Source organism: Natrix helvetica (genome assembly GCF_964273705.1).
Source record: "Natrix helvetica genome assembly, chromosome: 2".
Classification (NCBI taxonomy): domain Eukaryota; kingdom Metazoa; phylum Chordata; class Lepidosauria; order Squamata; family Natricidae; genus Natrix; species Natrix helvetica.
Window position 1 is genome coordinate 76,285,516 of NC_138552.1, and position 115,122 is coordinate 76,400,637.

At 40.4% G+C, this 115,122-nt stretch overlaps 2 protein-coding genes across 8 annotated transcripts; one reads left to right on the forward strand and one right to left on the reverse strand.

Moving 5' to 3' along the window:
• Positions 1-13,042: 13,042 nt before the first annotated feature.
• JAK2 (Janus kinase 2) lies at positions 13,043-99,650 on the forward strand. 2 transcript variants are annotated; one of them, XM_081941585.1, is made up of 24 exons: positions 13,043-13,326; positions 44,143-44,393; positions 57,638-57,761; positions 61,272-61,389; positions 61,616-61,761; positions 62,712-63,033; positions 63,577-63,696; positions 67,235-67,392; positions 69,771-69,882; positions 71,120-71,306; positions 75,060-75,187; positions 75,970-76,104; positions 77,594-77,681; positions 80,556-80,683; positions 82,288-82,426; positions 83,269-83,420; positions 84,617-84,767; positions 85,386-85,522; positions 87,732-87,921; positions 89,290-89,414; positions 91,798-91,970; positions 92,184-92,301; positions 93,378-93,491; positions 95,564-99,650. In XM_081941585.1, exons 2-24 carry the CDS (start codon positions 44,174-44,176, stop codon positions 95,669-95,671), a joined length of 3,393 nt encoding a protein of 1,130 aa, XP_081797711.1. In that variant the 5' UTR covers positions 13,043-13,326; positions 44,143-44,173; the 3' UTR covers positions 95,672-99,650. The 2 variants fall into 2 exon arrangements, with proteins under 2 accessions (XP_081797711.1, XP_081797712.1); XM_081941586.1 differs by lacking the exon at positions 13,043-13,326 and adding an exon at positions 31,417-31,562.
• On the reverse strand, positions 95,698-114,887 carry PLGRKT (plasminogen receptor with a C-terminal lysine). Of its 6 annotated transcripts, none has more exons than XM_081941592.1 (6): positions 114,383-114,717; positions 113,561-113,647; positions 107,228-107,358; positions 105,029-105,138; positions 104,818-104,944; positions 95,698-98,346 (listed from the first exon to the last, which is right to left on the reverse strand). In XM_081941592.1, exons 2-5 carry the CDS (start codon positions 113,639-113,641, stop codon positions 104,823-104,825), a joined length of 444 nt encoding a protein of 147 aa, XP_081797718.1. In that variant the 5' UTR covers positions 113,642-113,647; positions 114,383-114,717; the 3' UTR covers positions 95,698-98,346; positions 104,818-104,822. The 6 variants fall into 6 exon arrangements, with proteins under 6 accessions (XP_081797718.1, XP_081797717.1, XP_081797713.1 ...); XM_081941591.1 differs by lacking the exon at positions 95,698-98,346 and adding an exon at positions 103,720-104,423 and having other exon boundaries at positions 114,383-114,716; XM_081941587.1 differs by lacking the exon at positions 95,698-98,346 and having other exon boundaries at positions 104,505-104,944; positions 114,383-114,706.
• Between the last annotated feature and the right edge of the window lie 235 nt (positions 114,888-115,122).

Consider the following 115,122-nt stretch of genomic DNA (forward strand, 5'->3'; position numbering starts at 1 on the left):
GGGTTGGGTGTGGATAGGTAGTCCTCAACCCAGATCCACAATTAAGATTAACATTTCCATTGTTAACTAAGATAGCTGTTAAGTGAGTTTGCCCATTTTACAACCTTTCTTGCCACAATGAAGTGAATCACTGCAATCAAGGGAATCCAACTTCCTCATTGACTTTGCTTGTCAGTCGCAAAAGTCGCAAAAGGTGATCACATGACCTTGGGATACTGCAACCATTAGTTGCAGTGTCTGAATCCATGAGGATGCTTCAGCAGTCAAAAGTGGAAAAAAGCGAGGGTGGAGCCAACGTCGCAATCATATGGACGTGCGGTCTCGATGCCCCGAGACCGCTGCCGATACTTTTGCCGCTGGATGGTCCAATCGGACCTAAACTGTCCTGTAGAGATGGTGAACAGGAAGAATACGTTTTACTGATCTCAGGGACACCACAAAGTCCCTGATCGATCCAAGAGAAGTTCTTCAAGCTAGCAACAAAAAGTCCAGCCCCAGGCTGATGAAGTTGGGAATTCAAAATTTATTAGAAATAACAGAGAGAATTGAGAAGATGATGGAAAAAATAGAGTTTATAACAGCAAAAAATGGTGAGGTCAGAGTCCCAAAAATTGAAGGGGAAAATGATTACAAAGACAAGACAACTGATTACTTTACCAGTGGAGTAAACATGGTTGAAAGTGGGAAAAAGGGAGTATGGAAAAAGGAATTAGATTGACAGGAACTCTACCCCGGATTTCAAGGCATGGAAGAAGAAAAAGGAGAAAAAACGATGGATTTAAGGAGAGAAAACTTCTCAGAAGCACAAATTGACAACCAAAGATAAGCTGCAGATGGAGGGCATCGAGATTACTTAAGTAATGCTACAAGCAACAAGGTGCGGTGAGAAGTCCACAAAAATTTTATTAAGGAAATAAATAGATCAATTCCACAAATGACAAAATAAATAAGACTGTATTATTTCTGGAAGGATACAGGCTGATATATGAAAGTTGATAATAAAAAATTAGTTAATTTTAGTAATTAATGATTAGTAATTTAGTAATCTGTAGAGTGCTGTGTTGAATAAATAATTGATAAGTTGGTTTGATGAGAGGAAATTTGATATAATTAGCGAATGAATTTCTGTTAATAAGTAGTAACTATAACAATAACAATGAAATGACAAGGGGTATAGTTAATATATATATGTACTGATTTAATAAAAGGAATTGGGATATAAATAGTAAACAGCGACTTGGAAAAGAAGATTAGAAATTTCTCTCCCATTTAACACCTCTCCTGCGCGAGCTGCACTGGCTTCCTGTGGTCTATCGGGTGCGTTTCAAGGTTTTGATTACGATCTTTAAAGCGCTCCATGGCATAGGACCTAGTTACTTGCGGGATCGCATCCTGCCCCATACATCCCTACGACCAATCCGCTCACACAGAGAGGGACTTCTCCGGGTGCCGTCCGCTAAACAGTGTCGGGGGGCGACACCCAGGAGCAGGGCCTTCTCTGTGATGGGCCCAGCCCTGTGGAATGACCTCCCCCTTGACATCAGGATTACTTCCGATCTCCGCTCCTTCCGTGTAAAACTCAAGACCCACCTCTTTCAATTATCTGGCCTGGCTCAACCGTAGTTTATCCTCCTCCTGACAGTCCTTTTAAATTGTATTTTATCATGGGATATTTTAATGGCTATTTTTAATTTTCTATTTTATTATTAATGTGATATATGTTTGATTACTACCTCCTCCATGTATGTATATGTGTGTATCTGTATGTCTATATGTATGTATGTATATTTTTATTGTACGCCGCCCCGAGTCCCTTGCGGAAAGGGAGCGGCTAACAAATTAAAAATTTGAATTTGAATTTGAATAATTAATTCTTACTTAGAACATGTTATAAAGGTGTCATGTTATTGGATGATATTAGAAATAATTAATGAAATGTCGTTATGTGGTTGTGTTTTTAATTTTGGATTATTTCATGCAAAAGGACGTTAAAACAATTATAGTCAAATGAGAATTGTGGGATGTTTGTGGGATAATTGCAGAAAGCGAGAATCGGTGCTTCGCCCTCTCTCTTTTTCTCACCCCACCCAACATCCCGATGTGGAGAGAGAACTTGTGGTGTACATGAACTAATTTGCATTAGAAAAGGGCTACCATTGAAAAGCATTCAGAAACTTCAATTGGTGAAAAATGTGTCTCTATGAATAATAGATGGTGCCAGCTACACTGCCTATGTGACACTACTACTTTGTGAGATGCACTGGCTGCCGGAAAAGAAGAACTAGTTTGTTCAGTGGCAATTTTCACTCCTTTTCTTCTAAACCACCATCAATCTGTTGTGGTATTCAGTTCCAAAAGCACAAGCCCCATTAAGCTTTGTTTGATTAATAGAATTAATCATATACTTATGTGGATCTAGATCATGTGGTATAGTCCAAACCCAGCTTTGGTTGAAGTTATTCTTCCCCTTTCAAATATAAATGAAAAATTGCTGCTGATTATAAATAGAGCACATGAGCATATGAACGATGGTAGAGAACATGACAAGCAACTTTGATATAGTATCTCCTGAGGCAGTTGGATTTCTATCAGCAGTTGGGGTACTTATCATCTTGCTGTTGATTCTTTTTCTGTATATTAACAAGAAGATGTGTTTTGAAAATATTGGAGGCCTCCCAGACCTCAATTCCCATTACACTGCCAGAAAAAATTCACAGGACAAACTGCATAATTTATATATAAATAAAGACCAGCATGGTTCATCATCGGAGAGTGAAGATGAGACACTGGGTAAATACCATGAAGCCTTGTCAAGAACTCAGAGTTCATGGCCACCAGCAGGCAACAGTAGACAACAGAAAAAATATTGTTGGGAAAGCAGACAAAAATATAGCCCTTTGTCTGCAGAGTATGATGGGTATAGTAGCAAAGCCTCTGTAGATGAAGGAAAACATTAATGAACAACATTCAGTTATCCATCTGATTTGCATTGGAGAAATATCTGGCCATCCTAGGACATAAAGGTAGAGAGAGCAGTAACCAGCACATCAGTAACAAGTTGAAAATACCACTAGCCTGCTCATGAACGATCAGAGCTGAACTTCTGAAATTCTTTTCTCACATTAGAAATAAAGACTAAAGAACAACGTTTAGGCCTTATATATGCATTATGTTGACATATATACTGAATAAAATAAAGATTGATATAAAATGATAAAAGAATTGTGGGATGTTGATAGTAAGATATATAAAGATTTTTGTGATACAAGGCAGATTATTTTAGCAAAGCAATTCAAGGTAATACAAAATTGACATATTGTATCTGCATATTGTACAGGTTTACTCATTTATAATCCATTTAACTGGAAATAACTCAGACAAGATAAATTAGCACATGTGGTGAAGAGTAATACTTTCGTCAGGCTAATTTTAACTTTCTTAAACCACCCTCAGGCTCAATATCACAATAGTTCAGAATGTAAAAACAATTTCATGAGTGAAGTTAACACAGTACAACCCAAAGCAATAATGATAACCCCTGAGAATAGCCACTGAGTTGGACAAGTTCCTGTAGCCCTCTAAATAAAAGAGAATAATGGGGGAATTAATCCAGGACACTGGTGCCATTAAGAATAAAGCCCTTGAATTGCCTTACCATTTAAGCCAAAAGAGATGGACCTTGAGCTGGTAGGTTAATGCTCTTTATTGACCTCCATCAGAGTGGCGACTGGTAACATAGGTCTGAAAAGGTACCTTGGATTAAGATTGATTTCTGGGACTATAATGTTTTTTTTTCCTGCCAACAATACCGAAGTGGTTCACTACTGCCATCTTTGGTGTTTCCTTCAGTTTGCCAATCTAGCCAATAGGCTTCAGATTTTCCAGTTGTCTCCTAATATTCATCAAGTGTGACTTTTCTTTCAGATTACTCAACTTAACTTAACTTTATTGGATTTCTAGACCGCCCCTCTCCCAAAAGAGACTTGGGGCGGTGTACAGTCATATTAAAATAGTTGAACAGTAAATATACATGTTAAAAATATACAATAAATAAATTAAAACATAGGACTGGAGGAGGTAGTAGAAGTTCCCTGTACAATTTAGTTAAGTTAGATTAAAATGTTTAAAAAAAATTTAAAAAGTTAAAAACATTAACCTTAAAAGCTATCCCAAATAAAATATCCGCCAGGAGGTAAGAGTAGAACTATAAGTGGGCCAGGCCGGCTAGTCGGAACAGGTGAGTCTTAAGTTTTTGTCGGAAGGAGCGGAAGTCGGTAGTAGTTCTAATATCGGGGGGGGAGGTCATTCCAGAGGGTTGGGCCCATCACAGAGAAGGCTCTACTCCTAGGCGCCGCCCGTTGGCATTGCTTGGTGGATGGCACCCGGAGAAGTCCCTCCCTGTGTGAGCGAATTGGTCGCAGGGATGTATGTGGTAGAATGCGATCCCGCAGGTAACTAGGCCCTGTGCCATGGAGCGCTTTGAAGATGGTGATCAGCACCTTGAAACGCACCCGAAAAACCACAGGTAGCCAGTGCAGCTCGCGCAGGAAAGGTGTTATGTGGGAGTACCTAGTACTCCCCATGATGGCCCACGCGGCCGCATTCTGAACTAGCTGTAGTCTTCGGGTACATCTCAAGGGGAGCCCCATGTAGAGAGCATTGCAGTAGTCCAGACGAGACGTCACCAGCGCATGAGTGACTGTGCGTAAGGCATCCCGGTCCAATAGGGGGCGCAATTGGCGCACCAGGCGAACCTGGTGGAACGCCCCCCTTGCCACGGCTGCCACATGGTCATCCATCGACAGCCGGGCATCTAGGAGGCCGCCCAAATTGCGCGCCCGTTCCACAGGGGGCAGTTGTTCACCCCCTATGGCCAGTGATGGAATCAACTGGTTGAACCGAGGCGCCGGTAACCACAGCCACTCAGTCTTGGAGGGGTTAAGCTTGAGTCTGTTGTCCCCCATCCAGACCCGGACGGCTTCCAAACACCGGGACATCATTTCGACAGCCTCGTTGGGGTGGTTTGGGGTGGAAATGTACAGCTGAGTGTCATCAGCGTACAGATGGTATCCAACCCCAAAACCACGGATGATCTTACCCAGCGGCTTCACATATGTGTTGAACAGAAGGGGCGAGAGGACCGACCCCTGTGGCACCCCACAAGTGAATGACCTCAGGGCCGACCTCTGCCCCCCTGCCAACCCACATTGCATCCGGTCGGAGAGGTAGGAGCCGAACCACCGCAAAACGGTGCCCCCAACTCCCATCCCCTCCAGCCGGCGCAATAGGATACCATGGTCGATGGTATCAAAAGCCGCTGATAGATCTAATAGGACCAGGATAGAGGAACAACCCCTATCTCTGGCCCTCCAGAGATCATCAACCAACGCGACCAAGGCCATCTCCGTGCTGTGACCTAGTCAAGTATGACTAGGTTTTACTATCGCTTGTGAGGTTAGAGTAAACACTGAATGGCACATAAACACACGGCCTAGCATGATACTTGGTGCAGTAGTTAAGGTTTGGGCCTAGAAAATGGTGAGTTGTGAGTTCTAATCCCCTAAAGCCAGCTGGGTGACCTTGGGCCAATCAATCTCAGCCCAACTAGCACATAGGGTTGTTGCTGTGAGAAAAAATAGGAGGGGGAAGGAGTAGGTATGCTTGCTGCCTTGACTTAACTTATAAAATAATAAAGGCAGAATAAAAATCTAAAAATAATTGCTTCATGGTCAAGCTATATCTTGTAATTCATTCATTTATTTATTTATTTATTTGACAATGTCATTATGTACATACAAAATGGCAGAGTTTTGGCTGCATTATCATGTTTGCCCTCTTGTCTTTTTTTATTTCCCCCTGTGGATGCTGATATTATTAGATTTATCCCCTATCCTTTCTCCAAAAGCTCAAGGTGCCTCATGTGAAGATCTCTCCTAATTTTATCATGTGAGTAAACCTAGGTGAAAATGCTTGTTTGGCTCAAAGGTTTGTGGTGCATTTCCACAACTGAAAAGAAAACACCTGCACCTGGGTCTCCACAGAACTAATTTAACACTTCAGTTACTATACCACAATAGTTATCTGGGATAACTATTTGGAACAAAGCTGTTGGTTGCCTGAGATTCAAACAAAGAATGAGGCATTTTAAAATATTTAACTGGATTCACATGATGGCCTCCTTCATGGTCACCTTAATTTTATTTACTCAACCCAGTTTCCTTGGTTTCCATGGCATACGGAACCCTAAAATAAGCCACCAAGGGCTGGGTTTGTACAATATGCTAGGCTAAAATGTGTGGTTGGCTGACTTCAGTATGGTAGACATTAGACAGGCACAACTTTTCTGTCTCAATTGAGGCAGAAGCAACAGGGATCTAATCTTTCTTGTCTCAAGTTCTGATACTTGACTTTTTCTCCTGGTCACTGTTCCCTTTGCTAAATATGGAGCAACTGCTCTAATGACCAAAGAAAGGCCTCCGAATAAACAATGCCTAGTCTCTCAGTGTGCCTAGCCTTAAAGTAAGTTGTTTAATTTTAGATTTTTGAATCCAACATTGGACTAAAGTCAATTTTTCAGACTGTTGACAATAGGCTTGGACCTAATATTCACCCAAAAATGGGTGGGGTGGTGGGGTTGTCACATTTTCCTAAACAGTGCTTTGCTTCCCATTTGGGGAGTGTGTTTTGGAAGATGCAAATACAAGGCTGGCAGTCACAATTGCCAACAATTGCCTTCTCTATGGCTACATTTATCTGTTGTGCAAACTCAGCCCAATTTGGTTTAGTCAATTCTTCCAGCCATATGAAACTAATTCCAATTGGGACAATGACATGAATGAGGACACTTTTTCCCCAGTATCATTTGATGATTAACAGCCCAGCTGCAATTTATTCTCTTTGTTTAAATACTGACAAAATACATAGCTTTGTACAAGAACAAGTAATAATTTGACAAAAGTCTATCATTCATACATTGCTCTAAGTAGGGGTGGGCTTCAAAAATTTTAGCAAGGGGTTCTCTGCCCGATTGCGGGGTGGGCGTGGCCTAGTCGGCCATCCTGCACCACGGGGAGGGGGCTTTTTGCCCTCCCTGGGCTCCAGAGACTTTCTTCAAGCTTCCGGGAGGGCAAAAATGGCCTCCCCAGGCTCTGGAGGCCCTTTGAAGACCAGAAACTGGCCTGTTTCTGACTTCCCAAACTTCTGGCAGGCATGTTTTTCGCCCTCCCCGAGCCTCCATGCACGCCCTGCACTTTCCTGCATCCAAAACAGGCCCAAAAATAGTGGGGACTCCGGAGAGGGGTGGGGCCAGCCAGGAGTGGGATTTGGGTGTTCCCTGAACTGCAAAGAATCTTAGCTAAGGTTCTCCCAAACCCCCAGCAGCCCACCTGTTAGATATTAGCATATATCGTAGTAAGTCTCCCCTCTGGTCCGCTGCTACAGCGGGAAACAGGTATCGTTCTGATTGGTCGAGGGGCGTACCCGATCCCTATAAAAGGGGAACCCTCCGACCACAGAGCAAGCTGGATCACCACTACTATTAATAAAGAGCTGTTAAGTCACTTCGTGTCCGCAGTCTGTCTCTCGTTGCCCAGATCTAACATTGGCGACGAGGGTGGGATCGAGAGGCAGATAGGACGAAGAACGCTACCTCCAGAATCTCCGGATTTGATCCAGCCCAGGAATTCGGCAGAAATTCCGGCCGCCATATCAGATCACCGCAGCGCGGCAAATTCAAACAGAGAAGATGGCGATGCATGCTCCCCCCGCTCCTTTCGACCCAGAAAACGACGAATGGGAAGCCTTCATGATTCGTTTCGAGTGTTTCCTCGAAGCGAACGAATACACGGGGATCACCGACGCAAGGAAGAAAAACATTTTCCTCGGCTACTGCGGAAAGGAAGTCTTCAATACGGCCAGAGACCTCACCGCGCCTACTCCAATACAGGCAGTATCATGGGCGACGTTGCAACAGGCTCTACAGACTCATTACGCGCCAAAACCTTCCCGCCATGTTTGCCGCCAAGCGTTCAACACGAGGAACCAGAAGGCGGGAGAATCTATCAACCAATATGTTGCAGCCCTACGTAAAGCAGCCACACATTGTGGATTCAGAGACCTGGATGAGCAGATTATGGATCGACTCGTTAGCGGGCTGAGAGACATTTCCCTACAAAAGCGGCTGTTAGCAAAAACCAATTTAAGCCTACAGATTGTACTCGAGGAGGCAAGAGCTTCAGAAGCAGCAGACAGATCAGCGGAGACAATTCAACGCGGGTTCAACACTGACCAGAATTCTGGGAGTTGAAGTCCACAAGTCTTAAAGTTCCCAAGTTTGGACACCCCTGCTGTAACCCTTCTAAATACATTCCACTTAATTTTTATTAAGTGACTATGGGGATGCTGCAACAGTTGTAAGTGTAAGGACTTGTCAGTTTTTTGTATCTTTGAACGGCCTCCAGCATGGTGGCTCAGGAATTTTTGGAGTTGAAGTCCAACAGGCTGTAAAGTTGCTATACAGGTAGTCCTCGATTTACAACCATTTATCTAGTGACCGTTCAAAGTTACAACGACACTAAAAAAAAGTCAGTAATGATCATTTTTCACATGATCCTTGCAATATCCCCATGGTCACATGATCAAAATTTGGATGCTTGGCAGCTGGCACGTATTTATGATGGTTGCTGTGCCCATGGCTGATGTGATCACCTTTTGTGACCTTCTGAGACATAGAGTGTGGCACAACTCACTTAGCTTACAACTGCAACAGTTCTACTTCTACTACCTCCTCCAGTCCTATGTTTAATTTATTTATTGTATACTTATAACATGTATATTTACTGTTCAACTATTTTAATATGACTGTACACCGCCCCGAGTCTCTTTTGAGAGAGGGGCGGTCTAGAAATCCAATAAAGTTAAGTTAAGTTAGCTGTCTTGCTTAGCAGTGGAAATTTTGAGCTCAATTAAGGTCGTAAATCAAGGACTATCTGTAGTTGCCTACCCCCACAGTGTACTAAGGGATGAGCCAATCCAAGGAGTACCTCGGACGATAAAGCTGCCCAGAGTTGCTTTGGTTAGTGAGATGGGCAGCATATAAATGTAATAAATGAAAATAATAAATATATGTTGCAAGGTAAGCAACTCCTTTCATTTCAATGCTGAGCTGACTCTGAGGATAAATTCCTCAGGCAGGGTGGGGAAATTTCAAACCTTGAAATTCTTGGATTTGTTGGTTTTTGTTGCAGCATATTACAAAGAATGTATAATAAAACAAAGAATGGGAAGGCACAAAAAACCATGCCTTTATAATAAGGGGGTGGGAGGAAAAATCTTGATGAATGACTCTTGCTATAATATAGTTAACCCTCCCCAATGTTCATTTCTGTCCTACTCCAGCACATTTAGTATGTATCCATCTTGTGCTGATATTTAACCCGGTTTTTTTTTTAAGTGTACAGAGAAAATGTATTTTAGCTGTACCTCTTAGTACAGTTGGTACAATTTCCCTGGCACGAAAGGTACACACAGTGATTTCTTCCTTGAATGCATTTGATTTAACCTGCATGGGCAACACAACTTCTCATCCCCTTGCCAACAATATCCATCTGCTCAGAACATCTTATTTTCCCTCTGTTGAAGCTTATCCTGGATTTTGTACTACACTGAATGCAAACAGAAGACATCCAAGTACTGTATCTTTCCATTCTGTTCTGAGTAAAGGAAAACATGTGTAATACACAAGGACTACCGTAGAAAAGGTACAGCTTTGAGAGACATGGCCCTGATGCATGAAATCCCAGGCTGATTCAGATGTTTCAAAGATGTTGAAGCATCGTGGCTTTCAAATTTGTGAGAAAGTAGGATATGTGCTAGAACAGTTTGCACATTACATTTGGGGAAATATGTGTACTTTTCTCATTTCAGGCCAGGAAAGAACTGTTTTCTCCTCCAAGATCCCCAATAAATTTAAGAATGATTACTCATCATTTTTATCAAAAAAACACATTTTTAAACAATTTGCAGATTTGTTCCTGAAGAAAAAATAGTCAAATCTCAATATTATTTTTGTTGTTGCATGGAATCCTACAAGTCTATTTAAGCCATCAAGTCATATCCAGTGCTCAGTGCAGAAATCCAATTTATTAAAGCACCTCAGTGGATTATTGTCTATTTCTCACATTAACTCATCGTCTGAAGCAGTCCCCACCAGTTCTCTTGGCAACTGGTTCCACTGACAAGCTGCTCATGTAACGGGGACACTTTTATAACGTTTAATTAGAATGTGTCTTTCTATAACTTAAATCCATTATTTCACGTCCTTTTGTTTTAATAATAGGAAGTTCTATGTGACATCTTTTCTAGTATTTCATCAGTATCACTCAAACCTCTTTAGTCTTCTTAAGGCTAAATATGACCAGCTCCTATCTCTGTTCATGGGATTCAGTTTCTACCCTACTGATCATCCTTATTGCCTTTTCTGTTCCGCTTTCTCTAAATACTAAAATTTGGTGTCCATCAGGGGTGGGATTCAACCGCTTTGAGTGAACTGGTTTGCTCCGACAATCTGGTTGGCCCGCCCCCCCCGCCCCTGCGCTTTACTTACCTATATCCTCTCAGCTGATTTGCGCAGCAGAGCGGATTGCTGGCCTCAGCTCTGTTATTCCCCAGAAGTAATGTGGAAGTTCTGTTAAAAGTGTACACCCACGCAGCGTGCGTCAGGCACAGGTGTGCGCAGATCATGTGTCCGAAACACACGATCACCGAACCGGTTGTTAAACTGGCAGGATCCCACCACAAGTGTCCATGATTGCATGCCATCCTTGAAGTGGAAGACTAATCATCACAGAATAAAGATTTTTTTTCTGAAATGGGATCAATATATTTGCTAATTTACTTCCTTGTTCTTTCTTACGAATGAAAGCTTATGCCTTTCCATATATTTTTTTTCTACAAAGGTTGCCACCAGGCCCCTTCTGATTTTAGGGACCGTTGACTAACACAGTTCTCTATCACCAGTGTCAAAGAAAACATAACGGATTGGATACAGCTTTCATATCTGTAATGGAATGACCTTGGGGAGAGAAAGGAAGAGATGCTGCCTAGCAGGGGTGAAATCCAGCAGGTTCTGACGGGTTCTGGAGAACCGGTAGCGGAAATTTTGAGTAGTTCAGAGAACTGGCAAATGCCACCTCTGGCTGGCCCCAGAATATGGTGGGAATGAAGATTTTGCAGTATCCTTCTAGAGTGGAGTGGAAATGGAGATTTTGCAGTATCCTTCCCCTGCCACGCCCACCAAGCCACACCTAGAAAGGCTCTGGAACCTGGGGAGGGTGAAAAAAGGATCTATCGGGCCCACCAGAAGTTGGAAAATGGGCTGTTTCTGGCCTCTGGAGAGCCTCCAGGCGGGGGGCATTTTCACCCTCCCCGGGCTCCAAGAAAGCCATGCATGCACGGGGCAGTAGGGGGGATCACTCGTGCATGAGCAAGGGGCATGGCGCAGGGGGCATTCAATTATGAGGGTGGGCACACAAGCCCATGCGATAGCTTTTAGCACCCGAGGCAAAAAAGGTTTGCCATCACTGGCCTAGGTAATCTTCCTTGGCTTTGTAATAGAAGTTATAGAACATAGAATCATCGGATTGGAAGAAACCTTGTTTGAAGCAAGAGAACTTATAAATATATACCAAATGGTTGTCCAGACTTTCTTTTTCTTTTTTTTTAAGTGTTGGAGCACCCACAATTGTTGAGGCAAGCTGTTCCTTTGATCAATTATACTCATTGTTTGTTATTGTTATTAGTCATATCCTCCCCAGCATTTCCAGCCTGGCAAGTACCCAGCTATCCTTCTACCAACTTGAGCTCATTCCGAGTTTCAATTTTCCATTTCTACATTTCAGGATACTTCATGGGGACTTGGTCCATTACTTACTCCAGTATAGGTCCTTTTTGTCTTCATCATGACAGTTGTTTGCAATTGTGCTTCTAGGAACTTTCTTTCACGCTGAGCTCTTCCTGATACATGCCCATTTTTTTATATAAAACATTTCTAGTCATTATAGAGTTCACTCAGATTTGAGAAAGCAATGGCTTTTAATTTTTTTTTAAAAAAAGTATGGATATTCAATTTGATTCCAAAATCCCCTTATTTTTCCATGTTGGTCATTGAACCATTAGTTTGACTCTACAACCAATCAGTCATGTATTTATCACTTGCCATGTTTGGAATCGGACATAGGATATAAATTCAACTATTTATTTACATATTTATTTGCATAGCTGATTCCTTCAGTATAGCAATTCCTCAAACTACCAGATCTAATTCTCTTAAGAGAGTTATCCTTACACACCTAATCAAAGGCATCTTTTGCAACACCCGGGATCATAAGGCTGATTAGTTCCGTGTTTGGCCAAGCTTAGGAAGGGGGGCGAGGAGCTCATGGCCAAGTAAAGCTTTGCTTCTGTCCATTTTAAGTCAGAGATCTTCAAACTTGGGAACTTTAAGACTTGTGGACTTCAGCTCCCAGAATTCTCCAGCCAGCTAGGCTGTTATGCTGGCTGGAGAATTCTGGGAGTCAAAGTCCACAAGTCTTAAAATTCCCAAGTTTGGAGACACCTGATTTAGGTGATCTTTGGCATATCGAGACTGCTCCCCTTCTTAAAAAGATTTAAGCAACCAGCCCTTCTTCCGATCTCGACTAAAGCAGGAGTTTCCAACCTTGGCAACTTTAAGCCTGGTCGACTTCAACTCCCAGAATTCCCCAGCCAGCATAGCTCTAGCCAGCATAACAGCATAGCTGGCTGGGGAATTCTGGGAGTTGAAGTCCGCCAGGCTTAAAGTTGCCAAGGTTGGAGATGCTTGGACTAAAGTCCCGCTTTCTTCTGAAGCAATTTCAGAAAGCAGGCTATATGACTCCTCTTCCCGGTGGGGGGAGGGAGGGGGAGGAGGAGCCTACCCGCGCCTCCTCGCTCTTTTTGGCGACGTAGGTCGCGCGCTCTAACTCAGGCCCTGCGCGAGTGCGCGCGCGGCGGCGGCGGGGCCTCCTGTGCGGAAGCGGTGGCAGCGGCTGTTCTTTTTCTCTCTCTCCCCTCCCTCCGGAAGACCAGCAAGCAGGAAAGGCGGACCTGACGAGCGAGCGAGCAAAAGAAACGGAGCCTGCAAACCGCCGCTGAAGGCCGAGCTCGGCAGTGGCTGGCAGGCGGCCGAGGAGCAGCAGCAATTGCAGCAACAGCAGCAGCTCCTCTTCCTCCTCCGGGCGGAGGGAAACTTGGAGCCGTTCCTCGGAGAGCTTGGGGAGGAAGCTCTCCGCCGACACCACCGAAACCCGGGTGAGTTAACTTCTCCGGGCGCCCGTTTTGGTTCAAGTATCCGTGGGGACTCGCCCGCAATTAATTGCAGGAGCAGCGGGAGCGGGACGGCCGGTTTTAAGATGCCACTTTTGCAAAAGGCAAAAAAGTTTGGGGGTTTTTTAGGGTTTTTTTCCCCATCCCACTCCATTGTTAAAAAAACCTCTCCAGGATTGAGCTGTTGGGAGTTTTTGGTGCTCTCCGAGGTTTTATTAAGTAACCGGGCAATAATCAGGTTGTGCGTGTATGGTGTTTTTTTATTTTAATGTTTGACATTTATTTTTAAGGAAAAGGGCGGGGAAGTTGCAGGTCATTCGTGCTTGTCGTTGACATTTATTCTAAGGGCAGAGAAAGATCAGCTTGGGGTATTTTTTTTTTTAATTCCGCCTACCCCTCAAAAATCCCCCTCGCCTCTGGGTATAAAAGCGAAACCGAAAGATGGCCTCTAATGTGTCAGAATAAGCCGGGGGACAAATTTGATAGAAGCTCCGGGGGTGTCCTTTTCTTCCGCCTTAAAAAAAAAAAAACCCGACCATTTTCTTATTTGAGGCTGTCAAAGCCTTAGGCGAGATGAAGTCGTCCGCGGTTAGAAGAGGCCTCTTAACGCTTCTCTTTCATATTTTTCTTTTTTTTTTTTAACCCCAAGGATGTGGCTTTAAAAAAAAAAACAATAACGCCCTCCTAAGAGATAGCATGCATTTTTAAATATTTAAAACTTTGGGGTGACCTGTCCCAGACCTTAGGGAGATTCTTTTTTTCAAAGATAACTTGTGTGACTTGATTTTGGCCTCTCTCCCCTCCCTCCCCCCTTATAAAACTGACATTCTAGAAATGAGTCTCAAAAGGAGACAAAGGTCCTGTGGCTTGTCAGTGGGGGAAGAAAAAGAGTGGGTGGCAAACGTCTTTGCTCAGAGTGATTGTAAGACGTTGTGGTTTGCAGCCAATCTGGCTGTGCTTGCACCATAACATGCTCTTGGCACAAGTGACAAATCCACGATTTGGCATATGAGAATCTAGCCAGAATCAACATTTTCTGTAGCACCAACTTTAGGAAACTGATGTACCGTATTTTTTGGAGTATAAGACGCACCGGAGTATAAGACGCACCCAGGTTTTGAAGAGGCATTTTTTTTTAAAAAAGTAGGTAGGTGGATAGAAGGATAGAGAGGGAGAGAAAGAGAGAGAAATACAGTAGGCAGGTAGGGAGAGAGAGAGAGAGTAGTAAGGTAGGTAGGTAGGTAAAGGGAGAGAGAGAGAGAAATAGAGAAAGATAGATAAATACAGTAGGTAGGTAGGGGGAGAGTGTGTGTGTGTGTGTGTGTGTGGGTAAGTAGGTAGATAGAGGGATAGAGAGAGAGAAATAGAAAGAGAGAGAGAAATACAATAGATAGGGAGGGAGGTAGAGAGAGAGTAGGTAGGTAGAGGGATAGAGAGAGAGAAATAGAAAGAGAGAGATAGAAAGAGAAATACAGTAGGTAGGAAGGGAGGGAGGGAGAGTAGGTAGGTAGGTAGATGTTTCCAGGTGTATTTATCCATGTGCTGGAGAAGGAAATCGCTGACAATCAGCAGCACCTAATTTTGTTTCTGCTGGCCCAGCACTTGATCAATGTAATTCTCATCAATCAGTTAAAGAGCTTTTCAAAAGGAAAAAAAAATTTTTTTTGCACTCTGCAAACCTCCCAAAAACGGCCCTTTTTTTGCGAAAACGGGCCGTTTTTTGCATAAATGGGCCTGTTTTTTTTTTTTAAAAAAAGGGCATGAATAGCCTTGGGGGAGGCTTGCAGACTGCTCCAGGAAGGGGGCAAAAACTAGCAAAAAATGGCCCGCTTTTTGTCAAAAAAATGCATGCATAGCCTTATGGAGGCTTATAGAGTGCTGCTGAGGGCTGGGGGGCCAAAAACGGCCCTTTTTTGCTTATTTCTGCCTTCCTCGGCCCCCTGGAGCTCTCTGAAAGCCTCCATAAGGGTATGCACAGCCATTTTGGTGAAGGGGGTGGGGCTTTGGGAGGCAAAAAATGCTGTATTTGATGTATAACACACACCCAAATTTTCAGCCTCTTTTTTGAGGAAAAAAGGTGCATCTTATACTCCAAAAAATACGGTATTTATCACTGTTTCTTTTTGTTTGATCTGATAGACTTCTTCATCTACCCTTCTCCTTTTCAAAAGTTGAATTGCAACTCTAGGAAGGTATGAGTACTTCGTAGGGAATGATCACACATTATAATGTTGGAGATTTAGTAGTACAGGTTTTTTTTTTAGTATTATAAATCTACAGAGGAACTGCTGGTTCACAAACAACAATATGAATTCTGAATGGATGTAATGAATACTCTGTGGTGTAACTCTCCGTATTTAAACAAAAATTAAAAGCAAGATAGAGAGTTCTCTGATAGAACAGCCTCCTCAGGCCTGTTTATAGCTGTGGAGAGAGAAAAATACAATCTTTCCACAGTTTTGCATATATTATTTTAAGTTGGGAAGGACACAGAAGTAGCTGTCTTACCTAGCTTACCTGTCTAACCATGATCCAGATTCATGGTTATCAGATTGGCTGTCCACTATGTTGTAAATTGATATCCTTCATAAGCTTATCAGTGTGTGTGTGTGTGTGTGTGTGTACACACACACACACATTGATAAGCTTATGAAGGATATCAATTTACAACATAGTGGACAGCCAATCTGATAACCATGAATCTGATTTTATTCTCTAATACATTATATATATATATATATATATATATATATATATATATATATATATATATATATATATATATATATATATATATATATATATATATATATATATATATATATATATATATATATACACACACACGCTGGTTTTGTTGTATTCGGGTCTATATATATATAATGTATTAGAGAATAATATATAATTTATGATAATGTATTAGAGAATTATATATATAATGTATTAGAGAATAAAATCAGAATGACACTGCTCTTGAAAAATAAGGAAACAAAAAAAGAAGTGTTATATCTTCTGGACTTTTAAAATGATTATGGAATGATCTGAGATTTAAATAAATAATAGTTATATTACATCCTGGACATTTAAAGTTCACCTGGGGAGAAGAATGTGTCTCCAGACTACAACTAAATGAAGGTGGTTTTTTTTTTTAGAGATGGTACTGTAATATTGAGTAGTGTTACTTTGTTTATAGGAAACAATGTAAAATATCCAGATGAACATATTTTTTCATATCTATATCAAGCACACTGTTTAGGACTTTGACTGTGTACATATGTACATGCATATTTACATATTTATACATACAAATACCTGGCAAAGATCATTGGAGTGTGAGACTAGGTGAAGCAGCCATAACCTAAAGGTGAAGCACTTAAGCAGAGAGGACTAAGTCAATCTCCTCAAAAAGTTACCTTGGAGAAGAAACATAAGGAGGACATAAAGAAACATAAGGATCTCTAAGGATCAAAGAAGAAAAGTCATCTGAAGAAGACAAAGAGACCCAACTTGACAGAAACACTCAATCCTATATATAATTACAAGTAGTTCTTATTTATGACCTTCAACATTACAGGCAATTTAAGAACATTTATCGTCTTCAAAGCATTACTCATATGATCGGCATTACAGTCAGTACATATTTTATGCCTGACTTGTCACTTTCCCCCCCTCTGTTGCAGAGTATAGGTTGGAGAGGAAGGGTTTGCAGGAGAATTAACTCTTCTACGCATCAAAAGCAATGTATTTATGCCGGGCCTGGGAGCTGCAGATGCACTATGCAAATAGCTTTCAGTACCCTCTTGAAATTCCTTTCTCTCCAATCTTTCCATTCTTGAGGGGACAATAAACTATTTCTGTAGGCAATCTCTCCCTTTGCCTGACTTTTTCTCCTCCTCATAGAGCAGAGAATTTGGCGAGAAAGGGATTAAAAGAGTTGTTTGCTCTTCTACACAATGAAAACAATGCACCGCCAGGAAAAAATCTGGCAAAGGAGAGATTACTTATAAAAAGCACTTTCCCCCTCCCTCTTCATAGTGGAAAGGTTGGGGAGGAAAGGACTTTAAGAAAGTAAGCTGTTTATGTAGAATACTTACAATTCCCAATACCAGGCTAAAGGAACAATCAAATAAGTGGAAATGAGTGTATGGGAAGAAATGTACATTGTAACCAGTAAAGTTTGGAGGCTACTTTAAAATTCATTGTTTCTGTGTCTCTGTGCCTCAGTGTTTGGTTGAAAATAATGTATATGTGTTGCTAATTATTTCCTGGCTGTTGATCAGAATTATATGTCTCATCTGCTTTAGCTGTACTTATCTGGGAACCTCATCTAGAAAGGGTGGTCGGTTTACAAGAGCCATTTGTCATAACAGGCTGTGAGTGTGAGTGACCATAAACCGAACCTGGACATTTTTTGGAACAAGAGCTGGGAGTAAAGAAAATGAATGTGTCCAGCACAGTTGAAGGGCACCCAGTGATGGACAGAGATAGATAGTAGTGAACTCATAGAAGGCATAATTAGTGTAGAACAGATTTATATTCTTTGTTGGGCATAATTGGTACCACCCTTTGGTATGGCAGAAAAGGCAGCGCAAAAGGAGGTGAATCCACATAAAATGATTTAAAAAGAAGATGGATTTTTTTTCCTGAAATCCCTCTGTTGCGGGCTACCTTAGAAATTGCAGGATACATACCAAGGCAGAAGAATATTAAAAGAGGTGCCAGAACTGAAATAAAGCAGCATGTTTATTTAAACTGTCCCCATTAATTACAGCATCAGAAACTTATCTGCCAGGATGAGTTCCAGTAATGAAGAGGTTGCTTTCATTGGGCAGTTGCATAGCCCTGCAACATCTTTTTTCCCCTCCACCCCCAAAGTTGCTTATTTTAGGCATCAGCAAAGGAAGGTTAGATATAAATGAGGATTAAGTGTCTAATCAACATGTCTGCTTTATACATAAAGGCACCTTTTTAAATAAGGCATTTTGGTCAGGATGTAAACAGTCTTGTTGCATTAAGAGCACATAGGAAACACATCCCATCTTCCTTTTGAAGAGCAGCCAAAAACTTCTCAGCATGTTGCCTTAAACAGATAGTTCTGTTCTCCTTGTAAGACATTACAATGTGAGGTTATGATGTTCATAGGCATTGACCATTATACTGTTGCATGTAGCAGAATAATAAAGTGATGAGGTCATATATGTAGTCATGGTAAACTTGTTGATTGGCTCTTTCAGATGCCAAAGTTCAGTAAATTGCCATATCATCACAGCTTAGCATCGCTGGTAGGAAGCATGTACATTTTCATTTGTTCCAGCATGAAGGCCTTATGCCTAATGAAGACAATCATAAGCCACAAATACAGGAAACTCTCTCTTCATTAAGACTGAAGTGAACAGTGACGTGCAGTGAGGTTTATGGCTGGTGAGGCTGGTGACGTCATCAGCGCGAACTGCAGTCCCCTTCATGTTGACTCAGGAATGCGGGGAATGGGACCACGGTGCAGGAGAGAGGCTGAGGCTAGAGGAGCCTCCTGCACACGTGCTCCCATTCCCGGACCAGATGTGCAGAAGGCTCCTCAGCGCCTTTTCCCTTTTTTTTTATTTTCATGATGAGAGCGGTGAGGCTCTGCCTCCCCTGCCTCCCCTGACCGCACGTCCCTGGAAGTGAAGTGTTCCACTCAGTAAGGTCTAATATTTCTGAAGCTTTCATTTGTTTTGTTCTTCCCCTTACCTAGACTTTCGATATGGCCAAAACCTTTCTGCTCCCATTTTGCTGCATGCTCTGGGAGATAAAAGTAGCCCTTGGGATCTTTATTGCATTCCTGATTAGATAAAAATATTATATACTTCAACCCAAAGGATTTTATTTAGTTCCTAATAATTTAGTTCCATTCCCGAAATGAGAACTTCCAAAGCTGGAAAAAGGAAAATGTATACATTGACACAGGACATTCAGTGCCTGTATTACTTCCAGAGACAACTGTTAAAAAGACTTTTCTTTTGATTTCAGATAGGCCATACCTGTCCATGAGAAACTGACAAATGCTGTCTTAGATACTGTTTCCTTTCTATTCAACAGAAACCATACTGAGGGGGCATACTGAACCCCAACAGATATCTCCAACGTCCAGCATAAATCTAAGGCAAGGCAGGAATGAGATTTCTGACAAAAAAACCCCACCCCTAAATAAACATTAAGAAAGAAAGGATATGTGCAAGAAACACTTGCATTGCAGGAAATTCTTGTAATGCTGGCTAATTGGGAATTTGCAGGATGGCTACTGAAGCAAGAGGATGTGAAAGGAGATACTAGGACTATAATAAAACAGCACTGTGTTTATTTAAATTGTTCCTATTAATTACTAACAGCACCAGGAACCTCTCCTCCCTCTGTCACAGTGGTGAGGACTGTATGGTGTTTGCTTTGTTGGGCAAGTTTTACAGTCCTGCAACCTTTTCTTTCCTCTGCCACCCCAGGGCTGCTTCAGCATCAGTAAAGGAAGGTCAGATATTAATGAGGATTAAGGGTCTAGCAGATACTGAGAACCAACTATGACAAAAAAGAGAAATAATTATCTGATTGAGGTTAAAGCTGAAAGTTTCAGAGTGATCCTTTTGCAAGAACGAATAGAAAGAGCTAGTTTCTTTGAGTAGTCTCTCTTCCAGGTGTTAAAATGCAGGTCAAGTGCAAGAGAGTGGATCATAATAATTAAATTATCTTTTATTTTTCTCCCATCTTTTAAATATGGAAATAAAGCGGGGGGGGGGATCATATGCCTTCTCTTATTTCCATCCCACCTACAGGTACTCTGTGGGTTACAGTGGTAATTGGGACTGGAATTGTAATGGCAAGGACTGCCTTTCTCCAGTTATATCTACCCAACCTACCAGGAAGGCAGGGCATGTTGTAGGTCCCATCTATGCAGGAAATGCACCTGGTGGGAACCAAGAAAAAGGGCCTTCTCAGTGGTAGCTCCCTCCCTATGGAAAATATCCCCAAAGATAAGATTGGCTTCTACTTTGTTACTTTTCAGGAAGGCTCTGAAGACCTGGTTCTGTCTGCAGGCTGAGGATTTCAAGCAGATATGGAGCCAATCAAGTGCTTGATATGATTGTATTGTTGCTTGTGTGGGGGGGGTGGGGGTGGCTGGGAAGTAGGGTGTATTGTTTTTTTAATGTTTAATGTTTTTAATCTTTGATATGTTTAAATTTTTATGCAGAGTTGCAGTGTGTCAGTTTGGCGGCCATAAAAATGGTTTAATAAATAAATGAATGAATTCTGGCCATCCTGGTTGCTGGGCAGGGAAAATTGGAAATTGTGATCAGTGTGATTGTGGGCATTCCATGATGACCAAAATTCTGAGGACTGTCATATTCCCCTCTCAGCACCATCACATTTTGAATTGTTACTGAATGAGTGGTCATAATCTGAAGACAATGTGTATAAAGAAAGCAGCAGGGTGATTCAGAGAGAATATATATGTAGAAATTGGGTAGTGGGGATAAGAGGACCTGGGCTTTGTAAGGATATTTACCTGACACCAGTGGGTCCTTGTAGCCCCTTTGATGCAAATGGTGTAGTTTTTGTATTAAATATTAAGCCTTCCAAAGAACAGGAATTCGGTTTTACTGAGATGGTAAAGAAAACTTCAAAAGTTTATTTATTTACTAAATTTATTTTATTAAATATGTATGCTGCCTATCTCACTATCCAAGCTTATGAACTAGAAATAGTTTTGATCAATTGAAAAACTGAAATAATACAGGATGCTACATTATATTTGCTCTCTAGAGTTGCTAATATCAGTAACACAAGAGTTAAAGTCTGATCTTGAGTGGAATACTTTCTAAAGAGTTTGGCACTTGCAAAGCTAATAAAATGGCTAAGGTTGCTGAAATATCTTCTGGGCAATGTTTACATTTCAGTACCAGTTAATTGCAAATGTTACTTTAAAAGGTTCTGTAGCTTTTATGGTCTTTTATGATTGACAAAATATTTTAAAACATTAGCTTTTGATAGGGATGAAATAAAAAGTAATTATGTTATGGAAAAAGATTATTTTATTCTTGTGGCATAAATATACCCACAAAGTAAGTTAAAATATTTTATGAATTGTTAATAGACTCAATGCATATTTAAAGCTGATTATTGAGTTGTTTTCAGATAATTTTGTTACGTTATTTGGATTTGCCACATGCAGGCATATTTCTAAGCTGCTTTTAGAGATTTTAGTGCAACAACAGTATTTTTTTTGTTGAATGAAATACTGTTTTGTTCAATACTATCAAAGTTATGTTGAATGTCCAGTACGCAGCTGAATCCATTTTTTCTGTCCAGTATCCCATGTGTAATTGAGTCCAATTAATTTATCTTATCCTCTCAGTAAAGTATAATTTTCTTCTGAACTGTTCAGTAGCTGAACAGTATTTATTTTTTAAGATAACATTTGAGATTTTGCTTTTGCTTTTATTGGATTTCCCTTAGATTTTGAAACTTTAATTTTGGACTATAGAGTCTACATTGAACCTATACAATTATAGAAAGTTGAAATAGAATGCAACATACTTTTTATTTTCTATAGTAAACAAGAAAATAAAGAAGAGCTATTTAATAATAGAATATAGCAAAAAAGTGTGCATTTAAAGAATTAATTAATGTTATAGTTAAGTTACTGGGCTTCAAGTGAGCTATTTTCATAAAAGTGCATGTCATTTAATCAGAATCATTGCTCTGGCTCTTCAATTCTAGCTTCTCTGTTTTAAGCTAAAATTCTGGATTATTATTCACAGATGTATCTTGTTATTTCTATTGAAAGTGAGTTTGACTAACAAATTAAAACAGAAATTATATTGGAATAGAATCTTAACTTCTCTTTCTTCTAAGAAGCCAAAATGTCATTTTTCTAACAAGTTTTGATTTCAAGTTAGAGACAATCCTAAAAATTCTAAACATATATATTTTTATTGGTCCATTAATATTTTTATATCTAATTACTTCCCCTTAATGCTGAATGGGAGAGGTTAGTAATAGGAACAGTTTTCATTATGAATTATAAGCCAGAATTATGCAGCATTATGCCTTAGCTTTTGTAAATGCATCAGTTGTCTTGTGACATCATTGGCATTAAATTCTCAGACTGCGTAATCTGCCATTTTTAATGCTGATATCCATTATACAGTTTTCTGAGCTAGTGGTAGCTGTTAATACATTGTAAACATTCTGTCATAAATTGAGTGGTGGACAAACTTTAGACAGGAACTCTGAACAATTTGTAAACAATTGTAAACCTCTCTAAAGAGCTTGCCATATTCTGAATAAGTGGTATGGTTCTAATGACTACAAATAGGCAGGTCTATGTGACCTGGCTGTATAAGCTTTGGTTCCAGAAATACATATGTTTTAACAGAGTTACGGTAAAATTAATGGAGAATCTCTGACTCATAAGTTTTCATTTCTGAATATATTTTTTCTTAGAATTGCTGAGGGACAAGAGTACCGAAGAAGATAATTGGTTTTATTTTAGAAAAGGGAACTATGTATTTGAAGCATGTTTGTTACAAAAATTTAAAGGCACTGAGTTATTTAATGGATTTTGATAATTGTACAGTTTATTATGGTCGTTGTTCAGTAATCATACTTCAATGTACATTCATTAAAAAATTCAAACCAGTCAGAGAGATTCAGTTTTAAATAACTTACTTTAAATGAGGCTGTGAAATTCCTCTTATAGATTCCAAGATTCTGTGTTACCCAAGACTGGTATTAAAGTGACTGCACTGACATTTGTATAGGTTTTGCTCCTTTAATCTTGCTCAGCAACTTGAGGGATGATGATGATGATGATGATGATGATGATAATAATAATAATAATAATAATAATAATAATAATAATAATAATAATAATAATAATGCAACTGATGAATATCTCTTTGAGAAACTTTTTCTTCATCTCAAACATGTGATTTAAACATTTCTCTGTTTATGCATATAAATAACAAGTGAATAGATCTCTTCTACTTTGACAGGCAAGTGCCGTATATAGATTTCCCAGTTTTACATGTTCCAAAAAATGTTTATGTTCTTTTCTAATAAGTACTTCTTGTAGACATATGACATGTGGCATTGTATGTTTGTTTTCTCTTTCATGTCAGGAGAAGCATAAAGGTAAATTGAGTTCAATATGGAGTACTTAAGTGAGGTAGTACAAGAAAAATAGTGTTAATGATTGAGTGCTGAAAGACTACAAATTGGGTACAGAAATGAATTACTAACATGAAAGATGCATATTAAACATGCATCTTTAGGAACATGGAGAGAATGAGGCTTGAATTCAAAAGAACTGTATGAAGAGAAAATTAATGGGGAAGAAGAAAACTAAGAAAGTTATTGATGGAATTGAGCTTCTCATAAGACAAGCATGCAGGGTTTAAACACTAAAAGGTAGTGAATGAAGCAGTGTGTTGACATGGCCGCAAAGACAATACAATAATACAATAGTAGAGTTGGAAGGGACCTTGGAGGTCTTCTAGTCCAACCCCCTGCCTAGGCAGGAAACCCTATACCGTTTCAGACAAATGGCTATCCAACATCTTCTTAAAGACTTCCAGTGTTGGGGCATTCACAACTTCTGGAGGCAAGCTGTTTCACTGATTAATTGTTCTCACTGTCAGGAAATTTCTCCTCAGTTCTAAGTTGCTTCTCTCCTTGATTAGTTTCCACCCATTGCTTCTTGTTCTACCCTCAGGTGCTTTGGAGAATAGTTTGACTCCCTCTTCTTTGTGGCAACCTCTGAGATATTGGAACAATGCTATCATGTCTCCCCTAGTCCTTCTTTCTCTTAAGCTAAACATACCCAGTTCCTGCAACCGTTCTTCATATGTTTTAGTCTCCAATCCCCTAATCATCTTTGTTGCTCTTCTCTGCACTCTTTCTAGAGTCTCCACATCTTTTTTACATCGTGGCGACCAGAACTGAATGCAGTATTCCAAGTGTGGCCTTACCAAGGCATTATAAAGTGGTATTAACACTTCACGTGATCTTGATTCTATCCCTCTGTTGATGCAGCCTAGAACTGTGTTGGCTTTTTTGGCAGCTGCTGCACACTGCTGGCTCATATTTAAATGGTTGTCCACTAGGACTCCAAGATCCCTTTCACAGTTACTACTACTGAGCAAGGTATCACCTATACTGTACCTGTGCATTCCGTTTTTGTTGCCTAAATGTAGAACCTTACTCTTTTCACCATTGAATTTCATTTTATTAGATAGTGCCCAATGTTCAAGTTTGTCAAGATCCTTCTGTATTTTAAGCCTGTCTTCTGGAGTGTTGGCTATTCCTGCCAGCTTGGTATCATCTGCAAATTTGATGAGTTCCCCATTTATTCCCTCATCCAAATCATTGATGAAGATGTTGAAGAATACTGGGCCTAAAACAGAGCCTTGGGGTACTCCACTGCATACTTCCCTCCACCATGCAGTGGTGGGTTGGGCAGTGGTGTTAATTTTAACAGATTTCTGCATTCCTATGTTGTGAAGTTTAAACTTAGAAATTACATACCCAGAATGTGGTTCTTTAAATAAGGCAGAACCTCACATCTGATCACTATCTCATTGATTGGAGCATCTGACTCTTCTTCAAATGAACTGATAATCCTAGAGGTTCATAGGCTTTTGCCACACACAAATATGTAGCTTTGGATCATTTTCCTTAATAAATCAATGACTTTTTTTTTTTAAATTACTCATTTAATTGGTTTCTCTTTATTTTGATTTAGAACTTGTGTGGGAAACAGATCATGTTTTAAGTCATACTTTTTAACAGAAACAGTAAAAATTTGAAAGGATTCACAAACTTTTCAGCAGCCTTATATCTCTAACAGGGAAGACTCCTGTGAACTAAGCAGCTGCTATATTTCTCAGATTTTGTTTTGCTTACCAACAGATTTTTTTTAAAAATGAGAAGTTTATGCTAGGAATGGAAACTTTGAGGATCTTAATCCATAATGGTTCTTTTTCAGTTTCCTTGATATTAACTCACAATTTAAAAAATTGAATACCTTCATTATTAAATAGGTGGCAGAACATGGTATATTTATGAAATTTTTGTAAATGAAAATATATATTTTTGTAAGATGAAAATTATGTCAGCAAACACACATATATTTTTTAATCTGAACTTTGCTGCAGCTAAAGGCTAATGTTTATTATGACATAGTATTTTTCATAATTTATGTGCTTGCTAATGACAACATAATTTTCCCTTAAGCAAAACATTAATCTGTATCTGTAGACTATTCAGTTAAGAGTTGAATTGGACTGTTTAGGAAAAAATTGAGTTGTGATATTATTTGTTTTGACCTAATTATTTTCAGATTTATTGAGGACTTTTCAATGTAACAATGCACATTAAAAATATTCCTTACAAATAGAACAGTCTCTTTATATAATTTTGACTACTTAACTTCTAAGCAGTTACAAAAATTACACTGTATACTATTTTAACCAAGAAAAAATAGGGTGATCCTGAATCAGATGTATACAGTGAAAGTCACACACACACACCTTCCACACATGCATATCTGATATGCCATGATGCTTTTGTAGAAAGATGTACAGTCAGTGAGAATTTATGATGCTGTCTTGATCTTTTCAGTGTAATCTAATAGATGACCAAATCAGACATTACTGTCAGCTACAGAATTTCCTTTAAAAGTAAGACACATAGTTTGCTTTTGGAATTTTCTTGTAACTTTGTGGCTTAAATTTTGAGGTGCTGTGTTAGTATTTGATGGGAGAGTGCAACATATTATTTTGAATAATAGGTTATAGTGTGTCCCTTCTGTGTAAAATCTGAACAAAATAAGAAACTCTGTGTTCAATATTGCCTATTTTTAAACTTTAGAAGTAAACTGAGCATCTGCAAAATAATCTGGGTAAGCTGGATAAATTTTATGAATCTGAAAACTAATGACATTTTTTGCCAGAACAGTGTTGAATGCTTTAACTGCTTTAAGACTTATGTAATATTTGACTGAAAGACTAAAATTCAGCATTAACTGTTTAGTTGTTGCCATGAGGTAGTATCTAACTTCATAACACCACCTTGTATAGTAACTTTTATATTCCATTAAGTATCTTCATATTTACCTTTGTGGCTGGAAAGAGTTTGATTGTTTTCATGATTCTTGTTCTTAGCATTTTTGCAATGTTATAGGCAATATTCTAGGGGGCGCAGTGTCTCAGTGGCTAAGACAATGAGAAAGGTCGGCAGTTCAGCGGTTCGAATCCCTAGCGCCACGTAACGGAGTGAGCTCCCATTACTTGTCCCAGCTTCTGCCAACCTAGCAGTTTGAAAGCATGTAAAAATGCAAGTAGAAAAATAGGGACCACCTTTGGTGGGAAGGTAACAGCATTCTGTGCATCTTCAGCATTTAGTCATGCCGGCCACATGACCACGGAGACGTCTTCGGACAGCGCTGGCTCTTCAGCTTTGAAACGGAGATGAGCACCACCCCCTAGCATCGGGAATGACTACCACATATGTGTAAGAGGGACCTTTACCTTTTACTTTAGGTAATATTCTGTTGTGGCAAGGGGACATTCCTGGAAGGATCAGCAAAGAATGACAGGAATGTATGCCAAGAATATATATCCCCAGCTAGGTCACCTAAGAAATGAAGGTCATCCAAGCAAACAGACAAGACACCTATATAAAGCAGCAGCAATATAAGAAGATGCAGTGACGACATGAGTTTGACACCCTTGATGTAAACTGTTCCTATATTTTTTACCAAGAAAACCATATGGATAAAACATGAAATCATTGATGATATATTGCCTAATGATAAAGCCGTCAGGTCATATGCCACTCAACGTGCCACTGAGGAGAAACGGGGGATCTTTTGGAGTACTAATGGGGTTTTTGATTAATGCTTTTGGGATGTCTAGTTGTCGCTGTTGCCATACAGGAAAAGAAAAGCTGACGTTGCAAAGACAGAGTTGCAGTAGGAACTTGGAGCGTAATCAACATAGTGAAACTTGCTGATGCCTAAGATGTTAATTTGTAGTAATTTCACTTCACACAAGTACAGATTGCACCGAAGAAGAGAAGGCTGATGAATTTGATGATCAGATTCAATTTAAAATTAAGAAAACCTACAGGCGGCATGTGTAAAAAGACTTGAAATTCAGCTGTGTTTTAAAATATATGCATCTCATCCAAGTGATCTTTTCCTTGGGATATTTTGAATTATGGAAAGTGCTGCAGAACGTTTTTTTTAATGTAAAGTTTATAAATTAGACATGGAGTGTACTATTTATTATTAGGTTTTTATTCGAAGGTTTTTTTTTTAATTAATCAAGGTGTCAAACATACATAATAGTCTTGCCTTCTATTTTATATATAATGACAACTCGGTGAAGTAAGTTTGGCTGATAAGTTACATACCCAGTTGCAGTTTTAAATGCTGTATCTTTCGTAATGTAAAAAAGGCATATCTCTTTAAAATAAGTTCAGTGCTCTTTCTTTTTAAGCTAGAGCAATACTCTGCAGACCTGTTATCTATGCCTGTATTTACCTTTGTCTGGCTTCTCAGCTTTAGAAATCTTCTGTGACAGCAGTTATTAGACATTTTAAATATTTGCGGCTCCTCCCTGCCTTCTTCCCATGGCTAATCAAGTAGCTGCTACAGCATTGGATTGGTTTAATTGATTTAATTTATTTGTATCCCGCAAACATATCCTTCCTCTTTTCCCCACAGCAACCTGAGAGGTAGGTAGGCTGAGAGAAAGGGGTTAGCCCAAGGTCATCCCGCTGACTTTCATGACTTAGGTGAGACTTGAACTCATGGCCTCCTGCTTTCTAACATAGTGCCCGAAACATTAGATCAATTTTTTTTGCCTTCTCTCTTTAAAGTTAGTTCACTGAAGTTGTTGTACAATTACTTCACATATAAATGGCTGTCAACTTGAGTCTGTAATGTAAAGTACACCAACCACACTAACAGATGGATTTTATTTAGCTCATTAAAGGATTTAGTTTCTTCACAAACTTGCGTAGCTTGTATAAAAAGTACAACAGGACTCAGAAAGCAAGTGAAATCAAGAATATTGCAGGCCGGTTACTTAATTAAGACCAAGTCTCAGAAATGTTTCTTGTCACTTGTGAAACAATCCCACTAATTCCACTTATGTAAACAGTTCCACTAATTCCTGGTCAGTTTCCAATTTGGAGTCATGTACAGTATCTAAAAGGCCCCCTGCTTGCACATTGACACTTTATATTCAGATCATCTTCAGACCCATCCTGGTTCATGGTGGTGATTTGGTAGTTGCACTCTTGATTTGGACTTGTTCCTGTCAAGAGGAGGCTCATGTGAAGTTTCCACATGTTTATGTCAGCTGAAATTCTTTCCAGAAGCTTTTAAAATTATTCTATACCACTTTGCATGTGATTTTATTCATTGACTTTTATTATGTTATTCTAAGTTCACCTAAGCCAGGGGTGTCCAAACTTGGGAACTTTAAGACTTGTGGACTTCAACTCCCAGAATTCTGGGAGTTGAAGTCCACAAGTCTTAAAGTTCCCAAGTTTGGACACCCCTGACCTAAGCCTTGAAAACTCTGAGATTTTAGAGGAGATGGGAAATGGTAGAAATATCATTTGTAGCCCACAAGTTATGAATAGATATGCCTACGACTCTTTTGTATACCTAGGCCTCTGGGTGCTGTACGTGTTGCTTAAGCAATACAATTCGATGCTAATTTTAAAACTGGCTTTCATCCATATGTTCAAGGTAACTTTCTTATTACACAGAGAGGAAAAGAATAATAAAATCCATATTTTTACAAAGAACAAATGCATCTTGCAAAAGAACAAAGCCACAAGCATTAAAATCATTGTTTGCTGTAAACCACCTACTGCAAATATACCTACGCTCACTTTACAAATAAGTTGGCTTGTACATTAAAGAGAGCTCTTAAGCATGAACTTACCTGGACAGATGATAATTCTGTATGTATGTAGCAGAATCATAATTATATCCCCCAAGAATTCCAACCTACCTTTCCCCTGCTTAGTTTCTGCTTGCAACACATAAAGTGTTACAATTTGTATCTTTAAAATACCAGGACCAGAACATAGTCTTCTGTTGAGGATTACATTGTTGTTTTTCATGTTCTAAGTCTTTTTAAAAAAATAAATATTACTGCCTAACCAGGCTTCTTCCATTCTGTAGATGTGAGTTTCATTCTTGTTTCCTAATTAAAGAACTTTGGGTTTATCTGTCATAAATTTAACTATTATTTCCTTCTCAGTTCTTTAACCTACCAAGTTATTCTGAATTTTGTTGCTGGTTTTCTTATTCCATCCAGTTTTTGTTCCTGCAAATTGGATTGGCATTTTCTCAATCTTCAGGCTTTTAATTGCATTGTTTTGACTTCTTTGTTTAAATTTTAATGTTACTGACAGAATTTATATTTTTTTAGAAACACTCAAAGCAGTTTCCATAGTTAAAAAAATAGTTTATGCAAGGTTTAAAAAATGTTTACAATCTCGGGAATGATTGGATTTACTTTTTTTTTTTATTACTGATTCATCACACAATCAGCCAGATGTTTAAACTGGGTTTGGCATTTTTATCAACTTATGAAGTCCTTTCCAAGGACCTGGGATTGACAGATATTGATGTTTTTTAAAGTCTTGCTTTGGCAAATATATTTCTCTAAAATATTTTTCCATTGGAGGAAAATGAAAAATTAGCATCTCATATTGTAAGAATTTTAAGTGATTAGTGTTAGAAGAAAAATACTTAGCTCTGTATTCAGAACAAAAATGTCTCTTTAGCTCCTTGAAGAAAATAATTTTTCAGGTGATTAATTTTTAAAATCGTATTTAAGCCTCGTACTCCTGGCAGAACAATCATTAAATTAGTTTCATGTTGTAGTTCTAAAATGCCTATTATATTTACCTGATCCTGAGGGAGGAGTTAAGTTATATTTACTGTCAAAGGCATTAGTCTTGTCTGTAAATATTTTTTGAAGGTAACTCCCAGGACCATTTTCTGAACATGTGCCAACAGGAAAGATCCCAATCACTACACAAGGACAGCAAGGAATGATGCTATAACTGATACCATCCAAAGCTGCCAAGTGGTTCAGAAGTATTACAGCTTTTATATTTCTTCTTCTAGTTTCTAAGGTAGCTTATTTATTAAAGCAACTGAAGTAGTCTTACCTTATCACTGTTCATAGCCTTCTTTTAAATGTATTAAGCTAAAATCCATTTTCTGCTGCCAAAATAGAGTTTGAAAATGGTCAGACCTTGGCAATTTATACAATCTGATTTTTTAAAAAAAGAAATCACTGTTAAGCATCAATTGTATATCTTTCAGAACTGGATCAGATAAAGAGGTACAATGGAATATTGTAACAGAATGTGTCTTTTTCTTATTTTGCTTCATTACAATGCAAGCATAACAGATTAATAAATTAGACAGATGGTTTTAAGACATTTGTGGCAACAGAAGAGTCTTAGAGTCTTAGTGTTTTTTTTGTTGTTGGAAATATTTTCTCTCCAGCATTTGGGTAGTTCAAAATATCCGTCATTAACACTTGAGTTATCATTTCACTTAGCATGGAATCTGATTACATTTTCTAAATAATAAAAAGTGTGTCACCCCTGTATTTGTTGTGTGTGATTATTTGTGTTAGGTAGTATAAATAAAGGTAGTCTTCACTTAACTACCACCTTTGGGCTCTGCAACTCCATTGTTAAGCAACACACTAGTTAAAAAACACATAAGTATGTCAGACATTTGCTTATTGTCCAATGCAGTCATTAAGCAAATCATTGGTGATTGTTTAGTGTGATATCACATGACCACAACTTGCAACCTACTAATTTCTCCATTGATTTTTCTTGTTGGAGCCAGTTTTGAAGCTCACAAATGGTTTTCAAATGACTAAGATATCCTGTGAATGTAGTAAATGTTGGTGAAGCATCCGTACAGCAATCATATGACCACTTTAAGATTGAGGACCAGTAATCAAGTTACTTTTTCAGTGCCATCGTAACTTCGAATGGTTACTATACAAAGTAGTTCTTAACCAGCCACCATCTGCATAGAGTTCTATAACTCTGTTCTCCCATGCAACTTAAGAATCTTCTTTTAAAGGTTGAATTGAGGAATAGTACCTAGTGTTTAATTACTTCTGAAAGCTGAGGTGAGTGAGGAGGACTTTGGGGGGTGAGGATGACATTGCCAAAACATTTTCTACAAATTTTTGATTACTATCGATATCTATGAAAAATGGAAATGGAAATTTATGTCATATCATCGTAAAATATGGACCTGAATAGTAACTAAAGAACTAATCTAAAACCAATGAGCAGAATCAATTGTAATTTTTCATTGTCCCTTTCAAAATATTAGTTATGATATTTTGGGCATTATATGTATGATTAAATGAAGTATTTTACTGGTATAAATGCTTATAAATGTGCTTCAACCTACTAGAAAAAGACCCCAAATCATTAACTTCCTAACTGTTCTGTTTGTTGCCGAGAAGCATCAAGAACAAACATTAAGGGTATTCTGACATTGTTTGCTTTTGCAAAATAAACTCCTGCAAAATTATAACCTGATGATAAAGGAGTAAATATATGAATGTTTGTTTTGGATATAAACAAGGTCTAGACTATTTTACATCACTGGCCAAAGTCTTTGTGAGATAGTACAGGTAGTCCTCCACTTAACAACCATTTGTTACAACATTGTGACTGTTTGAACTTACAATGACATTGAGAGAAGTGACTTAGAACCAGTCCTCGCACTTACAACTGTTGCAGCATCCTACAGTCACATGCTCAAAATTCACGTGCTTGGCAAACAGCATGTATTTACAACAGTTGCAGCATTCCAGGAACAATGTGGTTGCCATTTGCCAACTTCCCAGCTGGCTTCTGATAAGCAAGGTCAATGGAAGAAGCCAGATTCCCTTAATGACTGCAGTATTCACTTAAACATGCCCCCCAAAAGGGTCATAATATCAGGTGCTACTTACTGAGCCACTTTACTTAAGTGTAGTTGTAAGTCTAGGATTACCTGTGTTTCATATTTTCCTATAAAAGCCTTTTACAGCACATAGTTTCTGGGATTTGTTTGCAACAATAAAGATGATTTTTTTTAAAACAACAATGCTAACAGACCAAACTCTTTAGTGCAAAGATTAACTCATGCTAAGATAGAATCAAGTTTGCATGACTTTAGCTTTGTGCCTTGAACATATTTAGCAAACATAGTATGTAAATGGTGATTTATAGATTAATATAAATACAATCAATTGTAGGTGATTAAGCAAATGAAGGTGAAGCAAATCATAACCCATTATAGAATGTGTGAACTCAAAACTGGATGATCGCTCTTTTTCCAAATTCTCAAATTGGTCAAGAATTATGTAAATCTTTTCAATCCAAATTGATCTCTATTTCCAAAACAACTGAATCAAGAAAGGTTGCTATGCTATGAGATGGGGAGGAGAACCTACAAAGCTTTTGTAGATCTTAAACTTCATATAGTGTAACACAAGTGTTTTACCGCCAGCAGTTTTTTTTTGTGTGTGTGCATTTTTTTTTCATTTTACAAGTGATGTTTACTTTCAAAGCCATGGTCTGTTTTTGTGGTTTTCTGCTTTCGTCAAGCTGTGTTGGCAGAGATAAGTGTGATCTTCATTATGCATGTTGACTTATATCTAGATTACAGGCTAGCTGTCTTTTCAGATACGTGGCAAATACATAGTCATTGGTGGAGAAATACTATGTTAAATAAACAGTTGTTAAAACACTATGTTCTATCTGTTTATTAATTTGTTACTTAACACTTGATGTGTTTCATTTCACATAAGGCTTGAACGAAGTCTTAAGAGAATATATGGTGTATGCTATATATGTTATATTTTATATAACTTATCATTAGCTTGGGGGGGCAAGGAAATGAAATTAATATTTCAATGCTTCCAGAAATGTAATTTTATTTCAAATGGATTCAATTTAATGTAGGGGAACTATATTAAATTTAAACCTATGTGAAGCTGTCTCAGGCATAAATACATTTTCTTTTTTGTCAATTAAAAATATTTTAACAGCAATTTTCGAAGGAGCATTCAGAACTCTCAGGCTGTATCTCCAAAGTTTAGTTCTAGCTCTGTCTTTAGGAAACCTCTACAGTGAGTTCTCTTAATTAAGCAGAACATCCATATCCAGAGCCAGAGTAACTGAATACCAGAGGTTGGCCACAGACTGTACTGTTGTTGCTTCATAATCTTTGTGAAAGTTTACAAGAACAATTTGGTTATCCATTACTAAAAATTGAATAACTGCAGTCAGGAATTTGACATGATTCTTCAGTTTATCCCACCACAAATTTTAGTTATTTTTTGCCCAACCATTGAACTTTATCCTCTTATTTATCTACCTACTTATGACCTCAGTGAGCAGTTATGAAGCTAATTTTTTCAGCAACTGCTTTATGTTAGCCAGTCTCTTTGCTTCTATTTTTACCAACATGTAGCTGTATAGACAAATGAATACTCTGCTCTGTTGCCACAACATGGGCATTCATACGTCTTTCAGGAACATCCCAAAAGGTTAAGCAGATGGACATTTGTTGGCAACAGAGCTTTTGCTAGAGGTTAGAGCGGTGATGGCAAACCTGTGGCACATGTGCCAGAGGTGGCACGTAGAGCCCTGTCTGCTGGCACATGCGCCATCGCTTCAGGTCAGATTTCTGTGGCGTTTCTTTCATGAGCTTCTATTTCCTTGCAAACGATGAAACAGAAGCTCATGAAAGAAAAGATCTTACCTCTTACTGCGCTCCTGGTGTTGGGATGCCCCACCTCCCGCAGTCCAGCTAGTCTTCGGGTCTCTGCTGCGCATGCGCAGTTTGGGCACTCTAAAAGGTTTGTCATCACTGGGTTAGAGGCATGGTTGCCTCATGGGAGCCCATGAACATTAGTTTTTTAAATTATATTCAAAGATGAGTGAACATGAAGTTTGGTTCATGATGCATTCTCTACAGGAACTATTATTGGTTGGAAACAGAGGCTTTTTTGCCTTCCCTAAGTCCCCAGCAGCACTCTGCAGGCTTCAGCAGGGGCTGAGGGAAGACAAAAACTTCTTTCTCTTACTTACCTCTTTGAAATCTTTGTGCGTCTTATACACTGGTGCGTTTTATAGTTCAAAAAATACGGTACATAAAAGGAAGGATTGAATTATTTCCCAACTTTTCTACTTTCTGAGAATGGCGTTTGCTTTTACAGTAATTTGGTGTTGTTGGTTTTTTTGTAATGAGAACAGTGTTTCCATGTTTTTGATCCATGAGTATTCGTACTCTGAATACATGAAGCATACACATTGTTTAGTTTATGGCTACATAACCAGCATCTTGCAGCACTTGTTTTCAGGATAGTTACCATCTGCTAAAACATTTATTTCAGGGATGATGAACCTTTTTCATACTGCATGACAAAATTGTGCGTACTGCGTGCCAAAATTGCACGTACATGGCCACTCAATCTCCCAGCCCATCTGTGCATGCACGTATGACCCCCCCCCAGCACATGCGCGCGTGATCCCTCCCCAGGCTCCAGAGACTTTCCTGAAGCCCGGGGAGGGCAAGAAACAGCCCCAACGCCCCAACTGGAAGTTTGGGAACGAATTACAGGTTGGCCCATTGGGACCATTTTTCGCCCTCCCCAGCTTCTGGAGGTTTTTCTTGAAGCCTGGAGAAGGTGAAAATGGCCTCCCCTGGCCCTCCGGAAGGGCAAAAAATCAGCTGGCTGGCATGCACATGCACGCCAGAGCTGACGGCTGCGTGCCACAAATTCGCCATCACGGATTTATTGAATAGTAGAATCATAGTTCACAACAGATGAGTTCATGATTGACAAACTGATGATTACACAGTATATGATCACTGTTTTCCAAACCTCTTTAAAACTGTATTAATATATCTGATGCTAGAATATCCCTTTTTGAGTTGTGAGTTGTTGAATCTTTTGGAATAAATTATCACAGATTTCTAAAAACTGTGTGTGTTGTATATAGGCTTACCATTGCCTTGTTTCCAAAACTTAAAAGACAGTATCTAGTTTGAGATCACTCAGCTGTTTAAGGTAGAATTTAAGGTCTCCCTGTTTCTAGCCTGGGGCTTTGACCACTACCATATTTTTGGAGTATAAGACACACCTTCCCCCCCCTAAAAGAGCGTGGAAATGTTTGTGCATCTTATACACCGAATACAGCCATTTTGTGGTCTCCCAAAGCCCTGCCCACACATTCTATTTTCCTGTACACCGCTTGGAGAGTCCAAGCAATGGGTTAATTCAGTCTGCTTGCCCTTAGGACTGAGGAACTATTTTTCCTTAAGCCACACCTCCTCCTGGTGTGCTCAACCCCCCAGAATTCTTCCTCAGTCAGCCCGTTTGGACGTATTTAGTTTGAGCTCTGAGCTAAATTGATCCTTTTTTTGGCTTGGACTCTCAAATTACGTTTAAAGTTTTTCTCTACTATTCCTCCAACATCGTGAGACGTTTCTCTCTTAAATTCTGCGACTTTCTTCAGTACAATCTGCACTTGAAGGCCAGGAGGTAAGCTGGAAGGTGGTGGGGGGTGCCCCTCAGCCGATCCTCTTGGGACGGCTTCGGAGGCCTGCCGCTTGTCGTTTAAAACGGCGCGGCTGCAGCGGCGAGGTTCCTAACTCCCCAGGCCCCTCGTTTGTTATTTTCGTCGAAGTTTTTTCGCTCCCCGGCCTGCTAGAGGACCTCTGCCGCAGGGAGGAGTGGGCGATCGTCGCCATTGCGAGGCGCGTTCGCCCCTCGCTCTCCCTTAGCCCCACGCTGTTGCGGCGGCCATTTTTAGGCGCGAAAATAGCGCGCCCAGCCATGGCCGCCATTTTGCATCAGCCTCGTTGTTCAGGAGGCCGCTGGAGGTGGCAGGGCCTAGCAAGGGTTTCTCGGGCTAGGATCGCCACCTTCGCCTTTTGTCTATTTTTGCGAGCGGCGCTGGTTCCTGTGCCATTCCAACGGTCATCATACCGGCTCAGGGAGGAGGCCTTAAGTAAGAGCAGGCCTAAAGAATTTTTCTATAGTCATTCTCCTCCCTGCTTCTCCTGCGGAGCCTTGCACCCCGGTGCAGGCCCCAATCCTACCCCTGGGCCTCCGACTGGTGTGAAACATGGGATGATTTCATAGTATTGATTCGATTAATTGTATATATGGCAATTTTAACGATCATTTCGTTTTGTTTCCCATTACAGCACCCAGTCTATATCTATCCTTCTGCCTTATCATAGCCTTGCTCCATCTTGTGTGGTCATTGACTATGGACCTGCCCAGTCCTCCCGATTCCCAAGACGCTAGGCCGAGCCTCTCGCAGGCCCCTAGCAAGGGTTCCTCCTCTTCGGGGAGTGGGGGTGCGGGCAAGAGTGGTGGGGGTAGCTCTGGGAAACAGCGTTCCAGAACCCCTTCGGTAGCTGAGGCCAAGGATGCTGAAAGGCGCCAGCGGGCCCTTGACAAGCAATTCGAGAAGGCCAGACGCCAGGCAGACAGGGTGCAGTCCCTTTCAGGAGCCCCTCCCTCCCGGGAAGATCTCCAGTCGGTCCTCGCCGAGGAGGTGGAATCCCAGGACCTATCCCCTAATAGGTCATTTGCAGAGCCGGCTTCCCCGGTCCCTTCCTGGGCCTGTGAACAGGTTCCTCCCCCTGGGGATGCTAGCATAGACGATATGCAGGGTGAGGCTTCACCCCCCCTAGTAGAGGGCTTGGATCCCGATTCTGACTCTGAGGAGTTATCGCCCCGCATGCAGGAGCTAATGGCCCGTGCCATTGCCAAGGGCATCACGGAGGCCATGAAATTTAAAAGTCCTACCGCAGCGGCCCCTAGGGGTCCCAAACCCGATCAGGCAGCTCCGCCCCCAAGCAAGCGTGCTCGCCATCCTTCCCTGGAATCCTCGGTGGTCAGCGAGGCCTCTGCCATTGAGGACCCTGACCCGGAGGTGCTAGGCCTCTCGGACGACGAGGACCTTCCCCCCGAAGCGCCCGCCTTTGCGGGTCTCTTTAAGCCCAGCCTTTTTAAATCGGTCCTTCACAAGGTCAAGGCTGCCACCAGGGTGGGGATCAAGCCCAAGCCGACCGCGCCGGCGGATGATGCCCCTCCGGCTAATCCCAATGCGGTCATGTTTGATGTGCCAGCGCCCCAGCAAGAGCTGGTTCCGGTCCCGGGGCTGTTCCTCGACTTAATCCAGCGCCAGTGGGCTCAGCCAGCCACGCAATCCTCTCCCAGTGGGGTAGATAGGAAGCTTTATACTATGGAGCCAGTGTTGGAGGACCTTCTGGCCCTTCCCACTGTCGACCCGCCCATCGCTGCGCTCACTTCCAACTCCTCGCTACCGGCCGACCTCCTGGAAGGCCTTAAGGCGGAGGACAAGAAGGCGGAAAAGGCGTGTCACAAGACCCATCTGGCGGCTGCCTGGGCCATCAGGGCCTCTTCTTCCGCTTCCTTTTTTAATAGGGCCTCTGTGATCTGGCTGCGCGAGCTCCTAAACAAGCTCCCGGCGGGAGACATCCGTCTCCACCAGGACGTGTCAAAAATAATCGCGGCCTCCCAGTATGCCGCTGACGCGTCCCTCAATGCCACCAAATTTGCCTCCAGGGCCCTCGGTTCTAACATAACTTCCCGTCGACTGATCTGGCTCCGACATTGGCAAGCGGACCAGAAAAACAAATGGAAACTGGCTTCCGCCCCCTTTAAGGGGTCCAAATTGTTTGGCGAGTCCCTGGATCCTCTCCTCATTGAGTCCAAGGACAAGAGGAAGATCCTACCTTCTTTAAATAAAAAGCAGGAACGTAAGGCCGCTCCCTACTCTAGGAGGCAGTCCTTTCGTGCCTCCGAGCCTTCCACCTCTGCCTCTTCCTTCTCTCCCTCTAATAGGTCCTTCGGCCAGCAGGGCGACAGGTCCCAAGACAGAGCGCCTTTTCGGGACAGAGGCAGGCAGCAGTTCGGCTTCCGCAAGTATAACCGCGGTGGGGCCTCCAACAGGCCGTTCCGTAAGTCAAAGTGACTGCCAGGGCTTGGCGCCCATCGGGGGTCGCCTCCAGCTGTTCGCCTCTCATTGGGCCCAGAACACCGAGGATGCTTGGGTTCTGCAGACAGTCAGGGAAGGCCTCTCCCTAGAATTCCTGTCCCTTCCCCCCCGGACCTTCATCCGGTGCCCTGTCCCGTCCTGCCCCCAAAAGAGGCAGCGTATGGACCAGGAAGTCCGTCATCTCCTGGACATCAGGGCCGTGGAACCAGTTCCCCAAGGCGAAGAGGGGAAGGGGTTTTACTCCATCCTCTTCCTGGTACCAAAGAACTCGGGGGGGTGGAGAGCCATCTTGGACCTCAAGAACCTCAACAGGCATATCGCCTACCGGAGGTTCAAGATGCAGTCTCTGCAGTCCATTCTGGCGGGGATTCAACAGGGAGATCTTCTCACATCTATAGATCTCAAAGAGGCATACCTCCACATCCCCATCCGTCCTCAGCACAGGAAGTTCCTGCGCTTCTATTATGCGGGTCGCCACTTCCAGTACAAAGCTCTTCCATTCGGCCTCTCGTCCGCTCCTCGGACGTTTACCAAAGTGCTGGCGGTAGTGACGGCTCAGCTAAGACGCAGGCCCATAAGGCTCCAGTGCTACCTGGACGACATCCTGATCCAGTCGTCGTCCAGGCAGCAGGCCCTTCGGGATCTCCAAACCACTATGAGATCCCTCAGAAACCACGGCTTCTCTCTAAATATAGAGAAGAGCCATCTCACCCCAACCAACAGACTTGTACACCTGGGGGCGGTGATAGATACCAACTTGTGCAGGGTTTTCCTTTCCCGAGACAGGTTGACCGGTCTAAGGTCCATGACCCACAAGGTGTTGAGCTTGAGGCAGGCTCCAGTGGTCCTTCTGTCGCAGCTGCTGGGAAAAATGATCTCCTGCATTTCCATCGTGCCGTGGGCCCGCCTGCATTCCAGGTCTCTCCAGTGGCTGCTGCTGCCGCACCAGAGGGCATCCAGGAGCAACTCTACCAGGCCGATTCGAGTTCCCCCGGACGTGAAGAGGTCTCTCCGCTGGTGGGTGTCTCCGGCCATCCTCAAGGGCCACCTATTCAAGGAACCCGAGAGGTTGATCATCACCACAGACGCCAGCCTCTCCGGCTGGGGAGCCCACATGGGGTCCCTGGTTGTTCAGGGCAAGTGGTCCCAAGTGGAATCCAGATACAGCATCAACCTGCTGGAACTGAGAGCTGCTCGCCTGGCCCTGCGCCATTTCAGCCGGCCCATCCATCGCCAACATGTGCTTCTGATGACGGACAATGTGGCCACCAAGGCCCACATCAACCGCCAGGGCGGCACCAGATCCAGAGCACTGATGAGAGAGGCGGAGTCCCTGGGACGCTGGGCGGAGCGCCATCTGGAATCCCTTCGCTCCGACCATATCTCCGGAGTGGACAACACACAGGCCGACTGGCTGAGCAGGACGACCATAGATCCTGCGGAGTGGAAACTGGACCCTCGCCTGTTCCACCAGATGTCCGACAGATTCGGGACTCCGGCCGTAGACCTGTTTGCGTCAAGGGACAACAAGCAGCTCGCCCGCTTCTACTCCCGGTTCTTCACCCCGGGGGCGGAGGGGACAGACGCACTGCGTTGCAAGTGGCCCCGCGAGCTACTGTATGCCTTCCCTCCCCTGCCTCTCCTTCCTCAATTCATCTCCAAAGTCATCGCAGAGGGAGCAGAGGTCCTTCTCGTGGCCCCGCATTGGCCCCGCAGGTCGTGGTTTGCCGACCTTGTCCACCTGTCGGTGTCTCCTCCGTGGCGCATTCCTCCGGACCAGATCTCCCTCAGCCAGGGGGCCGTGATTCACCCAGAGCCCCAGTGGCTCCAGTTGGCCGTCTGGCACTTGAGGGGGACCAACTGAAAGGCCAAGGCCTGTCGGAGGAGGTAGTGAACACCATTCAGGCGGCTAGACGCCCTTCAACCACTAGGATTTATGATGCGTCCTGGGCCGCCTTCGCCAAGTGGTGTGAGGAGCTGCTCATCGAGCCGACGACCGCGCCTGTTCCCAGAGTGCTTGACTTCCTTCAAGCGGGACTCAACAGGGGCCTGGCCCCGAACACCCTTCGACGTCAAGTGGCGGCTTTGTCTACTGTCTGGTCGGGCGACCACCTTTTGCCTCTCAGCAAAATCCCGAAGGTGCGTCTTTTCCTCAAGGGCGCTTCTAACCTTCGCCCTCCCACCGTTCATCGCTACCCTACTTGGCAGCTGTCCGTGGTCCTGCGGGCCCTCTCTGGCCCCCCATTCGAGCCTTTACGCACTACTTCTCTTCGATTCCTGACGCTGAAGACGGCCTTCTTGATTGCCATCACGTCAGCTCGCCGGATTTCGGAGCTGGCGGCTCTCTCTGTTCGCCAGGATCTGTGCGTCATCCACCCTGACAGGGTCATTTTGAGGCTGGACCCGACCTTTACCCCCAAAGTAAACTCATGGTTCCATAGAGCGCAAGACATTGTGTTGCCAAATTTTTGTCCTCATCCGTCGCATCCCAGAGAGCGATCCTGGCACAATCTTGATGTCAGGAGGGCCCTGAAGGTCTACATCGCTCGTACTGCGGAATTCAGGAAGTCAGAGGCTCTTTTTCTCTCCTTCCAGCCCGGTTCCCTAGGGAAGAAGGTCACTTCCTCCACAATTGGCAGGTGGCTTCGCGCTTGCATTGCGACTGCCTATGAAAGTCAATCCAAGGCCGTTCCGCGCGGCATCACTGCACACTCCACACGAAGTGCTGCTACCTCAGCGGCCTGGGCCACCCAGGCCTCGATCCTGGACATCTGCAGGGCCGCTACGTGGTCCTCTCCTTCTCCATTTGTGCGACACTATAAACTGGACATTTTCGCCTCGGCTGAGGCGTCTTTCGGCAGGCGTGTGCTCCAGGCGGTTGTGTCAGAGACCGAATCCCGGGAGCCTTCTTCTGCCCACCCAGATGGACAATAACTTTGGTATGTCCCATTGCTTGGACTCTCCAAGCGGTGTACAGGAAAATGACCATTGGCTTACCTGAAGGGTCCTTTTCTGTACACCGCGGGAGAGTCCAACCCACCCTGGCTCTCAAGGCCGGGATTCGGGTTCCTCGTGTCAACAGTACATCATCTTGGACGCTTCGCTCCGTCCGCACGAACTGACTCCTTCAAAGAATTCTGGGGGATTGAGCACACCAGGAGGAGGTGTGGCTTAAGGAAAAATAGTTCCTCAGTCCTAAGGGCAAGCAGACTGAATTAACCCATTGCTTGGACTCTCCCGCGGTGTACAGAAAAGGACCCTTCAGGTAAGCCAATGGTCATTTTGGTGAAAATCGGGCAAAAACATTTTTTTCTTTCTTACTTCTTCAAAATCTTGGTGCATCTTATACACCGGTGCGTCTTATAGTCTGAAAAATACAGTACATCAAACTGGCTTCCTTATAGCCTTTTAAAACCATGCTGAATTTTAGCATTTAATTTTTTTCCTTTCAAAAATGAGTATAGCAATAAGAGTAGAAGGCTTCAAGGGGTCAAAATATTCCCCCACTTTTCTCAATTTCCAATCTTTCTTTCTCTTGCTGCCAATTTTACTGTAGTAATTTCAATCTATTTTTCAAAATTAGGTTGAGGCAGAAAACAGCTTGAATACACATTAAAGCCCACCAACCATTTTCATTCCAAGAATACCCTCAAGTCATCAGATGACCTCTTGTGACTCTTCAGAGGGTTAGAGTTGTGTCTCTAAATCTTAAAAACTTTCTCACCCCTTATTCTTATGCAAGAAGGATTTTCTGTTGTGGATTCTAGAAAAACATCCAATTGTGTTTTTAATGTCCGTGAGTAAAATTAGGTCATTAAACGTTTATTTCACTTAAAATACACTTAGGTGTAAATAAAGTATTATATTTATTAGTTTAAAGTAAAAGGGCAAATTACTGATAGTTGGGCAGTAATTTATTTATTTTTTTACATTCTCAACCTGCAATGATATTTAATAACTCTGATATACTATCTTTATCTCAAGTGTCATTTGATCATTTCTGAGATGAATTGTATAAAGAGATGCAAATGTCTAAAACTCTCAAAAAAACTGCTCTATAGGATGCTATTTCTAAATTTTATTCAAAGTCTGCCAGCTTTATTTTTTTCCTGGATTGTCTTCCTGACATATTTTGCCATTGTGTCCAGTCATAGCACCTCAAGTGCTGGCTTCTATCATTGAGGCCACTTGCCATTTATGAAGTATTATTAAATACCTCCCTTAAGAATAAAAATAGAAACCATATTAACATAAATCTGGTCTGTTTATGGCGAAAAATTGGACAGTCTGACATAATATCATTTTTTCCTCTAGAATTTCATCTGTCACAGAAATCAGTATCAATCGACACTTGTGCAAGATTAAAGAGCCTTGCTTATTTGGGCTAAGATATTCTGAAGCTAAAAATATAATCCAAAATCCTATCTCAGTCAGGACTGCTATGTTTTGCATGTTGGAGGTGAGATCCAAAAGTTCTCCTTAAGATCAAATGTATCCAACATACTGTAAACTCATTAACTGATGAAGCATTTATCTTTAAGAAATGCATATATTTTGCAGGAGCCTACCTATTCTTTTTTGAATCATTACACATTAGATAATTCAGTATACATAACTAAAGCTAATAAGAGGGTCAGATAGAAACGTTTTTCATGTAACAGTTCAATGTGGCTGGACTCGGTGCCTTTCAACTCCTTACCTGTCATATAAAAACTACCTGATACCCATTTTGTGAGCCTGTATTTTGCAGTGGGCTACAATAGAGCTGCATTTTACAATACTGTATTGAAGGGATCTCTTGTAGCAACTACTTTGTGGCACTTTAAAAGCAGTCACATTATTATTGTATGAACTTTGGATTATTATATGTCATCAAGTATATTTGAAGAAGGTATTGTGACTTGTTTAAGTTCTGAAAAATGAGCCTTCTGCCTCTCAAAGCAAAGTAAATTAATGAGAATTAGAACTGAAAGGAATAAAATGTGTTATTACTGGGAAACGTTAAAAAACAGAATCCTGCACACATGTTCATTATAAGGCAACATCAGGTGTCAGTTGAGTGCACCACCATTTGTATGGGGTGCCAGATTTTTGTCTTCGGTTTATGCCTTTGGGAAAGTTGCTCAATATTCCTGCAAGAGATGAAGCAATAAGGGCAGTCATTTACAAGGTCCTGGGACAGCAAAGTCCAACGCCCTTCCCCTCAAGCATAACTAAGTAAACTTCTGTCCTCAAAGTCCTGTCTGGCCTTGATTTGATTTGATATGAATGTGGTGCTGCAAATGATTTCTGGTGTTGAAGAAATGTTAAATATGATTGGGTTTTTGAAATTCTCAGTCATCTCTTTTCTCAGTTACCATGTAGTATCAGAGAATATATTTACATTTTGCTGGATTTAGTTTTTTTGAGAAGTTGGTGCTGAACATAAGAAACATTATTTGCTTCAGATTACTTAGAAGGTCAACTGAGAGTCAGTGAGCCTATAAAACTGTATCATCAGTTTATGTTAAATTCTTAAGAGTTTAGGAGAGAGAGAATGCATTCATTTTTGGAATGCTGGAGTGCCCTGAGTAAACCAAATCTATAAACCAAATCTGAATTAATGCAAAATATTCTAGATACATATATAAAGTGTTTACAAATTTTAATTTTAATATCTTGCAGGAAGATATGCTGAACAGAATGTAAAGATATCATGGCCTTACTTACAGTGACAGATATGGAAGGAACAGTATCATCTACTATTCATCAAAATGGTGGCATTGTTGGAAATTCTACCATTTCTCGACCATCAGAACAGCTGTTTCGAATTTACCTTTATAATTCCCCAGGAAAGACAGAAGGTGACTATCTGCTATTTCCAGCTGGAGAGTATGTCACAGAAGAAATTTGTGTGGCCTGCTGTAAGGCTTGCGGTAAGAACATAACTTTTTTTAAAAAAATTGCACAAACATGTTGTCTTCCTTTGTTAGGATTTAGTAAGAAACAACATTGTTTTGTGATTTCTTTGGATCAAATGAATGAGTCTGTTCAACTCCCCCTTTCAGTATGCAACGGTAGCTCGTCATATTAGTCTTGTTCAGACAAATTTTGTATTTATTTTCTTTCTTTCTCTCTCTTTTTATCTTCAGTTTGTATGCCCCCAAACACCTCCAAAGACTCCCATTCCTTCCCACTCCCTTTCTCTGGCATAGTCAGCCAAAAAAATCTGTTTCTAATTTATCCATAGTTCAGTCGCAAAATCACATTCAAAATGTATTACATAGCTTCTTTATAGTACAGCTACAGAAATTGTGCTTTCATGGATAACGACTGCCAGATGCTTTTCAGGACCCAATGGGGGAGCTTTACACTGGAGGTGGTAGACTAATTAATACCTAATCCCACCCCACCCACCCCGTGTGTCTGACTCCCTCCTTTTCCATGTTGTGTTAATGAGTTTATCTGCTGTGCTATTTTATAATAGATGATTTTTTTAAAAAATTGATGTTTTTTTGTTGCAAGCCACCCTGAGTCATTAAATACAAGATGGGAGGCAAAGAAATTTCATAATAAATAAATAAAATATATAAAAAGTAAAACTAATGAAAGTTTATGTACAGTGCTAAAATAAAATAGCTAGTTATATTGATCATGCCAAAGGAGGAAATGGGAGCTCATTTATGTATCTCTGAACTGTAATTTAGAGATACATATTGCATATCTTTTATTGATTACATTTTATAGTTTAATGGATTAAGTGAATCTTGTTAAAGGACTGAGGGTAAGGCCGTTATATTACTTAGTCAGAGCTTCGCTGCTGTTGTATGTCATGGCACAAATCCTTACCTTTAGTTTACAGTATCATATGTCAAATAGATTAAAAAGTAATTTAACTCATGCTGTGGAAGTAACTGACCAGTTAATTCCAAAATCATTTTAGAGAACAGTGCCAGGCATCTTTGTTATCCAGTGAGTAATTTGATAGCAGTTTTTGGAACAGATGAGACCATGGACGCAATGCTTGTTGGCAATTTGTTAAAGCAACGTTTGGATAGATGTGTGTGTGTGCGCGCGCACTGCTAAGATAATGCAATTGTTGTATGGAGTTTTCCATTATAGTTTTGTCGTCCTGGAGACAGATAATGACTATTGGAGCGGCAGACAGATGCTATGTTCACACTTCTGTCTTCTGAAGCACCTCTTGCAGAATTGATATGAGGCATTGATTACTTTAATTTGGCAAAGATTCCACAATTAAAAGGCCCATATAAATATATACAAGAAATAACTTAATGGCTGACTTACTGTACTTGCAAGTCATATTACTGCACCATTTATTTACCACTTAACTCTGAAATTAGCAATAGCATTTAGACTTAAATAACGCTTCACAGTGTTTTACAGCCCTCTCTAAACAGTTTACAGAGTCAGCCTATTGCCCCCAACAATCTGGGTCCTCCTTTTATCAACCTCAGAAGGATGCAAGGCTGAGTCAACCTTGAGCTGGTGAGACTCGGAACTGCCAAACGGCAGCCAGCCAGCAGTCGTATCCTTCAGTACTGTATTCTAACCACTGGGCCACCACAGCTCTTGCAGTTCAATTTGGACCACGCCTCAAATTATCTGAAACTAATAATTTGGCCACTTTATCCTAGTGACAGGAATGAATTTATATAGACAAACAAATAATATTTTGCCTGTAAGGACCTTCAAAGCAATTTGGGTCCTTAAAGTATATTTTTTGCAAGAGATGGTATGGCATGGTACCTGAATTAATCTCTTCCTGTCTTATGTCTTATTGATTGTTTTCATAGATTGCAACAAGCCATAATGTGATTTGATGGATATTGCTTTAGCATAGTTATATTATATACCAGAGGTTCCCAATCTTTTTCGGTTTGCGGCTCCCATAACACTTCGGATTTTTTCCGCGGCTCCCTTAATAGGTACATCCAATTTTTTTTAATTTTTGACTTTTTAAGGATTTGGAAATCTACTTTTTAGTTCGTTAAGGTTAGGTTAATTGAAAAATAAATTAAACACGACCTTTAAATTCACAATTTATTGAACATCGTTTAATGATTTAAAATTATTAATGGGATGGATGGGCTTGTTGTTCGCTGCACAACTTCTCAAATCTTGGATCAGAAAAATAGCTTTTGAAAAGTAACTTAACCACCACACTACCCAGTGGTGGGCAACCTTTTTTTTCAACTGAGCCAAATCTCGCCAAAACCACGATTGAAATTTATTTGGAGAGCCGCTCTTGCTTAGCAACCAAAATTTTGGGCTCAATTGTGGTCATATGTTGTTTTTCTTTCTTTCTTTCATCTCTCTCTCCCACTTTCTTTCTTTTTTTCTTTTTCTTTCTCTCTCTCTCTCTGGCTCTTTGTCTCTCTCTCCCTCCCTCCCTCTCTGTCTCCCTCTGTCATTTTCTCTGGGTGTCTATCTGTCTCTCTCTCTCTCTGTATCTTTGTCTCTCTCTCCTCCTTCCCCCATCTCTGTCACTCTGTGTGTGTGTGTGTCTGTCTGTCTGTCTGTCTCTCACTCACTCTGTGTGTGTGTGTGTGTGTCTGTCTGTCTCTCCCTCTGTCTCTCTCCCCTCCCTTCCTCTCTCTCTGTCACTCTGTGTATGTGGGTGTGTCTGTCTCTCACTCATTCACTTAATCACTCACTCTGTGTGTGTCTCTCTGTCTATCTTTCTCTTTACAGCCCTCCCTCGTTTACAGCCCTCCCTCGGAACGCTTCGGAGGGAAGCTTCTGCAAAGGCGACTGGCAACAAGTCTCCCAGGCTTTAATTTGCCGAGCTGTGCGCACGCGCCTGTTTTCCATGGCGTGGAGCAGCGGCGAGATTCTGCGCGGCGAGCGATGATTCCAGGGGCCATCCGGGAAGATGAGGAACGCGAGGGGGACCCTGTTCCCCCCACTGATGCCCCCCGAAATCATCGCTCGCCGCCCAGAATCTCGCCGCTGCTCCACACCGTGGAAAACAGGCGCGCGCGTACAGCTCGGCAAATTTCAGCCTGGGAGACTTGTCATGCCCGGGCTTTTGCAGAAGCTTCCCTCCAAAGCCCGAGAGGAGGGAGGGAAGCGGGCGCCCGGCGCAGGTATTTCGCGGCACCCTTATGACGATAGCGCGGCTCCCCAGGGAGCCGCGGCGCACACTTTGGGAATCACTGTTATATACTATATAATGCAATGGTGTATAGTCCCTATTATGGTAGGCTGTTTTCAGGCATATGACTGAGTAGTGTGATTGAATATGCCTCCTTTGACCCTGCCTCCTATTGGCATGTAATATCGATTTCTCTCAGGAGAAATTGACTTCACACCGGAAGAATATCCTTGTTTTTGTCTTGCAGTGTGAGTTTTCCTTGCGCAAGAAGAGCAATAGAGGTATGACAGTAGGCCTGATTTCCATGTACAAGAGTTAAAGTTTTGAAAAGATAGGGGGTACAGGCAAGCCCAGTCCCCAATATCCCTGCACAGTGTATTTCACATATTTACTGAGAGGTTCTACAAGTGGTTTCTAAGTATGTTTAACTTCATACATTTACAGTCCCAACTTATCCAGGTTTCTTATTGTAGATAACTTTTTGTGACCACCTTCCTGATGATTAAGTAGAGAGCTAGGGGACATAATTTGTATGTACGTACATACATTCCACATTTTAAATGGTAAAATATGCAGGGAGATGCCTATAAATGCAAGTCAAGTTGTATTTGGAAATTTCACTTGTTTGTTTTAAAGGAGGGGCCCTGATTTAAACATTTTGGCAGCAGGTAACTGACTAAAATAAAAAAAAAATTAACAAGATAGCATTGTTTGCATTGTAAAAACAAGATTTGCTAACTTTGGCAGTTGCTACAGAAAGCAGTAAGTGAAAGTATTTGGCTATGATCAGTGTGATGGCAAGAATGCTAAAGGTCATAGACGTATCTTAATCCTCTGTCTGACTTGGTTTTCATCCCAGATACATAATCATAGTGCCAGAATGCTTTTCTGAGTCTGAATTGATACTTCGTTTCCATATTAAAATTTCTGCAGAGTCATGGAGGGGAGTAGGAAAAGGGATGGTGGAGCCTGAGGGCAGAGTGAAAAGAGGGATCTGCTCAGAATCCCTATGTAGCCATAAGAGAACTAACTACAACCTTCCTTGAGTGCCATTGACCCTTATCTAAGTCTATACAGGTGCTAACCATTAGTTAAGAAGATTCCTGTGCATGGGCGTTTAGCAATAAATCAGTTTAATTGAGCCTTCATGCATGGACCTATTCTTTTTGCTCCTGACGCGGGGCAGGTTGCATAGCTACAGAATCTATCCAGTGACCAATATTAAAAAAATTCCAGGATTAGTTAAAATTCAGTATTTGTAATTTTCTTTTTCTTAGTAGTAAGCATTCTGTTCTTTTTCACTCAAGTAGGGTAAATTTCCTCAATATGAAATAATTACCGAATAAGCAAATAAGAACAAGGTGCTTTTAAAAAAAAATTGCTCTCAGTTACCTTGGAATTGGTCTTTATATCATCACCTTATAGATCAGCTTTCACAGGGTTATGATAGATTTTATTTAAAAAGAATTGAATGCAAAATGAAAATAAACAATGACATGCTAAGAATTATTTAATATCTATGCATTCATTCATTAGTATTCACTAATACAATATATTAAATAATTTATAAGGCCACCCAGCTCTAGGCAACATACATTAAAAACAGTAGTATAATACAATACAAATGACCCCTCCCCCCCAACAAAAAAAATCTGGAAGGAAACAACCATTAAAAGACAATCAGCCATGTGGGACACTGGAGACACAGCCAGATTTCAGAGCTGTTTTGACCATGGTCTAGGGGAGAGGGGCAGTGTAGTTCAAGGAGAGGATGATGTATCAGAAGACAGAAGTTTTGGCAGAGAAAGTATGTTTCCTAGGTCCCATCAGATTGATGGGACCTGGAGCATGCCTTCTCTTGCCCATTGTATAGTCCATGCAAAAGCCATGGAGAACAGCTGGTCCTTTAGATAACCAGGCCTTATGCCACAAAGGGCTTATTGGTCATAATTAGTACTTGAATTATACCCTTCCTTTGACTGGTAACCATTGCAGCTCATGGAGCGTAGCTATTGCAATGACCTGATGAGTTATACCCAAAATTGCCCATGCTATTGCATTCTATAGTTTCCAAGAGGTTTTCAGGGACAACTCCAAATAGGCTGCATTGCAGTAATTTATATGAAGAATCTTTGGTGCTCTCTGAGCTTGATTGTTTTCTTGCAGATGTTTTATTACCCAAACTAATTAATATCATCGGACTAGTACTGATGATGTTACCTTGTTTGGATAATGAAACATTCCCAAGAAAGCAGCCAAGTTCAGAGAGTACCAAGGACTCCTTATTTCAACTCTGAGCTACAAATATTCTCCTTTGTTATATTAGTTTATATGTTAGGTGATCAAAGTTTGAGTGTCTGAAAGGCCTCACATTCAAGGGAAGGGTACAACTGCTGCTCAAGATGGATTTCTGCAAAAGTCTTCTTAGCCATAGTTTCCACTTACTTCTTGGGCTGAAACAATGAGCATGAATCCCAAAGAAACTAAAGGTGTCACATTATTGACCCTAGAAAGATTCAGTTACCCATAGCTACCCAATCTTGCCAGGGTTGAGTTTAAGCCAATTCTTCCCCATCTAATCTCCACAGCCTAAAGACACTCGGGCAAGATTTGGACAGCATTACTTGGGTATTGAGATATATAACTGGGTATCATCTGCATATTGAAGAAGTGAAGATCAGAAAAGAAACCCTTAAGTCATTTTGTTCTTAAATTGTGTTGTGATAGTTTTACTTAGTGTTTGTAATTTACTACAGTATTCTGGAAACTTCTAGCTTCAAATTAATCATCTGTATCAAAATTAACGATCTATCGCAAAATGTGCACCTAAATGTTTTAAATGGATTATAACTCAATTATCTTGTTAGCACTTTTTATAATATAGAACAGTGGCCTCCAACTTTTTGGGCACCAGGGCATGGTTCCATGGGGAGAGGTTTTTCCGTAGACCAGAGGTGATGTGCTGCCTACATCTCGCAGAGGGGGCTTTGCATGTTTGTGTGGCTTGGTTCCTGGCATGCTGTGGACCAATGCCAATCCACAGGTTTGGGATTGGAGACCTCTGAGATAGAATACATTGAATTTCTCCCATTTTATATTATTATAAAGCAGAATGCAAGAATTGAGAAGCTAACAGGAGCTAACTTTTTCTTCCTGTTAAAAACAAAAAAGACTTGTTGCACTGTTAGATTGCATCACTGATAAACCAGTATTCTAGAAGTACAAGCCATTAGTCTGAGTTGAAAATGCATTGTTTAGACCATTGTGGTCTAATGATGTCTAATGTGGTCTAATGCTATCAAAATAGTCCAAAACTCAAAGGCTTCACATACCTCTCAGAAGAAACTATCTGTAATTGAATTATATTAATAGTATGTTTAAATGTTATCTTCTTGGTAATAACTGCTATCCCCCGTATTTGATTCCATAAACATTGCTAATAAAAGTTCAGTTGTTTAAACATATCCTGAGAAAGTTTAAGAATACAAATTCCAAGGAAACTCAAAATATCCTGCTTAAATCTTTGTATATAACAATGCCAATTGATGTGAAAATGCACTAATTGGTTTGAAAATACTATAAAGTTCAGATAGCAGAGTCCTGCAGCTTTTCACATTCATTTCCTTACCTCATGTGCCTTTTCAGACTTTATATTTTGATATGGTGCTGACTAGTTTTTGACATTATTTGTCCAGGAAATACCATTTCATTTCATGTCTTTCTTTTAATATCCATTATATGATTTTTTTTTAAAAATAATCTGTATTGCCAAACACTTCTTGCCCAACATGGTGATTCCTACATTCCTACTTGAAGCTCCACTAGCATTCACTTCTTAATAGATAAGGAGCAATAATTACATTTATGTTAAAATTGTGACCCTAGGGGCTGATGTATAATGATTAAACAAAACATTTGGTGAACAATAACACACTAACAACCTATGTCTAGAAAAGCAATTAGAATGCAAAATTCCTGCTCAAGTGAAAAGCCCAACATATGTAACCAAATTGTTCAGTCTCTTTGAGTTCAGTACCTGGATGTTTAAATCATCATTAAAGATGATAAATTATTGCATCGTTTTAATTATTATAATATATAAATTCAAAATTATAAATATGGACCTGGTCTCTGCTGACTCATAACTGAGTAGAAGTTTGCTTCTAGAACAGCAGAAATTTAGCTTGAAGTGGAGAAAGCAGCTAAGAGAGAAGAATAAAGGCACTTTAAAAGCACTGATGAGTAAGAAGTAGAGAGGTGTTCTCTGTTAAAGTTTTGAAATAATTGTAGAGATCAAAATGTGATATGCACACCTGGAAACGTAAGACTAAACTGCATAAACATGCACAGGACAGAGCTCATGACTGATCCTTATCATTAGTTGTGTGTGAGAGGTAAGAAATTTATGCTTCTTTTTGTTTTGAACCTAATATATGTAATGCACTGCATGCCTGCGTTAGGGTGTAGTGCACTACATCTTTATATCAGTAATTCCTTAGTCCCACAATATGTCAGTGCTTAACAAAGGGAATCTTGAATTGCCCTTGGAAACCAACTGATACAGCCATGTAGCAGTAGTGACACATGGGCATACCGTTTTCAAGGTAAGTATTCTTGCAGCGGCATTAGTCATGTTGGGGGGGAGGAAGAGGGGCTCTTCTTTCAGCACAGGTGGAGAAGGAAGTGCACTGACTGCTCCCCTAGTTAACTTGTTCTTTTGTTAGAAATCCAGAGGCTGTCAGGAGGGTGAGAAGATGAAGATGCTTGTCTTGAATAGGGGTTCACAGCTGTGAGGGTGACAACGTAGAAAACCAAAAGTCAACCCAACACATCCAAGTCAAGTGTCTTGTGTACCCTTAAGGTTGAAGATTCATGCTTACATCAGTAGAGAGAGAAATACTGAATATATATATATATTCATGGCAGCAGTATGTAGTCTGCGTTCCCCGCAAGCAGCAAAGCACTTATTCTCAAACAAAACAAAGTACATGCAGCTGTATTGTGGGTGTACAAAACTCTCAGAACACACATATTTTGACTTTTGTTCAAAACACTAAGGAAATAGCTGTTTTGAAGTCAGCATATTTCAAGCTCAGAACATTTAGCACTAAATCTGTAGAGATTCTCATTCGTCCAGGTCATGGTTGTCCCAAAGGTAGCAACTGGACTTTCTTGGGTTTTTTTTCTTTTGAAGACGTTATGCTATACAATTTGGGGTGAACACTCTTTGAATGGTGTGGGAGTAGGAATGGATTTCCAGAGGAAAAATTGCAGACTACAGGAACCAATAGAACTACTCAGGTGACCCTGAGGACACAGATAAACCTCCAACTGCTTCAATGACCCTCTGAAAGGATGCAAATGACCAGCTTTCTGCAAGGAATGTACATCCTTCCATTACCCACTATACTGTCAGAGCTGAAGAAGCTTCTTGGATGAGAAGCGAAACATCTTCAAAAGAAGAAGAAAGTCCCAATGCCTCCTGAAAAAGCATATTGGGAAGACCATTTAGCACACTTTTACCAGCTCCACAATAAATGTAATGACTAAGTCCTCTCCATTATTCCATCTTAAGTTAAAGCTGTAAGACAAGATGGTAAACTACCCTAGAGAAATAATGAAACACCAAAAGAGCAGAACAGTGAAAAAATATGTAATTAGGAGCATATTACCTGCTTCCGTACTTCTGATAATCTTAGCATAATTTGTTGCTACTTAGACTCCTTTGCAAGGAATGAAAAGGTTCATTACTTTTCATGAATTAATTATATCTATAATCTATTAAACCGGTTAGAACTGGTTTCCAAAGCAGCTTGCAATTAAAATATACAAAAAGATACATATCTCCATCATAAAATATATAGTTATGTTTTTAATCCTAGGAGTAGCTGACTTCATCTTGATTCAAGGGCCTTCACATAGAACAGATAGAAGGATCTGCAGCTGAATTCAAGGGCCTCCTCAGATAATTTTATTATGTTAGCATTAAACCTAGCTTTGTAGGTGGAGGTAGAATAAAAGATGCTATCTGAATTTTCAAATTTGAGGTAGCAGATTGACGTCTTCATCTGTCTACAGGATTGATATTTCAAATCACCTTTTCTCAATTCATAAAGACAAGATCAGTCTAATTCATTGTTTGTGTTTTTCACAATAATAGGCTTTTGATGGGAAAATTCTGCAGGTGCAAAAAAACCAAGCAGAAAAAATTCAAATATGATTTTAAATACATATATTTTTTCTAAAATGGATTTTTAATTTCCAAGGTATTGATAGGTCATTGATAATAATTTGAGCAATTGGGTTTAAAGGAATAAAGCCATTCAAACAATGTACTCTCTATGTAAGGAAAAATGTTGGCAGGAATTTGAGAATTTGGAAAAAAAAGTTTTGCTATCCAATTACAAGTATTAAAATTTCAAAATTCAAGGAGGAAGCTGATTTTTGTAATTCTCTTGTTCACACTGAACTGTCCCATAGTGATACAAGGATTCTCCAGCTTTCTGGGACAGATTGGCATGGCATGGTGTCTGTATGTATGCATGTGTGCACATCAGTGGTGGGTTGCAGGCGGTACGCCCCGGTACAGGTGTACAGGAGCCTGCCCGGAGCGTCAGGTACCGTTCGGGTACAGTGCTCCAGAGGGCCCACCCGTCTGCCTGAGCTCCTTACCTGCCCTTTAAAGCCTTCCGCGCTTCTGCACATAGCGCGTACAGCACCTGTGCAATACTCTGCCGAGCAGCTGGAGCATCGCTGTGGCTCGTGGAGGCGTCGCTGGCAGGTATGATGCACGCGGCACTGTGCGCGTGTGCCATGTGTGTTCATGTGGAGGATGCCGAGCCCCGTTGCAACCGTGCCGGTTGCAACGGGATCCAGAATCCACCACTGGTGCACATGCATGTGTGCGTGCATGTACACATGTGCATGCATGTGCATGTGTTGACTATAAAATTCCTGGAAATCAACTCTCATTCTGATCAGATGAGTATCTACTGGCCAAAGAGCCTTTTCTTTGCAGAGAGACACCATTAACAGTTTCTGTTTAGTTTATCTTCTCTATTTTTAGCATGTGAATATATATCCAACTTTGAAATCAAAGCCAGTAGTTAAGGAAGGTTATACAGTGACTGCTGTTAAAGGGACATCCAGTCCTATTCCTTTTTGTATAATGTTTGTTTATACCTCTTGTGTTTCTATTTAAAAATTGCTGAAAAGAATTACTGAGATATAATGCGGTCTGTCTAGATATTTTCTTTTCTTTTTTTTAAATACCAAGTTCTGTGCAATAAAGACTTTACAGATGGGGCTCAACTGCCACTCATTCAGCAATTGTTCAAACTTATGACTGGTCTTCATATTTACATTGATCACAGCATCGCCACAGTTATGTGCTCATCATTTGCAACCTTCTTTAATGGCTTCCTATTACCAAATCAATGAGGAAACAAGTGGAAGGTTACAAATGGGAGTCAGTTGGGCCTGCTGATTGCATACTTGGCTCCTCGCTATGCATCAGCGGCCCTGCCAGAGCTCCTCGAGGTGATTGCGGAGGTGGCGGTTGAGACCCCCAGACTATTAGTTATGGGGGACTTCAACCTGCCATCGACGGGTGAATCATCCGAGGTAGCTCAGGAGTTCATGGCTTCCATGACAGCCCTGGACCTGACCCAAATAATTCAGGGCCCCACACACGAGGGAGGCCACACGCTGGACCTTGTTTTTATCTCTGGTCGGTGGAAGAGTGATCTGGAAATAGGGGATTTGGTTATTACTCCCCTGTCATGGTCAGATCACTCGCTTCTCCGTCTCGACTTCCCTTCCGCTACCCCCCATTGCGGGGAGGCGGAACCAGAAGATCTTAGATGGTTCCGCCCCAGGCAACTGATGGAACCTGATAGGTTCCAGACGGAGCTTGGGCCACTGCCTGTAACCCTGACCCGCGCCCGGATGGAGGACCTGGTGGTCGCATGGAATAGTGCGGCGGCCGGGGCCTTGGACCAGGTTGCGCCCTTGCGGCCTCTCCGGTGGCAGCGAACCACCCTGGTCCCTTGGTTTACCGAGGAGCTGAGGGTGATGAAGCGCCACAAGAGACGCCTAGAGAGCAGATGGAGATCCTCTCGCGCCGAATCTGACCGAACACAGGTAAGAGCCCATTTACGGACCTACCTTGCGGCACTAAGGGTGGCTAAACGTCGATACTATGCCACTCTTATTGCGTCCGCAGAAAACCGCCCTGCCGCCCTGTTTCGGGTGACCCGCTCCCTCCTTTCACAGAGGCCGCGGGAAGCCCCTTTGCAGGGTAGGGCAGAGGAATTTGGGGAATATCTGCAGGATAAAATCACTCAGATCCGGAGCGAGTGGGTTTCCTTGAGTGATCTCGGAGAGACACCGGAGGAGAGTCTTGAGGTACCATGCTGGGAGGAGTTTGACTCTGTTGCCGCCGAGGATATGGACAGGTTGCGTGGGCGACTGCGGGCCACCACATGTTTATTGGACCCGTGTCCCTCCTGGCTTGTACTGGCAGCCTGGGAGGTTACACGAGACTGGCTCCTGGGACTAGTGAACGCCTCGCTGAGGGAGGGGTTCCTACCAACCGTCTTGAAAGAGGCGGTGGTGAGGCCCCTACTTAAGAGGCCTTCTCTGGACCCAGTAGAGTTAGCCAATTATCGTCCTGTCTCCAACCTTCCCTTTTTAGCAAAGGTTGTTGAGAGTGTGGTGGCGCAACAGTTCCCTCGACACCTGGAGGAAATTGTTTATCTAGACCCGCGCCAGTCCGGTTTCCGGCCCGGGCACAGCACTGAGATGGCTTTGGTCGCGTTGGTGGATGATCTCTGGAGGGCGAAAGATGGGGGTTGCTCCTCCATCCTAGTCCTATTAGATCTCTCAGCAGCTTTCGATACCATCGACCATGGTATCTTATTGTGTCGGCTGGAGAGGATGGGGTGGGGGGCACCATGTTGCGGTGGTTCTCCTCCTTCCTCTCCGGTCGGACGCAATGTGTGTTGATGGGGGAGCAGAGGTCGACCCTGAGGCCGCTCACGTGTGGGGTGCTGCAGGGGTCGGTCCTCTCACCTCTCCTGTTCAACACATACATGAAACCGCTGGGTGAGATCATTCGAGGTTTCGGGGTTGAGTGCCATCTGTATGCAGATGACACTCAGTTATATATCTCTACCCCGAACCACCCCAACGAAGCCGTCGAGGTGATGTCCCGGTGTCTGGAAGCCGTCTGGGTCTGGATGGGGGACAACAGACTCAAGCTCAACCCTTCCAAGACGGAGTGGCTGTGGCTACCGGCACCCCGCTTTAGCCAGTTTGTTCCATCACTGGCCATCGGGGGGGAACAACTACCCCCGGTGGATAGGGCACGCAATTTGGGCGTCCTCCTAGACTCCCGGCTGTCGCTGGATGATCATGTCACGGCCGTGGCTGGGAGGGCGTTCCACCAGGTGCACCTGGTGCGCCAATTGCGTCCGCTAGACAATGCGGGCGGGCGGTGCCCAGGAGTAGGGCCTTCTCTGTGATGGGCCCAACCCTCTGGAACGAACTCCCCCTTGATATTAGAACTACTGTTGATCTCCGCTCCTTCCGTAAGAAACTCAAGACCCACCTGTTCCGACTAGCCGGCCTGGCCTAATTGTAATCACAAGTACAATCTATTACTGACCTTCCTGGATGGCTTTTTTAGTATTGTAAATTCTGGGGTTTTAAATTGGTTTTAGATCGTTATTAACTAGAAATGAGTTCGGGCATTATACAGACCGTATGTTTATGTTGGTTGTCTAATGTTTTGTTGTTCCTGCTTTGTTGTTTTATATGTACTGTCTGTACACTGACCCGAGTCCCTGCGGGGAGAGGGGGGCGGTATATAAATTTAATAAAACTCAAACTCAAACTCAAACAAATGGTGATCATGTGGCATCCTCACTTAACAACCCACAGTCATTTGCTTAATGATGACAACTGGAAGTGCCAAAGTTTCTGTCGCTACGTGGAACAGTCATTGCTTAGCTATGGAAATTCCCAATTAAATGAGGTCTGTCTTTCTCTTTTGCCTTATAGGGATCCTGCCTGTGTACCACAACATGTTTGCACTAATGAATGAAGTTGACCGATGTTGGTATCCTCCAAATTACACCTTCCAAATAGATGGATCAGCTACTGTCACTGTACTCTACCGAATAAGGTACTGCTAATTGTGGTTTAATTGGAAGTAAATGGAGTGAAATTGCAGTGTTTTGTTCCTGAAAACAAAGCTAATATTTCTGGAGAAGGTTTGAGTCAGAATTTGATTTTACTTATGTATCATCTTAAAGGACTTTTTTCAGTCATATGTAAAGAACGAACTTTAATTAGAGAATCACAGATGTCAGTTAATGGTTTCTTTAATCTGAGTTTCTAATATGTGGGCTTAAATAAGAATTAACAGGAATGCTGAATTATCATCAGTTTATCAAATACTTAAGAGCTGAGGGCTTGGCTGCACAAGAAAACAACAGCCAATTGCTAGCTATCAACACACCAATCAACCTATAGGAAGGCACCATATAAACACGACTCACAGAACAGCCCAAAACATGTATTTCAGTAGAGAGAAATTATGAAGATGGGCTCTAGCACAAGTCCGAAAGCTCGGAAGAATAAATCTCTGGTCCTGGTGATTGACCCAAATTCGATCTCATAAATAAATTTCATATAATGAGCAATAATATTTTTTTAGCCCTTTACTGACAATCTTGAACAACAGAATCACTCAGAGATTTTACGGCAGCATGGCTGATAAAGATTCTGTAAAAACCTGGGAACTTAATTTCATCCACCCTGAAATAGTTTAAGAGTGTCAGGATCAGTGCCCAATGCAAGCCTTTTCCTTAGTTGAAGGAAAAGCACGGATGTCAAACTTGCCACATCACGTTGCTGTCGTATTGCGATGTTTTTGCAGAGCTGGGTTGTGCACGGCTTGCGTGTGATGCATCTAGCCCACAGGCCGCCAGTTTGACACTCCTGAAATAGAGGATTTGCTGTGGTAGCACAGTGGTTAGAATGCAGTACTGCAGGCTAACTCACTGCTCACTCCAGGAGTTCAATTCTGAGTAGCTCTATCTTAGAATAACTTAGAATAACATTATTGTCACTTTAAATGTACACCAATCGGCATACATTAAAATGAAATTTCATTGCATGCAGCTCTCAAAGGGTCTCCACCTCTAATATGCACTACATAAGCATGACAAGATAAATAAATAAATACATACATACAAAATCATGCGTGTACCCACATATATTATATGACACGGAGAAACAACACAGTCTAGTTCGGAAATATACATGTACATGGTGATAGAAACAAATCTTGCAAGTTTACCACATGGATGGCATAGGGAACAAAGCTATTACAGAATCTGCAAGTCCTGCTAGAAATACTTCAAAACTTCCTCCCAGAGGGGAGCAACAGAAACAGACCATGAAATGGGTGTGTGGCATCTCTAACAGTGCTTTGAGCTCTAAGCACATAGTGCTTATAAGCAGTATCCTGAATAACAGGAAGCCAGCTTCTTATAATCTTCTCAGCTGTCCTTATCACTCTCTGAATGGACTTTGAGGCACTGCTGCCACCAAACTAAACAGTGATACAGTTTATTAAAATGCTCTCAATTGTGCTGCTGTAAAAGTGGCCAGGATAGAAGGAGAAAGATGTGCTCTCTTCATCCGATGCAGGAAATGTAGACACTGGTTTGCATGCTTCATTAAGGATGATGTGTGGAGAGACCAGTTCAGATTGTTAGTTATCTGCACCCCCAGATACTTAATATTGTTGACCACCTCTACAGCTGCATCCTTGATACTGAGTGGAGTATGACCATGCAAGCTGTTTCTAAAATCTACAATCTCCTTTGTTTTATTAACATTTAGAACCAGGTTACTTTTATTTCACCAATTCAACAGAACCTTCACCTTCATTTCTGTCCCAAATAAGACCCATCACTTCCATGTCATCTGCATACTTCACAATATGATTTATAGCAGATTTGGCATAGCAGTCATGGGTCATCAAGGTGAATAGTAGCGGACTCAAGACACAGCCCTATGGGGAACCTGTACTCAAGGAGATGGAGATTTTTCTTCCACCTCGCACAAACTGAGGTTATCAATAAGAAAATCCAGGATCCAATTACATAAGGGAGTATTAAAACCTAATAGCTCCAGTTTGTTCACCAAATGCTGAGGAATAATTGTGTTGAATGCCAAACTTAAATCAATAAACAGAATTCACACATGAGTATTCTCCAGGTGTGACCAGCTAAGATGAAGCATAAGAAAGTGCATCATCTATAGAGCGGTACTTCCAATAGGCAAACTGTAATGAGTGAAATGTAGGAGAGGAAAAAAATAACGTATCATGTCTATAACAGTGTTTCTTTAAAAAAAAAAATCCCTCAGCATCCCTTTTAGTTTTTTAAAATTATATTTACTGTAAATTTGCTGTACCACTTTTCGTGATTATTTAATAGGATTTTGATATTGTACTATTTTTCAACATAGACTGCAAAATAATTCTGATTTTGATATCCAGGAGTCCTAGGACCACATTTTAAGAAACTTAGCCTAGAACATTGAATCATGCCACAATGTAATCCAGGCTGTGATAGAAGAAGGATGACATACAGAACGTGAAGAGGCACTTGTTCATTGTCAAAAACGGCAGTTCTTTTAGTATGTTAGAATTTCCATCATTATACTATAGAACGAGCCTCTGAGCAAGCAAAGTGCAGATTGAAGAGTCACACTGCAGATATATTTACTCATTTGTACCCCACCTTTATTATTATTCAGACCTGAAAAATAATTTTGAGGTAATGCAAGTAGTTGCCTCAAACCAGAAGAGTAGTTAATGGACATTCCCACATCATAGTGCCCACATGATGATTGGTCTTTGGTCTCATGCATAAGTGAAATTATTCCGTTCCTTATCAAATAGCTGATATGGAAGCAATCTACTTTTTCTTCACAGCTTTATAATGTAACCCAATAGCAGGAGGAAATTTTATTCTCCAATCCTACAGACTCTAGAATTAAATTGATGTACATCAGCAGTTGTACCATGCTTAATAACTTTCTCTAGAGAACTGCTGGTACTTCTGCCTTCTCTTCTCAAAAGCTATATGCAGTGACCATAGGTCTGTTTCAAAAGTCTGATCTTCAGAGTTGACTACATTTAGCATTATAATTTATATTATAGTTGGTTGCATAGTCTCTCCCTCCCTCCCTCCCTCCCTCCATATATATATATAGATTTCTTTCCTTTAATTATCAGTCCTTATCTTAGTGGCTTGATTGACAGTTATTTGTCAGTTGACAAAGTTACTAGCTAAATGCCAATTTAAGCAAAAATAGTTATTTCAAATTGAAAAGTAATTTGATATATATCAGTATTAAATTACTGCTTGGTTTAGTAAAAAAAATGTTAAAATTGTGGTGTGAATATTGTTCTCGTGAGTTTTGAGGAGCACCCACATTTATGAAGTTTACTTTAAAAAATTTAGAGGTAACAATTTAAAAAAAAATAAAACCATTTTGATTGACTGACAGAATAACATACATACTCAAAACCCAAATTTTATCTCATTTAGAGTTTAGTAACTGTATTCTGCAAAAAAGTAAAAACTTTAATATGTGACAAACTGTTTCCATACAGATTTTATTTCCCACACTGGTATTGTAGCAGCAATATACGAGCATATCGGTATGGCGTTTCTCGAAGTGCAGAGAGTCCGGTCCTTGATGATATTGTCATGTCTTACCTATTTGCTCAGGTAAAAATTGTTAACTTATTAGATCGGTCTGTAGCTATTTACTCCTAGATTGATTGTGCTTATATTGCTTCTCTAAAAACACTTGAAATGTTCTAGCCTTCAGTATAGCAAGATTGGGAGTAGCATCAAAATACTGCTGAATCTTATGAAAGATTTTTCAAGTTACAGTAAAAATAACCCACAATGAAACATTGATCCTGAGTTCTCACTCTTGTTTTTGATTCAGTGGCGAGAAGATTTTGTCCACGGGTGGGTAAAAATGGCTGTGACTCATGAAACACAGGAAGAATGTCTTGGAATGGCTGTCCTGGATATGATGAGAATGGCCAAAGAAAAGGACCAAACTCCATTAGCCATTTACAATTCTGTAAGGTAATTATTTTTTGAAACGGCACATGAATCGCCTACACATCATATGTAAAAGTATATTCTCATTCTCATATATGTTATCTAGATAGATCGGTGCAATTCATATCTAAGTATTGGTATTAGGTGGCAAAGGTTAATGCCTCTGCTATAGATGAGAATAAAGTTAAAGGAGTGAGGACAAAGAGTTGTATCAAGGGGAATTTTTTCTCCTTTCTGTCATGATCTTCTACTTTTTTAAACAAAAAATACGCATATCCATTAGGTTTAGAACAATAACTGCTTCAGAACCCATTAACTGTTTGTCACAACTGGTAGTTGAGGTTTTCAGATCTGTTGGCAGAAGCCCCAAACTGTAATTGTGCAAACAGAAATGACAATTCTTTCTTCCTTTTGTGCGTGCGCGCACACACACACACACCACCCATCCCAGCATTGCATAGTCATCTGTCTTAGAGAGTCCTCAAAAAAATGCAGAAGGAAGGATGGGTGGGAGCTCTATTTTGTTCACACATTGAAAATTAAAATCAACACACACTGCTGTGCTTTTCCCCAAAGCTTTCAGTATGTACAACTCTGAAAGATATGACTGACCTACAGTATGTCATCAGTTTCATCTCCACAGTTCTAAAATCACATATTGTCCATTATGCTACATTGGATTGCAGAAAACAGATATTGACAGATTTGAAGGAGCTAGTGTGCTTCTTTTATTGGAAGGCAATATGCAAATGCAAGCGTCGAAAATTGTTTTTTATCTATATTTTAATACAGTATATTTCTTTTCCCCCCTCCCCGCTTTCTTAAGTACTTAGTTTTGTTGGCTGTAGATAGAATATTTAGTGAAACAATTGCTCAATTGTAAACTCCTTCATTTTTTTCTGTAGAAAAATAACTGTTTTTGAATTGCTCTTAGTGATGTTTGATTGCTCATTTAGTAGTTCTTATATTCACAGCTACAAAATGTTTTTGCCAAAATGCATCAGAGAAAAAATCCAAGATTATCATATTTTAACACGAAAAAGAATAAGGTACAGGTTCCGGAAATTTATTCAGCAATTCAGCCAGTGCAAAGCAACTGGTAGAAATCTGAAACTGAAGTATCTCATTAATTTGGAAATCCTCCAGTCTGCCTTTTACTCAGAAGTGTTTAAAGTGAAGGATCCTGGAAGAGAACCTTCAAATACAGAATCTTTTGCAACCATTATTATAAGTGGAAATGGCGGGATACAATGCTCCAGAGGAAAACAAAACGCCAGTGAGATGCTTGCAGATGAGGTAATATTCGATCATGTTCTTTCATGCTTACTTCAGGAGAAACCTATTAAGATGTACCTGAATGACAGAATGACTTTGCTTTGTCATGAGAATGCATAGTAACTAATTAGAAACAATGCTGTACAGTGATTAAAAATTACGCAGTAGCTAAGTAGATAATTTCCCAGAAGATAATGTGCAGAATGGAAGATTGAAAGCTTTATAAATCTTAGTCGGCATCTGCTTTTCCCCCACAATCTCAGTGATGGAGAAGCTTGGTTAATCTTGTGGAGATCGAGCTATATGTTGCTTCTTAATCTTCATATAGGCCTATGCGCACTATAGGCCTACCCACATTAATGCATATGTAATTCTTCTTAATTTGTGCTGAAAACCAGCAGAATTGTATACTTGGACTACTTAAGATTACCGGTATTGTTACTGGAGAGAAAACTGGTTTAGCAATAGAAATTATTGTAAAACAGAAAATGGCATTTTCAACTTTTCACTGAGAGCATTTTAATAAACTGTATCACTGTTTAGTTTGGTCTGGTTTTTTTGCAGGGCGTACAAACCTACTGTGATTTTCCTGATATTATAGATGTCAGTATTAAGCAAGCAAATCAAGAAGGTTCTGGAGAAAGTAGAATTGTAACCATTCACAAGCAGGACAGCAAGAATCTGGTACTGTAACTAACTTTGGTGACTTTGTGTTATGAGTATTAATTGATCAAATAGATTAGATAATATGCTTTGCATTTTAGCATTACTTTGGTATCTAATGCAGCCATAGAAGGCAATCGTAGAAATGATTTTTTAAAATGATAGTGCGCAATTTTTCGCTCCACCTAAGTTGGATAACTCTTTTGATAAATGAAATGTTTTCTAGGCCTGCGTAAAATTGTTTGCTGATACCCTTGCAATTGTAGGACTTGAATTATGTTTTGTTCTGAAAGTTGGTTTTGACATAATAATCAACGTGTACTCTAGATATTAATTACATGTACAGAACACATATTTTTGTCTATAGATAACTGTTCTGACCCCCTCCTCTTGTATACCAAGACACTCCGACACAAAGTCTCTTCAAAGATGTTTATTGACATACAGGTTCCACCTTGGCAGCAATCCAGCCTGCCAAGGTCAAGATAGCACTCTGGGCAGCAATCCAGCTACAGCGACACCCCTTGGCAGCAATCCAGCTACCAAGCTCCAGATAATCACTTTAGCAGCCAAGGTCCAGGGAACAGATTGACAGTAATCCAGGTAAAACCTTTAGCAGCAATCCAGCCTGCCAAAGTACGACACAGATCTGAGCTTCTCCAACTCCAATGATCAGTTGATTCCTGCAAAGGGTGTGTCCACAAGCAGTCCCTTTATAGTCTGGAGAGGAGTCTAATGATCAGCAGCTGAGAGCCATTATCTCCTATAATTGCTCAATTGCTCCTTACGCCGGGTAGCACGTCAGTAACGAGCATCTAATAGCTCACTGCTGGTGTCTGACTCACTGTCCTGTGACTCCTCCCCACTGCTCCAAGGCATGACATCAGGAGCCCCCTTCCTTTGGCTTTCACCACTGCTCCATGCCTCAGGCGCCCCCTGGTGGCCAACCAGCCTCTCTGCGCCCTGCTCAGCGTTGGAACCCTGTCCAGGGTCCCCCACCTCCTCTTGAGCCGACTCAGAGGACACCTCGCTGTCGGAGTCTGGTGGCAACTCCAATGGCTCCTGCTGGGCCACAACAGATAACTATGGGGAATGACTCATATACTAAAACTTCTTGTATATGTATGAGATCTAATACACACTGATGTGGATTTTAAAATCCTGAACTGCCTGGGCCTAAATCAGGGCCCACAACTATTTTCCACACCTATTATATAGCATGTGTCCTCTGGAGTGATAGATCAAGCACTGTATTTCAAAAAAAGAGGAAGGCGCGAAATCAAAATAAAACTTGATTTCAAGCATATTTAAACAAGTATAGTTAATTTGAATAGTTCCTTGCTATTGAATAATGTCTTATTAGAATCATAAACATCTAATTCAACCTCCTGCTTGGTGAAAGAAGCATGCATTTCCTGTGACCTGGTGATTTAAAGTCAGTCAAAGTAAAAAACCATGTTTGCAGAGTTTATATCCCAACAGATTTATCTTAATCAGGATAATTAAATTTCCCCATCATTACTACTTTGTGGCTCTTTGAAAGGTATACCTTTCAATTTGCTTTTGAAAAGCATAATCTCTATTTTCTTCTTGACTGGCTAGCCCAGTGTTTCTCAAACTTGGCGACTTTAAGTCCTGTGGACTTCAACTCCCAGAATCCCCCAGCCAGCTATGCTGGGAGTTGAAGTCCACAGGACTTAAAGTCGCCAAGTTTGAGAAACACTGGGCTAGACTGTAATAGATGCCAACGATACTTAAAATTAAAATTTCAACTAATTTTATAGCAGCTCAAAGGACACATTCTGTGGTTTTAGATCTGACTCAAGGTATGTATGTACATTCAGTTCGTGTATTCTTGGTAGTGATCATCAGTTTGAACTCTGTGACTTGCTTAAAATCTCTACCACTTAAGAAAGGTAAATACTCCGAAAATATCAGAGGGCCTCAAGTGAGGTTCAAGCAACTGGCAACAGGGAAGAGCATCTTACTATCCCAGTTCATTGAACTCCAGTTTCTGAAATACGCTACAGTACAATATAATTAGCTCACAATAGATGAGACTTGGCCATTTCAAAGAATTCTTGCAACGCTGTTTCACAACTTCCTTACAATTGAAGTTGTGATGGGCATTGATTGGCTGCAAACACATGATCCAAATGCTCACTGCAACTAACTTTTCCCCCATCTCAGAAATGTCTAGAAGCACCACTTGTAAGCTTTCCTCTTTTAACACTTCTCCCTCTCCTTCTTGAATCCTGTTCCTTGCAAGAAGAAAAAAAGAGCATGCAGAGCTTGCTAAGGTTTTCAGGGAGGACGAAAGAACTTCATTGCTTCCTCCTTGCGTGTATGGCCTTACCATTAACTTGAAACCTGTGGTGAAATCAATGGCTGAAAGGAAGGAAGGTCCACTGGGGAGAGTTAAGAGAAATTAACAATCTGGACTTTATAGCTGGGAGGAAGCATATGAACGCAAACTCTTAGGTTTTTATCTGGTTTTCTCACAGGAAAACAGTTAGTTTGTCAAGATTCTTGTGTACAGTGAAGTCAACAATAAAGGCAATAAAGGAACCTCTTGACCCAAATCCTGGAGCCACTTTGATTGTTTGCACCTGATAAAGGCAGAAATTCAAATCCCAGCTAAGATGCAATATACTATGATTACTCAAAAATTTGTTAATTGCCTCTTTGCATAGTATGTAGATGTTGTTTATGTCTATGTGTCTATTGATGGCTAATTTGTCAGAGTGGCAGTCTTCTAGAAATTTCATAGCATTTTTGGACTTGGCTTGGTTTTGGACTTGGCTTGGGAAATGCTCAGTTTCCCAACTGAAACTATGGTTAAGTCTGTCCATATGTTGTGAAATTAGAGTTTTCATCATATCTTCTGACTTCTAGTTGCTGTTCATTGATACATTCTGCCAGTCTTCTGCCTGTTTGTCTTATGTAGTGGCTGTTGCAGTCATTACACTGTATGTTGCAGATGATTTCTGGGTTTTTTTTTCTGGGGCTGCTGGGTTTCCTGGTTTACTTAGGATGTTTCGAAGGGCTTTAGTTGGCTTTTATGCTATGCTAATTCCAGGTAGTTGTAGTAGTCTGTTGGTTTTTTTCTGAGCTGTTCTTGATGTATGGCAGTGTTGTGCTTTTTAGGGCTTGTGTTGGTTGTTGTGCTGTATTGGGTTTGAATGGTCAAACACTTTTTGATAAAGTTGTGTGGATATCCATTTTGTTTGAAATGTTATATAGATGCTCTTTTCTTTTTTCTGTTGTTCAAGGATGCTGCAGTGAGCTACAACCCTGAGTTACAAATATTACCCTTAATTGGTGCTCTTTTAAATCTACATTACATTTATGGTGCATTGTTTCCCACAGTATTCAGGAATGAGCAGCACTCAAATAAAGTGAATAAATACATTAAATAGCATTATTCAAAAACATAATGTTAAGATAGAAAACCTACGCTTATTCATCTCAGCACATAACATTGACCATGCTTTTTTTGTCATTTGCATTTTATTACTTCACATTCTCAACCATATTTTTTTCTCCTTGACTTTTACAGGAAGCTGAATTTCATTCATTAAAAGAAGCTCTTTCTTTTGTATCATTAATCGATGGATATTATAGATTAACAGCGGATGCTCATCATTACCTTTGTAAAGAGGTGGCACCTCCTTCAGTTCTTGAAAATATCCAGAGCAATTGTCATGGGCCAATTTCGTAAGCAATACTTTGTTCTAACATTTATCTTGGGACTGGATAACCTTTTGAACTAGAGGCACATCAGATACTAGTCTAGGCATTTGGGAACACAGTAATCACTGTTTACATTAGCCTCACTTGTACACACAACTCAGGGGTAGGTTCCTGCCAGTTCTAACCTCTTCTATAGAAGAGGTTCCACAAATCTACAGTGCCGTTTAGAACCGGTTCCACAGCTCCCTCCCCCCGCCCGTCCACACATCATCAAGATGAAGAGCGAGAGGAGGAATTCTGGGACTTGAAGTCCACAAGTCTTAAAGCTGTCAAGTTTGAACACCCCTGGGGTTTTTTTTCTAAAGGGTTAGGGGTGCAAGGGTCTGGTAACTTAACTGCTTTAAGACTTGCGTGTTTCAAATGCCAGAGTTTCTGAGCCAACATTTTGGTTGCTAAGCAAGAGTGTTGTTAAGTGAATTTCACCACATTTTACAAATTGGCCACGCCCACCCAGTCACACGGCTGGCAAGCCACTCCCACCCAGTCACATGGCCGGCAAGCCACTCCACAAAGCAGGCCACACCTACAGAAGAGGTTCTAAAAAAATTTGAAACCCACCACTGACACAACTTACCTCCATGGTTATAGATGCAACTTGGATGCATCTATATTATATTATAGATGCAACCATATTGAGGAAGAAACTTCTTTCTACCCAAGAAAGCAGACTAAAATAGCTTTGTTCTTGTTCTTGTTGTTACTGCTAGCAGTAGAGGAAGTTCAAAAGCAAAAGACAGTTTCCTGCAGCTGCCAATCAGCAAATGTCTGGGACGAGTGTAGTTAGCAGGGAGTCATGTAGATGGGAATTGGAATACTAGGGATCCTGAGTGCTGCAGATAAGAAGGAAGGGAGATAGATGTTCATTTGTATCAACTAACTAACCCTTGTTTGTGCCTATGAACAAAGTATTAGTAACAGTTATTTGGATCCATTTTAACTTGTTTGAATTGATACATATCTCCATCCAGACTCAGATTTTATAAGTTTTTATCTTTGAACACCCACAGTAGTTATTTGAATGATTGTTGTGGAATATGGAAAATTGCTAACAAAATAAATTACTCTTGGTACAGACTACATCTTATTGTTCCTTTCATAAAGACGAGGAAAAGAATATATCAGAGTAGATATGTATGTGATTCTGTATAACATGTCCCGGTTCTGAGCAATTTAATATAGTAGCATATTACAGTTAAGGTAATGATGAATTATAAAATCAAGTGAGTATTGCATAGGAAAAAGTTCACCATAACAATGTTACTCAGTGAAAGTCAGATATTAGTCTCCATCTTTAGGAAGTCGCATTCTCTTGATGGAAGACAGAATTTCTTTTTTGTCTAACTGTAGGAGGAATAATTCTCTGATTTGTGTCCTAATTTATAGCCTGACAAATTTCTTCAAACATCTTCTGAAGCTCCATTTTATTTTAAAATATGTTTAATTATTTTAGTATCTGTTGCGTCCATCCCATTTTGCCCTATTCAATTAAAGATAGCCCTCAAAGGACAACCATTTGTTCAGCAATGGTTCAAGGTTGTGTCACGGTCCCCAAAACAATTGCCACTGTAGCACCCCCACAATAACGTGATCAGAATTTGGGCAGTTGGCAGCCTGCCCGTACTTAAAACCGTAGGGGTGCTTAATTCCCTTGAACTGCCTACTCTACCTCCCATCCCTGCCGTTTTAGCCAGCCTGTTGGTCTTGCCACTCTGTACTTGCTGGCCCTGTCACCCTTACTGTATTGTGCTTGCCATCCTGGTCGTGCTGCATTCACTGGCCCTGCCGACTGTGCAGCCTACAGCTTCACCACCTCCTTCTTCCTGCAACTGCTTCTGAGACACTCCTGGTCTGGCCATTTTTGAGGCAGCTGATAGCTATGCTAAACCATCTTCCCAAGGCTGTACCTGCCCTTTGTCCAGTTCATTTGTAAACTTCTTGAGATGTTTTGGAGCTTCACATGGGTCCAGCAAGGCCAGGGGAACACAGCTGGATTGGTGTTGTTAAGCAATGAGTTAATGTGACATTACACTACAACCACATTGCTTAGTGGTGGATATTCCGGTCCCAATTGCCATTGTAGCTAATTGTAAATTTTATTTGGTGGCATTCTGCTGGTAAAAGAACAGATCAAGGAAATGGAAAATGATTTTAGCAATTTTTTATTTACTAAAATAAAAGTAATGTGGAAAGAGTAGTCTTAGATCAATTAAGAGAAAAGAGGAATTGCCATTTCACTGACAGATCCTTTTTGTGAAAAATTGCTATATCCCAATATGTTCTGTAATTCAGAAGTGTTGGCTTTTTTAAATACTTTGTTTTTCTTCCTCTTTTTTTTTAAACAGCATGGACTTTGCAATCAGCAAACTAAAAAAAGCTGGAAATCAGACTGGCTATTATGTTCTTCGTTGCAGTCCAAAAGAGTTTAATAAGTACTTTCTTACTTTTGCTGTGCAGGTTAGTATTAAGGAACCAGATTTCTAACTGCTTTGCTTATGCTTAAGACAAGATTTTAGTTTCTTTTATTTTGTGTGTGTGTGTGTGTGTCTACACACACTCACATATATGCATATACACACACACACACGTGTGCTAACATCAGTACTTATGGTTTGAGAATAGCATATGTAGTTATGAAAATTGGCAGCAAATTGGACCAATATTTTATTATTTTTTCCCATTCACTCTCACTGTTAATTCAAGCACCAAATAATATTTAAATTTTCAGAGTTTGGTTGTGATTTATATCCATTTGTGAATTTGCCAATAGAACAGTAGTTTAGAAAGAGATACAGGAAGTCTCAGGAACTTCTTAGAGGAACTTCTGAAATGGTTTATAAAGATTATTAGCCTCAAAAGACAGAGCACAATATTTATTATTCAAGAATAACCTATCAAGAAGTGATAGGCTTCTTCATTTGTTAAAAAAGTATATTATTCATAAGTATCTGCAATTTACTTTAAAAGTTATAAAGGTTGAAGGACCTGCTGCTGGTGTTTTCATATATTTAGCCTCTTAAATTGCCAATTTTTGTATATTGCTATTGTAATATTTCTAAGCAGAGTGCAAAGCAATTAAAATGATTCAGGTTCAGAGCTTGCTTTATAAAAATCAAAACGTTTGCTATACAAACTTTTTTTTAAATATGCTAAAGCAACTCTTAGCAGTACGGTTCAGTTCCTTTGTATTAAACAAGGCTGAATGTTGAGCTGTGTCAATCCTTTGTTCCAGCAAGCTTTGTTGTAGATTAAAAGAAAATTAGGCTTGCATTAGATGGCATTTATAGAGCAAGTAAAATCGACCAGATTTTACACTTTGCATCTATAAATATTAATGTCATGGTAGCTGGATATTCAGAGTAAAAATAAAACATAATTTTGTTCCCCCCACTAACATATTCCATTGTTTGTAATGGAGTTTGTATGATGAGTGAAAGTTAAAAAAGCTGCAAAGGGACTGGTAATGAACTAGCATGAGTCATGTCCTACCCAGCCATTCCTTTGCCATAAAATCTTTTCTTTTCTATTCTCTTTATTTTTTTATTTCACTTACCCATCCAATATGGCTGCAAGATATATTCCTAGTCCTGATTGCCAAAGTAGAATTATGCATGACATTCGATTAAATTTACAAAGTTACAAATAAAAGCGTTGAATTGAAGTATCATTTTAAAACTTTCTTTAAATTTTGCAGCAAGACAGCATAATTGATTATAAACATTGCTTGATAACAAAAAACGAAAATGGAGAATATAATCTCACTGGAACTAGAAAATGTTTTACCAACCTTGTGGATTTGTTGAATTGTTACCGTACAGAAACTGTCCGATCGGATAGTATGATTTTCCAGTTTACCAGATGCTGTCCTCCAAAGCCAAAAGGTAAGCAATTTGAATATTGTTTGTTGAGGATGATAGTATTGTGTGGCTAACTGAACTAGAGAAATAGCTGTCATTTGAGAAAAATACAGCGACCTACATTAAACAATAAAAGAGCAGACGTTTTCACAACACGGTTCTCATATATTCCGAATACAACAAGACCAGCATCTATAAATATTAACATCATGAAAAATCTACGAAAACATAGATAGAAAACATATATATAAATGTAATGTTTGTTTGTTCAAAATCTCAAATCTCCAAAAGTTCTTCACCGATTGCTTTGAAATTTTGACACAACGTTGCATTTGAATACGCGCATGTTTTTATATATGTATATTATATAGATGTCACACCTGTGACAGGTAAAAGCATGCTTTTCTCCCCTCTCCTCCCGCCGGACCTTTGCTGTCTGAGGCGGGGTGGCGCCTGCGCCATCACTCAGCCGCTTCCCCCGCCCTTAAGCCAGCCTCCCCCCACCCAGCCCAGCGGAGCTCCAGAGGAGGCAATGGCAGAGCATCTCCTCAGCCCGGCCGGCCGCATGCGCTCTCCACCATCCTCTCACAGCGAGCCAGCTATGGGGGCGGTGGTGTCAGCCTGAGGCGCAGTGGTGCTGGGGTGCCCACTGGGTGCCCCGTGAGGCGGCAGCTGCAGCGGCGGCTGCATCTCTGGATGGGGCCGCAGCTGGTGGGGGCTGCCTCGCGTCCTTCCTCCTCCTGCTCCTCAGGGGACGCCAGCAGCCTCCTCTCACCGCCACCGCTGAGGGAAGCTGGGTCGGGGCGGCGGCCACCTTCTCCTCTTCTCCTCTTCAGCCCTGCTGGGCCAGCACCTGAGGGAGGTGTCGTCATCATCGGTGGTGGCGTCAGGCCTTCCACCAGCCCCAATGCAGCAGCCACAGCAGCCTGACTCAGCGGCGGAGGTGCAGGAGAGGAAAAAGACGGCGCAGCCTGCGATGCTGACCGGGCTGGCTGGCAGCAGCAGTAGCACCAGCACCAGCTTGTAGGACTTCCCGCCCGACCTGCTGGCCCAGCCAACGCCGCCTCCCCCAACCTCTGATGCCATGTCCATCTCGGTCTCCTCCTGCCCTCCTGGGGCATCTTCGCCGCAGAGCCTGGTGCTCCTCTCGCAGGGAGGAGGAGGCATCGGGTGTCCGGCAGGCGCCCAGTTGAAGAAGAAGAGCGGCTTCCAGATCACCAGCGTGACCCCAGAGCAGATCTCGGCCAGCCTCAGCTCCAACAACAGCATCGCTGAAGACTCGGAGAGCTACGATGACCTGGACAAGTCGCACACGAAGGACTTCTCCTTCTCCAAGATCCTGGATGTCTCGCTCTCCGGGGCCACCGACTTGGGGAAGCCCGAGCGCAGCTCCTCTGAGGAGACGCTCAACAACTTCCAATTGGCCGACAGCCCCGACACCGTCTCCCCCAACCAGCCTCGCCCGGCCCAGCAGCCCCAAGGCCTGACCAACAGCAGCACCCACCCACCGCCCCACTATGCCCATGGGAGACACCCCCAGCCTCCCTCCCACGCTGGAGTCTGGAGGGGCCCCATCCGGCCCGTTGTTCCGGAGGCTTGGAGGGCGCCAGGCTAGGGCCTGCAGGAGCATCCTCCGTGGCGGCTCTTGCAGTGGTCACCGTGGCTCACTTCCATGCCTCTGCCGGGGGACCCGTGGCCGGTGCAGCGAGTGGCAGGGCCCGCCAGTTGGGCAAGACCCTCACGAACCTTGCCGCTGCTGGTAATGGCATGGCCCTGCCCGGAGGGAACCACGCTGGGAATGTTTGTTTCTTCGCATGCTTTTGGTAAATGTGCCCGGTCCAACGTCTTTCCAGCAATTGAAAATTGTTTCTCACATGGACAATTATATGTTGCATGTTCTAGAGTCGGCAAACCAGACAATCTCTATATCTGCACAGACAATGGAACAACAAAAAATATTGTATACCCACAAGCATTGTGAAATTAAACATATTAGAAACGTGCGCTTTCTCTTTTCTTTCTTTTCCATTGAACCAGACTGGGCCACAGCAACGCGTGGCCGGGTACAGCTAGTATGTATATGTGTATGTATGTGTGTATGTGTGTGTATGTATATGTGTATATGTATATATGTATATGTGTGTATACACACACACACACACACACACACTCATACATACACATACGTATTCATAAGCACACTCTCCAAAATAGATAGATAGATAGATAGATGATAGATAGATAGATAGATAGATAGATAGATAGATAGATAGATGATAGATAGATGATAGATAGATAGATGCAGACAGACAGACAGAAAGAAAGACAGACAGACAGACAGAAAGAAAGAGAAAGATAAAAAAAGAAAGGGAGAGAGAGACATGCCCACAATAGAATTAATAGACAAGATTAGATAGATGAGATGAGATGAGATAAGATAAGATTGGGATAAAGAGGAAAGGAAGGGTGAGGAGCAGTTGCTGTCTTCCTCCTTCACTGCAGAAAATATTTTGCCATGCAGAAGGATGCTACTTTTAATACAATACAAAATACTGAAGCTCCATTTTGCAACCCCCACTCTCCACTGACTGATATAATTAGATCCTTTGGCGTTTGGGAGTCCAGATTAAGTTCCACGTTCCTGCAATAAAAGTTATATGTGCCACTCAGCGTCCAGAATGCATGGCACAAGTGATATTTGTGTACACATATTTGTGTATTTGTGATACATTGGAATTAGGATAAGGAAGAAAGTAATAAAAGAACAGGGATGCGATACCTCAATGGCTAAGACGCTTTGCTTGTAGATCAGAAAGGTCGGCAGTTCAGCTGTTTGAATCCCTAGCGCCACATAATGGAATGAGCTCCCATTACTTGTCCCAGCTTCTGCCAACCTAGCAGTTCAAAATCATGTAAAATGCAAGTAGAAAATTAGGGACCACCTTTGGTGGGAAGGGAACAGCGTTCGGTGCACCTTTGGCATTTAGTCATGCCGGCCACATGACCACGGAAGCATCTTTGGACAGTGCTGGCTGTTTGGTTTTGAAATGGCAATGAGCACCACCCCCTAGGGTCGGGAATGACTAGCACATATGGGCGATGGGAACTTTTACCTTTACCTTAGTAAAAAAAGAATGTAAGTTGCTAACCCTAAAATATAGGAAATGTTAAAATCTGTTTGGATTCCGTGCACTGTTATACAAGCTTAGCTTTGGAGCTCCTGTGCTCTGGGCACTTTTAAAATGTTTCTTGGATGAGAAGTGGAACATCTTCAAAGAAAGGCCAATTGCCTCTGGAAAAAAAGCACCTTTAGGAGATACGTAACTGTATTTTTATTCTATGGCTGCTTTTTTCCCCATTTTTGTTAGGTCGGAAGTTTTGTTAGGTTGGAGGGGAAGTTAGGTTGAGAGTTGCAATGAGGACCCCACAGTTACCCAGTTTTATTAATCAAAATTTAAATAGGAAGCTATGTAAATTTTCATAGACATTTACATAGGCTGAGTGCAGAATATTGTATGTAGTAATTATCAGCTTTTGCTTTGGTTAAAAGTGAAACAAAGTAATATATTGTGTAACATTTTTGTTACAAAAATGTAACTAAAATGCAAGGGTTTGTATTTGCATGTTGTTTTTCATTTTTTATTTGTAAATAAGCCATCTCCCATAGACCCTTCTTAACATTCTCTATCAACGGAAACCATTTATATATTGGGCTAGAAGACAAGCGAGTAAAATATGGTTGTGTGAACTTAACACCCGACTGACTTCTTCTTGCAGATAAATCAAACCTTCTTGTCTTCAGGAGCAATGGAGATTCTGATATGCCAACATCACCTACTTTGCAAAGGCATAATAATGTCAATCAGATGGTTTTTCACAAAATTCGGAATGAAGATCTTATCTTTGTAAGATTAATATATTAGTATTCTTGTTTTATCAGCACCTTAGAATTAAGTTCAATTAATTTAAATATCCTTGGGCTTTTCTTCAGTGGTATATACTGCTGGAAATAATTTATAGACTATTGCATTTACCAAAAGCTGGATGTTTATTATGATAAAAGCATATAAATGTAAGATGAAAATTGAATTTCATTTACTATGTAAGTACATTCCTTAAGATAGGATGTCTTATCATTTCCTTTTTAAGATAGATGTGTGCTTTTATTAAGCTAAAGATGAGTTCTTGAGCTGTTGTTATTACAGCCTTCTCACTCTCAGTTTATAGTTCTTTGGTGTTAAAAAACGAGGCTATTTAATTTGGTGTCTAAAAATATTTCTCTGCTCCAAAGCAGAGTTTCCCAACCTTTCCAACTTTGCGGACTAGTGGGGATGGGGCAGGGGATGGTTCCAGAAGTGGTGGGTGAGTGCGCTTATGCATGCATCCCCACTTGCATGAGCGGGCGTGAGCAGAGGGGGAGCAAACACTCCATTTGCATGAGTAGCAGGCACATGCGCCAGCCACTCATGCAAATAGATTGCACACATGCTCACCCACTTCCGCAGCCTGATTCCAAACAGCTCAAGGCCCAGTAGTGGCTTGCTCCAAAGCAACCTTCTTGTATTATATTAGTTTTTTTTTTAATTTTTACATGTTTGATTGTTTTTCACCTGGGCTGAAATGCTTGACTAATCTTTTCCTTTAATCTCAAATTTTGGCTTTTTTGTTTCTGTTTTTTTCTGGGTAGAATGAAAGCCTTGGACAGGGCACCTTCACTAAAATTTTCAAAGGAGTAAGAAAAGAAGTAGGAGACTATGGTAAATTGTATCAGACTGAAGTCTTGCTGAAAGTTCTGGATAAAACACACAGACATTACTCCGAGGTTTGTATATTAATTTAAAAAGTCCTACTATCATAATTAATATTAATTAAAAATGCTACTTTTTAAGAACTGGCTATGATAATGGTTTGACATGATATACAGTGAAACAATAAAAGCATTAAAAAGTATCACAACTGAAAAGAACAACCAAGATGCAAGTCAAATTTATTTGTTGATAGCCATTCTTAGTTGAATAAACCTGATGAATTTTCCTTTGTTGAGAAGTATGCAAAGTTACTCACATTTTAGATATACAGTAGGATTTTGAATATCCAAGAGACAAAAATAGATCTGAGTAGCAGCTTTTCTTCTTTCTTCTTCTCCCATGAGTGGTTTAAATGAAATAATGTATACAAAATATACACTTCCATTTCCTGAAGTTGCAGAATTTCAGCTTTTCAGTACTGAATTGGGGTTGGATTACTAAAATATTACACCTACTCTAAATAAAGGTAAAGGTTCCCCTCACACAGATGTGCTAGTCGTTTCCAGCTAGGAATTCTGATAAATCCTAATGTTATGAAGTTGATTATTCCATGAAAATGTTTAAGAGATACCGATTCAATGTCTATACCAAATAGGAATTAAGATGATTCTGCACCATCAACAGTTAGGAGGTAAACTGTCTGTGTCAGCTTTTTCCATGCCTTCTGAAAGCAAATGTGTTGAATTTGATATTACGACACAGCTGATAAAAGTTATCTGTGAAATTTTGTCTCTGACTATAAGAAAATTCTGTGCCTTGGAATTCAAAAGCAATTTCCTAATGACTGATGTGTTAATTGTTCCCATCTTTGTTTTGTTGAATCTTATTTCTATATAACAGTAAGCCATCTACAGTATGATGACCCAATATGAAGAGCATTCAGATGCTCATCACAAATTTACCTCATTACAAATTTACCAGGGAATGGCACTGTTGTCAGTCCCTGTTGATAAATCCAGACAGGAAATACAAGAAGATGAACTGATTCTATTTTAATTAACAGAATTTTGCAAGTCTGAAAGTACAAAGTTTCCACTGCCACTTGAACGGGTGGATACATGGGTGAGATTCAGCCATTTTCGATGGGTTTGGGCAAACCAGTAGCTCCGGCCATCAGCTGAGAGCGAACCGGTTTGCTCCAATACTCAGCGAACCGGTTGTTACACTGGTTGAATCCCACCACTGGATGGGTCCTTTCTTTCCCTAACTATTAAGCCCTTTGAGATTTCTACCTCTCTTATCTGGTAATCTCGTGGATAGCATCTTATCCTTTCATTTCCCAAGCCCATTGACACATTCCACTACATCTATTATTAAAGTACTTGTTCATGGTGGCAAATGAAGTCCTGAAACAAAAATTCTGAGACCAGTCCTACAGAATTAATTGTGCAACAAGTAGAAGTAGCAGAAGATGGGGAATGAAGTGGTGTGGCAATATAATTGAATTAATTCCAACTAGTTCTTACTTTGACTCACTTTCTAATTGTTATCTTTTTCTTGTAGTCTTTCTTTGAAGCAGCAAGCATGATGAGTCAGCTTTCTTACAAACATTTGGTATTAAATTATGGAGTTTGTGTCTGTGGAGAAGAAAGTGAGTAAATCCAATTAATGGTTTGTGCTCTAATTAGAGTTCTTTCTATAGTAGAGATACAATATTTGAATAATGAATAAGGGCAAAAACATGAAATAGTGAAGGTTTTACACTAACCACATTTGTATAAAACAATTATGCCTTGTCTTGAAAACGGAAAAATGCTGTTAAGTCCTTGGTGCTCTCAGAGTTTGATTGCTTTCTTGCAGATGTTCCCATACCAAAGTGGGCAACATCTCAATGCTAGCATTGATTATGTTATCTAATTTAGTAATGAAACCTCTGCAAGAAAATAATCAGGCTGAGCTGCAAATGTTCTATTGGTACATAGGAATCCTGCTGGATCAGACCAACCATTCTCTTACTTTAGTAACAGAACCAAATAAAATCTTTCAAGACAATCACAAGTATAAGTTGGTAACAGCCCTTCTCTATAGCAGTTGGGTTTCAAAGAATATAACCTGTGATCGGTAGTCATTGATAGATTCGCTCTTTAGTTGCCCAATCTCCTTTTAAAACTTCTAAAATTAGTGGTCCTCATTATAACAAATAACAATGAATTCTAATATAATGACTATTGTATGTTTTGAAAGTGTGCATATGTGCATGTAAGCTATTTTTGATTAAGTGCTTTCTTAATGCCTTTCTGCTTCGTGTTGGTGTTCATTTTTGCTTCATTAAAAAATTGAACAGTCTAAGACAGTGATGTCTAACCTTTTTCTTATGGCGTGCCAAAATTGTGTGCATGCGTGCTATCACGTGCCCACACCAATTCAATCCTCCCTGTGCCCCATGCATGTGCGTGTGACTCCCCCCCTCCATGCATGCACACACAAACCCTCCCCCCAGGTCTGGAGGATTTCCTGAAGCCTGGGGAGGGCAAAAACAACCCTGCCGGCCCCCTGGAGGCCCTGTGGAAGCCCCCAAGCTTTAAGAAAGACTCTGGAGGCTAGGGAGGACGAAAAACAGCCCCAATGGGCCAACCAGAATTTCGGAAATGATCCGTTTGGTTTCTGGGGGGCCTTCAGGGGAGGCCATTTTTGCCCTCCCCAGGCTTCAGGAAAGCCTCTGGAGGCTTGGGGAGGGTGAAAAACAATTCCAACAGGCCAACCAGAAGTTTGTGCCCTCCGGAAGGCCGAAAGTCAACTGATGCCTGGCGTGCCAGCAGATATGGCTCCAGGTGCCACCTGTGGCACACGTGCCATAGGTTCGCCATCACGGGTAAGATAATAACTTCGCATCATATCCCCACATAGCGCATTACTAAAATCTCTTAACCATCTTCTTATCCATCAAAACAACTTTGAAAAGTAAGACTTTATGGCTTGTATTATACCTGTATGAAAATCACAGCAGATCTGGATATTCTGATTATTTTGTTCCTTACACTGAAATCTTGAAACAGACTGCTCCTGAGACTTACCAGAAGATAATAAGACTGATTTTTAAGGGTTTTTAAAGATTTTTTAAGGGCAGGCTGTCAGTTATATGAAGAATCACCTGCCTTCAAGGCGAGAGGGTATTGGATAAAAAGTTCATTAAATTGTAGGAAGGGTAGAAAGAAGCACCAAAAACTGACCCAAAATGAACATTAAGAGGAAATTACAAATTCATGTGGGCAGAGCTCATACACCTGTTGTGGTTGTTTCTGCTGAGTATGGAATAAAGAGTCTTGTGTAGCCTATATGTTGGAGAACCTTGAGCTAACACCAGCTTAGTGAAACCATGCCAAGTCAAGATTTGGGAAAATCTGGTGAGTTCTTGTCAGTTAACACATTCGTTTATCATGTCAAGATGTGATAAGCAAGTAGAAGCTTGTGGCTAAATTGGTCTGAAGTTGTAATTCACCTTTGCTTATCTAGGATGCTTGATTAAACACTTTTTGGATCATCTACTTTGTATTTGGAATTGTGGGAAAAAAATTCTGCTTCACTCTGAGTCAGCAAAAGGAAATTCACATCTTCCAGTAATGTGTAATAACTAGAGGGAGATGAGGTCATTTTGCTATAATTCAGGTGGTTTAGCTGGCAAAGTACTAGAAAAGATTTGATTACCACTCTAAACCACTAAAAATGTAATTGGTGCTTACCTGAATTTAATCTTGCACACATTTGGCATCAGCTTGTGGTGTTATTAATACTGTCCCCAACTTTTTAGAGTCAAGATAGAGTTTGAGAAATTAATGAAAGACTGTGCTTTATGTATTCTATAACATACAGTCATATTAAGTGCAGCAGTTTTCAACTTACAACTATTAATTTAGCAGCCGTTCAAAGTTACAACTGCATTGAAATAAGTGGCTTATATCTGGTCCACACGTTTATGACCATTGCAGCATTCCCACATTCATGTGATCACCATTAGGGTGCTTGGCAACCGACAAGCATTTATGTCATGTGATCACCATTTGTGACCTTCCCAGCCAGCTTCCAACAAAGTTGTTCACTTAACAACTGCCTGGTGTATTTTAACAAATGCAGTGATTTGCTTAACAATGGTGCATAAAGCTTATAAAATTGGGCATGATTCACTTAAGAACCGCCTTACTTAGCAATGGAAATTCTGACCCCAATTGTGGTTTCAAGTTGAGGATTACCTGTACTTGTATTTGAGAATGCTCCTGAGTGCAGTTGCTTTGTCTGGCTACCTAGAAGAAGTTGTGTACCATATTTTGGCATTTTTATGGAAAGAATATGAAAACAGCTTTATAATCTGTTCTGCTTCCAAGAATCATTTAGCATTAATTATTCTAGGACTGAGAGCTTCAATTTAAGTAATTTTCAGTGTATACTGCAGTACAAAAAAAGATTAATTAGTGTGGTAATTAAAAGTTACTATTTGAATTCCATTGTGTTATTATATATTTCTTATCAGATATTCTGGTTCAGGAGTATGTAAAATTTGGATCATTGGATACTTACTTGAAGAAAAATAAAACTTCTATAAATATTTTGTGGAAATTAGAAGTTGCAAAACAGCTGGCAATGGCAATGCATTTTTTGGTAAGTTTTCATTTTTATTGGTATTGGCAAAAATTATTTTAAGTTTATTCACAATATTTCAGGCTTTTGGTTATAATTATTCAGTTTCACAAACTTCTCATTGTTAAAATATTTAGTTATTTGGAATTTGAGGTTGTTGCTTTTTCATAACTTGGTTATTGCTGATAAATATAGGAAACTGCTTTTTCTAGGATGAGAAATCATGAGTTATGCAGGCATACCAGCTATTGAATAATGGTGTTAATTTCTCTTTTGGAAACTATGCATTAGTTTGTTTTAGGGCAAATTGTATATTGGGCCAACTTCACCAAGCTCTGACTTTTAGGGTCATGTTTTCTGTCCCCCTCTTTTCTAACCTTTATACACCACTGAATGTTTCTACCATATCTAGGTGAAGGATTTTCACGTCAGCGCACTACATAAATGCACTATATAAAGCTTGGATTGAAATCTTTCTTTTAGCCAGAGGCTAAAAGAAGAGGCCAACTGAGATTTGGAAATAAATCACAGCTTTTTTAGATATAGTGCATATTAATCAGGCAGTGCAACACAAAGTGCAGCCAGTTTGTCAGAGTTTGCAGCAGCAACCATATCCAGAAAGCATACACAGGTAACTGATTCATCGGGATTCATTATATATAATATAACACATTAAGTAAATATACAATACCATAAGCAGGTTTTCCAACGTGGTAGTAAATACAAGCAAACACAGGCAGAGGAGAAAACAGTTTCAGTTCAGAGCAGCAGAATAGTTTATAGCTTAGCACAGACTCAGAGCTTTAGTACAGAACAGTTGAACTAAACCACATCCAGGCTCCTTGCTGTCTCCTTGTTGCTCACACAGCAAATACTGTTTCAGTTTCCAACAGCCCTCATTGGCTGACTTAGTTGCTATGCCTATTCATTGGCTGACCTTGTTACCATGTCTTCCAAGTCATGAACTCTCATGCACTGACACAGTTGTCTCCTAAACACAACTCCCAGTACTCCCAACACAAACCAGTTGTCTCCTAAATACCTTCCATGCTTCCTGCTAAATTAGATGGTGCCGTTCCCATTTTGGCAAGGTTTAGGAACCACTTACAGAATGTCTTGTTCTCTGGTTTCTGTATTGATATAATCATTGGAAAAAGTCTGTTCTAAAATCACCGAGTTCCTATAGTGCAGAGCTCTCCAAATATATCCAGCTGAGGAATTCTGAGAATTGAAGTGTTGGGAGCTGTCTGGATTGAATCCAGAGGTTTGACACTCTCAGAATAGGAGCATTGCAGTTTCTGGGGCATTAATATATTAAACGAGGATAGATAAATTGAAGAAGTTAGAAAAAGTTTTAACCTCCCTTTCCTTTTTATCCCACCTATCTCAAGATCCTAAATATTGTGTAGTGGCATATGTGACCAGCAAGCATAACACAGTGGTGTATCTCTGAATTAGAATTAGAGAAGAACTGTACACTGTATTATAGTTTTTAAATCTTATGATTAATATTTTAAAATAGTATTTTGAAGTAAACACAGTTTGACTCTGAAAAGTTAGCGAAATGCAGACCACTACATCATGATTTAGTAGAATAATTAAATCTTCACCTTTATCTTTTTTAGGAGGATAAAAACCTCATGCATGGAAATGTATGTGCAAAAAATATCTTGCTTATCAGAGAGGAAGATAGGAAGTCTGGGAACCTTCCGTTTATCAAACTTAGTGATCCTGGTATCAGCATTACAGTTTTGCCAAAAGACAGTAAGTCTCTGACTCCCCAATTTGAACGCCCTAAGGAAATGTCATGTGCACGGCTCTCTTTCTCCAATTTCACTGATTATTTTGTTCCAGCGAATTCCTGTTTTCCTTTGTATTTTCAGGATGAACTTTCTACAATTGTGGGACATATTTTGATCATCACACTGCTAACAAATTGTGCTGTTTAAAATTGCTTGCATTTGTAAAAATGTCTTTCTTATGAGATGATTTTGCATACCACAATATGATGCTGAAAAAAGTATAAAAATATCATAGCATGTAAGCTCAAAGTATTTATTTGCAGTATACTGCAGTTACTTTCTGCAGGGTCAAAATGCTCATAATCTGTTGGTAAATTACACAGCTGTTCTTGCTTTGTAACTAGTAGTGTCTAATATATAGAAGCAAGTATATTTTATAGCAAAGAATTCAGTGCATAAACAACATATATACAACAATCATGTCATTCTTACCCAAAGGCATTTGCTTTCTTAACAAAATTAATTATCTACTAAACTAATCTTTAGTTTGCTTTGTTATTTTTTTTTCTTCCTTTCAGTCTAATTCTCATAGATCACTAGGACAAGTCCCTGCAGTTTTGGCAAAGCTTTTCAGAAGTGGTTTGCCATTGTCTCCTTCCTAGGGCTAAGAGAAAGTGACTGGCTCAAGCTCACTCAGACAGCTTCATGTCCATGGCGGGACTAGAACTCTTTACTAACTTATTAACTTCCCTTCAAGAGCTTATAAAATTGGAAAGCAATTAAAATATCCCAGGAATCTTTAGTCTAAAGTTTTTATAATCCCTTCTCAGTAAAAGCTCACTCTTTTTTCTTTGTCATGGTCAGTTCTTCTGGAGAGGATTCCATGGGTGGCCCCAGAATGCATTGAAAGTCCCAAGCAGTTGAGCCAGGCAGCAGACAAGTGGAGTTTTGGGACAACTCTGTGGGAAATCTGCAGTGGAGGAGACAAACCCCTCAATGCACTGGATTCTCAAAGGGTAAGACGCATTGAGCAATCTCTGTCCCTCTACAATGAAACTTGTTCGATGTACACCGGTTGTTGTCATATTTAAGTGCAGTTTCTTCCCGCGGCTCCCTCTTACCTTAATGTCTAGAAAATAGTTTTGATATATTGGCAGGTATGATTTCCATGCCTGCCTTTCTGGTCTATCAGACAGAACCTTTATCCCCATAGCAGGGGTGAAATCAATAACCTTCGCTACTCGTTCCTAAATGTGAGGGCCCATGCATGTGCAGGACCTTCCGCGCATGCACAGAGCATCAAAAATGGGACATGATAACGTCTGAGCAGGTGGGTGGAGCCTCCCACCACTACCACTGTTATTTTTTTTATAGAGGAGGGTTAGATTGCATTAAGTAGGAAAAGTATTAAGGACGTTGTCCTTTGTTTTAAGTAAACTCCCTTGGATTAAATTCTGTTACTTGCACCTTTAGTGTTTTCTTGGTAACAGTTTGGAAGTGGTTTGCTTTCCATCTGAGCTTTTCTTAAATTTCAGTCCGGTCTTCAGTCCATGGATTTCCTGTGGCTCTCCATTCAAGTATGAATTAAGTTGAACTTGTCTTAGCTTTTTTGCTATTGGTTAAGGTTTAAAATAATATTAATAAGAAAATTCAGTGTGACTTATTAAATAATTTTGAGGTGATTTTCTGTTCAGAAGAAGAAAAGGGGGTGCTCCTAGGTCTTGTCTGGAATCAAAAGGCTTAAACAGTTTATTTATGATATCACTGATTCGGGGAAAACATCCCAACTCTGCCAATAAATGCTCTATGAAGCATCTTTTAATTTGTTAATTTATGATGATTCACCCATTATTCAGATTTGTTTTTATTGATTTATTTGAAATGATTGGCTTTTTGGGGGGAGAAAGGATTTGGAGGGAAATGTGTAACAGAAAATGGGGAGTAAATACTTCTGTTTTACAATCTTGTAGAAAGAAGTTTAAATAGACGTAATTAGTATGAAATTAACAACAACAAAATCCTACTCTCCTTTTAAATTGAGCGTTGAATGTAAAATCCAAGATACAATGAGTGTAAGATCCAGGATACAACTTTTGTGTTGTACTTGTGTTGCATGCTAAGAAACGTAAATGATTGTCTCTCTTGCTGAAGAAAGCATTTTAAAATCAATCTAAAATTATATGAATAATCCATATAATGTCTCAATGTCTAGAAGCTACAATTTTATGAAGACAGGCATCAGCTTCCTGCTCCCAATTGGACAGAATTGGCAAATTTGATAAACAATTGTATGGAATATGAAGCAGATTTCCGGCCCTCTTTCAGAGCAGTTATACGGGATCTGAACAGCTTATTTACGCCAGGTAGGTAAAATGGAGGAAAGAGCCCTCCATTTTCTCCCGTTTTCTTAGAATGTTTTCCTGTCTCTGGAACTTGGATATAGTAACTGGATAGAGCAGTGATGGTGAACGTTTTTCTGCTCAGGTGCCAAAAGAGTTACCCACACCCATAATGCAATGCCCTCCCCTCCTGTGCATGCACGCACAACCCCCCCCCTGTTCCCCCTTGTGCATACGCGTAGGTATCACTGAAGCCTCCGGACTTCCGGTAGAGCTGTTGGGCCATTTTTTGCCCTTCCCAGGCTTCAGGAAAGCCTCCGGAGCCTGTGGATGGTGAATAACAGGCCCAATGGAAGTAAACAAACTTCCCCAGACTCCGGAGGCTTTACTGAAGCCTGGGGAGGGTGAAAACAGCCCCCCCGCCTCCGGAAGGCCGAAAATCAGCTGGCCAGTGCACGCATGCGTGCTGAAGCTGACATAGGGCAATGCCTCACGTGCCCTGAGATATGGCTCCATGCACATGTACCATAGGCTTACCATCACAAGGATAGAGTGTTTGTTGTAAGTATTATATATAAAGGTAATATATGTAAAACCTGTATTACCTATTTAAATAATTGGGATTTTTTTTCCTTTTCCAAGATTATGAATTATTGACAGAAAATGATATGTTACCAAATATGAGAATTGGTGTTCTTGGACTTTCTGAAGCTTTTGAAGGACGGGACCCAACTTATTTTGAAGAGAGACACCTCAAATTCTTGCAGCAACTTGGCAAGGTAAGAAGCTGGGATAGCTTATGGCAAAGATATGCCTTTTTTTTCAGACTTATGCACTACTGCATATGAATTGGAACATGTTAAAAGGTAAAGTTTCCCCTCTCACACACATATATGCTAGTCGTTCCGGTGCCCATCTCCGTTTCAAAGCCAAAAAGACAGCGCTGTCTCGGTGGTCATGTGGGCAACATGACTAAACGCCAAAGGCACACACAACTCCGTTACCTTCCCACCAAAGGTGGTTCGAAAGCATTTTTGCCTGCTTTTGAACTGCTAGGTTGGCAGAAGCTGGGACAAGTAACGGGAACTCACTCCATTACGCGGCGCTAGGGATTCGAACTGCCAACCTTTCTGATTGACAAGCTCAGCGTCTTAGCCACTGAGCCACCGCGTCCCTGGAACATGTTAGGAGTCCATAAATCAGTATAATTCATATTGCATATGCATTTTCATGAACCTGGGGGGCGCAATGGCTCAGCAGTTAAAGACTCAGAGCTTTTAGCTGGAAAACTGGCAGCCCGTATTCAAGATCCAGGTTGTTGAGACTTTGTTGGGAAGGTAACAATGTTCTGTGTGCTTCAGCCTATAGTTATGCTGTCACATGAACACAGAAATGTCTTCAGACAAGGCTGGCTCCCTCCACTAAGAAATAGAGATGAGCACTGTCCCTAGAGTCAGAGTCAACTGGACAGGAGAAACTTTTATTTTACCTTTCATGAAAAGATTTTTTTTAAATGAATAGATTTCTATACCACTGGTATTTTATGGCCTCCAGGCCACATTCAGTCTTTTGGCTATCCAGCCCACATGGATTGCTTTTATTTTGAAGGTGGTTGCTATTTTTTTTTACCAATTTATGTATCTGCATGCATACACACCTCTACAGCCCTATTGGTTCTGTTGTGGCTTGCAAAGCGGAGCTGGCAGCAGATTCGGACAGGCTGGGGAGGAACATGGGCCAGTCCTGGAGTCTGGGGAAGGCTCTGATGAGGGTTCTGTGTCGGAGGCAGAGAGGGGGCCAGAGCCGTATGCCAGTTATCAGCTGCCTTCAGAATCAGACATCAGTGAGGCAGACGAACAGCTGGAGCCTGTTCCCAGTGTGTGCATGCACAGAGTTGCCAGACAAAGGGAACAGCTAAAGAATAGGGGTCTTGGGAGTAAGGCCACAGGTGGACGATGAATGCCCCCTCCCAGAGGAAATAAAAAAGGAGCGAAAGGGGAGTGGAGTTTGCAGGAGACAATTAATTCGTTTAATTAGTTCATGACTCTGCGAGACTCCTTGCCAAGTTTTTTAGATATCAGCCCAGCAGCTTTCCAAGCCAGATAAGGTCTGTGACTGTAAATCCTCCCTTGCTGGATGTGAATGAGCAGAATTCACAGTAAATTAATAAAAGGGCTTTTTGTCAGGACAAGGAGTCTGCTTCATGCTCTTGGGAAGCCTAATCCAGAACAGGTTCGGCCCTCCATGAAAGTCTCAGTTTCTCATGTAGCCCCTTGAGAAAATAATTGCCCATCCCCGGGAGTGTATTTATCTTGGCCATAACCTATTATTTTCTTCTTTGGTTTATGTAATTTGGTTTTCCTTCATTTGAATACCCTGTGAATTAATGCAAACTAGGACAGGTATTTGTATTGAATTGTTGATAGATGCAGTTAATGGCTGGGGTATTGCACATCACATCATGTATCAGCCTCAATCCTTGCATGAGGCTGAAAGAACAATTTGTAGTACAGGTATTACTCAACCTTTGACCATAATTGAGCCCAGAATTATGGCTGTAAGTTGTGATGGTTGTCAGGCACCACGTGACCATTCCTGATTTTATAACCTTTTTTGCAATGGTGGTTACACGAACACCACAATCATTAAGTGAATCTGTTGTTCTTCAATGGTTCGGTGTTTTTTTTTTTTGGCCAGAAACAGGAAGTAAACAGTGGGAACTGGCAAAAAATGCCAAAAATTATGGTCATGTAATTGTGAGACACTGCAAATGGCCATAAATGAGAGCCAGTTGCCAAGTGCCCAAAATGCAATCACATGACCATGGGAGATTGTGCAGCTATTGGTATTTGGAAACTAGGTCATAAGTAGCCTTGGGTGTGTGTGTCTGTTGTAATGGTCACTAAGTGAGGACTACCTGTTTTTCTGGCTGCTCTCTCCACACACACGGACACTTTTTCAAAATGCTTCTATTTCTTTATTTTCCAGGGTAATTTTGGAAGTGTGGAAATGTGTCGATATGATCCACTGCAGGATAATACAGGGGAGGTGGTAGCTGTGAAGAAACTGCAGCACAGCACAGAAGAATACTTACGAGATTTCGAAAGAGAAATCGAAATTCTCAAATCTCTGCAACATGACAACATTGTCAAGTACAAAGGAGTGTGCTATAGTGCAGGTACCTGCATGCTTAATCACATTATTCACTACTTACTTGAGCAACATGCTGGTCACCTGGGATAATATTTGCTGTTAATGAAGCATTTTGTTTTGTCTTAATATTTCTGATTAGTTTCTGCTGCACATAAAATTTGAAAGCTTGTTTTTTTCCACAATGAGGAATTTTTTGTTGGCTTTTATTTTTGTTGATGTGGCATGAAATAGACTATGTTTAGTGGTGGCTTTTAAATGATTGCAAAATTATTTCTTTGCAACTTCTAAAGATTATCTCTTTTACATATTCATACTCTCAGACCTAAAACTTGTTTTGATGTACTTTTAAATCTGCTGATTGATGCTAGAAGCAAAGTAATGGTATTTCAAAACCAAACTAGATAATACTGGCCTCTCTGTCATATCTTAATCACAAATCTACCTAATAGTCACAGGGGCTGCTATGTATCAAACTGGTGAGCTTGAGCCCATTCCCATGTCACTGGAAAACACTATTGCTCATATTAGTCAGGCTGCCTGAGGCCATTATAGTTCAACAATGTGTAGGTCCTACGTGTTCCTCTATATTCACTGCCTGAGAAAGGTGTAATTTCATTTAAGATTCTTGTTTCATTGTGTGATGCTCACAATGCAATCTTTTCTTGTTCATTGGCCAGGGAACAGCAGAAGTTGTAGCTTTTATTTTCTCAGATTTGTGTCCTGCTGCCAGTTCAGGAGAAAAAGTTATATTCCCTCCTGCTGTGTATAAGCAGTTCTCCCACCGCACCCCTTCTGTCACGCTAATGGCCACTGTAAAAAGAGTGGCAGGTCCAGCAACACGCAACACAGCAGCAGCCATGAGGTGACCAAGTTTGCGACCTCCTGCACCTCAAAAATAATAAGACCTCCCCGGAAATAAGGCCAAGCACTTATTTCGGGGGGTCAAAAGGGTAGCATCTTCGGGGAAACACGGTAGCATCTTGGATTGTTAACAATACCAATCTTGACAGACTCCCTTGGCTGGCTCAGAGTTGGAAGAAATATTTGGAATGATAAGCACACATATAATATAATGCCTTTAGTTATTGAATCAGGGTTCATTTAATTGCTGTTTTCTATTTTGTTAGCATAGAGCAATTGTATAGAGTTAAGAGTTTTAAGCATAATGTCCTGAAGCTTTAATATATATTAAAGATCATTCAGCATTGGTGTTTTAAATTACAACAAGCCTCTATCTAAAGGAAGAAAATGATTGTGATTCTTCCCTTCTTTGTTTAGAAACATGTTTGCTGGCCATAATGTCAGAAGTAGCTTTATGCAAGAGAATTTCACTACTATATACGGAGAAATCACTTTAAACTATAGTTCTAAATATTTATGTTTGTTTGAAAAGGTCGGAGAAATCTGAAGTTGATAATGGAATATTTACCCTATGGCAGTTTACGGGATTATCTCCAGAAACACAAGGACAGGATGGATCATAAGAAACTCCTACAGTATGCTTCTCAGATATGTAAGGTAATACATTAACTAATCCTACTAAACCTACTACGGGATTAAACTGAATTACGGTCTTCATTGTCCCAGAGGTGCTTTTTCATGAGGCAACTGGATTTTTTGGTTTTTCTTTGAAGGCATTTCGCTTCTCGTCCAAGAAACTTAGATGAGAAGCGAAACATCTTCAAAGGAAAACAAGTAAGTCCAGTTGCCTCTTGAAAAAGCCCCTTTGGGACAACCATGACCTGGATGACTGAGAATCTCCATAGACCAGGGGTGTTCAAACTTGGCAACTTTAAGACTTGTGGACTTCAACTCCCAGAATTCCCCAGGAGCTGAAGTCCACAAGTCTTAAAGTTGCCAAGTTTGAACACCCCTGCCATAGACAGTCTTCATTGTTTTCCATAAATTCTAGTCATGAAATATTCTTGTGGGGAAATGGTTTTTTCGCTCCTCATCAATGACACAAAATCAATCCATTCCCTTTCTATAATCAATCTTTTTTTCATAACACAGTCGTGATTCTTCTTGCTTGCTTTTTTAAAAAATTTTCTTTACATCTTGTTTCTTAACTCACACTAGTTTCTAACATTGAAAAGCAGTTGAATGCACTAATCTCCTCTTCATTTGACTGATTGGGTGGGTGGGGGGAGCGGGGAGACGGAAGGCATTTATGTAGCTGCCAGAGAATGTTCTATAATGTAATAATGGCGAAAGCTGTTTTTAATCTGATTATAGTAGGATTGTCCTAGGCATCAACCAATTTTTTTCTGCCCTTGATACTTTTACTTCATTTGTTCCTGAAGTAGCCTTTTAATGCAGGTAGTCCTTGACTTATGACCACAATGGAGGCCAAAAATTTCCATTGCTAAGCAAGTTGTTAAGTGAGTTATGCCCCATTTTATGACCTTGCCAAATTTGAATTGCTTCAGTTTTAAGTGAATCATGCAATCATTAAGCAAATCTAGCTCCCCCGTTCACTTTACTTTTCAGAAGCCAGCTGGAGAAGGCACAAATTGTGATCACATGACCCCAAGACACTAAAACTTTCAGTATATGCCAGTTGCCAAGTGCCCTAATTTGGCTCACACAACTACAAGGATGCAGCACTGGTTAGAAGTTGCTGCAAAAACAGCCATAAATCACTTTTTTTCAGTGCCGTCCTAACTTAACAGTCACTAACAGAACGGTTGTAAGTCACTTACTTTGGTTGGGAGCCCCCCACAGTTGGTTGAAAGATGGGCAGCTATATCTTACACAAATACACACAGACACAGAGGTTTTTTCCCCCCCAGGAACCATAAAGCCCATACTCATTTAATTTTAGCAGTAGTGCAGTCACAATTACATACAGGATCCAAACTCTTACTTGGATTGTTTCCACCTAATGATATCCTGCAATAGAAACACCATATTTTTCGGAGTGTAAGATGCACTGGAGTATAAGATGCACCAAGATTTTGAAGGGGCAAATTTTTTAAAAAAGGTTTTGCACCCTGCAGACCTCCCCAAAACAGCCCATTTTTTGCAAAGGCCATGCATAGCCTTTAGGAGGCTTGTGGACTGCTCCTGGGGACTAGAGGGGGTCAAATAGGAGTGGAAAATGAACTGTTTTTTGTGAAAAAGGGCCCGTTTTTTGTCAAAAAAAGGACATGCGTAGTTGTCTTTTAGAGTGCTCCTGAGGGCTGGGGGGAGTGGGGGAAACAAGCCCTTCCCAGCCCCCAGGAGCACTTTACAAGCCTCCTAAAGGCTATGCAGGGCCATTTTTGCAAAGGAGGCGGGGCTTCAGGAGGCCAAAAATGCTGTATTCAGTGTATAAGACACATCCAGATTTTCACCCTCTTTTTTGAGGGAAAAAAGGTGCGTCTTATACTCTGAAAAATATGGTAATTCTTTCTGCTCTTATCTGAATCACATAAATAACTCTTACCAATATTTAACATCAGCTTCCTAGTTGGCTAAAAACAGTCATAGAAACTAAAAGAAAGAAAAACAAGTTTGGGTTAGAGATCCCCCTAAGTCTCACTCTGCCATGGAAGGTAAAGAATAGTAAAAGTCAGCTGTAACTCATACATGTGAAGGCATGATGAAACAATTCAAGGAACTAAACAGTTTATCATTTCATTCTTCTGGCCTAACAAGACAAAGGTGACATCTACTGGAAATTAACAGAAAATGATGAGTTATAATCAGTTTCAGAAAACTTCCTGTTCAACATGTCTTGTAAAAAAAAATTGTTTTCTCCTGAGGGTGCAAGATTATTTTTGATGTTTTATAATGGGATGTTATTGCAAACAATGTGCAATGTGCAGAAATAAGTTACATGACTCATAAAGTCTTCCACCAAGACTTTGGCACTCACTAAACCAATTAATTTTGATTTCATCATTTCATCTATATATAGGGCATGGAGTACCTGGGTTCAAAAAGATATGTACATAGAGATCTGGCATCACGAAATATCTTGGTGGAGAATGAAAACAGAGTGAAAATTGGAGACTTCGGCTTGACAAAAGTTTTGCCACAGGATAAGGAATATTACAAAGTAAAGGAACCAGGAGAGAGTCCGATATTTTGGTATGTTTCCGATTGGTGATAAGATTCTAAACTAGAAGGATACAATAGATTATTTCATAAGACTTCTGGCTTTTAACCCCCATGAATTTCTCAACAAAAAAGTCACTTAACCTGGTTATGCTCAAAGTAATATTTGCATTTGCAGATTTCTGAGTCCTCTCATTTTATCCTGCAGGTGTTCTTATTTATTTATTTATTAAATTTATATGCCAGGTATGCTCTGGAATCCTTGACAGACAACAGGTTTTCTGTGGCCTCAGATATGTGGAGCTTTGGTGTGGTCTTGTATGAACTCTTCACTTATATAGACAAGAATAAAAGCCCTCCGGCGGTAAGTAATGTGTATATATGCCTATATGTGTGCTTAAGTGTGTTGTGGTTATCTTCTTGGCTTTAAAGATTAGATTGATAGCATGCTCTATTGTTGAGGTGGTGCAGTGGTTAGAGTGCAGTACTGCAGGCTATTTCAGATGACTGCTAGCTGCAGTTCAGCAGTTCAAATCTCAGCGGCTCAAGGTTGTCTCAGCCTTCCATCCTTCCGTGGTGGGTAAAATGAGGACCCAGATTGTTGGGGACAATATGCTGACTCTGTAAACCGCTTAGGGAGGGCTGTAAAAGCACTGTGAAGCAGTATATAAGTCTTAAGTGCTCTTGCTAGTATATGTTTCTGCCACACCACCAAAAGTTGCCTGAATCAAATATAGTAATAACAGGAGACTCACTGAAGGATCACACCTGCAGCACATAGTGAAAAAATACTATTTATTTATTTGACACACTTTTCCCTCAATCTTCGGTTGAAAAAAAAATCTCGAAAACAGCTTGCCAGAAATGTGTTTTAGCTTGTGTTCCAAGACAAGATTGCAAGAAAAAAAGAGAATAAGAGAGAAGAGAAAGGCAAGGGTTGTAAAACACAAACACTTACAATTACAACATGTATAAAATCACCAATGGAAAAAAATTTCAAACTGTGGGAAGAACCAAATGGAGTTTATTTCTCAGTGTAAGCAGTGTAACGATTCTGCTTTCTTTATCGGACACATTAGTGGCTGCTAGATGCAATTATAGGTAGAACCATTTGTTTGGCAACCGTTCAAAGTTACAATGTCACTGAAAAAAGTGACATGCGGCCAATCCTCACACTTAAAACTGTTGTAGCATCTCCATAGCCGTGTGATTGAAATTTGAGCACTTGGCAATCAGTATGTATTTATGATGGTTGCCGCATCTTTAGATGATGTGATTGCAACTGTCACCAACCCGAAGTTTATTGTTGCTTTGTCTGTGTTTATTACTTGCCCTGATAATCCAAATTTGATTTTTTTTTTTTAAAAAAAAGATACCGTAAATAATCCTAGAACCCTATCATTATTGTTGCAACAATTCAGTTTCGGATTTTTATTTCAGGAGTTCATGCGCATGATTGGAAACGATAAGCAAAACCAGATGATCGTGTTCCATTTGATAGAGCTTTTGAAGAATAGCGCGAGGCTGCCAAGACCCGATGGATGCCCTGATGAGGTATTGCGTTGTAACTTGCATGTAATGAGAAGGCCTGGATTGTTTCTGCAGTTAATAGAGATGGTGCCATCAGAGAAAGAGTGCTTGCATTTACTTGTCATCGGACTACAGGTAGTCCTCAGGTTACAACGGCAGTTGTGACTGGGCTTTCCCTTATTAAATGATGCAGTCATGAAGTGCATTGTCACATGACCGCATCACTTAGTGACTGCCATCCAGGCAACCTTGCTGTTTGTTAAGCTAGGACTGCATAAGTCATTAGGCAAGGGACCTTACATGACTGCAACATGGCAAGAAGTAGGAATCCAGAAACATTTCCTAACACCACTGAAACCACATCCTAGCAAAGCAGCCCACTGGGCAAGAGCTATGGGCAGTGAGCACTACAGCATTACAGAGTCTAAGATCATCCTGCCAACCCTCCCAGAGTCTCCTTGGGAGAAAAAGCAGTGGGAGCCAGCTTGCAAACTCCTGCCAAGCTTCCCCATTGGCTTTGCTTGTGAGAAGTCAACAGGGGAGGGTTGCAAATGATGATTGTGTGATTGCGGGAAGCTGCAACAATTGTAATTGCGAGCTGGTTGCCAGGCACCTGAATCGTAGACACTTGACCTGTAAGGATGCTGCAACAACAGCTTCAAGGAATAGTCAAAAGTCCTCCTTTTTCGGTGCTGTTGTAACTTCAAACAGCCACTGAATGAGTGGTTGCTAAGCAAAGATTACCTGATGTTTTGTGATCAGCATCTACCTCTCAGTAGGTGTGTTACAAAATCAAAAGTAATTTAATTCCTAATTAACAGTTTCAGTTAGAAATAAAGCAGCAGCCTAAAAATGTAATAATTGTTGGTGAAATCAATGATCCCCTCCAGAATTGAGGCTGTTTTCAGTTTCCTGACTGTTAGAAGTCCTCCTATATTTTGTTTAAAATCTAATATCACCAGCTACATTGAACAAGAGTCATTCCTAAAATGAATCCAGTGGATTTTGAATTCAATGGACATTTATTATGGTCATAAATGTTTTCTTATTGTACCATAATAACAAAGCAGGCAAATCATGGGTTTTTTTCTACTTGACTTTAATAAGATTGTTTTCACTTCCCAATGTAAAATACCATAAAGGTATTCTAAAATGAGAATATAGATATTCCTTTTGAAAATAGGAAATGATCTTCAGTGTATAAGACAGCATCCCTGAATTTACTTGAGGGATACAACCTCATGGTTAAATGGAATGAGGATTTTTTTCTCAGTACTTTAGAATTATGATTATTAGCCTCATTGGCAATAGAAGAAATTTAATAGGCAAGATGGAGATGAAGATTTAGGGGGAAATTGTGGAAAGTAATCTATTTCTGCTTTCCCCACAGAACAGTTTAAATTTTATTCTCTTTCTGTAAAATTATATATTATGTAGACCAGAGCTGTCGAACTCAGTTTCATTGAGGGCCACATCAGGATTGTGTTTGATCTTGGGGGCCTGAGGTAGGCGTGGCCAGGGTGGGAGTGGCCAGCTTGACATAATTCATATCGGGGGTGCCTGTGGTGGCCTGAGCACTCTGCGAAAACAGACTCCCAGACTCTGTTTTCGGCCACGACGGCCTCCTGCATCCCTCTGCCAGTGAAAATGGAGCTTGGGTGTTTTTTGCTGGCAGAGGGCTGCAGGAGGCCATCGCAGCAAAAAATGGAGTCTGGGAGAGCCGTATGCAACCCTCTCGAGCTTCTTTTTGCTGGCAGAGGCACCATGAGCCGGTCCTTCCCTGTTTCCAAGGTGACCCCGTGGCCCAGATCTAAGCACCCCACAGGCCGGATCCAGTCCACAGGCCTTGAGTTTGACACTCCTGATGTAGACTAAACTAGTTCCTCAGTGTTGTTCTTGCCTAATATAGGAATTGTATGCCTACAAATTAGATGCATTTAGTATAGTATACCAAAGTGTTCAGTGTCTTTGGTTCCAATGTTATTAATAATAAGTAGATAAAATAAGTAGCCCCTTGTGATTCTGAATGGATTGTTATTATTGATGTCATTGCTATTATTATTGTTATCTCATACTGATGTTTTTATCTTATCAAGGTTTATACCATCATGTCAGAGTGCTGGAATAATAATACAAGTCAGCGGCCATCTTTTAGGGACCTTGCTTTAAGAGTGGATGTCATAAGGGAAGGCCTGGGTGGATGAAAAATCCTGGACTTGATTCAAGGGGACATGAAAACATGAAGAGTAAATGTACTTTGCTCCTTAAGCAATTGCAGACTATCAGCCTTCCCATGCATCTTCTTCCCATCCTTGAAGTTGAAGACTTTGGGGGGACATCCCATCAGAATGTACAAATGGTGAAGATCTCTGCTTTAGCTTCTTCATCAGGAATGCTACCACAATGCACCAATGGAAAGCACTTTGATAGAAAAAGGGAGTTCCTTTTTTAAAAGAATAAAACAGTAGATAGTATCGCCTGTAAACGGATTTACAGATCAAAATGTCAAGAAGCAAAATCATGGAAAGGTGGAGAGTTGGTCTACAAAATTTTTCTTTTCTCAGCTGAAGAAAATTTAGGCCGCAATCTTATATCGTCTATTCCATGGGGTATACCCTATTAATTTCTTGAGACTATTCTAAGAAAACAGATAGAATTGTGCTCTTAAACAGTAGATTACCTGCAGAAAGCATACTGTTTGGCTTAAGCACAACTGTTAAAAGAAAAGCACATTCCTAAAGGCATCACTTTGAAGAGGAACAAATGTTTGAATTGAAGCTTAGCAATGCCTACGGACTTTAGATTCACACTATGGTCTCGATCACTTGTACTGATTAGAAAAAATGATTTCTACACTTTTTTATTTAGTCTCCATTTGTCCGTTGTGTTTCCTATAAGTAGATGAGAGTAATCTGTTCATTTGCCCATTGCATATTTCTTATATATGATTATGCAGTTCTTTTGAGAATATGCATTCAATGTAAAAAGACATGGTAGAGAAGCAAAGAGCTCTCAAGATAAGAGGAGAAAATAGCATAACTGATTCTTGGAGTTGCCTTTATATCGTGGAAGATCCCCAGACTTTCAGTGTGGCATCCAAAAAAGGAAACTTGCAGAATGTGGAAGACCTCTCTATCCTGCCAGAATTCGTAAAGCAATTCTGAGGGCCTGTGGATTACATTCCAAAAAGCACCTCGAGAATTCCTATTTCCCTTTTCTATAGGAAACAAAATGGTTTCGCATGCTTTTTCATAGCTTACACAAGGGCTTGCATTTTTTTTAATGCTAGTTTAGCTAGTTTTTACCATGTCAAGGTGTTATGGCTCCAGTGAAAAGAACAAATCATAGGTTTAGTACTTGATTGAGCAACTATATGCCTATCTGAGCCAGTGGCAGGTCGGTAAAAGAAACAGATATGCCTGTTGAGGCAGTATAATGCACTGTATATATATATATTTGGGAGGGGGAAGGAACAGATAAGTGTTTTTTTTTAAAAGAAAACTTGTTAAAATTACCTTTTTAAATAAGCAAATAGTTGTCTATTTTCCTACCTTTGTGTTTGTGGACTTGTAATGCTTGTCTCCTTAAAGGTGCAAAGATTGAAACCCTATTGTAGCAGCTTAATCCTTGTTAGTCTTGTTGTTTCCTTAACTTTTATAGGATGATTCACTCACCTGAAAAGAGAAGTATGTCTGTGATGTTACCAGGATAATTGAGGCCCATCTTTTCTTGGGTTATTGGATCATTTGGCTGTATGTGACTTCAGTCATGTAATAGGAATTGGTTGCGATTACACTGCCTACATTGTGAAATAAGGGTTAGTCCCTGCAGATGTATGCTTGGCAGTATCAGTGGCACAACTTCATGTTTGCAAAATAGTACGCTGTTTCTGGCACTCTTGTGCTAATTCAAACTCTGTATTAAGTTAAGCATTGGCCATAAAAATTCAGAGGAAAGCAAGTGAATTGAATTCCTTTTTCCACAGTTTGACCGCCAAGTCTTGCTTTCGAAATGTGAAGTTTCTTTTAAGCAAATTTGAACTCAGTTGAATTCCCAATATCGGATGAGTAAGTTTGGTCAAAGAAGCAGTGGCTCTTTGCTACAGAAGCCAAATTAAAACTTGAAATGCATTTATAGCAAAATGTAGGGTAGGTGGCCATGTTCTATAAGCTTCTATAGTCAGTTTATTTACCTACCTACCTCAAGCATAGAAGAAGGTACAGCAATGTGAATCTTGTATGGGATTAAATAAGTACCTCAAAATGCAGATGTCTAGGCTGTGAGTGCCAGTTTAAAATAGTTTGTGCCACTATGAGCACTGGCATATATATCAAAGTGGACTAACTAGGCCTGGCATAGCTCCCCTTCCAAACATGCCAGCTTCCTCAGTCTGGCTCACTGGTAAGGGAACAAGACCCGTCTATTTTGGAGAATCCATGCACCAACCATAGTTCTATTGGTGGGAGGTGATAGGAAGTCCGTTTATGAGAGGAGCCATCCCAATATCTAATTTGCTCAGGTAAAACCTTAATTTTATTTTAAAGAGTAGGAAATTATGTTAAGCAACAAAGGGGGGCAGGGAGGTTGTAATTGTAGTTACATTTTGTCTGTTGTCCTGTTATTGATGGCTGGATTTTTTTCCAATAGCATTTTAAGAGACAGTTTTATTGTATATTTTTAATGGCTTTGGATGATACATTGCACATTTGTACATTGATATAAAATTTATTGTACAGAAACTGCATTTTGATTTTGTAGAATTTGTGGTATATGCTTGGTGGTGGCATTCTCCCCCGTTAACCAAATGATCGTAGCATCAGGTTGAAAGCAACACGAGGCATCAGGTTCGACATCAGTCTTGTTTTTGAACTGTCTTCGTCTGATCGAGGATTTCATATTCCATGTAAAGGAAGAAAACTCAGGGAATTTTGTGCAATGCAAAGAAAAGTTCTTCCAAAATTATTTTTTTCAAGTGACTTTTTTTTATCTAATAAAATTGGGATAATCTATTTTCCTGATATAAGAAATTTAAAATATTTAACAAAAATATTGAAGTGCTTTGTTTGAAACCTCCTCCATTTAGAATTTCCATTGTTGCAGCCATATAAATGCTTGCACAAAGTAAAACTTCTTGAGCTTAGATCTATTTCTAAGTGAGCATGATAGGATTGCGCTGTCAAAAGCAAAGCATTGTCCAGATTTCCTTTTCATTCTATTCATTTCACTTTGGCTCTGTTTCAGTGGAAATTCAAGCAGCTTCTGTTTTTTGGCACAAATATTTCCACATATTCAAGGAAGTTTCTCGATACAGTCTTTCAGGCTGGATTGAAGACTACTTTAAAAGTGTTCCGGTTCAAGATTTTAAAAGACACAAGAGACTTTCAAGAGAGGAGGGTCCTCAAAAAATTATGTTTATGCACGAGGTCTTGATTTCATTTGTGCTTTCAGAATAATATTGGTCGCTCACACAACTCAAAAGCTATAATAATCAAATTTAAAAAAATATGTAATTCTGTGATAACAGTTTTGTACATATCATTTAAACATCACACTATTGTACCATTTGCATATCAATAGTGTTCTCAGTTACTTTCCTATTCCACTATAGGAAGAAAACTGTGTTAGTCTATGATAGTCAAAAATCAGGAGGAATCTAGTAGCACCTTTCAGATTACCAGATTTTTATTAAAACATTTAGCTTTTTTGAGCTACAGCTCACTCCATGCTTCTGATGAAGTGAGCCGTAGCCTACAAAAGCAAATGTGTTTTAATAAAGTGTGTTAATATAAAAGGGTACTCTACAAATTATCTGTTTTTCTCCCTTTCCAAGAGCGCTATTCACTTTATCATAATGGTTTACCATGATACCAATAATTGCTGTGACTTGCTTTAGGAAAAAAATGCTGCACAGATAAAAGACTGCTCCATTGAGTAAAGTGTTAATACAACTACTGCTTTTTTAAAAATCTGCTGCACAGATAAAAGACTGCTCCATTGAGTAAAGTGTTAATACAACTACTGCTTTTTAAAAAATCTATGCCATTTTATATAAATAGATTGTATTTTGTAAAACATTTATGTATTTTTATTTGCTAATTGGTCTGCGGTCCAGTCAATAGAATCCAGAATAATTTGCTTTAAATGTATACTAAGATAGAGTATTAAATATTTTTTTAAACTGTACATTTTCTCTTTTTCTTTTCCACATAATTTTGACTCACTCCTTCCTTGCAAAACTAAAGCTATTTCACTGCTGAAATGAAGGATGATATTTGCTATGAAAGAGTGTAGTCCTATCCAGGGATTTTTATAGAAGAGTCAACCAATCATAAAAGCATCTCCAAATGGACGTTCTTTGAACTGCAAGAAAAAAGAAAGACTTGAGGAAATGACAGATTTTGACAATGTATATCCTGCTTCCCGTTTGCAGAATCTAGCCTCCCATGGCTTGTTGGACTGAAGATTTTGACCTGTTCTTTGGGCATGATTTCAAGGGTCAAAATACTGGTAATCCTAGACTTACAACTAGTCATTTAACACCTGTTTGAAATTACGATGTCCTCAGAAAAGATAATTTATGTCCCATAAGCCACTTCCGGTTCTTGTAAAGCATTTCCCCACCCTCCAAGTCACATGATTGCAAACTGGGTCATCGGCAACCTGTTCACATTTAAGGGCAGGTTGCCACCAAACCGCATGGTCATGTGATCATCATTTACAATCTCTGCCGGCTTCCCCAGAAAGTCAGTGGCAAAGCCAGCACAAAAGGTCCCAAGCTACTGCCACCTCCTAAGAATATTCTGTCTCATCTCCAAAAACTGCTAACCATGTGGAGTTGAGATTCCTGGCCAGCAGGACAGCTCTCTTGTGAGTGAAAGGGCTTCCTACCAGCTCTGTGTGGTTTCTGACATTTCCAGCCCCAGGGAGTGTTTCCCCTCCATCCTTTGGGGTAGGGGGTGGGGTTTAAATCCTTCATTGGGTATCAGGAACATTAAAATCCATTCTTGCAACAGGACAAAGGATTTCCTATCAGTGGATGGACTGGTGGGCTGCAGGAACAGAGCTAGTCCTGAAGATCTTGGCTCCATTTCTGCAGCCCAATTATGTATTCCACCCTCCCCCTGTAGAAACTTCCCAGGGCTTCCAGATGCACCTTGCATTTCTTATCTGGAACTCCTGTTAGCGTCCCTGGAGATTACTTAACAACTACAACTGGGGATGGAAAGATTGTATTTAGTGAATAAGTCCCTTAATAATCACTTGGCTCAATGACAGATTTTAGTCTTCACTGTGGTCGAAAGTTGAGAACTACCTGTAAACTTATGATTTGCAGAGATTTAAGCACCCGTATGACCAATTAATCCCTACCCTATTTAATGTAAAATTTACGTAAGTGCAGGATTCACATGTCAAGGATTTATTAAGGGAAAGGTCGAACACTGCATGAAAACAGTTTGTGCTACAAAAGCTTTGCGGCTAGAGTACTAACAATACCAGATTTAGCAAATAAATAGAACGTATCTAATTCCAGTGCCTGAGCAATAGAACTAAAGAGCCCAAGCAAAGCACACAGACCATCCAGCAAAACTTTGGTCAAACATTCTGCTAAATTTTGAGTTGATAGATGCCTTTTCACAGGTGCTTAAGTTTTTCTGACACTTTTTGACGCAAACACGCTGCGCAAGTGCTGTAGTGTTTCTCAACCTTGGCAGTTTTAAGAAGAACCTCTCAATTTGTCAAGATTGAGAAACGCCACCGTAGGTGGTTTCAGAGAGGCAGAAAAGGAAAGCAATTCAGAGGGAGCAGGTGAGTCAGTTGACAGCTTATCTTATAACTGGATGTTGGGCCTAGCCAAAGAAAAATCTGGGATGAATATCCCAGGTATTTCAAAGACACTGGCTTAATTAATCTATATATAAAATGGCTGTTTGTGTGTGTGTGTGTGTTCTAGCATAACTCTGGAATGCCTCGAACAATTTCGACCAAACTTGGTATACAGATGACTTACTCTCTGGAGAAAAATACTGTGGGAGTAAGACACCACTATCACCCCTCGGGGTGTTGTTGTTGTTGTTGTTGTTAAGATACAGCCTGTTGTGCCTTAAATGGTTTCTACTGTACTGCTGTAAAATGGCTTCTACTGTACAGCACAGTGGAGTTGCCATGGTAACGGCTTCACAGTACTTCACAAGGGAGCTCCCTCTGGTAAGGGGGAAAATCCAACATTAGAAATTACATTTGGTCCGGACATTTTCCTCCTATAAATAAATACCTGGGCAACGATGGGTTATCAACTAGTTCTGTATAAATTAAGACTTCAAAATTCTTATTTCAGTTTCCAAGATTCTATCTTGATTCCATAGGAACAGTAAAAATATCTTCCTGAACTTTATGCTTGCTTCCTTGATCTCTCCCAGCTATATTGGGGTTGACAGATCCTGTCACTGACCTCTTGTCCCAGCTGCCTGGCTCAAAATAAGAACACTGCAATCCTGTAGTGATTCCAAATGGTAAACTTCAGATAATAATACTTAATTTATTCAATCCCAAGAGCTTTAATTTACAGGGAATCATAATGTTCTTTTCCTTAATGTTACTCAAGATGTAACCTTATCAGCAGTGATTTCATCTGCTCACTTTGCCTACGTCTTTGATCACCACTAAATTGGATTACTGTGCTTGAGATGTGATTACCTCTGAATCCGAACACTGCACTGAGGGCTTGATGTTCCTTTTCTAGATGCTTGTAGAGTCACAATATCTGAACACAGGCATTCAGATTCCACCCCCACCCCCAATTGTTTATGAGTGTTTCCGAATACAATTCAAATGTCATTCTTACAGTTTTCATTTCTTCAGAACCGGATTATACGGGGATGGCTGCTGTCCGTGTGCTGAAATCTATTTTAAGGAGTCATTCTTGAATAGCCATTGTTAACCTTTCCCTGTGTTTTTGGAACACCTGTCAAACATCTACACTTTGTGCCTTCTGTGGGATCCTTGGCAGTCTCTGAGCTTGGTTTACAGTAACTCATGACCATTTTTCACACTTACAATCATTGCAGCATTCCCATGGTCATATAATCAAAATTCAGATGTTTGGCAATTCTTATTTATGACAGTTACAGTGTCCCAGGATCACCTTTTGCTACCTCTTGCTACCTTCTAATGAAGTCAATGCGGAAGCCAGACTCACTTAACAACTCTGCTACTAACTGCAGTGATTCAATTAACAACTCTGGCAAGAAAGATTACAAAATGGGCAAAACTCATGTGTCACTTAGTGAGTGAAATTTGGGGCTCAATTGTGGTCATTAGTTGACAACAACAGTACATAGCTGTACTGTTGTTACTTGCAAACTCATGTCCAACCCATCACAACCCCATGGACAACGCTCCTCCAGGCCTTCCTGTCCTCTACCATCCTCTGGAGTCCATCTAAGCTCATGCCTACTGCTTTGGTGACTCCATCCAGCCACCTGTATGCACTCAGAATTCATAGAAACTTTGATTATTTCATCTGGATAGCTAATGTGTATTAATGGTTTACTACAACCCAGCGAATGCTGCATGATGGATCAGTTATGGAAAATAAATAATCCAAATAATTGTATGGTTTATAAGAAATCCAATATACGAGGACATTTCTATTTGAATATTGTACCCAGAAAGAAAATGAATATATTGTCACTAACCATGGGAAATTTAATTATTCAGGTCCTATCCAAATATTAGGTAGATATAAATGAAAACCATTGCACCATTATAAAAAATTATTGTTGACTCCTAAAGCTTCAGACAGGTACATATGATGTCCTCAGGATCAAATAAGGTACAACACACTTGGAGAAAAACTGTGAAAAATAGGTTACTGTCCCCTAATAGCCAGGCCTGCTGCTGCTGCTGACTGTGCAAATAGCACACCTGTTCCTAGCAGCCACCTGTATCAGTGACTCCTGGTGACCTACCACAAACAAAACTGGAAAACTAGTTGTTACCTGTGGAAGCACCGACATCCCAGATAATCTCCCAGTCTATTACTGCAAGTACAAGCAGTCCCTGGGAGACATGATAGCAGTGTTCCAATATCTCAGGGGTTGCCACAAAGAAGAGGGAATCAAACTGTTCTCCAAGGCACCTGAGTGCAGAACAAGAAGCAATGGGTGGAAACTAATCAAGGAGAGAAGCAACTTAGAACTGAGGAGAAACTTCCTGACAGTTAGAACAATTAATCAGTGGGAGAGCTTGCCTCCAGAAGTTGTGAATGCCCCAACACTGGAAGTCTTTAAGAAGATGTTGGATAGCCATTTGTCTGAAATGGTATAGGGTTTTCTGCCTAGGCAGGGGGTTGGACTAGAAGACCTCCAGGTTCCTCCCAACTCTGCTATTGTATTATTGATGTGTGACCACTTGCTGAGCAACCATTTTAAGTTACAATGGACTTTTAAAAAGTCCATTTACAACCCATTCTCAAAGTTACAAGTGTCTCTCTCTCTCACACACACACACACAGTGACTGCATGCTCATGAACCAAAATGCCTAACAGTTCAATTAATTGTTTTTGAAGTTCTTTTTTTAAAGAGAACAATGTGCTGATGAAAAAGAATTTTCAGATCAAAAGGTGGTGTTTTTTTTTTTTCCAACTGAAAATATGTTCCAAATCAACTCATAAGGTCAACAGAATGGCTCTCAGACAACTCTGTTCTTATTCTGAATTATTGTTTGTCCTGTGCCTTGGAAAAGCGTGTAAGGAAAACTTAAACATCAGTTTAGAAAGCAGCTGCACCCTTGTACGAAAGCACTACAAGGTGATTTGACTGTAAACGCAGGGTTCACGCAGGTTGCCAGCAGGATTTCTTTCTAATAACAGTATCTTTATTCTGTTCATTCTCTGCCATTACTATGTATTTTAGGATCTATTATGATGGATACCCACGAAGGGGGTTGAGGTCAGTCTGCGCAAAAGGATGAGATAATAAAATGAATTAAAAAAATAAAATAGTTTAAAAATAATTAAAAAAATAATAGAATTCATATTGTATTACATGGTTTTATTTAATAAAAGGAGGTGATATACAGACAATGCTATTTTAAAAGTTTCACTTTATTTGGTCAGCTTATACAATTTGATCATCAAGAGAAACTGTCTGTTCCTGCTCCTAATTAAAATTGTTAAAAATATGCCTCTCTCTGTTTGGGACGGAGAACGAAGATCTGGTTTTAGCACCCTTATATTCCTTTTCTGATGGAGAAATTGATGAACTTTTCAAGTTTCAGAAAAGGCCCCACATACCATGCTTGCATCAGTGTTTAAGCAGCGTTTAATCAGCAATGTGATTAGAAACATACCTATTTTATTTCTCAATAAAAAATTTGCTTTGTGCTCTTCTGGCTTTTTCAAGATCATCAAAAGTGATAGGTCCTTTTGGCATTTCTAGCACAGCATAGTCTGTGTCAATTATGTTCTCGGCTTCGCCTGAAGAAAACGATTAATATATTGCATCAATTTTATAACACCAGAGATAATCACTGATAGTAACTTTCTGTATACAGTACTTACCTTTCATTCTTTGTAGTAAAGTCCCATACCCCATATCATACTGATAGGCAAGTATAAAGCTCAGAGGTATAACTGGAATAAAGAGTTGAGGTTTCTTATTTTTTATTGCTCTGTATTGGAAAAAAAATACTAGATAAATAGGCAATAAAAAGTAATATAATCAATATCTAGATAAAATGCTTTAAATGCAAAATATTAAGTTTGCATAATGCTGAAATTAAACATGTTTTGTGGCAATAAATAAAGCTGTGCAGCTTTTAGTTTATATTTTCATTTGGTATAATTATGCAAATAATATGGATGTTATCTCAAACATATTCAGTTCTTTTAATGTGCTATTAATGTAGTTTTGCTAACAATTATGCTAACAGTTATATTTTGTTGTGCTAACTGTAAATCCCACATTTGCTTAATTGATTATTGTAAGGGCTTTTTCAGTTCACCAGATATAGCAGAACAATCTCCCATTGTTTTACTCATTTATTGTAAATTTGTTTGTGGCCATATTAACTGAAGATAATTATGATAAATATTTGTTCTAATATTATGTTTTCCACATTGAAATGCAAGGCACTTCTTGATAAGAAAATTCTCTCCTCCCATTCCAGTGGTTTACTCTAAGCAAGCAATTATTAGCCCGTATTGCTTGATATACCAGAGTGATATATAGGTTAAGATGTTAGCCTAGGAATGCTGATAGTCAGCTTCAAGTCCACCCTTAGCTGTAGCAGCTGACTAGGTGAATTTGCACCAGACACTTAGACTAAACTATCTCAACCACTTTATAATGCCTTGGTAAGGCCACACTTGGAATACAGCATTCAGTTCTGGTCGCCACGATGTAAAAAAGATGTGGAGACTCTAGAAAGAGTGCAGAGAAGAGCAACAAAGATGATTAGGGGACTGGAGACTAAAACATGTGAAGAACGGTTGCAGGAACTGGGTATGTTTAGCTTAAGAGAAAGAAGGACTAGGGGAGAAATGATAGCATTGTTCCAATATCTCAGGGGTTGCCACAAAGAAGAGGGAGTCAAACTATTTTCCAAGGCACCTGAGGGTAGAACAAGAAGCAATGGGTGGAAACTAATCAAGGAGAGAAGCAACTTAGAACTGAGGATAAATTTCCTGACAGTTAGAACAATTAATCAGTGGAACAGCTTGCCTCCAGATGTTGTGAATGCCCCAACACTGGAAGTCTTTAAGAAGATGTTGGATAGTCATTTGTCTGAAACTGTATAGGGTTTCCTGCCTAGGCAGGGGGTTGGACTAGAAGACCTCCAAGGTCCCTTCCAACTCTACTATTGTATTGTATTATAAAGGGCAAAGATGGAGGCTAGCTCAGAGATTTTGGCAAGTTTCTGTCTCTCAGTCCAAGGAAGAAGACAATGGCAAACCATGTCCAAAATCCTGCAGGAGCCAGTTGTCAGAAGTCAACCAAGAAATTGCAAATCAGGAGCCTTTGTTTATCCCTCTCTTTGTAGACTAATATTGCTAAACTAAGAATAGGACCAGGTTGGCTCCAATTGAAATCACAACTGGAGATAGAAACCAGAAATTTCAATTCAGATGTAATAATAAGCCAACTCAGGTTGCTTAGTTTCTTTTGCTATCAGGAGGAACCAAACTGGAGTGACAGGCTGCATGCATATTCTACCATAATACATTATAAATCAGTATTGTGAGGAACACTTCCCTGTGTGATGCAATGTTTGAAAGGAACAGAAAAAGGAGATAATCACTAATAGCAATAGCACTTAGCTTTGTATACCGCTTCACAGTGCTTTACAGCCCTCTCTAAGTGGTTTACAGAGTCAGCCTCTTGCCCCCAACAATCTGGGTCCTCATTTTACCCACCTCGGAAGGATGGAAGGCTGAGTCAACCTTGAGCCTGGTGAGATTTGAACTGTCAAATTGCAGGCAGCCGGCAGGCAGCAGAAGTAGCCTGCAATACTGCACTCTAACCACTGCGGTAATGTGATTGTAATCCTTAATACAGCATGAATAGCTGGTCGGTGCCTGGACCAAAGCACCTTTTTTTATTTCACGTACACCTCTAGACTGGAATATACAATCAGTTATATTTATTTATTAAATGATTTATTTTAAATGTATCCTTTAAAAACTGAAAGAATGAGAGTAAAACCAATAAAATCTGTCTCTCATTTGCTATTTAAGGGGAGAGGGGGAATAACTGCCTACCCCATTGTTAGACCCAGAGTTGTAAGGCCATAAAATGATCCAAAATACTTGAGAAACTCCCTTGAGCCCGCAATCTGCATGGCCATCTGTCTCTCACGCATTTGATTTTGCATCAGAAGTTGCCTTTCTAGCTGAATGTAAAAGAGAAAAAAAAATTACTTACACATTTCAGTAATACAGAATAACAATGTTTTCAGCCTTTATATATTTGGTGCCTATTTTCATAATTTCAGGATAAAGAATTGTTATCTTAAACTACTTGTTGCAAGGTAAAATATCATGCATTTGTTCAAAATACTGCATAAATATTCGTGCAAGGTCTCAATATTATGACAACTTCTATTTGTCAGAATGCAACATTTTTATTTAAAAATATTTACAGAACCCTCTGCAAATTGGCTAATGCTTGGTCTAGTGAAAGGTATGTTTAGTATAGCCCTTAAAACCAGACACAATTCATTATATAGCCATGGATTCCCCCCGTGTAATTGGTTATCTCTTAATATATGAATCAGTAAAGAAAAGTGAAAAGTTATCATGCAATCAAATTTCTTCCAATGTTGTAATTTTTTAACAGTTAATCAGCTCCAAGATGCTATGAACAGAAAATCTAATATTGTTATTTCCTCAGGAAATGATTAAGTGCCACATTCATAATTCTCAATCATTCAAAATTACCATGGTGACCTTCTGAGGTCAAATAAGGTTAACAGCTAGGTGTCAAGTCACCGCTATAAGGTTCAGATACTCCATACAGGAGACTTAAGTACAGGTACTCTTTGACTTATAACCAATCCCTTGGCAACTGTTTAAAGTTACAGTGGATCTTGAAAAAGTAATCTACAACTCAGATTCAAAGTTCCAATGGCTTCTCCATCCCCATGGTCATGTGACTGCATTTTGGGCATTCTCATCCCATGATCCCATGATCAAAATTTGCAATCTTTTTGCTAGAAGACTGCATTTATTCCTGGTTTCCAGCAAAAAAACAACAACACCCAGAGTAAACAATGGCTTCTTTGAATGATCACAGTAATTGCTTAACAACCCCTGCAAAGAAAGTCACAAAACTGGGTGTGGTCATGTGATGACCTGCTTAATAATCATGATTTACAACTGTAATTATGCATTCATTCAATTATGGCTGCAAAATCAAGGACTAGCTTTATTTCTATTATGTTATCAACATGTTTTATGTCTTGCATCATAATCCAAATTACGGTCATATATCACCATACTGGATATCAAAATAGTTTCAAATCAGTGCGTTAGCATGCAAAGATAGTTACAATGCTGCACCCTGCTGTTACAATTCAGTTTATTAGACACAGGTAAGTCCTCAGCTTACAACAGTGCATTTAGTGAACAGTTCAAAGTTACAATGGCACTAAAAATGGATTTATGACCATTTTTCACACGACCATTAGCATTTAATAGAAAGAAGGACTGTTTAATAGAAAGAAGGACTAGGGGAGATGATAGCAGTGTTCCAATATCTCAGGGGTTGCCACAAAGAAGAGGGAGTTAAACTATTCTCCAAGGCACCTGAGGGTAGAACAAGAAGCAATGGGTGGAAACTAATCAAGGAGAGAAGCAACAGGAGAAACTTCCTGACAGTTAGAACAATTAATCAGTAGAACAGCTTGCCTCCAGAAGTTGTGAATGCCCCAACACTGGAAGTCTTTAAGATGATGTTGGATAGCCATTTGTCTGAAACGGTATAGGGTTTCCTGCCTAGGCAGGGGGTTGGACTAGAAGACCTCCAGGGTCCCTTCCAACTCTGCTATTGTATTGTATTGTATTGTATTGTATTGTATTGCATCCCTCTGGTCATACGATCAAAATTCAGATGCTTGGCAACTGGTTCATATTTATGACCATTGCTGTGTCCTGGGGTCATGTGATCCTCCTTTTGTGACCTTTTGTGACAAGCAAAGTCAATGGGGAAACCAGATTCACTTAACAACCGGGTTACTAACTTATCAACTTCAGTGAGTCACTTAACAACTGTGGTTAGGAAAGGTCGTAAAATGGGGCAAAGCTCACTTAACAAATATCTCACTTAAGGACAGAAATTTTGGCTTCGTTTTGGTCGTACGTCGGGGACTATTTGTATATATGAACTCTCTGGAACTCTCCTACTACAAACTTCTAAAGCAACAAACTCTAGATCAGAGGTCTTCAAACTTGTCAACTTTAAGACTTGTGGACTTCAACTCCCAGAATTCTTAAAGTCGACCCAGTTTGGGGATGCCTGTTCTAGATACACAATAAAGTGCTACATGGCCCTGAAAAGTCTCAGTCCCTCTCTATCTGTCTTTTTTTTCTTTTCCTCACCCCACTATGGAGTTAAAGTTTCTATGTATTTGTCCGTGAAACCTGGCAGAACAACAAAATTGGAATACATTTGTTGATCCTGTTGTCAGTGCCCATCCTGACTCTGTTGGGTCTGTCTTATGTTCTGATAAGTATTATGAGCAGGGCAACTGGCTTCTCGGGCTTTTTACAGCCAACTTTTATCAATTTTTTGTACAGTCTTCTTGTACAGTCTATCTCCCCCTCTAATGTATTTTAAATGTATTTTATTGTTATGTCTGTATTTTATGCACTGACTGTACACCGCCCCGAGTCCCTTTTTGGGAGAGGGGGCGGTTTAAAAATCTAAGAAATAAATAAATAAATAAATAAATAAATTTTAAATTTCTAAGGATAGATTTTTTTAGGTTGTTTTAATTTTTAACTATACTGTACAGCCTATCATTTAATTTGTTTTAATGGGTATAATTATCTAAGTTTTGTATATTGTTTTATTTGTGGTCTGTACACTGCCCCGAGTCCCTTTGGGGAGAGGGGGCAGTCTATAAATTTAATAAAATAAAATAAAATTAAATATTGTCAGCCAGCGCAGAAAAAAATCAAATTTTAAGCAGATATGGAAGGTCTGACTTCAGAACTCACTTGTCTGTCTTCCTCCCCACAATGAGACATCACAATAATAATAGGTATCAGGACAGCCTATAATGAGACACCTGAATGCTGTCCTGGTGGACAGTAGTAGATCTAGTGAAGACATAAACAAATATTGCCATGCTGTGCAACCATTTAACTCCTCCAAAGTCTAATAAGGCAGAAGCACCTCTCTGTCATCGGGATGGAGGTGATTGAAAGTGGCAAAAAGAGAGAAGTTGGCAAAGAAGCCACGAAGCCCAGTTCAATATGCCTAATTATTATTCAGGAAAACCACAACGAGGGAAAGCTGTGCCTTTATATAAAGATATAAGTGGAGAAGTCCATAAAAATAAATCATCAGAACCCCCACTCTCTTTCTCTTCTGCCAATAAAAAATGTGCAATTTTGCTCTGCCTTTGGGGAAGCCTGAATAGAGGCTGCTATTGAAAACAATGAGGAGATAGGTAAAGAGGGTGAAAGGAATGCAAGAAAACGAAGTGCAAGTGGAAAAATGGAAATAGCGTGAGAAAAATGGGCTCAGCGGAAGATGGCTAATGGCCAGAGCAAAGGGGCACATCCATGCCTACCAACCCTTCTGAACACAAGTAGTCCTCGACTTACAACAGTTCATTCAGTGACCGTTCAAAGTTGCAACTGCATTGAGAAAAGTGACTTATGGCTGTTTTTCACACTTATGACCACTGCAGCATTGCAGGTCACATGATCTAAATTCAAATGCTTGGCAACTGACCCATATTTTTGACTTGGCTGCAGTGTCCTGGGGGTCATGTGATCACCTTTTGTGACTTTCTGACAAGCAAAGTCATCGGGGAAGCCAGATTCACTTAACCACCGTGTTACTAATTTAACAACTGCAGAGATTCACTTAACCGTGTTTCTATACAATACAATAGCAGAATTGGAAGGGACCTTGGAGGTCTTCTAGTCCAACCCCCTGCCAAGGCAGGAAACCCTATACCGTTCCAGACAAATGGCTATCCAACATCTTGTTAAAGACTTCCAGTGTTGGGGCATTCACAACTTCTGGAGGCAAGCTCTCCCACTGATTAATTGTTCTAACTATCAGGAAGTTTCTCCTCAGTTCTAAGTTGCTTCTCTCCTTGATTAGTTCCCACCCATTGCTGCTTCTTCTACCCTCAGATGCCTTGGAGAATAGTTTGACTCCCTCTTCTTTGTGGCAACCCCTGAAATATTGGAACACTGCTATCATCTCTCCCCTAGGCCTTCTTTCTATTAAACTAGACATACCCAGTTCCTGCAACCGTTCTTCATATGTTTTAGTCTCCAGTCCCCTAATCATCTTTGTTGCTCTTCTCTGCACTCTTTCTAGAGTCTCCACATCATTTCTACATCGTGGTGACCAAAACTGAATGCAGTATTCCAAGTGTGGCCTTACCAAGGCATTATAAAGTGGTATTAACACTTCACGTGATCTTGATTCTATCCCTCTGTTGATGCAGCCTAGAACTGTGCTGGCTTTTTTTGGCAGCTGCTGCACACTGCTGGCTCATATTTAAGGTCCCTCTCACAGTTAGTACCAATTTAACAACTTCAGAGATTCACTTAACAACTGTTGCAAGAGAGGTCATAAAACAGAGAAACTCACTTAACAACTGTCTCACTTAGCAACATAAATTTCGTGGTCATAAGTCAAAGATTTATCTCTGATCACGCTCACTATTGGTCACCCGAGTCCACCTTTTTGGTAGCAAGTAAGGAAGCATAGATTTTTGCACACTTAAAGAGGCAAGACTGAGGTTGGTGTCAGAAGATGAGGCAACCACAACTCTACTTCCGACCATGATCACTGATGATCAATTAAGCCTACACCTCAGTCACACCTCCCTTGTACTTAGGAAGCAGACAACTGAGGTTTAGAATCTCTTTGTTGACAGAGAAATGTATGGTTTATATTGTGGGTGGCAAGCTGCACAAAATCATGTCCTCATGTAAAATTGTTACACGTAGGTAACAAATGTTAGAATACAGTATCTACTTACCTGGGCACAGTTACATTGAAATCAATAACTGATTTCTAAATAGAACAATATATTATGAATCTGCAGTGCATAAAAAATAAATTGCACTCATTGAAAAGTACTTATGAATAGACAGATTCGGTTATTAAAGGCCTCCCACTGTGAGGGAGATGGGGAGTTCTTGAATATGATAAAATAAATAAAAATACGTTATAGTAGCTGTCAATTGGATATAGTCTTATTACCAAATGAAATATATCAACTATCCCCCCCTTAGACATGGACAAAGTGAATTGACAAGGGCACCTTATTTTATCTTTTATTTTTCTAGATAAAAGAACAGTTTTTCCCTGAACGCCATCACTCTCCTAAACAAATAATTCCCTCACCACTATCAAACTATACACCAAGACTGCATTACTATTACTATTAGTCTTCTCATCGTTCCTATCACCCATCTCCTCCTGCTTATGACTACATGACTGTAACTTTGTTGCTTGTATCCTTACAATTTATATTGATATTGATTGTTTCCTGATTGTTTATTTGTACCCTATGACTATCATTAAGTGATAGTCACAGGGTACAAATATGATTTGTGACGAATGTATTGTAGGAAGTTAGCACCCACCTCTCTCCTAGAAAAATGAAATATCCTTGCAAATATTGAAAAGGCAAAATATTATATTTCCCTGGATAAGAAACATATTTTTAGGCAGGAAACAGACTCACTCTTAATAGCTCCCAACTCTTTCTCAATGGGCCATTAGGCGCCCTAAACTAGTCTACTCTACATAACAAAGATAGGATTAGCCTTCTACAGAAACTCACCACATAGCATATAGGAAGAAGCAATGCTCAACCAAACTTGGACTCAAAACACAGCCTAGAGAGTTGCCTCTGCATGGCCCCATGGGAATTTGACAACCAATCAGAATACAAGATCAAGATAAAAGGCCAGAGAGGGCATAAAACCAGGAACTTTCAGCTTCTTCTTTTTCTTCTTCACTCAACATCTTGAAGCATGTGATCACCTTTTCCCCCAGGACCTCAAACCATGGGATCCTGTCCACCATTAAAAGCACCTTTCCAAGCCGTCTCCATGTTTCCAGAGTCTTTCCCCCATTTGTAACTGAACCTAGAAGGACATTTCTTCTAACAGTTCTTGTCTTTTTATATACACTGAGAGCTTCTGCACCAAAGACAAATTTCTTGTGTGTCCAATCACACTTGTCCAATAAAGAATTTATTCTATTACTGTATTTGGAAGACTTGGCCTAACTTAAAGAATTTTTTTTAATGGAAGAGAGGATCATACAGTATTTCTAAAAACCTTCACATTGTTATCAAGTTCTATAATGCAAAAGAGAAAAAAAACACCCACCTGAAGTCGAGAATTCATCAGCATGAATTCCTTCTGACTGTTTAGGCTTTCATTGATAGACTTTGAAAAGATGAATCCCATTTTGATCTAAAAAGGAGAGAAAAATGCATTGCAACCTTAGTTCACAACCTCCCAAGCATTTTGCCCCCGATAATGCTATCATGTGTCTGGAAGAAACCAGAACGTGAGCGGATAGTTTTGCTGTGCCTTTAACTATGGCTGCCAATAGGCCGAATTTGCTATAAAGATCCGGAGTGCAAAAATCCCACGTCAAAGGATACAAAGGAATCATAAAAATCTACCGAAAACGATACATTTGGTTCTTGCTATCTTAGTGGCCAGTGGAAGCATCTGCAGCCCAGCTATGGTAGTACTCCTACTTCCTGCATACTCAAAATGACAAATCGTCGTTTACCAACCACAAGTGCCGAGAGGGGTGAATAGGGGGTCCTTTGCCGAGAGGCTCAGCGGTTCGCAAGTCAAGACAACTCACGCGGGAGACTCACGTGCGCCGCCCACGCGTGCAGAGGATCCCAGCCTTCTTGAGGGCCGGCCGGGAGAATGATGGGAGTTGTAGTCCCAGAGTCTACCGATGCCCAGTCCGTGCCAACAACCGCGGCTCCGCCAAGCCCCGATCGTGCACAAGCAGAAAAGAGAGACCATACTTCCTCCCTTCTTAGTCCAGGGGAGTTAGTCCTTGACAACTTTGAAGACCTGTAGACTTCAGTTCCCAAGGGAGTTTCTGGGAGTTGAAGTCCACAGGTCTTAAAAGTTGCCAAGGTTGGATACCTTGCCTTAAGTCTAACCTTTCCCGCATTTTACCTTTCAAGGTGATCTTCGCTCGCTCACAACCTCTACTTGGCCTAGGTCGCAAAACACTTCCGGGCACAATTCGCCCACAGCGCGGCCGACGAGCAGATTGCCCGGAGTTTTGTTCTGGGTGTTCAAAAGAGCGAAGGCATTAGAAGCCTTTGTGGAAATGGCCAGCGAGGCAAGGAGGGCGGCGTGTGTGTGTGTGTGTGTGTGAGAGAGTGGGTGGGGAGATCCAGCTCAGAGAAGGATCCCCTGCTCTTACGTTATGCACTTTGCAATAACAGCTAACGAGTTGCAACTAACAACCCGGGGGGGGGGGGAATCACCCGTGTCGGGTTGATATAGGTCGGAGTCAATTGGGTCAATTGGGGTAAAGAATCTCGGATCGGGGTTGCAAAATGCTACCTTAGCGGGGGAGCCAACCGAGAGCTTCGTGGCTCAGAAATGCAAACCGAAGCCAAAGTTGCAAGCTTAACACATGCGCAAACATCTGCGCTCGGGTATATTGTTGCCTTCAGTTGTTTATAAAAAACAATAAAGGCGGGGCGTAAATAAATGAAGTTTTAAAGAGACTCTTCCCTTCACGGAGACTCACAGAGAAGGGTTAACAACAAAATTAAGACGCGGCGACGCCCTTGCGATGGAAGCCCTCTTTTAATGGGCTGGAAGAGGAACCGGCTTCTATAGCCAAAGCATGTGAGAAAATGTCGAGGGCATCTCCGGCCACGGCCAGGCTTGTAGCAAGAGGT

What these genes read in the sequence shown, in the direction of transcription:
- PLGRKT (XM_081941592.1), bottom strand. Translation starts at nt 113,641, where the DNA reads ATGGGATTCATCTTTTCAAAGTCTATCAATGAAAGCCTAAACAGTCAG. An exon ending in TGATGAATTCTCGACTTCAG is followed by an intron (nt 107,359 to 113,560) that starts GTGGGTGTTTTT and finishes TTTTACATTCAG; the next exon opens with CTAGAAAGGCAACTTCTGAT. An exon ending in ACTCTGGGTCTAACAATGGG is followed by an intron (nt 105,139 to 107,227) that starts GTAGGCAGTTAT and finishes TTTCCAATACAG; the next exon opens with AGCAATAAAAAATAAGAAAC.
- JAK2 (XM_081941585.1), top strand. Translation starts at nt 44,174, where the DNA reads ATGGCCTTACTTACAGTGACAGATATGGAAGGAACAGTATCATCTACT. An exon ending in GGCCTGCTGTAAGGCTTGCG is followed by an intron (nt 44,394 to 57,637) that starts GTAAGAACATAA and finishes TTTGCCTTATAG; the next exon opens with GGATCCTGCCTGTGTACCAC. An exon ending in TGTCTTACCTATTTGCTCAG is followed by an intron (nt 61,390 to 61,615) that starts GTAAAAATTGTT and finishes TTTTTGATTCAG; the next exon opens with TGGCGAGAAGATTTTGTCCA.